Below are 108,786 nucleotides of genomic sequence, written 5' to 3' on the forward strand. Positions count from 1 at the left end.
TTCTTTGAGCTGTAGAGATTAAAGGTAATATGGTATAAAGTATTCCTAATTTTTATTTAAATTTGTATATTTTAGTAGGAACTAATAGTTTTTCTCAGCTCATATTATGACTTTTTTAGACTGCCACCCATATGCATTTATTTACTTACCTACTAATTAATTTTTAAATTATTTAAAAAACATGTATATTTGGTCACAATAGAACTTGCGTAGTTAGAAATACAATTTTATTAATTTGTGGTTTTTATTAAAAATTTAAATTTAACAGTTTAAAATTTAAATATACAAAATAAAGAGATCTTTATTTTGCAGAAATTTATTTTTTCATTACCATATGATCTTAATATTAAATTGCAATAATTTAATTATACAAGCTTTATAACTAAGAATTACTTACTATTGGACAAAATTAAAGGAAGTTGAAAAATTGGAAAACTTACCAGCAAAGAGAAACAATAACAATTATTGAGAGAGATATTATCCTATTTTAAAAGCACAATTAAGTTAGAACTTCCTAGTAAGGTTTAACAAATCCAAGAGCGTCGTATGAATGAATTGATAGCATAATTGCTCCTATAAAACGGTATATAGAAATTAAAAGAAACAGATCATTGCCTTTTTTCATTATCTCCTTGGTTTTCATTAGAAAGGCCTTAAACTAATTTAAGTAGGGATACTCCACCCAAAGTTTGCCAACAAACTTTGGAAGCTCTACTTTTACTGTTTCTCAAGATCAGGAGAAAGCAGAGATTGCATGTTTTACTTTTATCGTTAGTAATTTTTTCTGTATCTGTGTTCTTCAATCCTCTATAATCTTGGGTTGAAACTTGGCCATTCATTATCATTGTTTTATCTTAAAGTCCTTTTTAAATATTGTTGGTCTTCTTCTGTTTTTTTGGTCTCGCCTGGGAAAAAACATCTTCCTATCTGACTGTTTAAACTTATTCTTCAGATCATAGTGTCCAATAGTTCTTTCTCTTTTTTGCAATGCTTTTTTTATGTTTTCACTATTTTTTTTATCTCGTTCGTTTCTTATCTATTATTTCTCTTTTTATTTTTTGTCTCATTACTCTTCGGTTTCTTTCTGTTTCTTCTTTTTGTGTTTCATATTTTTTATCCCTTATTCTGCTCCTTAAATTTCACAAAGCTTGGTTTTTACCATAAAATATAATAGAAATTCTTGAAGCATTTTCCATTGTTTTGGCTGACGATGACCAATGATTTTAAGAGAACACTGATTGACGGTAAGCAAATACGTAAAATCTAGAATGCTTGTACTATAGAGATTTAAAATTTGACTTAAAATAAGCTAAACTACTAAAAAATTTATCATATAGATGAAATTATTCAATCAGCAGTGGTTTATAAAATTTGAATCGTGAGTACAGTTAACTAACGTATATCGCGACGTAATAAATACCTTGCCTTTTTACAATCTTAAATTTATTTAAGTAAGACCCATGCTTGTTTTTGGGGCTGTTAGTTTTTATATTACGTTAGATTAGTCAATTAACCGGTTAGCTTGTTTTGTTTTATATTTTCTTTCTTTCTCTTGTTTCACTTCTTTTTATACGTGTCAATGTTGTTGTCTTATTTCTATCTTATCTATGTTACATTTGATATGTTGTCCTCCTTTAAAGATGCTGCCTTGCCCACAGTTGAATTTAAATATCTTGACTGTATCAACTATAGGATAGAGCAACCGCAGATAGCGATCAGCTTTCTTGCTGAAAAAAAATTGTTTCACCTTTGTTTTCTCTGATTGTGAAAATGAAAATGCATAAAAACTAATAGAAAACGAAACGAGTTTCTCCTTTTTCACCAGTATTACAGATGCCACTTTGAGGAACTATTTTTAACTTACTCTTACAATATACGTCTAATTTGACATGGGTTTTTTAATGATTTTCATATGCAATATAATTATTATTTAATAAATTTACCTTTGCATTGTTTATAGTTATATGTTTTAAGCAAAATTCTTGTCTAATTACAAGCAGTATACTAGGGAATTTGATAAGCATATTCAAGTGCAATGTCATGGACAGTTAAGAACTTCATTTGTTGTAGCAATTAATCAATCAATGATAATTAAGAGCTATTACATTTATATTATAGGAATTTAAGTATATTTGTCTACTCGTTAATTCGATTTAAGATTATCTCTATCCGGAAGGACTTAATGGAATAATGCCTATATAAAACTTTATCCAATTAAGCCGGAAAGCGGATTTGCATTCCAAATTTCTATAATAGGGTTCGACAAAAGCACCGGATGCGCGACACTCTATAAAATAGCTTTTATCCAATTGGACGTGGTTATTTTGTTTCCGAGTTTTAAATGGTTTTAAGTTTTTCCTTTGACATGGTGATTTATAAACTAGCTTATTCGAGAATCTACTTATGCACTATATTCTCTTATCTCCAGGTAGTCTCCCTTAAAAAGTCTATAATATATTCTTTTAAATGTGAAAATATTATAAAACAAGGGACCTATTACCACCTTCGCAGTTTTTATATAATTGTTTTTATGCTCGCAAAAACAAGGCAAATCCTTTATTATCCCGTTCCCCTTTTACGGCCAGTTATAAAAGTCTTGTTTTTTTGGAATATACGGTATCAGATTCCGTGGGGAAATTTACCTGGATATTTTTGCATGACTGGCGTATTAATCTAGAAATTATACCGTATATGAGTGGATTAATCGTGGCAGTTTTGAAGTAAATATTAGCTGTATTTGCAACGAGCGAGGATAAACTCACTTATAGTGAATGACGTTTAGCGGGGCATCCCTGTGGAATTTTCACTGATTGATGTATGGAATCCATTGTGATTGCAACAGCTTATTTTTGAAAAAAAATAGAGTTTGCTTATTGGACTTGGTTGCCTTTATTCTTTATGATGTAAAGTAAAATAATTAAAAAAAAACTCCTCACATATTTTCTTTCTGGGTCAATACATTAAAACTGACAAAAACAAGTTCGTGTAAATAGGATAAGAATAAACAAAAGTAATTTTAGAATAAATAAATAAGGTGTAATAGTTTTAATAGAAAGCTGTCACAAGAGATCTTTTTAGCTCTGAATATCTCCTGTATAAAACATATTATAGTACTTTTCCTTAGATCACATTGTATGCAATAGGTGTCTGAGATAATATCTATTATTATTGGTAAATTAAATTTTTGTGAATTGGTTAAAAAGTAGTTTAGACGTTTTAGAATTAAAGTAGATATCCCGAGAACGAATTTAAGGTATAAAACATCTTCGCAGATGAAAAGTTAGCATAAGTGGGGAATTTTTTTTTCCAAATTTTTTGAGTGTAATGAACGTAGTGATGATCATCGACAATATTTAAAATTTAGCTCTTATATTATCATATGCTTATATAAATTCTGAAGGATCAGTATAAGGTCTTAGAAAACCAGAAAAAATTATCTAAGGCTTCATATATAGTCAAAAACCTTATCTAGCTAGATTGGTAAGGTCAAAGTTGATATATGAGCAATTTTTAAATTATAATAAATGTTATTGTAAGTGTAAATGTTAATGCATTCTGTAAACCGAACCAAAACTACCGCTGGTCCCTATTGATAACAAATATTTCAATAAATTCCCATCTACTACTTTATTACCTACGACTTACTAAATGAGGCCATTAACGATTTTTGTTGAGATAAATATTTTATCATTTTCCAAACACGTGATCTTAAAAAGGAAAAAAATGACTGTCTTCCATTAAATTTCCAAAATTTCTGTTGAGTTAAATAACTACTCATTTTCTAAACTCTATATGAAAAAACATTAGTATTCTTAAGTTTAAAAACCTCCTTTGGTGTTCAATAAATAATATAAATCAGTGTTGAGATTTATTCATATTTTAACCAAAAAAGGGAACAACTTTTAGTTTTTCAGTGAACCTCTAAAATCAATGCTGAAATAAATATTTTAATAATTTCAAAACAATAAGGGAACAAAATATTAACAAACCTTTAAATGTTAAAAATTTTCTTCATATAAGAAAAACTAAACTAGCATCTGATGAAATTTATGTATTTTTTTCTTCAAAAAAGACAAAAAAAGCTACTGTTTTTCAGTGAACCTTTACAATCACTGTTAAGATAGATATTTTATAGTGGATTACTCATCTAGATAAAGTTATGGTCTATTTTAACAAAGTCTGAACAAAGCATTCTAAATGTTGGTTTAAGATTTTAGTTTTCTATGGTATAACATAATAAACAATGTCAATTTAATGCAAAAATTATGGTTTTTAAATATTTGTATGTTTATAACGTCCTAATTCACTTTATATTTCTCCCTAAAGTAAATAGTTTTTTCAAAAATTATACTAGAAAATAAAAGATCATAATTTCAAATTTATTAATTATTTTTTTTGTTTAAATCGTATGCTTATAATATAATATATTATAACTTAAATAAATACAAAGAACTATTTGTCTAAGCTTAAATGGACTAACAAAAACTATTTATTTCTTTTTAAAAATGCAATTACATTCTCGTTATTATTCTCTTCTACTTTTTATTGTTCTTTTGTTTCAAATTTCACTAATTATTTTTTTAAATGTTCTACTTTAACTTTAATGGACACAAGGCACTGTTTTGGTTTAACAGTTTTTTAATTTAAAAAAAACTTTAATTTAAAAAAAAGAAATTAGAAAAAAATTAGCATAACTTAAATGGATACGAAGAGCATTTACTTACAAAAATTATTTTTAATCTAAAAATTTGCTTCTAATTTAATTAAATATAAATAAAATTAAATCAATTTTAGGGTAAAATATGCAAAGTAGATTTATGATAACTGCTGCTGACGAAAGTAGATTAATATTTACTGGATGTATGAAACTTTTATAGATTTTTTTAAAATGTATTGTATTTTACATACAGTTTTTTATGCTAAATAAATAATAATATTATTATTAGTTTTTAATTTTATGGCAAAATCGTTAGTGAACTGAATGAATAAACATAATTAACAGTTTTTTTTGCAAATTTCTAATTTTCTATTATAGATACACTTCTTTTCTTTCACATAAATTAACCTTTTTTTATTTCACGCAACTTTTAATTGAAACATTTTTCTATAAAAACCTTAGTTTTTTTATAAAAAAAAAATAATTTTAATATCCTAATCTTTAATATCATAAATACCCATTAAATTCAAACAAAGGTTTAAAAACATTTCCTAGAACTCTGTGAATATATTATTACAACATTTAAGAAATGCCTGTTAACATTTAAAAGCGAGACATCTGAAGCCTTTAGACTATTGTTGTAATATTTAAAAATCTTTATATTAACCCTCTCGGAATGTTGCTTTAGCGTTAAATTTGTATTTTACGATATTTTAGAAAGTTGTTTTAACTTTAAAGAAGCTATATCAAATAATTTTAAATAATAATATTTGATTTATTGAAGAGTTTCACACTGATAAATAAACGGTTTTTATTTAATATTTCATCAAACATTTAAAATTCATTAAACATATTCAATATTTAAAAAGTATTTATTTAACAATTAAAAGTTAGATCTTACGCTTTTTTGTATCGTAAAATAACTAATAATATAAACATTAAATCATTGTTTAGCAACGAATTCAATTTAATTACTCTAACATAAATATTTTACTTTGTTTCCTAACTAGATATGGATGAATGAAATAAATAATTATTAATTTTTAAGACGACGAGAGAAAAAATAGCTTGTTTTGGTTAAAAAATCACTACTGTGATTACACGAAACATACATGCTTGCTCTGCATTAAATTTATTATGAAATAATAACAAGAACATTGTATATTTTAAGGAAATTTATATAAAAATTAATAAAAATTTAGATCTCCTTATACCACTTAAAAAGAAGAAAACCGGAGATATATAAAACATGAAATAGCCCTTAAAAACATCTGCCTATTCAGTAAAATACTCCTTTTTTAATCCTGATTGGAAATGCGTCGAATTTAACTTCCCTGCTTGAAGCAAACAAAAATGTTAATAAGTCGTTGGAAGATTAATATCCACTTTGATATCCAAAAAATCTAGATTATCAGGTTTTAAAGTTAATATCAACTGAAATAGAGGAGGCATAGAGGCATATAAATACAAAATTTGAGAATCTTTACCTTGGTACTATTTTAAAATTAGAAGCCTTGTTAATATCCAAAAAGACTACTTTATAATGTAGACTAAGCTTGCCTAGGTTGGTGGCCTGTCCTATATATTTTAGATTAATTAGGTCAATTATTTGTTCATGATTATAATATAAGCAGTTTAATTTAAATAATTGGTAGGATATGATTGTGCGATTTATATTATAGTTTTTCTTCATCTAAAGTAACTAGTCCTTTATAGGTAATAAATACAATAAATAATTAAGCTTTTACTTCACAAGACCAATAAAGTTGATGGATGGAAAACGTCAGAATAGGAAAAAAACACTTATCAGCATTATAAATATGATTTTTTAATTATTTTTCAGAGTACACAATAAAATGCAAGCCAGAAAAAATCATATGAAAAGTTTCAAATGCAAATATTAAAGCTACGTAATCAAGCTAGATCCATTATTAAAAATTCTTTAAAAAAAATATATTATGCCAAAGATACCAAAGATTAAAATAATATCTTTAAAAGATTGAAAATTTATTTTTTTTCTATGAAGATGCAATTTATTGAACAGTAGTTTAATAGTGCAATATTGTGATCAGGTACTTGCAAATTGGTTATAAATCTTTTATTATATTGGTGAATGTCTCCAATGCTCGGAAAAGTGTTTAAATTTTTCGTAACATAAATTAATATTTTGTAGTACATAGAGAGCAGGAACGGTAAAAATGTTATAATGCCCAATACTTATACTAGCAATAAGGATTTTTTTTGCACTCAAAATATTCTAGTCACATTAGAATTATAACTTTTGATTTATGATGTTCGTCGTGTGATCAAAGTTTGTGGTGGTGTATTTAAATGTAAGAAATATGTAATGTATTTAAATATAGAAAATTTATTAATAAAACTGTTTTATCTACATCTAAACCCAGTTTGTTCTTAAGAAACCAATCTTTAAATCTACAAAGCATAGCTAGTAGTAGAAGAAGATTAAATACTGGCTTTTCAAGATATTTAAAGTAATTTAATAACTCAAAGATTTCATCATCTCATGAAAAAACTTCTTCAAAAAAACTATTTATCTAGACTTTAAATTAGAAAATATTGGATTCTATGTCAAAAAATGTCCTCTGGATTATATTTAATGATTCGTATGATAAATTCAACTAATTATATGATTTCTTTTTTGAATTGCTTAAATATGGTGAAAGTTACTTTTTTCAATTAAGTTGAAAAAAAAATTGCAACTTAGTTTTAAAACTCTTAATTTAAAAAAAATAAATAAAAAATAATAATTTTTAACATTTCGATATATCATGGCCAAGGTTGCAATGAAGAGATTATATAATTAGCAGGGTACATATTAAAGAACTGCTGGAATTTTTTTAAAATTTTATAATTCATAATTTTATATATAACATATTTTTAAAAATTTATGTTAGATATTAAAAATCGATAAGATATAACACCATCTAAAATTTGATAAATTAGAGAAATGTTTTATATAACCCCTCTGTTATTTAGGATAATCAAATTATATTTTTTTAAAATAAGAGAATAATCACTTATTTAAATGAGAATAAAATTAAACCTATAATTACAATAGCTCAGAAATTTGTCCTGTATTCTCTCAAGACTTATAAACGTTCTATTATGGAGTCCAAATAATTAAACCATATTCAAGTTGTGAGGTCACTAACCAGAAAAACACTGACTTCACCTTTTCAAGTGATCAATGATACTTGCAATTCCTCAAAACAAATCTGAACATCTGCTGTAACTTAACTGCTAATTGATTAAGTTGTTTATTAAAATTTATTGAGAAATAAAGAGTATCTCACATCCTTCGCTTGTTCTTTATTCTACACAAACTAATTATTCATTTAGAAACGTATCATCCATTTTTCTCTAAGAGACCAAACGAAAACAAAAACAAAGGTAAGGACACAAAGTCACGGTCTCATCCAATCTATTTTTTTAAAAAAGCTTAAAAGCTACACGTGTTTCGCTCCTGTCGAAGCATCATCAGGCCTAGACCTACACAGATCACATTACAACTCTAATTATTCATTGAAAAAGATAATACAATATTATTTTCGTTTTTACTAAAGAGATTTTTATTACACTAATTAATTTTAAGTTACACTTACAGCAAATAGATAAACTATCTAAATCTCTCTAAAGTAAATCTACATCCATATCATTCAAAATTGTGAAAAATTATCTTATATCGTCAGCAAATATTAAATACTTACAATTTTTATGCGATAATTAAGCTCGTTGACAAATAGACCAAATAGCAAAGAGGAATAGTGGCGGCTCTAAAGGACCCAAAAGTTCACTTCATTACTCACTAATTAACTAAAAATTACCAATCTTTACCATCAACTTTCGATCACAAAGAAAACTGAGCACCCACCTTATAAACCCATCCTATATTTAATGACTTCTTAAACAAGAGCAAGTGATTTACTCTGTAATGTCTTGTAAAAGTCGGTATATAAGGCATTAACCTGATATCTTCTTTCCAAGGTATCCGACAGTTTAGTGTTAGCGACAGTAAGTGAGTTACATGATATTTATTGATTATTAATTTTTTACATTGCCAATTTGAGTAGCAATGGACTATTAACTGTCAAAAACTTCTAGAATTGAGAACTGTATATACACAACTCTGCAGTTTTAATTATCATTCCGTTCTCCTGATTCAAGAATGTGAGATATAAAACTTTCCTTCCAAATAGTTGAAAACACTTCGGTGGTCAAAGATTTTTTGAACAATTTATACAAAGATAAGGGACCTTTAAATAGCTTTTTCATGATTTATCTAAAAATAAAATTCTGGATATCCTAAACATCAGTATTTATTTATTGCTATAGGAAGAGATCAATCTTTCTAGAAGGAAAAAAAAACTTGATTTTCCATTAAAAGCAAATACTAGGTTTAAAAATTTCAGTAGTCAGGGAAGTAGTGATTAAATGATTTATCTACAAAATAGCTATTAGCTTTAGTTCATTAGCCATATTTTGAAATAGCTTAAGCTGCCCTTGATAATAAAGTTCTTTTTCAGAAGTGCTTAGTTTTAAAAATCATTTTAAGCAATAGACTTGGGTTCACTTTCATGTCATTACTTATTTGATTTACTCTCTGTATCTTTCTCTTTCTTGTTTTTTAGGATGTAGATTTACTTTTTTTCTAATTTAGTGTACTCGCCTTTTTTTATATGCCACCTTGAGAACTGATGAATTCTTGATTTCAAATGATTCTTCATTTCAAATTATCAACAAATTTTAGCCTTTGGTTATGAAAACCGAAATTAATAATTTGTTGAATAAATAATTAAACCTTTTTAAAAAAAAAGAACAATAAAAAATATAATATGTTTGTTGCTATTCTTCCATTAATAAATAAATATTTTTATTTTTATTATTTATTTACTTTATTGCTAGCATTACTAATAATTTCTTCAGTTTAACTTATACAGTATGAATGTTAATCATAACTCTATAATTTTTATAATAAAGTTACCGTATTGGAAACCTCCAATTTGACCACGAGGTTAAGGAATGATTTTTTACTTAATAAGCGGAAATAATTATTCTAAGGCTTATGCACTTGACTGCACCAAAGCCACGTTAATAAAAATACATACATTTTCTAAGCTGATTATTCTAGTTATTTTGTGCATGTCATACGATATATGTTTAAAAATATGACATTCCTGCCTATAATGCTTTGCAACTTTTGATAAAATTTACATCATCGGTTACAGCAATTTATAAGGAAATTTAATCCTGCATATAAATTTCTATGGTATAAGTAGGTGTTTGATAAAATAACCTATTTTATAGAATAATCACTACTCATCTAGATTATTAAAAAAAATATTTAATTAAAAATTAGTGGGCTTACAAAAGAAATTGTGTTATCCTATTCCTGAATTCCTAATTAATTTTATTTAAAATTTATTTATAAATTACGTTTTCCTTACTAACATCTTTGAGTTTTTTTATAAACATTAGACAAACTGCATCACTTAGCTAATGACTATGGAACTTTACAATATATAAAATTTAACCTTAAACGTTAATGGTTCTACCTATTAATTATAGATTTTTTGTGCAAATCTAATGGCTTCCTGATGAAATAATTGTAACCCAATAAAATAAACTATTTTTTATGAATTCAAATCACTTCTTGCATCAGCAGATACAAGTACGATGTTAGTGTTTAAATGTCAGGTAGTTTTCCACGCAAGGAGGTCAGGTAAACATTATAAATTAGGCTGTATGTTTAATTTTTCTTTAATTTCTTAATATTATAAGATTCAAGAAATTCTTAATTAAATAAACGTGCAAATATTTTTTTATATGCACGTTTTCTATAAATTCCTAATTAAGATCCTAAAAAAAAACTCTGCCAGATACAAAGTAAACTGGATATTTCCTTTATGTCTTCCTCTCGTTATTCTATCAGAATTTCCGATCGAATAAAGTTGTCTGCGCTCTGTTTGATCGACTATAAAGGCAGGATATAAATACAGTAATTGATATCAGCTTACAGTAATTGTGTAACTGAAGAATGTTTTAGACAGTTTAGAGATATTTCGTACTTAAATCCAAACATTCAGCATTTTTTATAATTTTTTTAGGCATTGTTCTTTTTTTATTCTTTTAAAAACTTGAAACATTTTTGTGGCTTTTGAAGTTGTATTTTGTATAATGTAAACTTTAATTTTTTCTTGGCAATTGAGATATTTTTTTTTACTTTTAAAAAAATGTAATTGCTTTTTTGCGTACATATTTGAAGCTACTTTTTATTTAATTTAACAATTTAACGTTATTTCTTATATTTTATTGAGAAATTTAATATACTATAATTATATAATATAATAATACTTTTAGTAATTTTTAGGTAACTTACGTAATTTATTAAGCTGCTGCAAGACATAAAAACCATTTTTTATGTAGTTCTGGTATTTGACCTGAATTTTTATGTTATTTCAGACAATTGGCAAAACTTTTACGTTTTTTTTTTGCATACGGTATTATTATGAAAATGTAAATACAACATTTTTTCTCCTAGTTTTTAAACTATTTTATTTGTATTTTGTAGTTAAAAGTTAATTAGTAGGGTTTATTTAGGGTTCTAATTACGTTTAGCTTAATGCTTTCATCTATAGTAATAAGTTTTTGGGTAGTTCATGTTGTTTGATGGCCCCTATTTTGACCCCAATTTATGTTATTTAAGTTATATTATTATAAATCCCTGTATTTTAATTTTTTTTAAATTTCTATACTTGCTTGCTTTAAAAGTGTGTTTCTGAATGTCTTCTTAGAAGAGAAAGTACTTACAAGGTACCATGGGGAAACGGGGCTCTCAAAATTAACTTAAAGAGAGTCTAGGAGGGCCCACTACTTAGGGAGGATGTCAACAGGCTGGCGATGAATATAAAGAGGTGAAAAATCGCTTCCAGAGCAAGGTAAGAAGAAGCGCTAGCTGACAAAGGTTCTGTAGTAATTTGAAAACACATCCGATTTTTCTAGACTGTTCAAATTTAACTCAGTTAAATTAAGGAACGTGAAATAGGCTCTTTATAATAAGAGACAACTGGATATGCACTAAAGAGGAGACACTTAAATATCTCCCTATGACTCACTTTCCAGAAGATGGTCATGCAATTACGGATTTGGTCGAGGGGTGTCAAGATCCCGTCTAGTGATTGGCTAGACAAATAGTGATCGATAGCGCTCTCAAATGGGCAATGAGTGAATTTTGTCAACAAGTCGGCTGGACGTGATACGGGGCAATTCTGCTTATAAGACTATGTTGTTTAAGTTATTTCAAAACGATAATCTAATGCAAATCATCATCAACATCTATTGGTACTAAGTTAATATCAGTAAAAGACAATAAAGCCGTGGCAAATAAAGTGGCTGAACCTTTGGCAACTATTATTAATATAACCTTGTTATCAGGAACATATTAATGTTTATTAAAAATAGCTAAAGAAATTTCAGTTCTTAAATAGGACGATCATCAAGCTTTTGATAACGACAAGCCAATATGAATTGTCGGCATTTTTTCAAAGTACTCTACAATAAACTTATGAGGTTTCTTTATAAGTGTAGCTTACTTGACGACAACAACATAGATTCCGAGAAAATCTACCAAAATAACAGCGATTGTAAACTTTATAAGGGAGAAATTGGATGCTGGACAAATTGTTGCTGGAATATTTTTTGACCTTTCCAGGGAGTCTGATATCCTGAATCCGACATTGACTGAAGCCAAACTACATCATTTGGGAACTAGGAGAAATTGTCTACGAATATTATTGTTTCAATGCTGGTAAACACCAATGGAATTGAATCTCAATTTTATGATATCAACATAGGCACTCCACCTGGTTTTATGCTTACACCATTATTATTCCCTTTATTCTTTAATGACTTAGCATTACCTTATATCACCATAAATCCCAAAGGACTGGTCCTAAAGATGTTGTAGTTGCGACTGAACATAACCTCTCGTCAACTGCAGGATATTTTCCGAAACAGTGTGACAATGAATTATGTACCGAAAACATAAAAGGCGACAAATGTGGTCCTTATCCCCAAAGCGGGCAAAAAGGACTGAAGCCTGGCTAAGTCTTATAGGCCGATGCCTTATACCGACTTTCTAATGAAAACCTTAGAGAGAATGATTGATATTAAACTGACTGATTATTAAAGTAGTGTGTAATTGCATACAGAGCGTATGCAGGATCATTTAAATTTGCTGCCTAAAAATATGTCTCAATATCAATCCTGACAAAATAGAGCTTATACTTTTCACAAAAAGGAGAAATCTTGCAGGACTAAGGTCGCCATTAGAGAAATGCAAGTAACTCTAATTGCTGACATACTAAAGGTGCTTGTAGCAAAAGGATGTCCATAGAGTGTGGTTCTGTCACCGGTGTCGCTGTGGGACAGGTTTGTAGATGTGTACCTCCTAAAAGAATTAAACAGTAAGGGCATTTATACTATAATATCCTTAGTTTGTGGACATTAAGAATATATTGTTCAAATGGAACGTACTTAAATTAAAACACACATTCTTTACTAAAACCAAAACTATATTATTTCCAAGTATAATAACCTCTTGTTCGATAGCTAACTTGCTTACGCTATCATAACTAATCGACCTACTTATAGGCTAGAGGCAATAACCTTACATTAACACTTATTTCCTTTATGATTTCGCATAGAAGCAATAAGCCATCGGAGAATTTTTAAAAACTACTTTTAAGGGTCTTTAACCTATTATATACTATCACACCTTTCCCGCTAAAAAAAACAAAACTTACTATGTACAACATTGTTTTTTTTTTAACTAAAACCCAATAAACTTAAACTAAAACCTTATAACTAACTATAATAACCATACTAAACACCATTATAGCTCTACTTAATCTAATCATTATACCGTTTTACTCTATTTTTATGCACTTCCACACTTTTACCGTCAATGTCTAAAATAATGTTTACATCTCTTTCCTTAATAACCGTATATGGTCCTTGGAACAATGTGTCCATTTTATTCACTTTACTATTATTTTGTAACAATACTTTTTCACCTGGTTTATAACTAATTTGTTTACAGTTTTTATCAAAACTTTCCTTCCGCTTACATTTTGTTTCTAAAATATTAGTTTTTGCATCATTCCAAGCTTTTTGCAGTCTATACTTGATTTCCATTGGCTAATTGTCAAAGTTATATAAGGGATCTATACTATGCCTAACATTACTTGGAATTATACAAGGCTTTCCAAAAACAAGTTCAATTGGTGTACATTTCGTACTTCTATTCACGCTGGTATTATACGAGAAAGGCCAAAATGGAACCCAAGCACTCCAATTATTGAACTCAAAATAAAGTCATATCCTGGCAGGGTCGCCATATAATATTCTTAGTTTGAGGACATTAAGAATATATTGTTCGAATGGAACGTACTCAAATTAAAACACACATTCTCTACAAAAACCAAAACTATATTATTTCCATTCAAGTATAATAACCTCTTGTTCGATAGCTAACTTGCTTACGCTATCACAATTAATCGACCTACTTATAGGCTAGAGGCAATAACCTAACATTAACACTTATTTCCTTTATGATTTCACATAGAAACAATAGCCATCGCAGAATTTTTAAAAACTAATTTTAAGGGTCTTTAACCTATTGCATACTACCACAATACCCAAGGGCTTTGTGAGGATATACTGATGATCTAGCTATACTCATTAAAGGGAAAAATATGACACATATGTCTAACAAAATGCAAAAAGCACTGAAAATCATAGAGGAATGGTGCAGTCAGGCGAACCTCACCATTAATCCTTAAGAAACTGTACTCATTCCATTAATGATAAAAAGAAAGATGGAAGGTCTGGCCAATTCTCTTTTGTGAACGTCTGTAATATGCATAGCAAGTTGAATACTAAGGTGTTGTTCTTGACGCAAAACTAATCTGGAATTTGAATATTAAATACGAAATAAACAAAAGCAGAATTGCGGTGATGGTTATCAAACGAGCAATAAACTTGAAGATTTTAACCTCACATAGCACAATGATTGTACAGTACTGTGGTCAGACCTAAATTAATCTACTGTATCACAGTTTGGTTGCCAAAAGTTGAACAAAGCAAAACAAGAACAAAACTATCCATACTCTAAAGACTTGCCTGCCTATGCATTACAGGCACAATAGTTATCCCGCTAACTGCTGCCATGGAAATCCTGCTAAACCTTAAACCACTTAATATCATTATTAAGGAACAGGTTAGAATGGGGACATATATACTTAAGTGTAATGTCAACTGGTATGAAAAACTCACACAGGTCATGCAAGAATAAGAAACACAATCATAAACTGACTCTTAAAAATGAGCAGTGCCACTATGATGGCTAAAATCAATATAAATAAACTGAGATAATGTACCTCAGATGTCTAAAGTAATGTTTTATTTTCTCTTAGGCATTTTACGATAATTTTACAAGTTTTTCAAGATTTTTGAGTTTTATCTTTAAAATTTTAGTTTAATTATCTTTAGGCATTGAATATATTTTTTTTATTTATTCCAGGTATTTAGAGTAATTTTGTTATTTATTTTATATATTTAAATTTGTATTTTACTCAAAGCATTTTAACGTATTTTTTTAATAATAATTAGACATTTGAAATATTTCCAGGGAATTTCAATAATTTTGTATGAAATTTCTATATTTTTAAGTTATCTTTGACTTTATTTAGTTAATAATACATGATTTTTTTCTTAAAAATGATGCTTATTTAATTTTATTTATTTTAAAAATTGTTCTTCGAATTTAAAAAAAAATCGAAAAATTTTTCATGGTTTTTGCGTTTTATTACTAAAACTTGGGCATTAAATAACATTTTTCAAATTACTCCAGGTTTCCGAAATCTTTCCAGATATTTTTTATATCCTTGTATAGGTAGTATATATTTATAAGGAATTTCAGGTAATGGTTTAATCTTATAAATTTAAAAAAGTATTAAGGGTTTATTGGCTTAAAATTGCTATTGAATAGCATTTAAAATATTTTTTTTTAGTTTTCAAAACTTTGGAAATAATTTAATTTCAGACCTTGCAAATTGTAAATTTTTATATCTTTAAATTTCACATATTTAAAAAAAAACATTTTACTTTTTTTAGACTACAGGATTTTTTGAAACAATTGTTAGGCGTTTTTTTTATATTTTTTACATAATTGATACAAATATTAATACTATTTCTTAATAATTATATAGTTTTTTACCCTACAAACATTAAAGAAGTATATCTTTTGAGATTTTGATTATTAATATTACACCAAGCATTAAAAAATATTTAATATCCTTATAATTACTATATATTACCTATCCTACGAATTTCAAAAAAATTTGTAACTATTTACACTAATTCTTCATTTTACTCTATATAAAATAATGTTAATTATAAAATATTAGAGTTAATTAATTATTAATCCAGGAACTTTAGGATAATGTTCATATCTTTAAAATATAAAGCAATTTTTTTTTGGAGATTTAAAGTACTCCTTCATTTTATCCGCATATTGATTTTTTTTTAATGTTTCCTACATATTTAAAATATTCTTTTTTATTTATTTTGTATCTGCTTTGTAGTTTTTAATTTTCTTTAACATTTAAAGTAATTGTTACAATAATTTATTTTTGTTTTCTAGTGAATTTTATTTCTTGTGTTATGCCAACCTAATTATATTTCTTATAATACTTGATATCATATGTTGTTTCATTTTACTTGTATTAATATTTTATATTATAAAAGATTCCTTTTTTTATACTACTGATGCTTAATTAATATTTCATGACTTTCGAAAGGGGGGAAATATTTCTTAAAAATAATGTTTCTTTGACCCACTATATTTAAAATTAGCCACATTTTAGTGATTTAAAAGAGCAGTCATTTTATATGATAAAACAAAAACCGACTTACGTGCATATATTTTAACAAACCATCTTCCTTTTATTGCGGTTCCAATCACGCATAAACATAGAAAAACTTACTTAGGGTATTAATCCAATCATATTTACGCATTTATAGCATTACTATTATATTTTAATGTAGGTCAAACAAATACCACAAACAGGTACGTAATTAATAACAACAAATAACAAAATTTCAGAGCAATTAAAGTGTTTTTTTCATGCCGAAGAACTAAAAATCTCTACAAGGTAATGCAAGGACATGGCATTAGGTTTATCTCGTATAGTAAACGCTAATCATTTACGGTGATATTGCCACCAATTGAGTCGTTTGCTAGCATTTGGATTAGTTGTTGTTTTTTACTGTTGCGGAGTGTGAATATCTTATTAATTTTTCTTTAGGAAATTGTTAATTTTACTAAGTGTATAACTGACATTAATACAGTTTAAGTATATAATTGAAAATGGTGTATACTATATCGGATAAAATCGAACAAATTGTGGATAAGTACGATGTTAACAGGTAGGAATTTTGTTTAATTTAATTATTAAATTGCTACTATTTATTTCAATAATAAAAGTTACCAAACTTAAGGGAGTTCATAAAGACTGAAAATCTACGTATTTGGTATATTTAAAAAAAAATCATATAAATACATAATACCTTTAATGATTGCAATTTAATTTTTTTATGTATTTAAATTATTTGCACTGTATACATCGATATAAATTGAGTAGACAAAATTTTAAGCAGCCCAAGTATATGAAGAGGAATATTTGCGAAATCTTAAGGAAAGAAAGAAAATGGCAACTTCAGCAAGATCGACATTTCCAAACAATTATCAATTAAAATTTTCAAAAGAAGTCACTAGACAAGTCTATTTTACATTATTAAATAGAGGCCAAGTAAATAATTAAAAAAAAGGGCATACAATAATAAAACGCGTCAGTAATAAAAAGAAATTAATCCTAATAAAAAAACGAAAATTAAAATAGATTTTGCAAAAAATATAAAATAAAAGACTAAATGGCCACCAAATTTATCAATAAATCTAAATATTAAATAAATAGAAGTACAGATACATGTACAAAATGTATCCGCATATAAAATATTCCAACAAAATAAGTTGACAATGACTCGATAACGACAGAAATTATAAATCTTATTAAAGAAGGAGATAAATTTAAGAAAATGACACATATTTGCTCACACAATCAAGCGTGTAAAGAATATTATGCACTTTAGAAATACAAAAACCAAATTTATTGAATGTATAAAAATAATTACTTTAAACAATAAATAGAGGAACCTTATAATAACAATAAAAATAAAAGAAAATAAAGCAACTTTTTTAACATGTATCTTTAATGCATGGGATGCATAGAGTGGTAGAAGTCATCAAAACGATCAATTACTCCAGTGGAAAGCCTCTTTCCATATTTTGATAGGGCTATAAGAGTATAAAATTACTATGTATTCATAGAAATAGCTTTGGAACTTATGCATGATGATTTTAGAAATCAAAAATTCCACTTGTAGTGTTGAGAATTGTCCTTAAAGTTTCTCCAAGGAACTCGTTTTCTTCTAGTCGTAAATCAACTATCAGCTATTTTTGAATTAACCAAATATTAATATGCTTAGTTTATCAGAGTTTTTAAATTTTTTTCTTTATATCAAAGAACACCTAAAATTCCATAATAAGCCCATTTATTATTTTAAAAACAAAAACAATACCATATATCTGATAAAACTCTTGAAAATAAGTGAAAATAACTGAGGTCCTCAAATTTACCTAAAATGAAACACTGAGTTAGCAGTCAACTATACACTACCAAATTAAGAGGCAGGTCACAAAAATAATTACAAGAAACTGAGAGTCTTGTAAAAAGGGTTTATTAAAGTGATATATTGTCCCTCTCTCCTTATTTCTCTCTCTGTAGCTCTTACAAACCAGGGTGGAATTAACTAAATTAAAAATAGGTCCATACATACCCTGTAGAATTTTTCTTACTGTAATTCTCAGTGTGTTCTTGTACTATTTCATCATGGTGCAGGTGTCGCAGTAGAGTAGTATATTCTTATTTTAGTCATCCAAGGTATATTTTGAGATTTTATTATTTTTCGTTATGCAAAACAGCAGCGATTGGCACTTTGTATTCTGATATTAATTTACTTGGTTATGTAATTATCCGACGTAATGATAGCACTTATATGTTTCAATTCATGGTTTCTTTTAAAGTTTTATTGGTTCGTTGTCACATTTTATCCTATCCAATCCCTACGCTCAATTCTTGATGTGGTAGTTTTACTCTCATTTATTTTTAGGCCTATATTTTCCACTGAAAATTCAGTTTTTTGAAATTCTTTTTTAACGTGCCTAGTTGTGTCTTTAACGATGTCTGTACGATCGCAAAGGCCAATATAAGACAAAAATCCATATTTCTAAATAAAAAAGTCTTTGTCTTTATCTTCCACACTACTTTCTCTTAAGCTTCTCTAAGGAGTGGGGAGATGCTGTCTCTCTCTGTTTTAGGACATTATTAACAGTAAAAAAGGTTGAAGGTTTTCCTCTGATCCATGCGTCACTTATAGAGACTGCCATGCTGATCTTTATTAACCTGATAAGTTTAAGCTGTAGGATGTTTTACGCATTTCTTAATTTAATAAAGAGTTGAAGATTTTGTTATATTCTGTGCACTCAATTGATGGATTCTGAGGATCTGATCTATAGTTAATCGCTGGTTTCTAAACCCACATTGGTAGTCACATAGCTAATGGTCTACGAAGGAAGTTAATCTTTTGAGTAGTACTAGGAATCAAACCTTATATTTACTATATAATAATTATATTCCCCGATTGTTGAAGCATCGCTCGTTTTGTGTAGCGGCACGATGACAGTGTTTCTCTGACTACTGTGTATTTTTACTTCCTTTAAAATCTAAATTATGAGGTGTGGAAGTGTTTGAGAAAAGCTTCTGCTTTGTTATTTTGCAGCCTGTTGATCGCCTTCGTTACTACCTAAGAGTTGGGTCTTTTACCAGTGTATCTGCAGTATAGCAGGTGACCTTATCTTTGCCTTCGTCCTCCTGTGCATTTAGTAATTGGTCGACGTAATTTTTCCACACCTCGCTTTTATTTGTTACCAGTTTTTGGTCTAAAGCCTCCTTTAGTGCATTTTGCTTCTTAAAAAAATCTCCTAATTTGATTATTTGTTTGTCTGTTGGTTTACTTTAAATGTTCTCCGTGCTATTGGCCCTGTCTGTCTTTAGTTCTTCCTATAGGGTTCGTTTGTGTTTTTGAGCATGTCCAATTGGGCCACGTCTCTATCCCTTATCTTCTCTTCACACTCCTTGTCGAACGAAGAGTTTTCCTTTTCAACACTTTTCCTTCCGACTATGGTTTGCGTAATTGCAATTACTTAATCTCTAGTATTCTTCCATATTTTTCCAACATCATCCTGTCTGAATGTTGACTCAAGATGTGCTGTTAGACTTCTCTAGTATTCTTGTTTCTTATTGTCATATTTGAATGTTTCGGTATTTTATGCAGGGGGATGGACAGTTTTGACTGACTAGATATTCTTGCTCATACTTTAGCTTTTACTAAAAATTGGTCACGATCTACAGCTACACCTCTGAGGCCTCTTACGTCGATTATGTTGCTGTATCTTGTAATAATTAAGATATTATCAAATTCGTTACTTCATCGCTAGATATCCAAGATTGATTATAAAATTTCTTGTGTTTAAATATTGTTTATTTGATCAATAGGTTATCTCACTGCATATTATCTCGGTGGTAAAATGCATACACAAATTTAATCTAAATATAAATAATATTTCTATATAAGTATTGGTATCATAGTAACTTTTCTTTAGATAATGTTCATATTAGCTAGACATTACCATAGGTAAATATGATTCTTGTTTGTAAATTTTAAGAAAGAAAAAAGAACTCAAACATTAACCAAAATGTGTAATCAGCATTGGTACGACTAAACTGCGAAAGAGTATTAAATAATGATAAAGATTTCTATATACTTATAAGTTCTTAAGCATATTTGCCTTTCTGTATTTCTATACTATACAGGGTGTTGGAAAAATAGACGGAGATATTTCAATGGGTGATTTCTTGTAAAAAAATATGAGAAAAAGTTTCTATAAACATGGGTCTGGAAATGCAGAGTTTTCAAGATACAAAATTTAGCCCTAACTACAATAAAATTATAAGGTCGAGTGGCGTCCCGAGGGACATCTTAGAGCAAATAATATTGACAAAAAAATGTACACCACTGCCTTTTTTCAACTTTTATATTTGTTGTTTGATTAAGCATTTAAAAATACAACTTTTTGGCCTCTTGTATTTTTTTCGTATCTCACTTCTTTTTCGATAAAAAAAATAAATACCGTTTTATTAACTTGCCGCATACCACTGGACATAATTGGTTTATTAATTTTTGGTAAAAAAATCACCGGTGCCTTGGAAAATAAAAAATAATTTCTACATGGAAGTTTGACCTTGACAAGTGTCAGCTCTCCTAGAAAAATAATTAATAATAATAAACAATTAATATTTTTTAAAAAATGTATCACCCTGTATCTTGAAATTTGTGCATTTCCGGACCCATGTTTATAGAAACTTTTTCTCATATTTTTTTACAAGGAAATATCTCCGTCTATTTTTCAAACACCCTGTATAATTAAAAGAAACATAAAGCGAGCGAGACTTAAATTAAAGAAAATAGTTACCTGGAATAAACATAATTAGACTCGACCGTGTCGTTTTTATCAATGATAATATTTGGACCTATTTCCTTCATTAATATAATACGCTTACCAGCAAGAACTTATCCAGGTGTTTTAAAAATTAAAAATCAGTTGGTCCAATGCATAAAGGTGGTTCAATGGAGATTAAAAATAAATACAGGCCTATATTACTTATTAAAAAAACAATTTACATGAAAGTTAATTAGGCATATATTTAAATCATCTCTCAGTATTTTTATAAGTAATATAAAAGAATTAATAGGAAAATGAAAACTCTTATGATGAGAACATGTGCAGTTCTTCAAAGAAAAAAAAATTTAAAATAAAGACAAAAAAATTGATTAACTAAATAATATTTAAATAAAAAAAATAATGATGTAGTAGGAAAAAAAAGGTAATAGATTAATAATAAAAAAAATCCGATTTTAAAGAACTTACAATTTTCTCATATGACTTGGATTTTAGTTTCCTTATTACAAATAATTAAAAAATCATTCATAGATTTATTATTAATAACTTTGTTACTTTTTTCGTAACATTTATTTCTTAGCATGACTAAAAAGCATAGATACTTTATAATGAATATATATAAATATTAGAATGGCTACTCCTCACTGCAACTAAACACTATGAATGGTGGAATTTATATAAGTTACTTAATTCTGAATACCTTGAACTGAAAATGTCTTATGTACGTATTGCAACAGTGAATACTCTTTAATTTTATATTTCATGCAAACTGTGTTATTTACCAACAATTCTCTTTGCCGTTACCATTTTAATCATAAAAAAAGTATATTTTCTTATGTATAAGTATCAAAAAATTAATTGTGATTTACATGTTTCTTATATAAAATATTGATAAATCCATTGATGATTTTCTAATAATTAAACTAATGTGTTGCATGATTTAATTAAACAATTTAGTTTACTAAGGGATTTATGATTAGAGCGATTATTTAAAATGATTTTTTTGAATATCCTCTTTTGTTTTTTTTTTGTCTTAAGTAATTCACTAACCTTTAAAAGTAACCTATTTGATTTCTTTTAACCTATTAATCATAGTTATAATTTTATTTATTAATTTTTTGAATAATAGTTCAGAAGTGACCTGATATAAATAGTAATTAAACAGAAAAAAAAAACTATAATCTCATGTTCTTGTTAAATAAGAGGTTGCACAAATATAAAATATTTTTTCTTATATTGTCAAATAAAAACTTAAAAAAATAAAAAATTCAAGAAAAATTAAATTAAGGCCTTATGTACAAAAATTTCAACGGAAAAAAACTAGGTAAATCTTGATTCAAAAAAACTACGTAAACTTATAATAAATACAAAATAAATAATTAATACAAGATAATGACCATTAGTTTATATAAAAAGTTTAAAAAATATCAATTACTGAACATAATAAATAATAAACTACTGACGGAATTTCCTTTACCAATTAAATCTAAATCGTTTTATCGTGCGAAATTTACGTAATTTCTATACATTAAATTTTTCGTTTCACCTTTTTAATTAAGCATTAATATCCAACTAATTGCAATATTGTGGTTTTGCTTGAATTGAAATAGAATTATAATTATGTTATACATGGTGTTTTATTATAAATCAACAACTTTTAAAGCAATATATTTATACAAAAATTTAGAAATATGCACTAATTACTAAAAAAAAATTTAGAATATTAAAGTATTTTCTACCGTGTAACTCTTGTATTAAGAAAAACAACAAAAATTATCTAAAACTGTTCTATTTTGGCTTTCGGTTATTATAGTAATTTTACACTAATTTTGAGGTTTTGTTAATTATTTAGGATTAAAATTTTTCAAATATTATAGTAACCATTTAAGTCTACTGTTTATTTTGCGTGATTATATTTTGAAAGTAATACTGTATTTAAAAATTTTAAATTTAAAAGACTATATTATACAAGTTTTACCAAAATGTATTAATTTTTTTAACATCTCACAATTTTTCTTTAAAATATTAATATTTAACTAAAAAAAATGTGTTTTTCCTTAGGCCTTAAAATAAACTAAAATTCTCTGTTAATTAAATATCTTAATTATTTTTTTTTCTAATTTAATTATAATTAAAACGAAATAAATATACAGTTACATACCACAGTCTGTATTCTCTTTTCAATTCTATTATTGTGAGTTGATTTATTAAGTGATACTTATAGTATAAAATTAATTACAAAAATATCCGATAGAAAACATAAAAATATATTTTTTATATACATTACATAAACTGTTACTAATCTGCTTTAATTCAGTTAATATAAAAGTTAATCGGACATATCTCACTTCTGAATTTCCAAATTTATGCCAAAAAATATAATTTAATATGTAACTGATTTTTAAAATTAATAGTTAATAAGTGAAATTTGTCAATATTTAAAGTTTTGCATGCTAAAAGTGTATATCTTTGTAGCTTTGCTCATGCGCTTATCCATATTTAAAAGGTATTACGCACGCCGCGCCGGGAGCATTTTTTAGATAATTTAAATTTTATATTTATTTTTTACAAAACTTTCTGTTTTGCATCGGTGATTGGTTACGTATGCTTGTGCATTTAGGATGTGGATATTTTTATGCATTTCAAAGATTTACTTTTAATTTTTTTTATGATCTTTTAGTACCAAGAGCTTAATACGTTTTATATGTAAGGGTTTTGTATATAATGTATATTACGCTTTTCATACGTGTTAAAGTTCATTGTGATTTAAGTAAGCGTTTATCCATATTTAAAGATTATTTGAGTGGCAATACTTTATATTAAGAATTTGCTAGACTTTTAATCATTTAGGATAAATAGTGTAACAATTTGAGAAACGTATAATTAAAATCGATAATTTATTTAGTAGATTGGTTTAGTAATTTTTTTATGTTTTATTTTCCTATTTTTAGTTTATCAGTTATATTATTTAATACTTTGATACATATTTAATATGTTAAATCAATTTTTGAAAATTTCTCGTGTTCTACATTTTATATATGTATAAACAATTGCTTTATTTTATTTTATTATCATACAAATTATGCAAAAAACTAATGGAATATACAAATAATTTTTTATCTATTCAATTTTATATCTATTTTAATTCAGTTCATTAACAATGGCGCCATAATTTTTGTAACAGAAAGTAAAGTTTAATTTACTTACCTTAATGAGAAACTTGATTCTTATTTGTGTTATTAAAATTTATTCTTGAACATCTAAATTATTCTTATATAGGGCTGAGAAATTATATATTTTTTACTTAAACCAGTAAGTTTTATTAATTTAACCTATAAACTTTTTATATAAAATAAATTCAAGCACTATAATCAATAACAGCAAATAAATCAATAAATTCAAGCAAACTCGAATTTCAAGCATTGGAGCCAAGTTAATTGATGTTCTTGTTACTTCGGCTCCTGGCTTAATCACAGATGTGCAGGTTATTAATATGGATGATATATCCGATCATTGTTTAGTATTAAGTAAATTAAAACTTGAAAAAACCCGTACACCAAAGTCTTTACGTACTTACAGGGACTATTCAAATTTTGTTTTTGTAGATTTTCTTAATGACATTTTAAAAATTAACTTACAAAATATATTTAACTTTACTGATATTGATGAAATGATAACTTTTTTCCAAAAAAATGTAATTGATGTATTTGATATTCATGCGCCCTTTAAAACCTCCAAGTTCACAAAAAGCAAAGCTCTATGGATTACTGACAATATACGATTTATGATGAAACTAAGACGAAAAGCCCTCACGAAGTATAAAAAACTAAAAACTGATGCTGCGCTTAATGAATGCAAACAAATTAGGAATTTTGTAACGGGTGCAGTATGTAGCGAAAAGAAAGCCTACTTGAATGAACAATTTAAATCAAACCCTACTTATTTTTAAAAAACATTGAATTCTCTTAACATAATATCTAAAGTTTCTCCTTCCACAATTATTAGCGATTCTCGAAACGCGCCTGATGGACTTGATTTTTTTTTATTAATAGCATTCCCAAGGTAAATACGGTATGCACTAATAATGGCCTTAAAACTAAGTATACCAATAAAGTACACCCTAATGTTAAGAAACTATTTCAATTTAAAGAAATTTCTGAAAAGCAAGTTGAAAAAATTATTTGTAGGATAAATATACTGCAACTGGTTCTAATGGCATGGGCACTAAAATGATTTCACTTTTAGTTCCTTATTTAACACCCTTTATAACTTTTATAATTAATAAAGCACTTGTATTATTAAGATTTCCATCTGAATGGAAGAATGCTGAGTTAATGCCCATCCCAAAAAATAATACCCCTACGGAATTTTCTCATTATCGACCTATAAGTATATTGCTAACCCTTTCTAAAATATTGGAAAAGGCCATGTATATGCAATTAAATGATTTTTTTACTCAGTCAGGGTTTCGATCGCAGCATGGTACCACGACAGCACTATTTCATGGATGTGATTTTTAGTGCTTTGGATAATAGAGAGGTTACTGCATTAGTGCTGCTGGACTATAGCAAAGCGTTTGATACTCTGGATCACTCTCTTCTTCTTACTAAACTAAAATATTTTGGATTACACGAGTCGGCGCTGAGTCTACTTAGTGATTACTTAAGTAATAGGAAGCAAAGAGTGCGCTTAAATTCCACCTTTTCAGAATATTTAAATATTAATCAGGGAGTTCCTCAAGGCAGCATTTTGTGGCCACTACTATTTTCGATTTATACTTGTGATTTTTCTGAATTCCTGCATAACTGCAAGTCTCACCAATATGCAGATGACGTCCAACTCTACTCAGCTTTTCCGATAAATGAACTGAATACTGGCTTAGCACGCATTAATATCGATTTAAATCAAATTGTACAGGTGTCTAATTTTCATGGGTTGGCTCTCAACGGTACTAAATCTAAACTATTACTTTTTGGAATGCCTAAATCTTATCATTTAAATTTAAATGTTATTATCGATGGAAATATACAACCATCTGACTGCAAAAGAAACCCAGGCATTTTTCTTGATTATCAGCTTAATTTTGTAAAACATATTTCCAGTATTTTACAAAAAGCCTATTATAAATTGAAAATTCTCTACATGCATAATGATATTTTATCTTCTGATGTTAAACTCAAATTAAGTGATTCGTTGGTTCTCTCTTTAATTAGCTATGGTAGTGTACTCTTCTTGCCAGCTTTTGCTCAAAAGGACAAGTTAAGCCCACAAAAGCTACAAAATGCTTGCCTAAAGTTTTGCTACGATAGAAGAAAATTTCATCACGTCACCCCGTTATTTCTTGCCTCTGGCTGGTTGAATTTAGATGAACGTTATAAAATCAATATGGCTGTTCTTATTTATAAGGTACTCCATAATAAACTTCCCCAATATCTATATGACAAATTATCCAGTCATAACAGCATACATGGCCGTGAAATGCGCCACTCTGCAAACCTTTTGATACCAAATCACAGAACTTCCAAATTCCAAGGGTCTTTCAGTTATAGTGCGGTTAAGGTATATAATTCATTGCCAAATAATCTTAAAGCTAAAACCTCGGCTGTCTTATTTCGAAAAGCTGTCAAATCTTACTTTTCTCACACTGCGAAATAATAACTAAAATATAAAAAATATATTTCATTTAATTTTAAGTTATATCACTTTATATTCACAATTTTTTTCTTTCTTTTATAAACTAGATATAATTATAATAATTTTAATAATTATTTACGTCATGTGATGTAAGCAAAATTCTATTTTAGGCTTCTTATAATTTTAGGCTTCTCTTCTTATTTTTTTTCTGTATGTTCTTCATAATGTTTAAAACTTATTCAATTTATTTATTATTTACATTGTTATGCTTTCGTATGTTAAGTTAGCAGTTCGGTTAGATGGAGTAGCCACAGGCTAGATCTCGCCGCATTTTTGGTTAATAACTTTTGTAACTATTTTCGTAATATAAAGGCATTTATTATTATTATTATTATTATTAAATAGAAAATTACGAAAATTGATATAATACTGTATCGTTATCGTTACCAAAGATTCCTTTCTTAGGTTAATTTTTGCAAAAATTACAGCTTTATTATTAACAAAAATATTTATGTATTGCTAAAAGTCTTATCTTGTTGTTAGGTATCATTAGCTTTGGTAGGTTTCAGTTACTTAGAACCGTCATTAATATTACATATTAACATTGACTTTTTATTGGCATTTCATGTATTGATTTGCATCTAAACGATTTTTGATATGCGCTGTTGGTGAGTTAATTAAACTTTTTGTAATAAAAATTGGATTATCTCATGTCATGTAAATTATATCGTTAATTCTTTCTTTTTTTTATTTTAAAATAAGAAATATTTATGACGGTAATAAGCAATTAAAAGTGTGACGGTAATAAAATAAAAAATAATTTTTTGTAAAAAAATTGTTTGTTTAAAATACATTTATAGTAGACTCTGTATTATTAATGTAGCTTATCATAATCCTTCTCAGAATAGTTAAAAGCAAAAACTAGTAATACCCAAATTTGCCTTCCTAACCGTATCAATTCCAAGGGTAAATTTTCAAACATTTTCATGAAAATGTATAAAAAATAGTTTTTTGTTAAAGTAGGTAGGCGAGGGTGCATATATATGATGTATAATAATTATGTGCATGAGAACTCTTCATTCTAATTATCTGTATAGAGCCCTGTTATACAAAGTATAACAACCCCCACGACAGCTTTCAGTGACATAGTCTGAAATGCAAAAGTAATCACAAATACTTATTGGATTCGTCAGTTTTAATTTACAACAAGTACTTTATCCAAATCCTCCTTAAAGTTGATTATACTGGGTTTGGTAATGCTAACTATTGGCACTGCACCAGTTCTTTCTTACCCCTAACTCTTTTTTCATACATTCTTTAAGGAGAGTTATTGTATTGTATCCAGGAAGGAGGAGATACGGCCTTTGCAATTGATGGCAAGAAAATCGTTGACATCTAAGGACAAAACAGAGCCCAAGACAGATTTTTAAAATGTACCATCTGATGTTAAAATGATTTAAACAATTAGGGGTAGTACCCCTAAACTGATAAATATAAAGCCTTTTTAGTATTATAATATAAAAGCAGTCAAACGCGATCATATTGTATTAAACAGGGAAAGCCACTTCATTTTGATTGAAACTGATGTATACGTGTTCTAAAACTTAAAAAATTGCATCGTTAGTGTTCCTTAAGCGGAAAAAATAAATTTAGATGTAGAAACGAGTTTTATGTTTATTCCAGAAATATCGCTTGATGAGTTTTACTGAGAATTGAAATTAAAGAGAAGGGGAGATAATAAAATGGACAATTTTACTTGACTAGACAGAATAATTGGTATAACGGTAGTCATTTTTAGGAAGTTTGAAAAAATACTAGATTGCATAGCATTAATAAGTCAATTGCTTCAACAAGTCATCGCGTCGAAAATACAAAAAAATCTTAATTGACATTTAGTCATAACCACAGGTACTTATTGCTTTAACTGGTGAGAAAATGGCGAAAGATTCTGGCATTTATGTTATAGGTATTTTTCTAAAGATTTACCATGTTTTTACTCGAAAGATTGTGAGTTATAAATTAATATAAATTATTATATATTGTAGTGTTTTAACTGTTTTTTTTTAAAGTGAATTAAGATACTTGATGGACAAAAATAGTCAACTAATTTATTACATACGTATACACTAAACACAATGAGTTAAGACTACTAGAAGCATTTATTTACACTATACCAAATTGCTATTATTTATTTCGATTTAAAAGTGGCGCTAATATTCAGACTTAAACTACCTCCTAGCGGTGAGAGCTCAAAACTCGCTAATTTTCCACATTCGCCTCCAGGTGGTGCAAGTTGTGACCGCTGTTCGTTCCATCGATAACTATCGGAGAACAGCTGGTGGATTTACGGCGGTTAAGATCACTATACTATTTAATACAAACTTAATGAAAAGTTAATCTGTTAAAGATGTCCAATATTTTTTACCAATTTGTTAAACTAAACCCCTTTTTCCCACAAACTGCCATTTTTATTATATTTTTTACTACTATTTTTCCCTTTTATGACCTTAGCCTCTAAAATAACCATAAAGTACCTAATTTAAAAGGAATTGTGATACCTATAAAAAGGAAAATGTCATAATAAAAAGGAATGATTGCGTAAATATGATTTTATTTACATATACATAGATGTGATTTAAACCTCTCAAAAAACTATATATGGGTATTTTGCAAATATTATAAAAACCGTTTTATAATTGATGACGGCACTTTATTCAATTTTAAATATTTTATTGATTTTTGCCTAACAGCTTTTAGAGAAGCCGAATATTATTTTTAATAAAAAAGCTAAAAATATTGATAAAATGTTTGAAAGACCCTTTTACCCAATATTCAACGATATTCGTAATTTAATTTAAAATGTTTTTGCTTTGGCGATTTTGTTTATTGTTATATTTTTAGGTCAATTAACCTAGAGGCACAAAACTTTTATTTAATATTATATAACTGAAAGAAGTTTTGGACTGAATAATAATATGATAAAAATAAACGTGTATAAATATAAAATATGTAGAATGTTATGTATACTATACTTTAAGAAATTTAAATAAAGCTAAATTTTACTTCATTTTTTAATGGAGCTTGACTTTGTTTCCTCCGAATTCAACTTTTGCCAGAGATTTTTTTTAGAATTTTTCTACTTTTATTTTATTTTGTAATTTGTCAATTAAAATAAAAGATAAAATGTGACGAAATATGTATAATAAAATTAGAAGGTAAATGATCCTCATTTGTCCGCACAATTTGGCGAACGGCATAACAACTTACCAATAAATTTATTCATATTATTAATAAATAAATTTTAATAGATGGTGAATGCGCTGGAATATTATATGTTGCCAACATTTAGCAGTCTTATGCTGGTTCACTCTAGGAATTTAAACAATCTCATAAAGTTTTGCATATGGCCAAAAAGAACTGGACTTTACCAGTTTTTTGCTAAATGTGCAAAAGAAATTATTGCCTATACGTTAAGAACACTTTTGCTATTTTTATTATATATGTGTTTCTTTCTTTCGAGTTGTCATCAACCTTTTCTTCTGGTTACTGGACTTTATTTATTTTAATTTCAATGAACTCCTTCTATTCCTTCCAAAGTTCAACATCATCGAATCAATGCATATTTTTATTACTGCAGATTTAAATAGTTGGTATTTGCAATTCTACCATTGCCTTAAGTTCTCTCTTATTATTGTTCTTTTTCAATGTCCACCCTTTTATTCGGTGGAAAAATCTCACAAGAAGAATTCTCACCTTAAGGCTTAGATCTCGTCCGCAGAACACCTTCTTCATTTTAGTAATTGTGGCTATAGTTTTCCAATCTGATCCTGACTTCTTCAGAGCTATTGTTATTTCTACTAATAATAGTTCATAGGAAATATTTTGTGAGCATGTTCAGTAATATCAGGACGATTTTGTGGTGACTTGTATACCACCATTATTTTTACTTTCTAATCTACGTTCTATTAATTAGCATCTAAATATCTTCTAAAGTTTCTGCAATTACAACCGTGTCGTAGCATATCCTAAGTTGTTTTTTGGGATACCATTTATTTTTAATAGCGTATGCATCCCTGTCCTTCTTTTTTGCTTTATTCAAATATTCACTTATTAATTTTAGTTAATCTTGAAAATTATCCTAATGCCCCTTTCATCCAAGACTTTTTCTATCATCAGTCTCATTAGTTGATCGTAAAGTCCTTTAAACATAATTAATTCTAAACGTAGTTAGATAAAAATATACCTATGTTTGTCTTACAAATAATTTTCTTCATAGGTTTTCTTTAACGGATTATATTGGAAAAGGCAGCAGAAAATACACATCAAGTTTATTTTATTTACATCATGTAGTTAATTAAATAATTAAAACTAGAGGCTCAATTATGCGAAAATAATGTGTTAGGTAGAGATGGATGCAAGTCAATTTAGTTTCTTACAAAAATTGGTTTTCTGAATTATCTCATATGCTGTCGTGTTCAATAGTAAAAAAAAGTTTAAAAAGTAAGGTTAAGAGAGAAAAATAAAAAGAGAATAAAATATATATTAATTTTTTTGATTATTTTGGCTATACTGTATAGTTTATTGATAATAAGCTTTGATTGAAAATCGCTGAAAAAATATATTTTTTTTAAAAGTAATAATTTTCACCGTAAAATTTTCAAATAGTGCCATGGATCAAATGTAAACGTAACTTTCTTTTATAAAAGAATTTTTATTGAAGCATTTTTTATTGAAAAAAAGTTTTATTGAAAATTTCTTAAACATTTTAAAATTATTTTAATAATAACTTAAGAAGGAAGAATATATTCACGTTTGACATAACATAGCCAATATTACTGAACAAAACATGGAATTATTTATTATTGGAATTTATTATAAACTGAAAAGATGGTGAATGCACCGGGGTATTACCTCTTAGTATACAACGATCTAATTTCTTTAAAATATTAAAGATTACTTTAGTTATCCAAAATAAAAATATTAAAACAAACACAAAAGAATGTATAGAAATGATGAAAATATTCAACCTTACTAAATGTAATAATTCATTTTAGGTAAATATAGCTTTTTTTTTATAAATGATTTACAAGCTTGTAAAATTTTGAATTCTAAGTTAGCAGATATTTTTTGTAATAAAGAATCTTCTGAAATTTAGTAGTATATTGCTGCTAAAGTTGGAAACACAGACAAGACAAAAAACATGTAAACCTTAAAAACATCCTGAAGGAACGCCTAAAGAAAAAGTTCGTAAACATTACAATTGACTTGAATGTAAAATACCTAATAAAAGCCATAAGACACTAGTAAAGAAAAAACAAAATTAAAAGAATTAAAATATTGGTCAATTAATTAAAGGCAGGCAGAAAAATATTAATATGCAGACTTAATAATTTAACAAATATTTAAAATACTATAAATATATAATAAAAGAAACAAAATATCAAATCTTTTTTAAAAAAGTCTAACTCAGTAAATCTAGCTAAGACTATCACCCTGTCTTATTCCTGTTAGTGTCTGTATGCCTTTTATTGTTTGATGGTTCACTTTTATTCTTGTAGTGTTGCCTGTGTTTAAATTTCTGATTATGTTAATGATTGATGTTGAGATTTTCTTCTTTCTCAATATAATTAGTATATCGGGCAGGTGTACTTTGTCGAATGCTTTTGTTAGGTCAATAAGACATTTTTATTTTTTAATTAATTACAGGCTTATAAGATTTTGAATTTTAGATTACCAGATGTTTTTTTTATTAACAGAACCTCTAAAGTTTAAGTTATTAAATGCTTGCCTTCTTAAAAACGACAATTAGATAGAAATAATAATATTATATGCTGCTAAAGTTTGATACGCAGAAGACGATTAAAAATAAAAGAATATTACAAATAATTTAAAAAATACATAACTTAACAGAGAAAAAGTAAGTAAAGATTCAAAAAACTGGCAATTGATGCAAAGCCAGGCGTTATAAAAAAAAAATAAAAATACAGATTTAATAAGCAAAATACACTTATAACTATAACAATGTACTATATATAAAATAATATAATAAAAAAATATTTGTATAAATAAAAAGAGATATATAATAGATATAGGAAAAAAGAGAATAAATAGCGAAAAAAAATATAGGAAGAAATGGAACAGGTATCTTTTTTCAAAAATAGATACCTGTATCATACTTTTCCATTAATATAGTAAGCTGGTAGCTATTATAGACTATTTATATGTTGGTGTATATTTAGACTTAAAAATGGCATTTGATACAGTAGACTTAATTTCCTCAAAAAATTACGATAACCTTAGTCACTTACTTACCTAATTAGCTGCTAAATAATGGTCCAAATAAGGTTTCATGGTTAGTATTATTTTTTTCGGTTTAGGGATCAAAATAAAAGTCCAATCTTGTTGCCAATTTAAATAACCTTGTATAAATTTTAACTTGTTCATGATATTATTTTTAATTTTTATAAATGATTTATCCCTATTGCATTGATTAATGATGAACACTTACTAAAACATTAAATAGGGTATAGAGGGAAAAAAGTTAATTAAGTATAATAAATTAAGTATAAATTTTGCTAAATGAGAATACTAAAATTTAAAAACAGATACTATAGATTAAAATAATGAGCATTACATTAGTAAAGTATTAATAAAGTTAATTTTAATGTATCTATTTTACTGACAAACCTGTTTCAACGAGATGCACTTTAGTTAAATGTAATGAAGTTGTAGCTTATGATAAAAATGTAAAATATTTTTTTAATTAAAATATTAATTTAAAATTAAAATATACTGGAATGAAATTAAATAAAATTTATTCTCAACTATAAAATTTTTTTATTAGTAGGATTTCAGCTTAAACAAATTACTACTTAGAACTCTTATTAAAAGGCATGAAATGGAAAATTATTATAAACATATGACATTAACATAAGTGTTTCTGTATTATAATATTTTAGGCTAGGTATAATTATTAACCATATTTCATATATAAAAGTTATACAAAAATCTGTTTAGCAATATTTGACATATGCTCCTTCTTTTTAAGCATGTAAATTACAATTTGAAAAATGAATATATTTTTTGGTATATATTATTAAATAATATGCACAATTTTATTTAAAAATATATTATACTATTTAAAAAAATTATTTTAAATGTCTGAATATTTAAAAAAAACCGAAATTTAAAAAAAAAATTTAATTTTTTTCTAGGAGCTATTTAAAGCTATAAAGTAAAATAAAAGTCGTTTTTTATGTCCTTCTTTTGCGCTACATAATGTGATGACTTTAATGATAAAATTAATGAAATGACCTTTTGCTTTTTTAGCCTCATTTTTTTTAAGTACTATAGGAAAATGACATGTTTGTAACGATTAAACACTTGCATATCCAACAATTATCTTAGATATTTTTCATAAAACTTATTTTAAAAGATTATTTTTAGATATTTATTAATTTTTATCCTTAATGTACCTAGTTTTAATATGCAAGGAAAATAAATCGTAGAAACATTTAAAAATCAAAAAGATTAGTCAATCGACGTAATAATAAATAAAATTTAAATGTAATTAAATTGATTGAGGTTTCGCCAGATTTATTGGCTTCTTCGAAGCAATGAAATAAAATGTAATTCTCTCATGAAATTGTAAAAAAAGACGGAAGACGGTATTTAAGTATTTAAGAGAAAAAATTTAAATTCAATTGAAAAAAAACAGTACAAATTAAAACAAAAAAAAATAGTGAAAATTATTGATTTAAGATTAAAATAAAAAATGCTTAGAAAAGACCCTACTATTAAAATATATTGCATGTATAACACAAAACAAAATTTTTTATTTATTTTGAAATTTGAATTGACATACTGCAAAAAAAAAATAGATTTTATGAATTTTTATTTTTTTTTCTCTAATATCTGTGAAGATATTGGAACTACTTTTAATTTTCAAAGGTTATTCTAATTGTCATTAAATTACGAAACTTAAACCATAATTCAATTAATTCTTCGATATCAGATAGGCTTTTATATCAAAAAAATGTGTAGAAAGAAATTTTTTCCTATTTCTACTCATTTAGCTTTCCAGTCACGCCTTGAATTATCTTGTAATATAATTTTTCTCACGTAATTGCAGGGGTAAAAGCAGCATTTATATCTTGGGTCTCTGATGAGTTTTTAAGTCAGAAAATGGGTAAAGGGTGAATTTAGAACTTTTTTTTTCAAACTTTACATCTAGTTTTAATAGTATGTACAATGTACTTTTATTACAACCTAGAGCCACCTGTAATATGTCATTTAATAGGTCATAGGTAAGTCCTTTTTTATTTTAAGTGGGTTTGTAAAACGGTTTTGTTAACTTCGGCATGCCTATTTGCTAAAAAATTAACATTGTAGTTTAAAGGTCAAACTGCACATACACTTTTTAACCTATATTGCAGAACACCTAATAAATTTAAAAATTGCCAAAAAAATATTTTTTATCCGAAACAAATATTGTTTTAAGAGCAAACTGTCAATATTTTAGTGTTTTTACTATTTGTTAGGTGTGAATTCAAACAATCGATGCGTAAACATAGTCAACTGATTTATTAACATATAAACACTACTATCATTTATGACTACTAGAAATAGTTATCTGCGTATTTATTTAAAATATATTTACTACTAGTTATGTCCAATTTTAATATCGCACCAATATTTCGAACTGCACTGCACTGAACTGTCAACTAACTCATAGCGGTTGCAGTGGCTCCCTATATACTCGGCTGACCATGATTCCCGATGATTCACTGACCCTCCACGCATTTTCAGAGACGTCGTGCGGTGTGCCACTTGGGTCATTCCAGAATAACGGAGAATCTTTACCATATAAAATATTAACCTAATAAGGCCTATGAACCTCTTTATATTAAAACCCTTAATACTCTCTACCCTCCAGAGCTTGTTTAGTGTAGTCAAAATAATTATTTTACTGTTTAAAATAAAAATATTTAATTTTTACTCTGTATGGTAATAATTGAAAAATGCCGAACTAGTTATCAATTGAATAATTTATCTTATAGCACACATCTCTCGTGAGAGTTTTTCTTAAGTACAATTTCTATATATTTAGAAAAGGCTTTATTGCTTTAATCATTTCTCAAATTTTTATCATTGTACTGCTTGATAATTAAACTTGTTTTATTTTTTTTCTTACACGTACTTTTATACGAAACATTAATAAAATTTCCTGTATCTAATATCGCTCTTTTACATAAGAAAAAATCAATAAGAAAATTCCACGAAAAATATAATATTAAGGGGAAATTCTTTTCGGATATGGCACAGCCTGCGGCCACAAAAATTTTTAAATAAAAGTGGAAACATGTTTTTGAATGTAAAATTTTAAGACTCCGCGGCCGAGTAAAATAACTCTCGTACCTATTTTCCGCGTTTATGCCGTGCATTCTCTATTTTCTGTCCTACATGCGACGACTAGTTTCGATATGCACTATCTTATGATCACTGCAACTGGGTCAAACATAAGGGTGCTATCGTCTCTATTTTCAAAATTATGACGAGAACAATCATGGTAAATTGGATTTTGAGTCTGATGCGACGGCTGATCGCTAGTTCGCTCGATTGTGTAAAATGTTCAAGGAAAAATGAAATGTTCGTTCATTTTTAATCGAATTCGTTTTCAAGAAAATATGTATTTAGATAAAGAGTGGATGATGTTTATTTTGCACAGATAAAAAAACTGTGTAAAGTATTTTAACTTAAGTTAAATAGTATAGGTAATTGATTTTTTCAGTTCTTGCTTCTAAGGTATCAGGATTTGCTTGAACTATTACCTTTTTCCTTCCAAGACTTTATTAAATTCCTAAGAGAATCAATCTCTAACCAAAGAGCTTTGAATTTTTGTTGGATTTATGGTCCCTTATAAGAAAAAAATTGTGTAATTTTTTTAAATAAAACAGATGTAAACTTGCTAATATTTATGCTCTTATAAAATATACATATATACATGCAACGCTCGTTTAAATATAGCCTAAACAGGGAATTTACGAATTTCTGCTCTACAGAGTCCTTAGCAATATAATCTCCAAATTGCTTAGAAAGATGTACCGATGCAGTTAAGCTCAGATGATACTGCTCAACCAAATATCAGACAAATTGGTAAAGAACAAATAAAGAAAAAATTGATAAAGAAAGATGTATTAAAAGACTCTGTCGAAAAAGTGCAAACTTCTACAGTTTGATGCAGGAAGCTAAAAATAAATTTTTGCCAGACTTGGATCAACAAAATAAAAGAATTAAGGCATTACAATTAAATTATGAAGAGGCTCATCTTCATCATCGTCAAACAGCCTGTCTCGTCCATTACTGAAAATAAGCATCTCTTAATAACCTCTAATTTTTTGGGTTCTAAGCAAGCATGAATATGATTTCTAAAGGCTTGTTCTCTAACTCTCCATTGGCATTTTCAAGCAAGCTATTCGCTCTATCGCATGTGTAACTCAAGTTCTTTGTCGTATTGTTTCATTAGGAACTCTAGTCCTAGTTGCAAATCTTAATAGGAAACGTTTTATGAAGTGTTGTAGAACCTCTTATTAGATGTTACTTAGAAGATCTCTTTGTTCCTGTGCCAAAAAGTTTTAGATAGGGACCAAGTTCATCCTGAATTTAGTTTTGAGTTGTAGTGTAAGGCAGATGTTCACTCTGAAATCATTTTTTCCGTTTTTCTATCGATATTTTTACCTAGACTCTTTAGTTTAATATTTTTCAACATGTATTCCAAATGCATGATAAACAGCTTATGCGAGATTGTTTAGTTTTTTTTTTATATAAATTATTTTCCTAGCATAATTCCAAAACTAATTGATTATACTTTTATAAAATGAACAGTTAGCAATTTGATAAATAAATCACAGTTGATAAAAAAATAATTGCGAAACTAAATATAAGAGTTGGAATATATTGGATGACTATTATTATTGAGGACGAAGACGAATTCTAGAAAACTGATACAGAATTTGTACTAGGTAAATATACAGGGTATTTCAGAACTATAGGATCAAACTTCTAGGGGTTGTTCAGTGCAACAGTAGAATCCATTTGAGTATAGAAACCCATGTCCGGAAATGTGTCACTACGCCACTACGGCCCTAAAAACGCGTTTAAATTTAGAAAAAATATTAATTACCTAAATGGGATCTGATGCATTTATTTTTACCTTTTGTATATGATACCGTCACAACAATTGTTCAAAATGTCTTCCTCCAACCTCAATACCCCGATTTAAATGCCGCACATGATTTCGGCGGACTACACTAAAAATTTCATCCTCGTTTTGAATGATTTCAAATGCTGTTGTTATTCGTCCAATTAAGTGTAGCTCTGATTCTACTGGAGTTTCGTACACTAAAGACTTGACATGTCCCTACAAGAAAAAATCGAGCGACGTTAAATCGGGCCTAGAAACTGCTCCACCTCTGGCCTGGCAATCCAACAGTGCTCAAACCGCTGAGCCAAATACTCGCGTACTTGTCCAGCAAAGTGAGCCGGCGCTCTATCATGCTGAAACCACATTTGCTGTCTAACGTTTAGTGGAACATTTTCAAGGAGTTCTGGCAGAACTTCCTTCAAGAAACGCAGATAAATAGGTCCTGTTAACCATTCCGGTAAAAGGTATGGCCCAATTAAATAATCATCAACAATGCCTGCCCATAAGTTGATAGACCAACGATTCTGATGTTTTCTTGGAAAAATTGCATAAGGATTTTCTTCGTCCCAAATATGGCTATCCCTACTATTAAAAATACCGTCTCTTGTGAAAGAGGCTTCATCGGTCCACAAAACATATCGTAAAAAATTTGTTTGTGCAATGATGTGATCCAGAAGCCATCGACAAAATTGAACTCTAGGATGATAATCGGCTGCAGTCATACCTTGAACTTTTTGGAATTACCACTTCCAAATGATAGGATGGAGTTGTTGCTCGTGTAGTACCCGCCAGACAGAAGCGTTACTCGTATTCATATTCTTAGCGACGTTACGTGTGCTATTTAATGGTTCATCGGCAACTCGCTGAAGCACCTCTTCTTCAAATTCGACCGTTCTTACGGTTCGAGCAACACCAGTATCATGCATCTTGGTCTTAAACAAGCCTGTTTCAGCGAGCCGCCGATGAACCGCAATGAACTTTTTGTATCCGGGATGCTGTCGTTCGGGATAACGTTCATGATACAACCGCGATGCTACTCGTGCATTGCAGTTTATTGCTCCGTATGCCAAATGCATATCCGCCAATTCTTGATTGGTAAAGTTTTCCATTAGCAATAAATGTTTAAAAATTGTAAGCTATAAAATTTTTAAACATGACATTAAGAATTGACATTGATAAGCGTTGATTTTAAACAATTGTTGTTATGGTATCATGTACAAAAGGTAAAATTAAATGCAGCAGATCCTATTTAGGTAATTCATGTTTTTTTATTAATTTTAACGCGTCTTAGGGCCGTAGTGGCGTAGTGACGCATTTCCGGACAGCGTATTTACCAACCCTAACCCGTTACAGTGCTAACCGATTCCGACTATGGCCGACAGCGAAATTTACAAACCATATCCCGATGCAGTTCTCTGGTACCTGTACGAAGTTAGGATTCGAAACACCGTGCCTTGTTTTTTATGATGATTATGACACAAAATTTTCAGTTTCATCCTAACCTAACATTTTTAAACTGTTGTTTTTTTTTTCGTGGCGTACTTTAAAGTATTCATGAAGTGTTGTGTAATAAAATGTTGTGTCATAAAATGTTGTTTTTCTTATGGAAGCCATATTAGATTCTTGCATTTTTAGAAAGTCCTTTTTAATACCTTTTCATCGATGTATCGCACGTGCATATTAGATGTGTAGTTTTTTTCCTCTCGCTCTTATCGGGTTCTTATGGGAAGTACCCAAACCGCTCTTGCGAAATGCAAGTGTAATACATCAATAAAAAGCTACTCTTACTCTAAAAGTACCTTTTAAAAATGTAAAAATCCAATATGGCCCCCATAAGAAGAAACAAAGTTAATGCTGGTCGGAAAAAGACGAAACATTTTATTGAAAACCACCATGTAGCACGGAAAAAGTGGCAATGCAAAAGTGAAAATTATTTTAAAATCGGATAAAAAATTAGCTTAGAAAAAAATAAAATCGAATTTTTAAAATGTCGTTTTTTTTTCGATGTTTGCAAACGTATCGGAAATTTATTAAATTTTTAAACGAATTTTAATAAGCATTAAATTATGCAACTTTGCCATAATTTAATCGACCCTGTATCTCTTACCGTTTCCGAGATCCTAATGATGAGGGTCGAATTTGGGCCACCCTGTACATTCCATGTAATTTTGTTGATTATGTTAAAAACCCAAGTATTTTGTATTTCGACTGTTTAAAAGTTTACGCACAATACAAGTGTGTAATTAAAATATAAAATAATTTGTTTCACTTTTATTTTCATTACTAGATAGAGCTCGTAGACCACCGATCTAGTTTTTTAGTCTTACAAACATTTTTACACTTTACTATACTTCAAACAGATTCCGCCACGCCACCATGTAGCAAGGAAAAAGTGAAAATGCAAAAATTGTAAATTATTTTAAAATCCGATAGATAATAAGCTCAGAAAAAAGTAAAATACATTTTTAAAATTTCTCAATCGGGAGTTTTTAATTTTTTCAAAGGCATATTTTTGAGCTCAGAAATGCGCAACTTTGCCCAAATTTAACCATCTTCGTATCTTCTATGGTTACCGAGAACCCATTAGTGAGGGACGAATTTAAAATACCCTATATATTGTCTCTCAGTCAGCAGTCAATGTGATTTTACCTTTAATTTGTTTTGTTCCTTAAACGTTCTTAAATTAGTGCTGCGAAAGCGGCCATTATAATATTAGATTGGAAATTCAACGCAGTTGACTAATCTCCTGATCCTAACTCCCTGCAGTACGAGTGAACTGTGTCGGGATATGGTTTGTAAATTTTTCGTTCGGCCATAATCGGAATCGGTTAGCACCGTAGCGGGTTAGGGTTGGTAAACACGCTTCCGGACATGGGTTTCTATACTCAAATGGATTCTTCTGTTGCACTGAACAATCCCCAGAAGTTTATTCCCATAGTTCTGAAATACCCTGTATATTAAAATAATTTCTGAATACGAATTCCTAGACAGACAAATTTAAAAAAATATATTGATAAGAGGCTTTATCTTAGTAACGTAAATTATTTTAAACTATATTAATAAAATTATTTTTAAGGTCATTAAGCCTTTTTTATTATTTTTTAATAAACATCAAATCAAGCCGGCTAAAAGCAAATATTTACCTGAGGTCTAATAGAATTTTTTATATACCTAGGAGCTGAGGGTTAAAATTAATTTTAATTACGTAAACTAAAGAAAAGTGCATTTATATTGTTAAATGAAGATAAATGCTTAGCTACTTGTTCGGTTGATTTTAATAATACATGGATTCCTTTGCTAAAAAGAGAGGTAAAATAGAGGATTCTCAAAATCAATTAATATTTTAAAATATTTCATATTGATATAATTTCTGTCATATATATACATTAAAATCACACCATTTTAATTTTAAAGAAGTAGCCTTTAAATTTTTTGTTATCTTTTAAAACATTTTGTCAAACTATTAATAAACCGTAATAATTAACTATCAAAACGTTGGTTCAAATTAGGTATTTTTCTTAAAAGTCGGTAGTCTCGTTGTTTTTATCGTTTTTTTAATTTTAATATTCATAACAAAGTTAGGTAGGATATTGAAAAGAAGAAACGAGCTCAGAGATTAGTAGATTAAACCTCAGCTCCTACGTATATAAAAAAATCTAATATACCGCAAGTAAATTATTGTATTTAAAACTTATCGAACTTAAATTAAATTAAGTATATCGAACGATATCATTATAGATTTGAGTTCATATTTTTTTCAAATACGTTAATAAGTCTATATTTTTTTTCTTTTTAATTTTTAAGCGTGTGAGATAGTAATTTCTAAATTAATTTTTGCCATATTGCCATATTGCCAGACCCAATAAAATAAGTAACATTATGAATTCGTCACAACAATACAGATTTTAGTTAATACACAACTAAATATCCTTGTATTCTTATTAAGGTCTATAGCTAGTTGAGCTGTAGACTTTGATAAAAACACAAAAGGGAGAAAAATTAAGAAATCTGAAGCAAATAAGAAAGAAAGTTTGATCTACCAGATTAACCTTATCTTCTGGATATTTGTTTTAATTATGATTTTATTTTCTTATTAAGTAAAACCCAGTAAATGCCGATCTTTTGAATCAAATCAAAATTATATAATAATGTAGGTCTAAAGTCCCTTCCTTAACCCACTTAAAAAATTATGGTGTAAGTAGAAAATAAGACTTAGAATATTAAAGAATATAATAGTTTCTTTTAAATGATATCTGTTGAAAACATTTTTTAAAGCCTACATAAGAAAACTAATATTTAAAATTATGGTTTAGAAAGAAACTATTTAATTTTAATAAGTAAAATCACTAGATGGCTTTGTATTAACATAAAGGGTTAAAAAAGCATTATTCCTTTTAAGTATTATCAGAATCGTATTCAGAAAGTGCATCAAGTTTTACCATTTTTACCTTTCCTGAAAATAAATAAATGCCAATTCTTTAACTGTAAGTCGAGGTCCAGTCTAAAAGTATATATATATTATTTATGCTTCAGGGACAATAACTTTTACTTTAAAATCAATTTTAAAATTAATCGAGCATTTACTTAATTCTCATCTTCTACGGTAAAATGCGAAACTGTTTCAAATTCTACATAATTAAACTATTACTCTAAGAGGTTTATCATACTCTATAATTACTTTATCTTTTATTGACATTTACAACTATCTGGTCTAGACTTAAAAAAGATAAAAGTAACTCGGTAAAAGCTTTCTGCTTTTAGCTTCTGCTAAAAGATCAAACTTTAAGTCATATCTCGCTTGTATTTGGGAGTAACCAGATATGTTTGTATAATAATATTTGTAAACCAAACCCTTAAAAATGTTGTTTTAAATTAAGAAAATTATTTGCTATTCTGTCTTTTGTTTGCAAGACCTCATCACCTCTATATTTTCAGGTCCTATGTAAGGAATATTTTTCATTTTAGCTAAATAAATACTAGTCCTTTGTCTTTTAAGCTAAAAGTCGTCTGTGTTTCATTTTTTTTCTCATTGTGTAATAAGACAAAAATAGAAAAATCTAATGCGTTTTGTTTTTGATCAACCATAAAGTTAAAGTTTGAAGATGAGTAAAGAAAGTTAAAACAGAATGTAGGAGGTAAACATGTGCTAAGAGATTGATTTGCAAGTTACACTAATTTGGTTCAGATCTAAATTCGTTAATTAAAAGAGTTTCTAGTCTCCCATACTAAAATAAGAATAAAAAATATTACTTATATGAGTGGCAAAATTTAAAATAAGTCATTTTAATTTTGCGATCTAAAAAAACTTGGTAATAGAGAACGAACAGATAATAAAGAGAACTCTGCAATAGTCAAGTTCGACACGATTTTGAGAGAATTTTACTACAGTATCTGCTTTAGCATTTGTGTTTGATGATATATTTAAGGCCTGAGATAAAGGCTACATAAATATTTTGGTACTTCTAGACTTCTCCAAGGCCTTTGATACTCTGGATCACGGTCTCCTATTAGCTAACCTAAAATATTATGGGTTCAACGCGGACTCTGTTCAATTAATTAATTCATTTCTAAGCAAACAGTCGCAAAAGGTGGTCTATAACAATATTACGTCGAATGCATTGGATATTCTGTCGGGTGTGCCACAAGGAGTTATTTTGTCACCCCTTCTATTTATTATTTACACCATTGATATAATTCTCGCACTTAAATACTGTAAAACACAAGCATACGCGGATGACATATGAATTTATCCTACTGAACATAACCTAAACTTAAATTCTGACAAAACTATGCTATTATGTATTAGCAGCAAAATCAAAACAAACTCTATTAAAAACAACTTAAAATGATACTACATTTAAATTTGTACCTAGCGCAAAAAATCTTGGCTTAACTATTGACGAAGATATCAGATTTAGTGCACACGTTCAGAATATCACAAAAAAAAGCTTTTATGCACTAAAATTATTATATAATAATCGGCACATTCTTAACTACACGTTAAAAAAAAGTTTCTGCGGCACATTAGTACTCTCGCATTTTAACTATGGTGACTTTATATAGGGTCCATGTCTTACAGCTTTCGATAAACAGAAAATACAAAGGGTACAGAACGCATGCTGTCAATTGATATATGAAATCAGGAAGCATGACTATATTACTCATAAAATTGAAGAATCTAACTGGCTAAATATGGAAATCCCTAGAAAACTACATCTTTTAAATTTTATGCATAAGCTTCAAAATACCACTAACACCTCCAATACTCTTAAAAATAAGTTTCTGCCAAGGAGAAGCATGCATGGATAAAATATTAGAAACAAAAACAAATTCTCCATCCCATTACATAAAACATCTATGTATAAAAGATCCTTTTCATATAATGCAATCACCTTATATAATTCCATACCTGATAATTTTAAAACATTTAATATTAATAAATTTAAATACAAAATGCGTTTGTTTTTATTTAATCAACAAACTCACCATGAATAAGAAAAAATTTCTTTCTTCATTCTTGTTTGTTAAATAAAAATTTTGTTGACGTTTATTATTATTATTATTATTATTATTTATAAGCTATCGTGAGATGGTTTGTCGAAGGTTCACTATTTCCGGGGACAGGAGACTTTTTTTTCACATAATATTTAATTCATAATACAAACAAAAATTCATTTTATTCTACTACAGCAAATACATACATCTTTACTAGATACAACAATGTAGCAGCCATACTATATTTGGAACCGTTAAAATTAAACGTATTTAAAACATACGAACCTACCAGGGTACTACAAGCTCCAAATCTCGTCAAAGAAAATACTGATTACTAGATATACTGGGGATTTACAAGAGATGCTTTAATCACCCATAACAGACCATATATAACTATAATAAAGAAAAAGGTGAATAAAACTTACCTTCTAAACATTTCTATCCCACACGATAATGGTGCTGATATCAAAAGCAAGAAAAAAAATATGTAGCACTATCAATTGAAGTGAAGAAGATGTAGGAAATAAAATCTATCGCTATAGTTCTAGTCATAATCTCGTCCATTTGTGTAATGCCAGCAACACAAAAGAACTTTCTTATAGTGAAAAAACATGCCTGAACAAATCTATTTAAAAATGCAAGAAGCAGCAGTACTACAAATCTTATAATTTCCTTTTTACTTCAAGTAAAGCCTAGTTTATAGTTAAAAATAGTTACTTAAAACAATAATAAATAGGCCTATAACAGCTTTACCACTATTACACATTACCTTAAAAAATATTTTGGTAAGAGAAGTAGGACATATTCAAAAAAACCTAACAAATAGTCTTGTCCTAATTATAAAAGGATTAGTTAAGAAAATGGTAGGTATCCTTAGACCCTGGATGAAACTTGCAGAAACTAGTTAATAGAATGGCTAAGCAAGGGGTTAATAATTGTTATACAGGATAGACTTATTGCTACTAAACATTACCATAAATATATACAATATAGATTAAAGGCCTAACAGCAAGAGTAATACATCAAGATATTGTTATTAGATGCAAATTATGAAAGAAAGAACACACATACAGATTACAAATATAGAAACAGGTAGTCGGACTGACATTGTCTTTGTTTTCGAACAACACGACGTTTCATCTGGGATAAAGGGGAAGACAAACTTCAGGGCTTCTTACACCACCTGAACAACATGGTGCCAAGTATCAAATTCACCATGGAGACGGAGAAAAATTCGACGCTGCCATTCTTAGATGTTCTTGTCAGGAATACAAATGGCATTATAAGAACGTCTGTGTATCGAAAACCCACACATACTGGACAATACCTACACTTTAATTCCAATCACTCTGGTTTGACTAAAGTTGGAATCATCAGGTCTCTGTACAACCGAGCTGTAACCATCTGCAATAACGACGCAGACTTCAAGGCGGAAGAAGCACTTCTTACTAAAGATCTGCAGCAGATTGGCTATCCCAAAAAAATTATCCCGAAAACTATCCAAATGTCGATGTCGAAGGAAACCAGAACCAAGCAAGAGGATGAATCAACTGGGCTTCTCGCAGTCCTCTATATAAAAAGTACATCCGAGAAAATCCGACGAGTTGCTAAGAAGTTTAATCTAAAAACCGCCTTTAGATCTGGCAATATAATAAGAAGTTCTGTTTCCAAAACAAAGCCAGAATCTACAGCAGAGATCAAAAACTGCATCTACCAGATCCCTGGTAAGTATGGGGACTCATATGTTGGCGAAACCAAAAGACCTTTGGCAGTTAGGAACAAGGAACATCGCAAATGGACGACCACTAGAGAAGTAGCTAAATCAGGCATTGCTGAACATGCTTGGACAAACGGCCATAACAGGAATTGCTTGGAACCGAACATACAAGGAATCACACTGGCGAAAATGGAAATTTCTGGAAGCTGCCTACATAACGCAAAACGTCTTCTGTCTTTAGCCAACCCAGTGCAAATATTCCCAACATATAGAGACCTCTTCTAGCAGACGCTCTCTTTACGCATCATCAGAATTCACGCCTCATTGATTCCATCATATATAAGCTTGCAGAATAGGAAATTGCTTTAGTTTACACTTGATAACGGTCGGAGATACTTACCGACCGAAACATCCTGTTGTACGAAAACAAAGACAATGTCAGTATGACTACCTGTTTCTACATTACCATTGTCTACCACTTTAAAAAACAGATTACAAATATGTTTCCAGTGCCATTCTAGAGAATGAAGAATTTAAACTCTATTGAAATATTACGAAGCTCACTGACAAATATAACAGATTAGATATTACACTACTAGATAAAGTAGGCAAGCCTCCTTGTCATAATCTATCTATCATAATCTACATTAGAAAAAAATAATAAATATCTAAAATTAGAAACAGGTAGCTGGACTGACATCGTCTACTAAGACAAAGACAATGTCAGTTCGACTACCTGTTACCATTGTCTACCACTTTCAAAAATCTAAAATTAGCTCAAAAATATAAACAAATGCTAGTTTATAGGCGGTTATCATTATCTCAGTAGCACTGGTATCCGCTACACCTCTAGCATCAAGCAACTTTCAAAAATACCTGGGAAAAATTAAAATAAGTCAGAATTATAATACTCCTAATTAGACATTAAGAATATTGGAGAAATGTAGGATTTTAATAAAAGTTTTCAATATTTAATTCCTGTTACCACTTGTCTTCAAACATGTAAATGCCTAATAATAGTACCTTCAAATAATTGAAGAAGATAAGGAAAAATTGTTAAATAGTTTGCTTTTAGCTAGGTTATTGATAGCCTTTCAGATCTTAAAAGGATCTTTATCCAGAAAGTGCATCATTATTTACCATTTTCACCTCTAAGAATCAATAAATAAAAATTTTGTGTATTTTAATGCATAATCTACTCTAGTTCACAATAGGTCCAAGTTTTTCTTTTTGATTCTAGTCTTTTAAATATTTAGCAACGTTTTAGATCTAAACTATTTAGCGCTATTTAGTCTCACTGCTTAAATTCAAAAAGCTTTTATTAATAAAATTTCTATAACTCCGTATACAATAACTATTATTAAAATAAGCAACTTTTTATCAGAAAGTAAAATTTTTCACCCAACATTGCATTTTTTCAGAAAGAGCATAAAACGTTACCGTTTTAATTTTTCTTGCTACTTAATTAATAACAACACTTTACCGTTAAGACGAATTTTAGTTAAAATTTTAAATTTTTCTCTAAGCTCTAGCTGTAAGCTCCAGACTCTTTGGCTTTTATTTCATAACTCATAGAGTAACAAATAATTTTTCCTCATAAAGACCCATTAGGGAATTAATATTTTTAAGAGTCTTAACTACTTATATTTATTTCATAAGTCGATGAAGTATTACTAACTATTTTCCAGCTTAGCTTCTAGTATACTTAGTTTTACCAAAGTTTATTTGTTTTAGAATCATCATATATATTTTTTAAATTAAAAATGTTTTTTAAAATTAATTATAATAGTCAGTTTACATAATTATTTTCTATTTAAAATATATACCTATATGCTTAAAATATTTAATAAACCAAGATATATAATGATGTAAATAAGGCCGTCGATTAAAACAAATAAAATGAAACAGACTTTATTAATTATTTATTGATTATCATTCAAAAATCTATACATTTTTATCTGCTAAAACGAATTTTCTATATATACTAAAAATTAGTAATATTCAAATTGTTTTAAATTTAGTATATTAAAATATAATATATTAGAATATTAAATAAGATTCTTTTATTTCCGCAGTTAAAGTAAAGTCTTAAAAAGTTAACTGATTTTTTGTTCTTTCTTTTAAATTCAGTTAAGATTTGGATAAAAAAGTTCTAGTAATATTTCAATTATTCCGACTGCTAATTTACTTCTAACTTTCTGGAAAAAGCATTAAAAGAAGTGCTGTGGCGAAATTTCTTTAGAAACTTTTTTGATTTGAATTTATAGTTTAATTCCAATAAATTTACCATGCTCAATTAAGATTTTTATTTCTTTTATTTCTTTTAAAATTGAAAACTTTTGATGCGCTACAGTTTAATTGTGTACAATTTTTTTATTTTAATTTAAGCCAACTTAAATTTTTTATTAGAAATTTTTATTAGAATTTATTATTTCCTCTCCTACATATTTAGAGTTTTGTTAAATGTAAAGTGATAAATCAAAAAATGAACATTTTCCTGATCTATTTAATCAAGAAAATACGAATATATTCACTTATGAAATATATGATATTACGAAAAGAAGTCCTGCTAGTAAGTACAAGTAATGTATGTAGTAAAAACCATAGAAAATACATTAAAAATTTAAAAACACCAAAAACCAAAAATAAACTAAAAAATAATTGTCAAATATTACAAAGCCCTTAACTAAATATAAATAATTAAAATACGTTTGATTTTTTATTTAAAAAAAAAACTGAAAATTGTATAATATATAACATGTTGTTGGTTTTTGAGATTTTCCCAATTGTTTCATTTATTTACAAAAACCTCTTTTTTTATTCTTTGATACCGTTTTTACTTTAAACCATAACTAAATTTTTTAAGGATAAAATATAAATTATTCTACCATATTTTGACTATAAAAACTAAATTTTAATTAAATATTAAATAGCAATATTTTATAAAACAGGAAAACGAAAAAGTAAAACCCTTGCTAAGTTTCGTTATCTATCCATCAAAATCTCGGGCATCCTGCACCAGAATTATGAAATAAACAGTTCCCTAAACGAACAAGATTAAGGACTATAAATTATAAACCATATTGACCACTTCCTGCTTCACAAACTTCGGAAATAAAAAAACTGGCCTTTTACGTGTGCTTCTACCTGCAACACGGGAACAAGTCCTCGAAAAATGGATGCAGTACCGACTAAATAAGCAACGACCCCACGTCTCGCCTGAGCTGTCAATGTCAATCCAATCAGAGAAAACATTAATTAAGACCAACCAGAAGAGTTACGGACCGTCAACAGAAAGCATGAATTATAAAACCATGAGAGTGATGCGTTACAGTAGTAATGTGTCATTGACAGTGTGAATTTAAAGAAATATCGATAAAAGAAGTTGACTGAAATTATTAATATAATTATTGAAATTAATGAAATACCAATGGAGCGTTAGTGAACATAAGAAATAGAAAAATAAAACGCTACATTATTTCAAATCGAACCACCCTTAAAAACTTCTTTGAAAAAAAAACGTCACTTTAGATATACAGGAGATATTTATTATTTGACAAAGGTCTGTCAATCAAACACATCATTGCAACATTGAAATGTTTATTCAACAGTGCCAAAAAAAATTAAATCGGTAAAAAATTGTGTATCATATTTTGGGTCATTTGAAATTTTGAAATACAAAAGTCTGAAATTACTAAATGAAAAGCCACTCTCTGAATATAAGACATTTCATTGATAATTCAAAAGAGCTCTATACTATCACGTATTTATGTTTTGTCGATAATAGCAAAGCTTTTGACAACGTAAAATGGGAAAACCTCTGGTCTATTCTTTCTGGCTGGATCTCTGAGAATATCAAGCGGCTATATTTTATATTTGTACACTTGACTTGACTGTGACCTAAATGGCCACTTTTATTGATCCATGTCTGTTTATCCATAGATTGACACTTCTTAGATAACTCCCATAAGAGCCAATAGAAGACTGAACGCCGATTAACTGATACGCCCTCTGAATATCGAGGAGTAGTACTGTCCGGAAGCGAAAATGGCCCTGAGACGTCATAATAGCGCGTAATTTAAAATTTGATTATGGTGCCAAATTTGAATTTCACTCTACTATACCGTGCGCTTAAAATTATGGTGTGTTCTTTGGTTGTAGACTTGAAAATATTAGTGCCCTTTACGGCCTAAACATAAATTATAATAGAACCAAAATTATAATCATTAATAAAGAAAATAATTATTACCCTAGCACTCAGATTATTGGACATTGTTAAGGTGTCAACATATTGGTCTATCTTGAAGCCTAAATAGAAAATACCGGGGGATATGATAGCGAAGTAAGACGACGTATTGAGCAAGGGGTTCAGCTTGAGGAGATCAGCAAAGATGCAGTTAAATAAAATAAGAAGGGACCAGAATATCACCAAACAAACTAAAATTAGTCGAATGATGAGAATGTCCTGGACAGCACATAAAGTAAATGCTTCTATTCTACAAGAAATACGTCCGTCAAAACGATTGTCCCGTATCATATACTCTCGAAAATTTCCAATTTTCGGACACATTAGTCAGAGTGAGAATATGGAATGGTTGGTATGGATGGCTTATTATTATACAAGGAAACCTAAAGAAGGAATGACGAGATGCAGTCAAGAGAGCTATCCAAAACATTAAACCTGATTGATATAGATCACAACCCATCTGTAAAGATGTTATGATTAGAAAAATATAAGAAAGCCTAAATAACAGATATGAACTTGATGGTATTTACACAGATTTTATTAAGCCTCTTAAAATTAAAAACTAATCATAAAGAAACAATATCAATTAGAATTTTTTTTGCTAACTGTATAAGTAATCCAGATCTGTAAATGACTTTTTATAATATAGTGAGCATAATTTTTTTAATATAAATTAAAACGTTTTATGTTATGGAAGAACCAATTAATATAGAAATTCTGTAATTATATTCGCATATTCGCAATCATTAATAAAGTTCAACATATAAAGTTAATCTGATAGGTAGGGTAATAAATACTTTATAAATTATTATTTTCAATATTAATTCGATGCATTTACTCTTTTGTAACTGGACATATTGTAATATCTGTGGAGATTTTAAAATAAATAAATAAACATATCTTGCGTAGAAAAGTGTTCTCAGCTAAGTAAATAAAGCACTGCTTAAAATTTTAAACAAAAAATAAAATAGGTATAAAGTTAATAAAATGATGACAATTTAGTGTTTTTTACTATTTAAAAAAAAGTAATTTGATCCTTAAAATTACAACTTTTTCCAAATTCGTAAAGGTCATTAAAACACATTTTTTTTTTAATGTAATTGATGTGTGATGTTTTAGTGTCTTAAAAGTCACCACCCTGTATGTATAAAAATATTTTACGTGACGTTTTTTACCCAAAATAAAACCAAATTATATTGAGGCCAATTAACACGAAATTTTAGCTAAAATAGAGGTCACTTAATTACGATATTTTGAACCATTTAATGTCTATTTTATAGGGTAAATTACTTGTAAAAGGCCATAATTCGGTTTCGATTTAATGCTTGATTAATAAAACTGAAATTATTTAATTATATTTTGTTTGTAAATAATATAGCTTAATTTGCTATATAATAAGCTAGAATTTCTAAAAGAAACGATAAAATGGCTCATTTAATTTGTTAACAGAAAATGTAATTAAAGCGCAATTTTTAAAACCAAGATTTACTAAAAATATTAATCACTAAATTTATGCTGATTAAGAAGACTTATATTCTACGTGCCTAAGAGCAAAGAAAACGAAAAAATATCTCCTAAAGAAATCTATAAACTTGCATTAAAACCTAGTAAAAGATATGATAAATAAAGTTTAAGCCCTTAATCGGTTATTCAGAAAATTCAGATAAAAAGTACGTTAAAATAAGCTGAAAAAGTGTTTCTCCTACTACAGCTAGTTAAAACAAAAAGCTATTGCTCAATGAGTCTTCATAATTATCATTTTTAACCTTTTTTCATCCTATGAAAAATAGCGGATTACCTGATAACTATTATAGAACTATTGATCTTAATTTATCGCAGGTTATCTGCCAAATGTTCGTAATGAAAATTTATTAGTTGAATGGCTGAAGCTCTTGCGAAAGGTTTAAATAATGATCCTGTTGTTATGCTTCGAACTAATTATTCACATCGAATACCCCTGTAATTCAAATATGCAAAGTTAAACTGTATCAGTTAGCATTGCATTTTATGATCCTGAAAATTGCAATTAAATCCAAAATATGATGAAATTTTAACAATACGTCCAGTAAAAATTAATATCGAACGTTTTCGATAATTCACTTAATTAACCTTTTGGATTTTTTTTTAATTCTTTGTATATTGTGAATAAAGCATACTGAATAGCAAAGTAATAAAAAAAATACAGTTAATTAACTAGACTTGAAAAAAAATTAGATTATAATGAGACTACACTAAAATTACATTTATTATAAAGCTGTTTAATTAAGCAAAAAAAACTAACAAAACAATACACTTCAACTTTACTACTTATTTATTTATTCATTTATTTAAAAAATTAAGGGGCTAGCACTTAATTTAACAAAAAATTAACATTAAAGTATTAAATATATAACTTATACTAACATTTACTTATAATAACTAGGGAATAATTTAAACCTGCTTTGACCTGTATAATTTATTAAACATTAGAAGGCACATTTCTAAACACAAATTTTATTTTTTCAAGATACAATTTTAGGTGAGTATGCATAAAATAGGCACCTTAATTGAACTAATATGACACACAGGCAAAGTTAATTATTATATTATAATAAAATAATTATATATAACTTAACTAATAAGTTAAAAATTAATAAATTAAAATTCACAGTCTTGTAATGTAACGATTTTGAATTTCGCAATCAACTCCATATATTAAAAGTGCAAAAAGTATTTACTAAACAATATATTAGTTAATAAATATCAGTGCTTAAGAGAAATACAAATACTATAAAAATAAATTTAAAAAATTAATGAATAGAATATATTTATTACAAATGCAAAAAACTTTACATTAAATAATGTATGTATATATTGCATTATTATTATTATTTAATATTTTGCATATTTTATAAAATACTTAACCCTTTTGCTCAGTGTGTACACATTTGTGTACACTGTGAATCAGAGAAGTAAAATTACAAAGTAAATTTAATCGTACTTTTTTCTTTTTTATATTAATAAATAGTTAAATATTATAGAATCATCATTTATAATGAGCCGAAATTGCCCGCTAACAGATAAAAAACTATTAGATTTAATAGAAGCCGGATTATCAGACATTGAAGGACTCAGTGACGGCGAATTCAATGAAGATGATGGCTTTGATTTTGATCCTGAAGGTATATTACTTGGAACTAGTATATTATATAATGTGCGTAGCATATATACTTTTTATCTTGTAGAATTACAAGCAATGAATGATGAGGAGGAAGAGGCTGAACCTGTTCCCAGCATACCTGTAACTCAACAACGTGAAGAGACTGAGCAGCTAGAACAAGCAGAACCTAAACCTGTTCCCAACATAATGGCAAAAACTCCACAAAAGTCGAAGAAATCCAATATAGAAGACTATTGGGAAAACAATGGTCTTTCAAAGAAAAAGGATATATTCTGGCGAAAAAATGTGCAGCATATCACTCCACCGATAGAGTGGCACGTTAGAGAAGAAGAACCAGTAGTTCAGCTAGAAAGTCCAGCGTTTTTTTTTTTGTAATTATTTTGCAGATATTTTCCAACCCATGATGGAATATACAAATCTTTACGCTGTTCAGCAAAAAACCCGCTTTGTTCCTACGACGGTTGAAGAACTAAAAACGTTTGTAGGAATACATATCATCATGGGTTCTACATTACCCAAATTAAGTTATACTGGGACCATAAATTACAAATTTCACTGATTTCCAATAATATGACTGTTAGCAGGTTTTATAAATTGCGACAACATATTCACTTCGTGAATATTCACGAAAAACCGGACAACAGTGACATATTTTGGAAGGTGCGTCCATTATATGATGCAATTAGGAGAAGATGCCTTTCCCTTCTATTGGAATCAAAATTCTGTGTGGACGAGCAAATGGTGCCGTTCAAAGGCAGTTTGAACGTCAAGCAATATGTCAAAAACAAATCCAAACCATGGGGAATTAAGATTTTTGCACTATGTGGTAGCAGTAGCATCTTGTATAATTTTATAATATATCAAGGATCTACTACTGAACTTGACCCACAGCAACTTGATGTATTTGGTTCGGGTGCTGCAGTGGTACTAAAATTATCTGAATGAATCTCACACCCTAGGGTACAGTTATATTTGGACAAATATTTTTCAAATTATAACTTACTTCAGTACCTTAGAAATAGGCAAATATATACAACGTGCATAGCAAGAGCTGAAAGATTTAAAAATCCGCCATTTTCGTCCGATAAGCATATGAAAATAAAAGGTCGAGGTTGTTCCGAAGAAATTATTAGCGGGGATGGGGAAGTCATAATGACAAAATGGTACGACAACCGGCCAGTTGTAATGGCATCAAATTATATGGAAGTTGGTGATAAAAGACCAGTGCCGGCGATGGGATAAAAAGGAAAGGACTATATTTACGTTTCAAGACCACAAGTAATAAATAACACAACTCTATAACATGGGGGGTGTTGACAAGATGGGTTTCCTTATTACGTTGTATCGGACTTTTATTAGGTCTAAAAAGTGGACTCTGAATGTAAACTGAGAATGTTTGCTCATGCCATAGATATAGCATGCGTAAACGGCTGGTTGGAATATAAAGAAAAAGCTGCTAACTTGGGTGTGGCTAAGAATGATGTCCTAGATTTGCTTCGCTTTAGAGCCTATGTTGCTGAGGTTTTAATCTGGAGGACCAGCAGCTGATAGTCCGGGTCCTTCAACGCCCAAACTGTTAAAAGTAAGACCAGAAATTAGACCAGTGGCCGAAGTTCGTTTGGACAGACTAGACCATTTGCCATCCATTGATGAAAAAGATATTGCATCCAGGTGTAAAGTACCAGGCTGTAAAGGACGGTCAAGAATTTTATGCCAAAAATGTAACGTTCACCCGTGCCTTAAAAAAAAAGCAACTCTTTTGCAATATATCATACAAAGTATTTTGTTGTTTTAATTTATCTTTTATACCATTGACTACCAATGTACACAAATGTGTACGTAAAAAAACTAAAAACAAATAAAAAAATTAAAAATCTGTTTACGTCAAAAAAATTAAAGAGTTGATCTATAAAAAATAAAATTTTTCTTTTAAAAAATGAAAATTCATAGGCGAAAGGTTTAAAATACCTTTGCATTTTTACGCTTTATAATGTCCTTATAAACACATCATATTTCTATTTTTACCAAACCTTAGATAATAAGCTTAAAATAAATACATTAGTTGATTAAGGACTTAAACAATAAATGAAGTCTCATGTTTATAAATATTAATAAAGCACTCATTCTAAAAACATTAAAAATTAAATGTCAATAATTTTTGTGTCTTAGGTTTATAAAAACAACACAGGCTTTAGGAAATATTAATAATTGCTTCCTCCAAAATTAATTATAGATTATAAAAAAATTTCATCATATTATCTTTCCGTAAATATGATTTACGTTTTCAATATCCTTTTTTACTTTAAACCATAATGCAGTATTTCTTTTTACAAATAGAAACAATAACTTAGGGCGCTCCTATAAATTAATAAGATTTTTTGTCAATACTCATGCAAAACAAACCTTTCAAATCCTGTTATTAGGTTCTCTAAGATAAATGTGACGTTTATGTTAAAGAAATTTTAATATACATTAAATCCTATAATTAAAATTTACATATTATTATATAAAATAGCGTAAGAATGACGTATTTGTTTATTTCTTATAGTATTTTTCAGCTTAAAATTAATTTAAAAGCGTATTTGTTTTACTTATCATCAAGAGGTTTCCTAAATGGTTTTTACGTCAGGGAATGTTTTTCACATTTCTGATTTAAAATAACATTATTTCACGCTTATTTGCCTAAAGTAATTAGTCAGGTAAATAAAAAATATTCAGTACATTTATTAATATTCCAGAAATAAATTGGGTATAATAATATTTTAATTACAACAATTTCAAATATATAATTAAATGTTATAAGGCTTAATGAAACTTACTAATTAATTTGTTTTTCATAAAGTTCCCTTACATCATAATTATAATGTGTATGACGCATATACAATTTGTTGCCGAAAATCTTTAATAACAGATTATATAACTAAAGGTAAACAATATTACTTAATACCCAAAAAATCCAACTTATTCTTAAAAGAATTGTTGCAAAAAAAATTATTAATATATTATTATTGTAATAGATATAGACGTACCAAAAAATATTTCTTTGTTTGGTTATGTTTACATTGGCATTCTATTTGTATTGAAGATATATAACTGTCAAGAAATATATTAACGCAACAGCATTAAAATTTTTTTAATCTAATTAATTTTTAAAACATGTTTGCAATTCTTTAACATTAATATTAAAAAAATAGAATAATAGTTGCCATTTATTGCATTAAGACATTAATAATTAATTAATTTTGGCTTTATGCTCATTGGTTAAATATATCAAATTTTTTTAGATATGCCCTTTAATTATTATAACATGTTTAAAATGACAAGTATTATATTATATATGTATATAATGCAAAACACAACTATTAGGAGTCATATAAAGTACACTAATACTTATTAATTCAATAAACAAACAAACATAACTACCTAACATAGTAGGTACTTTATTTTTTCAAAAATTCAACAAACGAAGGAAATTAATATCTATGAACCTCTAATTATTACTGACGAAAAAATTATTTTTTTTGCTCGATGTTAATTGAATTTATAAGCCAGATCCATAATTTAATGCTTATCATTTGTCATATATTAACATATTATGTTATAGTGTATATGTTAGTATAAATAAACGAACAAATATTAGTTTTTGTTATTGTTCATAGGTTTATCCTATCGTATTCTAAAGTTAACTTAGATATACTTTCCTATCGATATATTCAATGTACAAAATCCTAACCTAAACCTAATCTATGTCCGTTCATCTATAACTATTATTCACAAAAAATTTTTTAATATGGTTGCTGTTGATTGCTTTAATACCAATCTTAATAACAGGTATTTAAATAGGCTCGTCATTCATTGAATTACTATAGAAAAGCAATGGAAGAATAATGCCAGTTATTTAATACACAATTTATTATAATTTTTTATTTAATAATTCAAGGAGCAATATCAATAACCTAATGCACGTGGGTCTTTAAATATAAATAACAGTAGAACTTTTAAATACTTGCTGTTCATTGAACTAGCGTAGATTACTTATGAGTATGATGCATAGTGGATTAAAAAACGATCATTATTAGCACTATGTTCATCTCAACATAATTTAACTTTCGAGAGACATACGTTGTGAATAATTCACTACTAATGAATTAATTTAATGTTAAATATTAATAACATTTTATCCGTATGTCCAGGAAGTCATCATTGCTTAGTTTAACATTCACAAGCTACTAATTCAATGAATAATGAGAAATATGATGTACATCATTACTAACTATTATAAGTTCTAATTAATGTTTATTAGTTTAATGAACAAAGTTAACGTCAATGAGTCGTTGAATTTAAAAAAGAAAATATGATTATTGTTTTTTGATTAACCAACTTGTTCCAGATATTCGTTATATTAATAATCGGCTTATATTAGTCTTTTGATCATAAGTATAACGTACAGCATTTATAGCTTAATTACTATAGAGCACAGTTAGTTCATTACTGTTTTTTAATTCAATGAACGTAGTTGACAAATTATTTATGTACACAAATCTATATACCAATGTTTATGATGATTACAAATAACAATCTATTTTATTACACTCACTATTCATTGGTATAATAAACTATATTTTGTAATAATAATTGAAATGGACTTATAATTTATTGATTTATTATAGGAGAGCAATGAAAACTGTCCGTCAATAATTTTATAATAAGCGATTACTATTAGTGTAGTAACTCAACTACCAAGTGACATACGTAGTTAGTTCGCTACTCAATAATTCAATGTTCAATTTTAATAACCTAATGTCCACGTATATTATTATTAAAAGATCCCTTAAGCTATTAATAAAATGCCCAACTTAATTTAATAATCAATAGTCATTCGTAAAAATTATTATAGGGAATGTATTTAAGTCACCATTGTTTTGTTTAATATTCAAAAGCTAAAGGTTAATCTAGCTATCACTACTTTATTAGTCATTAGTTGAACGTACCGTATTTATAGATACTAAGGAAGTTGCGTCTTACATATGTCTATGTACGATTAATTATTACAAAAACTTGTGATTTTAACCTATCATTAGTTCGGTTACATTATACCTAAAGAACCAAAACTAGTTAAAACCTTAAACCGCTATTGAATGACTAACATTAAAAATTAAATTCTAGTAATATATGTGACTTTTAACGTATGTAAACCTAGGTAAACTTGATACCGACCAAAGAAAAAACCGCAACAGAAACCAAATCCATTTTAACTTTCAAAGGTGACCTAGACCTTGAAAAGGATCGACGTAGCCCTGACAAACAATTAACAATTTATAGTTTGCTATTTAAACCTCAATTGCAAATAAAATAATGATATTACACATGTATGAAATTAAAGCAATTTTGTAATCTCAATACCTGCATTCATTAGATAAATAATAATAATGAGGAGTGTTTGTTTAATAAATAAATTTAAATAATCGTGTATAAATTTGCATAAAAGTTGTATTAGCTAGGAGAATAGGAACATTTTAATAATCATTATTTAATATACAAGTATTTTAGAGGTTCTTATTTATATTAAAGTCTAAGGCGTATTTCCGCTTATATAGTAATTTAATTAAGTCAAAAATGTGCGTTTTAAATGGAGATTAAAATAGGATTATAAGAATAAAATTTAATTTGCTATCACAGAAAAATGGCGTTTACTGATCTGCCAAAGAAATGTAATTTTTTTTTTATTTTAAATTTTTGTTCAAATTTTCCTTCAAATATTAAGTAATGTTAATTATAATAAATTGGCAGTTTACACAATCCAAAAAAAATCTGCTGAAAGCAAAATAATTTTTTTTGTAGAATCATTAGTGAAATATTATCAAAAAGCGTGTTTTTGACTCTTGGCAGAAATCTCGAGAACAATAAATCTAACAAAACTAACGTTAATTAAAATGTATATAAAAAAGAAGGCTTTTTTTATATTGATATCCTTTAATAAATTGATTTACTTTTAGATAATAAAAAAACTCAACATATAATATTAATTTATACTAATAATATTAGATTAAATGACAGTTGAATTAGTGAATATTGAATCATGATATCGGTGACTAAATATTCAAACAAAAATAATTTATTTTAAATCAATTTCTAATGAAAAAGTGTCTTAATTGCTTAAATCGTAGTTCTCTATCTTTCTCTGTGTTGAGCTAGAGTTTACCCTGATAGATCGCCTTGTGGTAATTTTACGTCTCGTAAGAAAGAAATGTTCTTCAGAACATTTTTATAGCAAATTTTCTATATAGGGTATTAGTTTTAAATATAGGAGAATGACTTTGGCTTATTTTAAGATTAAAGTTTTTTATCGACGTCGGTTTGTAAATGTTTTGTTACCAATCTACAAAGTGTAAAAAAAATTTCTTATCTTTCCCTTATGGCTTCTGTAATTTTAAGGTATACAGATCCAAAGTAAATACAAAATTACACAATAAAAGTATGACACTAAAACACAAAATTAATAATTACAGGATAATAATTTTTTATGCCCTTTTTTCTCCCTCTGAATTTTTTAGTAGTAGATTCTTAATTTTAGAAAAATTTAGTTAATTTTAGTTGATCAACGCTAAAACGATTAATTTCAAGTTGCATGTTATATTAAAATGAGATAATTACAGTTACAGATAAATTTCCCTAATATTAGTCATTAAGGTAATTGTCGTATGTTGCATAATTCTTTGCTATATCCTAATCGTATTTAAAAGGGAAGGTAATTCCTCCTCTGGATTTTGTTTTAAGGATTAATTTCTGCAACCTAATAGTAAAGTTCAACTTGATCTTTACTTGATTTAATTGTTTTCTTTATTGACATTGCCAAATTTTCAATGATTTAATTTATTTTTGTTTAAATTAAATAACTATTTATGGACCGGAGAGTATTTAGAAGAGAACCAAGAGTATTTAATCAAAATAACCCGAAATACGTTAAAATGATTAAGTCTTAACCCTTTACGTAAAACAAGTAAAAGAGTTATCCCTTTTCGTTTATACACAATATTTAGAAATACCCGATATATCTCATAATGAATGTTATTTTTTACACTTAGGAAATTCTCACATTCTCACCCAAGAGAATAAACTGCATAAGATTGGCCACTTGCTTAGCCACAACATAATATTAATTTCAAACAGGTTTTAGCTATAAAGTAACTCGATAATTTTGTTAAACCGCTACAACTCCCACCTTTAATGAACCCGGGGATCACCAAATCGCCGGGTTTTTTGATTTGTCTAAGAAGTTTTTCCATCGCTTCGTTGCTCTAGATAGATTCATGGTTTTTCATTGAAAACGTGTATATTTGTCGCAATATATCAGTTATAAATATTTCCTTTCTTTTCGTAATAATAATAATAGAAGGGCAACAAAAGAAATAAAGGTGGCCTTGTCCGGCCTGTATGCTGGCCAGTTAGACGGTTTGCTTCGGTAAATAGGAATTTAGCAACCGGGTTAAGTTCAATTGTTATAATTATTGTGATTTTGATCTTGGGTGGTGCGTTAGGTGGTATATCTGGTTTTTTTGGTAAGTTTATTTTTTATTTGAGATTTTTTTATTTTGTATAAATGATGGTGTTTCTATAATAGTAAATTACAAAAAGACCTAAACTCGTCTTAATCCTTCAAATAAACGTAATATTCTTTACTTTTTTGATTTTCCATTATTTGAGATAACGTAATCCTACTTTAATAAAAATACAGATTTTAGGTGGGTTAAATTATAAGAGCTAAGATTCTTTACTGGGATAACAATAAGTAAATATTTCAGCTTTTTAAATATATATCGCACATTCTTTAAACTTTACTTTAATGAACTAACGAATACAAATACAGTTTACTGTTTTGATATATTTAAGAAAATAAATAATATTGGTCGTCTTGTGAAAAATCTACGCAGGATTCAATTGCATTCTTGTAATCTCATACAGCTGCAATAGGCAACAGTAACCACTTCTGCAGCATGTACTAAAAAAGGAGACTCTTCTGCTGTCTTCTTGAATCGCCCTCATGTATGTACGTCATTCATTCATTCATTCTTTTTTATTGGTTATTCGGTTTTTATTATTCTTTATTCATAATTTCTATATAAAAATAAATTTATGTTAAAACAAAAGCTAAACTATTTAAAATTAAATTAACTTTAGTTAATGGAAATTACCTTATTAGTATAGTGAAGAAAATATGTTAAAAGAAAAACATAAATAAAAACATTGCAAATTTAGTGAGTTTGCCTAAAATGTCTGACATTTAAAAATTAGATGTTAAAACACACTTATATTTAAAATTAAGTGCTACGGTTTACCAGGTAAAATATTTAATTTATTCAAAAGTTGTTTATTAAATTTTCATGGCACTTTAGGCGACGAAATATTTATCAAGTTTGGTGTCCCATAAGCTCCTTTACTTTTGACCATTTATATTATTAATAGGCTTAAATTTAAGACTTTTTACACCTTAAACACATCTGTTTTACAGATAATATGGCAATTTGATAAAAAGTAGAATTTTGGCATTAATTAAAAATTGAGGATAATTTTTTAAAACTGAGCAGAATGTAAAAAAAACTAACATAAATATAATTTTTAATAAATAAGAGTTTTCTTCCAAAACAATGAAATTAAAAGTAGCAAATTAAAACACTGGTAGTACTCATGATGATGTTGTAATTCTTTTGCCATCAAGTACATGACAGATATGGGGAGCCAGATTATGTCAATCCAGGTAATTACTCAGGAAATATCCAAACCTAGTTAAGATTACTGTAAGGTCGTAAACTAAAATAGGAAGACTCTGTAAACATTAATTTTTCAAAGGCCTTTGACTCTGTCTCGTACAGTAATAGAATTCAGTTTCTCTCTATTAACCCATTAAGGCCCAACTTTTTTTTTTAATTTCCATTTGGGTTTTGGTTAACATGTTTGTCTTATATAATATATGTAATCACATATTGAAATATAAAAAAAAAACAAATAAGTAAATACAAAAACTTCATATATTACAAGATAAAACTAATGTACTGATAAAAAAAAATCAGAGGTGTTTATGAAACATGAATTAAAAAACTAATTTTTTTTTATGAAAATTATTCAAACAATAAGGTACACAAAGAGTGACATTACATTTTGAACAAAATGTGCGAGGTTTACTTTGGCATGTGTTAAATTGACATCTCCTTTGCTTTTCTCTCTTGGCTGCCAAGTAATTCTTGCTATCATATTTTACGTTTTTTGTAACATTACTCCGAGACGTATTTGACAAACTCAAGGGACGACCAAAGGCTACTCTTCTTCCATGACCAATCTTTTGGTATAAATAAGCCACGTCCATCCTGAAGTCTTTTATGGATTTTTTTCTTTTCCGGTATGGATCATGTTATAGAGAATTGAGCTATTTACGATCGACATGTCTATCACTCGAGTAAAAAGGCACCAATACCATTTTTTGCCTCGTACTGATATGTGATGTTTTTCAAGCAACCAGTCATGGTGGTCCACCCCTCCCATATGCTTATTGTAGTTGGCAATCAAAAGAGGTTGTGCAACTGGAACACGACCACCTTCTTTTTTGTTCCATCTTAGTACAATAGTGGTTGGTAAAAGTGTTTCAAAGTTCGTTGCCACCGAAACGCACCTGCTATCATTCTATTTGACTACAAGAATTTTTTGGCTACTGTCAAAGTGCCAGTCATAGGCCCCTCTCGGTTCCTTTTCGAGTTCTTTGGATGACTTGGTGGGACACTTGGATGATCGATTTTCCCTTATGGTTCCTGTAGCTCGGAAGCCTTTTTCTTTTAGGCTACACAAGAGGTTGTAACTCTTAAAAAAGTTGTCAAAGAAAATAATGTGTCTGTCAGGATTTTTTACAGTTTCCAGCATACTTGTTACGACTCTTGTCTCTAGAGGAATCTTGGGCTCTGCTGTTGATTTATTATCCTTGCCACAGTACAAAGCAAAGTTGTAGCAATACCCATAATCACTACAAAGCGCCCATAATTTGTATCCAAACCGTATAGGCTTTTTTTGATAAATTACTTTAGGCCATGGTGACCAAAATATTTTCCAATCATCTCATCAATCTATAGAAATGTATGGAAGACTCCCCATTGCTGAAATTTAGTATTTGTTGGCTCAAAGAATGGCCTTATTCTAAATGACTTATCGTCTTTGTTATCACTTGCAAGGGAATTGTCAGCAAAGTAAAGACAAGATTTTATTTCTTTGTAGGCATTTCTGGAAAACGCATTTTCCACTAGAGGAACACCCAAATCTTCTCTTTCAGACCAATAGTCTCTTTCACTTGGTAAGGCATGATAGCCAGAAAAAATCAAAAACCCGATAAAAATGTTGAGGTCCTCCGAAGTTACAAAAAAATCATGTTTATTTTTCTGTTGGGCGTATCTCATGGTCTCTGTTTGAAGAAGATTATAAAGATCGTCATCAAAAAACTTCTCAAATATTTGTAGTGGTGTTAATTCCTGTAATTCTTCTTTTATTTTGTGAAAAGCTTCGGCACAACCTTCTTCTTCAATATTTTCATACATTTATTTAGTGCTGCATGCAACTTTTTTCCTTTTTATGAAATTTGACAGCGGTAGATCATCTTCTGATTCCCAATCATTTTGTTTTTCTACCTGTATCTCCACAACCCTGGGACGTCCTGGACATCAACCGCTTCTAAGTCACCATCGTCGATATCATCTACGTCCGTCAGTTCATCCACCTCGGGAGGTAATAGCGCAATATCAGCATCTATTTGGTTAGAATAGAGATATTCCACCGCATCGTCTGAGTTCTTAAAACTATGTCTATTCATCTTTTGCCAGTCTAAAAATAATTTTAAAAAAATATGTAATAACCCAGTGTCCTCATTTGAGGACACAGAGATTTAGGTTAGGTTTTCGGCTAAAAAAATTCAACTAGAAATATCATAATATTTTTACAATATTTCTACATCTCTTTGGTTGTAAAACACACTAAAGACAGTATCTTACCCCTAATACTAAAGGAAATATGACCTATGGGCCTATAGCAGGTCTTTTTAGTCAAAATCTTTAAGAAACAACGTGATTTTCGCCGGACAAGTAAACACAAACACTAGTAAATACCACCTGCGTAGGCACTGCTCTAATGCATTAGACAGCCGTCGCCAATCGCCAACCTACTCGGGCGCTCTCATCCCCACCAATTTCTGACCCTTGATTCCAGTTTGGTCAGATCTGAAATTGCACAAGGTTTACCTTTCATCTTACTCATAAATAAAATAATTAAATTTTATTTATTCTTATTATTTGCAAATAATATAAATTTGCACTTTAAAACTCACCTGTTTGCCTCAAAAATCAGTATGACTATGATATTGATAAAAAGATTCTTTGGAAAATGACTAAAATTATAAATTGCGGTGTTTGGCAACTCCTTGATATTTATTGCATCTTATAGCTTGTCAATTAGAGCCTTTCGCATTCTTACCCCTTTGGTTTCTCGAGGATTACCTGTACTAGGTGTAATTTATGTTTTTAACAAGCTTCATAATGATGCTATGATTAAGTGTTCGTAACCTTAAATGCAAAATGAAATTTATCAAAAGTCCCACTATTTCTGTCAAAATAACATTACACGTAACGTAACTATGGTAAGTTTTCACCTTCTAACAGGTTGCAAATGCTGGGATTTGCTCTTAATCGTTAATATGATGTAGTGGATATAAGTTCTTCCAATTTTAAGTAGTGCCTGACCAAATTTGTAGAATCACGAAATTTGCGTAAATATTTTATAATATTTATAGGATTTTACAATATCGTGGTTAAAGGTTAGTTTGAGTCTCTACTAAAAATATCTAACAGAATGTTTAATCCTGTTGATGCTTCTAAAAACAAAAGCCAACATTTCGACATATTGGACTTAGAGTGAACTTCGCAAAATTCCAAAAACAGAAGCTCTGACAAGACAAGCAATAAAAAACTGCCAAAAGTAAAAATATTTAAGTGTAAATATTACTAACGATAAAACCTTAGTAGATGCCATTAAATATAGAAATATACAGGGAGGGAAAGCTGTGTTGATGTAAAACAATATAGATAGATGACATAGAGACGAAACAATTGAAATGAAAGAGAATGACGTACGAGCGACTGACAAAACAAAAATTGATGTAGACTCTAACAGGAAGAACGAAGACAAAGACCAAGAAGAAGCTAGAGAGAGGGAATAGATCTATAGAATTATCTAGAAAAATGGACAATAGGTGTCGCAAAACGTCGGAGAAGGTTTGCAGTCCGACTTATATCAGACTTATATAAGGCATATATCAGAGGTGCCAAATTATGGATTCGGGAAATACCAGTGGTGACAGATTTGATTTATTATTCAAAGGTATTTGAACTGTTTTCTAGCCAGAATAACTTAACAAAACTTTATGCAAAAACCAAAGGACGATCTTTTCCTAGCAATAAACCTATAATCCAACCTATTAAAAGTATTTTGTTTAGTTTATAATACCCATAACAAGAAGCAGAAGACTTAATTAGTTGAGAATTAATAATATTCTAGTGATATTGTCTCTCTTAAACTAAAAACATAAAGCGCTATTAAGTTAATTTAAAACAAATTTATGAATCAATTCATTGCTTATTATAATTAACGAGTAATTAAAACAACTTTAGTGTTGTAATGTTATAAGCTTTTGGTCTAAACAGTGCTATTTAAAATTATTGAACGAAGTCTTTACGAGATTTAAGTTAAAATAGATTATTATCTTAAACTCAAATAATTTAATTTTAATTTAGTTTAAGTTTAATTTTACAATTTTTAAGGCAATTCAAATACTTTTATTAATTATTTACTTAAAATAATGAGCAGGACGTATTTTTTTTAATGAGCCTAAACAGTTTTTGGCCCACAGAATTAAAACTATATATTAATATTAACCAAATAATAATTTCATTAACATTGAATAGTAAGCGGCAATTAACTTATCCGGGATAAATCATTAAAATGCACATAAAAAACCAATTAACATAGGTGCTGACATAAGAATTATTCCTACATGAGTTGAATTCTAATTAGATAATAAACAAGTGCAGTCTATTCTTTATTTGAGATATAATTGGGTTCAAACTGATTGTTAAGTGACTAATTAACTGGTCTTTTTTCTTCTATACGTCAAATTAGAGTGTCATTTGATTTATAAATAAACGAATAATAATTTTGTTACGACATTATGAGGAAGTTGGCAGTCAATTTTTTTTTTTGCATATAGAAATGATAAATGGCATTCACCCTTGGCTGAGTTAAGTACTATAAAAAAAATAATTTAAAAATTTAATATAGTAGGTTAACTACCGGAATACATGCAAAGCCAGACAGTATGAAAGTAAGAACAAATATAGCCTTGGTGTAGTATCAGCAGACTTTGCCTTTTTATTGCCATTTAATGGGTCAATATATCAAACTGTGTAGGAAAGCCAGTTACTGAGTAATATGTATAAAAATTTAAAAGAAAAACAGGGTAAGAAATAAAGTACATTTTTATTATGATTTATTTATATATCGTTCATTTTATAATAAGATAGGTATAATAAGTATATTAAATTTTACGTAAAGTGTCTTTATGATCCTAATGATACCTATAATAGCAGAAACGTATTACTAAAGAGTCGTAATTAATTTTTTAAATAACAAAGTAGTTCAAATTGGTCTAAAAGATCGAGAGCCATATCAGAAATTAATACTGTATTTATAACAAACACATCATGCTTAAACTTATAAATTTATAAAAAAAGAATAAAATTTATAGTAATATTTTATTGGATTGTTCAAAGGCATTTGATATGGTTATAAACTTCTACACAGCAAAGGATATATTATCATATATTATATATTAACAATCAAAGGTTATTTTTTTAGACGTAGATTCATATGTTCTCTAATAAATTTTAATTCTGACTATGCTAGAATTAATCAAAACTTTTATAGGAAAAATCTTTAAGGGGGATTTATGAGATATTGAGTTACTTAGAGAAAATCTCGATATACCTATTGACGAAAGCAAAGAAGATACTGTTTTCCAACATCCACTGTCTTACTATTTATATAGTCAAAATCTTCACCTTTCAGAGGTATTTCAATCTATTGTTAAGTTTTGCTCCAATTTTTGTTTAAATTTCTCCATATTTTCTGGTTTTAAGGAGGGAGTTATTTTTTCCCTTTTTGTTTTCTTTTGCCTTGTATACATTTTACTTCTTTGCTCAGTATTTCTTTCTAATTAGTGGTAGAATTCATAAAATTCCTCCTTACTGTAGGATGCAATTGGTGCGTAAACTTGGACGATATTTAAATTGCACAACTAACAACTATACTTACTCCATCAATATACGTTAAAAATATATACTATATACTTTAACAAACCAATATAGTGTATATACTTTAAAAAAACAATAGAATTTCTACATAACTTTAAGTAAAATTAAAAATACAGAATTTCATATTAGCAAGAATTGTTTTCCTAGAAAATATAAAAAATAGAAATTAGAAGTAAAATATATATATTATAATATTATCTGTATATAAGCAAAAAAGCAAAACACTTTCATTAAACAAAATAACCTTTTCCGCATAAAAGCAAACATTCCAAATATTTGTCTTACTGACCTATAACCGTGGTTTGACATAACCACAAACATAACACACATATTTGTTTGTTTTGTTCCTTTCATTAGTCGCAGTAGTATTTGCGACTTGGGTAATGTAATACTTAAAACGATATCTAATTTTAAGATGACCAAGATATATCATATAATACATTTATTATTTTCATCTAAATAATTTTAACGCCAAACAAAAGGTCTTGACTAAAAAGCCTCTATACTTTCTTCCACTACAGTATCTTTCAAAATGCAATACGGTTGGTTTTCTCAAGCGTAAAAAATTAGACTATAGCATAGAAATATATTATCCGGTTAATTATTATATTATAAGTTTTAAGTCTTTATAAGGCACCGTCTCATTAAATGTATATAGTTTTATAAGCTACAAAAGTCTCGCTTCTATTGAAGGATCATCAGGACTAAAAATAATTTAAAAATTTTATAGAAGAAACCTTTTTTATCATATTTTATAAGCAATTTTTCTGTGTGTATGATTTTAGCAATAATACTTAACCAAGAAACTACGGTCTTAATTGGAGCTACTCTTTAAACTTTATATTTGATTTGTGTGTCGTAATTTAATGTTATATCCTGTATTTTAACCTCGGTGGTAACTGTAGAGTTAAGTTGTATGTTGTATGTGTTTTGCATGTTATTAATTAGTGTTAATTTTCATGAATTTACTAAATGACTTTTTGACAATACTAATTATACTTATATTTTATTAAGTGATAATGAGACCGTGACTTGGAGTTTTTACCTTTGTTTTCCTATTAGACCTTTTTACCAATTCATACTCTTCATATCATATTTAAAAAGATAAAAAACTAAATAAATCTTTATGTTTTTTTTTAATTCTCTCTTATATCCAAACGCAGTTTTCGTGGTCCCTATGATATTTATATGATCCCTAAATCACCATAAAACGCCGGCACAAATGCAATCTCCTTTATGTAACTGTTTCCCATTTGCATGTGCATGTTCCTAACCTAATATTTGCTAACCTATTTGATACAGATAAGTGCTAAACACTTTAGTTTGCAGTTGTAGCCTGTCTATCGCATATTACATTGCATTATGCTTTAGTGTTTAACTCTGGTGCCTATAGTGATACGCTGGGCCCTATAGTTATCCACACAAAGTAAAAGCTTTACGCTACGAGTTAATCTGAATTATAAAAGTCCTATTTCTTTTATACTATTAAAAATTGAATTTTATAAGAACTCGATAAAAAACTCGACTAAAACTTTTTTTTAAAGCTACTTAAATTTTTCCAGGTCGAAATTTCTTTTCCGGTCTCTGCATTGCCCTACTCTAGGGTTAGACCTGTTAATTGCTGTTTTTTTTTATTTGGTTTATTTGACTTGCACAAGTTTTTATTTTCATTAAGCAGATTAATACCGAACTTGTTATGATTTTGATATGTCATTTTAATTCTTAAATACAGCTTTGTTAGAAGAATAAAAATTTGGTATCCATGTTATCTAAGAGATCAAAGAAAAAACAAAACAAAGGTAAAAACATCACAAGTCACACGTCACAAAATTTTCGATGAAAGTTACAATTTTTTCGCTTCTATTGGAGGATCATCAGGTCTAGACCTAAATCAAAACAGATCCCATTACAAGAAGTTGACACATTACAACAAGTTGATATATTGCATTAGGTTGTAATGTGATCTGTATAGGTCTAGGACTAATAAATAAATAAATAATGTCTTTATTATTCCAAAATGTACAAAGGCGAAGCCCAGCCTAGGGCTAATTATTTTATTAGTCTGATGAATGGATGATTATCATAATTATTATTGTTTTCATGTAAATATCACAGCTATGTAGTGTAAGAGTCTAATCTCCGATGAGTGAATTCTAGTAATTGGTATCTTAATAATAGTTTATGGGATATTAATAAAATAATTCTTTTTCTAAATTTAAATATCACTAACATTTCTACTAATTATGCCTCAGTAAAAAGGAGCAAGATTACAAAACAGCACCGGCTTTTTAGATAACCCCTAATATAAGATTTATGATGCAACTGTGAAGAAAAGCACTACTTAATTACAAAAACATATGCCTTTAAAGAATATAAATAGTTTTGAAATTTTACTTCATGAAAAAAAGCATTTTTTCAGCATAAATTTAAAGACCACCCAAGTCATTCTGGTAAATATTTAAAATTGGTAGTAGCTCAAACTCTTATAATGTTTATGAACAGACACTAGTAGGTTGATTTTTTAATTAATAGTGTCGATAATATACAAATCCAAAAAGTTTTAATCCAGTAAATTAATTTGAATTTAAACAAGAAACAACAAAACTAATAAATAAATCCATGCTAAAAATTAAAAACACTGTACTGAGAGCGCTAATTCAATAATTACAAAATTTTTTAATTTTGGATCTCTTACAATTATTTAATATATATTCTTTATAATCAATTATTGAATACACTTGAGTGTTTTTCCATGTAGGATTAGTAACACAACGAAGTTGGTATATACCACACTGTTACTATCTCTCAGTGATTTCAGTTTTAATAATAAACTACTACCGAAATAAACGACTCAGTCGGAATTGAGGACAAAATACAGTACAAGTACAGCTCTACTTTACATCTGTAATGACATATTTAAAGCTTTTGATCCGGGTAAATTCAATATATCAAGATCAATTAACTGTATTATTACTGGTAGATTTCTGTAGGGCATTTGATACCTTAGATCCTTTAATTTTATTAACCTACCTTTATTACTGTGGACTATACTCTTTTAAAATTAATCTTTTAAGCAATTATCTTTTTTGAATAGATATCAACTACATTAAGGAGTTTTACAAGGGGGCATTCTAAGATCTTTGCTTCTTTCTTTATATTCATGCGACTTCCAATGCCTTCGAACTTATCATTTACATTAGTATGCTGATGATATGCGAATTTATCATTTGGTTAAATGTGACGATCTGTGAAAGCTATCAATGCATCATTGCAGATCTTGCTATATAATGAGATATTACATTTACGTACAAACCATTAAATGGTTCTTAATAATTACAAATCCAAACTCCTAGTACTTGGCGAACTTCTTCCTAATACTGCGGATATAAATATAAATGGCTGCTACTCATAATGATAAGAATTTGGGAATTATGGAATTATAGATACTGATCTTAAATTTGTCAAGTTTGTAGAGAATTTATTACAGACTTGTTTTTAAAATTATGTTTTTTATATAAAGGAAGAATTTCTATATAAAACACCGATGTTAGGCTACGACTTTGCGATGTCTTAATAATATTGGCTGTAAGCTATTTAAATACACTAATTTAGCCAGCATTGTATTAAAGAGAAAATGTAGCCTTTAAAAAATGCAAAATGTCTAGTTAAAATTTGCCTTTGATATGAGAAAGTTTGAGCATGTTAGTCCGCTTTTATAGAACTGAAGTGGCTATCCTTGAATGAACAGTTTCAATTGCAATTAGCAGTATTTGAATGCAAAGTAATGCTAAATGGGAAACTGACTTTTTTCCGAAATAAAATAATTTCAAGTGTGGTAAAAATACACGAAATTGTAACAGTTTTTTAGTATCGATAAATAAATCGGCTAAATTTCAAAGATCTTCTAATTATAATGGTTGTAAAATATATAGTGCCATTTCTCCATACTAATCTTTAAAAAAAAATATCTTAAAACAAAGAAATATTTACGTTATCTAAAACTCTTTTTTAAACCACTACCTTTAAATCATTATTTTTGTAAGACCATCCTTGGAGTTAACAATTCTTAGATTCTAATGTTTAGCCATTATAACTTAACCGCATATTAGTGATTGCATTTAGTAATAACATTAGGATTTTAAAAATACCTCAAATATTGTTCCTGATGAGTAATTCAATATTTAGTTTGAAATAATAGGCATATAAATAACATCAGTGTTTATGTAAATTAACTATATTTTAACATGTTAGTTAGCAGAATATATTTACTTGAGCATAAAAAAAATCATTAAAGAGCTTCATTTTTATGCTTGTTTTTTCTCCGCTTATTTTATATAAAAAGTAGGGAAAATATGGATTTTAAATGGATCAACCTTGTCGCTTAGACCGTAAATAAAATATCATTAATCATATACCAGGCAGTATAATAACAACTGCTTGAAAACTTGGGAATTAATCGAAAATCACGTAATATATAAAACGATAAAAGCAATTAAAAAGCAGGCATTTATAGTGGTTTCTAAACGTTAAAAAGTCATTTTGGACTTCTTTTAAGCAAATAAATTTATTCCAACTTTTTTCCTATTAAACTCCTGTTTCTATCTCTTTTCAGATGTACTTTATTCTGGAAAACTGCAATTTTCTTAATTTTAATTGGACTAAGAGAACTAGAAGAACTAAAAAATTAATTGTTTGCTTCAAAACATTAAAAATCACTATCAGGTAGTTGAATATTAAATTTTTAATTATTCCAGGCAGTTAAAGCTTTAAAAAAAACATTACCTCGTTTTTACCTCTTTCTTAAAAACATCACGCAGAATGTCCGAAACAGGAAAAAAATTAGACGAACCTCTAGTTATTTTACTACGAACCCCTAAATATTGACTTAGTTTTTCATTTTAATTGAGTTCCTTTAAGAAATATTAATTAACACTAGTTCTAAGAATTGTGTAGTCCTTGTTATTTGATTAATAGTCAACTGTTAGATGAAACCCCTTCTCTACTGCCTGGAAAAATAAAGTGAAAATTTAAAAAAATTTTCCAGGTAATTAAATAATGCAACCATTCCAGGTAGAAGAAAAAAAATACGTATTTCCTTATTTTAAGCAGTTGAACTTCTTTCTTGTCCAGTTATTTCAAATATAACTTGAATGAAAAAAGAAATTAAAGAAACAGTTAAAATAAAAAATAAATATTACCATAAAAAGTGCAAAAATGTCACGCACAAATCTGGGTTTGTACTTCGACAAACTCCTAGTTATTTTATTACGAGCTCCTAGATATTTATTTAATTTTTTATTCTTATTATATTCCCCCCTTTGGGAAAAATTACCTAACACACCTTTTATACGCATTAAAATAACTTTAATCAGGTGTTTTTCAACTTTGAAATGGTCATTAAAACTCTCTTGGTTTAATTAATTTTTAAAGGACCTGAATAAAAATATTAGAATGATTTTAAATATTCTTGCAATTTAAACTAAAAATATAATGTTACTTATCATCCTTTATAACAATATAAATTAAATTCATGCTTTACTACGCTGTAATGAACTAAAGTGCTTTAATAAATAAGATTTAAAAAAATAAATAAAAAGAATGTAAAAGATTAAAACTTAATTAATATATTTTTATTATAAAAACGTACATTTTTCAGCTCTCTTATTTTAATTAACTTTTCAAATAAAAGGATTTTAAGGACCTTTAAAGCATCATACCACTCAACCCGCTTTTTAATTTAAAAGTTTTTTATTTACTGCCTCACGGGCAAGATGATGAGTTAAAGCTATTTTATTTATATGACTTTTGTGTTCCTCGACCACTTTATTACTAAAAATACTTATTAAGAAAATAGATAAATGGCTTAAAAATAAATAAAAGGTTACTATATAAATTAATTTGTCAGGAAAATGATTTCTCAGACGCATATCAGACCATTACACATTTCCCGCCAGTCATCCTATTACACGGCTTAAGCCAAGTTTAAATTAAATTTCTTGTCGTATTATCCCCAAATTGATGCAAATCCCTCTTGGTGTCTGAGTTTCGCCGAATTTCTACAGATTATAATCAACTAGTATGAATAATTATTTTAAGTGTTCTCAGTTATATGGTATTCAGGAGAATTCATACATATGTATATTAGTGCTCAAGTCGGTCCAGAAATATTACGCAGCTATGTGGAAATATTTTGTCGGTTTTGAGTGGTGTTATTAGGTATAATTGGATTCTCCTATATTTTAAGGGTGTTTATGGAATAAAGTGGGAAGGAGAGAAAGTGGTTATATTTGAGTATAAGACAGATTCTCGAATGTTTTTTTACTAAGTTAACATAAATAAGAATTTGTAGGGTTGAAAGTTATGGGTATAAGAGCTAAATACTGTATATTAATGGATCTTAGTAGAATTAATTTAAAAAGTAATATTTTAATTTGTCCAAATTTTTACTAAAATTTTATATTAATATAATATTAGTTTATACGCAACACTCGCATAAAAAGTGCTATTTTCTTAACCAATACTATTACGTTAATTTTTAGTTAAACGACGATCAGACAATTTGTTTAGCTGTTAAAGCCAAAAGAAAATAACGTAAATTTTATGCATAACTTATTTGGGGAAAATGTGCATTTTTTTATATATTGCATTTAAAGTGCATTAGTACCTATTTAGTTTAGTTGATTATTAAAATATAAGTATTTAATTATTGAAAATTTAGAAATTTCAATTTTCTAGAACCAATAGGTATTTATAGTCTTCGAATTTTGTATAAAATTATTACCACAAAATAAGGTATTCTGATGAATAATTTTCTATATAATTTGTAAAATTAAAATAGTTTGTTTGGTAAAAAAATTACAATTTAAATTACAACAAAAAAAAAAGATAAAATGTACATAGTTTTGTTAATTTTCTCTTTGTTTAAATTTCTCTAGTTTGTGTTTTTTATGCACTTTTAATAATTTATTTAATAAATGAAGTAATTAATTAAATTTAACAATTTCAGAGAACTTGTTTAATTAAATCATTGAGATGATGTATACAAATTATTTTTAAATTCTTAGAGTCTATAAGCAAAAAGAAATAATAAAAAGTTAAGGAAAAAAAGAATAAGTGCAAACTATTTTAAAACAACATTTGATTCATTTTTTTTCTTTATGTTATCATGAATTTTATGATTATTGATGTCTTTGAATATTTAAAAATTAACCATTAATGAAAATTTATTGAAAATGTATATCTATAAGCCTTCGGTCTTATTAGTTGAAAAAAGTATAAATAATTAAATATTTAGTTTTAAATTTAAAAACTCAGCTTATCCTTAAACCCAAATAAGATCTGCAAATGTAAATTAACATATAAAACTAAATTTATGGTATTTTCTTGTATTCGCAGTTTGTATTATAATTTTTTGATAGTACCTTACTTTTCTGTATGTGAATACAAGATAATTTCATAGCAAGTTAAAAGAAAACTATAATATCAAAATATTATATAAATAAAAGCCAAGATTCTATGCATAACTTAAATGAGTAAGATTTTCATTTTCTTACACAGCAAGTTTAGAGTATATTGACTCACTTAATAATTTGTTTCTGTTAATTAGATCAGTGATAAGGCTGCCAATATTAAAAATGTCAACATTTGATGTTTTTTACCCAAAATTTAAATTAAATAATTAATTATTTTCTAATTATAAATACTATTACCTCTAATTTATCTAAATTTGTTACAAAATATTATCATTATTGACCGTACTGCAAGCTGTAATATTTATTTGAAAATTTAATTCAAATTTGGAAAATTTTAGTCCTAAAATATTATAGTTTTTAATATAATAGAAATAATACAAAAAAAATTAAAATTAATAAGTTCTTCAATTCGTAACAAGTTATTTATTCAAACTTTAATAAATAACTTTTTACGTAGTTTTTAAATTTAAAATAATTTATTTTAGTAGAACATTGAGAATTTGAAATTAAACAAGAAATAAATGATAGTTTTTTAATTATAATATGATTTTCTTCATTTTTTTTTCCTTTATATATTTTTCCGATAGTTTTTAGAATTTATTTTAAATTATGAAAAAAATGAATAAAAGGCTTAAACATAATAGAAAAACAATTATTAGAACTAGTTATAATAATAAAAATGTTAAGTTTACAACTCAAAAAGTAAACCCAAAGGAAGTTTATATCTTTCGTGAATGTTTATTAACAGTTACAGATGAACTATTTTTAATGTGAAATTAAGCTGTTAATTATTTAGCTAAAATACTTTATAAGCAGCTTTTAGGAAAAAAAAATACAGATTTAGTATTATTATTTAATTTAGGTTTTTATTATTTAACTATTTTAAAACAGGTCCTTCACATAAAAGAGCACACACATTTGTATAGCAATAAAATAAAAGAATTAAAAAAGTTCGATTTATTTTTAAAAAAATCATAATTATATGTTGACCAAAAATACTATAGAAACCTACCAAAAATTTATAACCTGTTTATTAAAAGTTTTCGCTGTTATAATTTATATAATAATTATCCTGCATTTGATACATATACATTTTATTTATATAGGCTAAAATATATTTAATTAAAAGCGTAAAATAATAAAAAAAAAAAAATTTAAATTAAATTTATGTTAACTCTCATATACTATTATAATGAGTATATGCTATTTAGCAGTTTGATCATGATTCTTTTCCTAATTATAATTTTGACTACATTTTTACAAAATATTCATATTACATAAATATTAGGAAAAATAAAAGGAATTTAATATTTATCAAACTTTTATAGAATTTCTTAAAAATTTTAGCTATATGCTTACAGTCATAAAGGTAGAAGTTAATGTCATCTTAAAAATCAAATTTATTTACGTATAAAATCTACATTTATGTAATTTTTCAGTACTTGTATTTGGGATTTGTATAATTAATTCTTAATATTACTTTACTTTTCTGTACATTATTACAAGATAATTTCTTAGCTAAGCTGAAAGGAAACTTTAATATAAACTAATAACATTAAAAACAAAGAATTTATGCATAACTTAAATGGCTAAGATTTATTTTTTCTTATATAGCAAGCTGAACGTATTATAACCCGCTTACCAAATTGTTTTATTTGGTTGGGTAAGTCATAGGATTGACATATATAATATGAGATAGATATATATAAATTGTGGAGTATTATTATCAGTAGCGTAAAAAGTAAGATATTTAAATCAAAAGTTTTGTTTTTTTTAATTTTAAGTTAGTAAAAATATTTTACGATGTTGTCTACTTTTGATTTAAAAAATTAATTTTAGTTGAAAAAATGTCCTCAAAACTCACAACTTTTATTCAAATAACGTTGTCAACGTTCAAACAATACAGAAATTGAAAAAATAGTGAATTGCAAATAGTTCAACATGTGAATTAGCATAAAATAAAAAAGGATATTAATATTTAAAAATTATTTATTCTATTACTTTTAATTATTCATTTGCTAGGAATGTGATAGAATTTAAATTTCTATATATTTTTATCAACTTCTTTAGGTATATAAGTAAATTGATCTTCGAAAACAGGCTTGTTCTCTATCCCTTTTTATTTAACCTTATAAAAGATAACTTTAAACTAAAAATTTCAAGTTTTCTGTTAAAGCCACTGGTACAATAAAACCTGATAACGACTTTTCTTTGTTTCCTGGCTTCGTGACAAACTATGCCATTTTAAATTCCTTTATATTCCCAACTGCAACGCACATTATATGTTTTTCCTTTAAATTAAAAAAAAAATGTCTGTTGTGGACATTCTAGTAAAAGAGGAGCTTTAATTCTTACTTTATTTTGTTTTTCAGAGGGGCAAAAAAAGAGGAGATGGACTCGAAATTTCAGAGGGTTAAAACTGAAGAGGAGAACGATACGCGAGTCCAAACTTATCCGCCCAATGAGCAATTAAGGATTTGGAAAAATGTTTTGGTAATCGGATTTGCTTTTATGATCCATTTTACGGCGTTTTGGGGCGCGTCGAACTTACAAAGTTCAATTAACTCAGAAGCTGCTTTAGGAACTTTTACTTTGGCTGCTATTTATGGATCATTGATTTTAAGTAATATCTTCTTGCCTGTGGTAGTTATAAGGTAACGTATTAATTTTGTAAAGTATTAAGTATTAGAACTTCAGTTTGACCAGTACGGTATTAAATTTTAAGGTGTATTATAAATCTGTAGAAGCATAGGACTTTCGATTCAGAATTAAATATTTTGTTAGTTTATTACGCATTGTCTTACTAATATTTATAGTAATATTTATATTTGCTAACGTGCTAACTCTTTTTTTTCAAATAAAAGAATTAGATTAAAATGTGTTTAAGTGTAAATTAATTTTGCAAATCTATTTAAACAAATTTGCATCATAACATTTGAAGAAATATTACCAATAATCACTCAACCTTCTCATTTAATACCCAATACCCCACTATCATATAAAAAACATATTTTCCGATATGGTGATTTTGTTTAAAATTTGAAAACTTGGCATTGAGTATTTGGGAGTTGTGTCATATAGTAAGAAAGAACATCTACCCGGGAGAGTAGCGATAATTTTGTTCATACTACTTTAAAAATGTTTGAATTGAATTTGTTTTTTAGAATTTCTTGTAATTTCATTTTTTTTTCATTAACTATTTTTATTTTTAATTTCCGTCAGCAATATCTTGAAAAAAGAATTGTTAAGGATATTAATTTGATTGACTATGGTATTTCGTATCTTCTTGTAGTCCTTTCACATTTTTTTTATTACCTGTTTGCGTTTACAGAAATTTAAAAGTTTACTTATGAAAATATTTTTTTTGTAACAACATGTTTCTTAGGATACATACTTTTTGCACTGTAATTTGTCTACTCTGTATCAAAAAAGTTTTATGGTATATCAGTGTTACACTCTTTCTATAGCAAACAACTATATTATCGTTTTTTTGTTCACTTTGTTTCAGGGTAAACAGACAAAATAGAATAGTTATTTATTTTCGATATTTTTAAATTCACTAAACTGTTTATTCTAGTTCCAAAACTGGTAATAAAAGAAAATATTTTATAACTTCCTTTTGGAAAAAATAGTATTAAAGTGGCATACTTGAATTAAAGTTGAAGATTCATTAGTTTTTCTATTTGCGTACTATAATTTCTGAAAGACCCACAAATTTCTTAATAAATACATAGGTCTTTAGAAATTAACCAAGAAACATTCACAAAATGTATTACTATATTACAAGAAAAGATTATAGCAAAAAATTTACAAGTTACACAATAAAAATTAATAGTTGTACAACCTTGTTAAAACTTTAAATAAACTATAAGAATTCTCTTTCAAATTCCATAATGTATAAACTTATAACTTAATTTAATAAAGAACTTTGTTGTTTGAAGAACAAACTTGGTAAGTCAGGGTTTATTTAGAGTGTTATACTAGGTTATAGTAAATGTATAAATAAATAAAGGTCAATAAATATTTAATAAAATCACCAAGAAATTGTTACATACTCAATTCACTAGTAGTGTTCCTTAGTAAAAATTATAAATTAAATATCTATCAACAAACTAGTAATGAAAGAGGCAATAAGTAAATAAGTTAAAAGTAAAATTCACAGAGGTTACCATGTTTGTATATATCTTTAAAATTTCAGACTCTAAGATTTGTATAGTATCCAAAATTGTTTATGCATTGAAACTGAAATTGCTCTTCTCTCATGTTTGGTGTCATATTTTGAGAAAGTTTTGAGAGTGAGCCTGTCAAAAAGTCTATATACAGGTCCCAAAGTTAATACTGCTCCGTATTGAGCTTCACTGGGTAATTTATATTTTGAAGTATTAGTTTCTAAAATCATTAAAAAAAATGTTGCCCCATTTTGCCATTTTATCCATCTAGCCTTCAATCCATCAGCATATTCTGTTGTCTGCTGCTACTCTATGTGATTAAAAGTGGTGAGTTATTTATAATCGTGATCTGACAAAAGATATTTTTAAATGGAATGTCCTATACATCTTGGACTCAGACCTACCCACCATGAAAATTTAACAAATAGTCATCATAGTATATTTGTAACACCTGTCACGGAATCTTTGATCTTAAAATATACAAATTCTTAAAAAAGTTAATTAAAATCCTAAGCGAATTAAATGTCCTCAGGAGAAGATCTTATACCTGAAAGGCCCTGACGATCAGTGATCAAATCTTAAAACGCCACTTACTCATATTAGAAACCATATACTTACAACTGGTTGTAACCCTTTAATCATTAAAACGTCTATTGTAGCACCTACTCACAAAAGCAGTTTGAAATTAGAGTTATCCAACTACAAATCAATTATTCTTCAAAAAGTTTTGATTATGAAAGTAAGACTTGAAGAATCTTTATATTTGCATATGCTTTCTTCACAGGCTTATCTTATACTAATATAGTACATAAACTAACCATTTTAATAATCAATTCAATAAACAAAAATAAAAGAAAGTTTGGCTATCTTTTTCGATCTAGTTAAGGCTTTCGACACAGTTTCATACGAGAGACTTATTGTAAAACTAAAGGGTAATGGAGTGGGAGGTCTGTTGTCCGGTCGTTTTAATGATTATCTCACGAATAAAGAATAAATGATAAAAATTACCCAAAGCACTAGTAGGAACCAGCGAACCTTAGTCGGAGTACCATAGGACAATTCTTGCCCTATTAACATTTATTATACAGAGTTTTTCAAATTTTACTCACAACATCGGGATCATCTCGGAATTTATAAGAAACACGAAGGTAATTGAATTGGGGCAAAGTTGAGAATGCCGTTTAAAAAGGTTAAAAATTTCGAATGGTTCCGAAGATATTCGAAAAAATCCGAAATTTTGAAAATAATTTGCATTTCTGCATCGCCACTTTTTTTTAGGTATATGATGGGTTTTTGTATTTTAAATACGACGTTTAATCCTTTGTCAACCATCAGCAACTCTGTTTTTTCTTATAGGCGGATTAGACATACACGTCAAATTAGACATACAGGGGGACGTTTAATAATCCATTTACTGAAGTTCTGTCAATCACCTCCTCACCTTCAGCTAACCTCACTTTATTATGTCAAATGGGAACCCCCATCGTGTGATACATCATAGTAAGCAGCGTAAAATTCTCTATTTAACGGTATCAAAAAAAATGAAATCGGTAAATGTGTAAGCAAATAGTTAGCGAAAATGTCTAGAAATAATGAATATTTTATTTACGCCAAACTTTGGTATTTTAAATGAATACTTTTAGTATAGTACCTATATAATATATACCTATAATATATACCTATATATACCTATATATACCTATATATACCTATATACCTATATAAGAATCTCACGGTACATAAGTGTCTACATATTTTCCTCTATTATTTAGAAGGTTTTATGGAAGTAGTTATAATTTGAGTAAACAGTTTGTAAAGGTTACTTAAAATGCTTATTGGTCGGTAGTTTTCTGGCTCTGCCTTACAGTATGGGCCATAATGGTTGGAACTTTTTAATTTTCTGGATATTACTAGTATTATAAATATATTGCATTACTATGCATCCTAAAAAATACTACATCACTAAATAAACAAAATACCACAGAATATCTTTTTGTCTTATCTTCGCTTGGACCATATGAAATATTTACAATTTATGTCCTGGCCAAAATGCTTGGAACTGTCTATTTAAACTTGTATATTTTATGCAGTTTTTGAATAGCCAGTATTTAGGTCAGTTAAGTTTATAACGATTACCGATATATTTAATATATTTGTGTAAAGATGGCAAAAGGAAAATCATATTCGACAAATAATTAACGAGTTTTACAAACAGGGTACTAAGAAGTGTACTATTTTCACAAGATTAAACCTTCAAAGAACACCGTCTCACGTATCATTAAAAGATTCACAATATGTGGTAATATGATTTTAGGAAAAAGCTCTGAAAGGCCTACTACTGCCAGGATGTATAAGCGATTTTTAAATATTGCTCATAATGACCCATTTCCCTCTTTACCCAATATTTTCCAAACACTAAAGTGATGGAATAGTACATTTTTGGCGATCAAAGATTAACTCAAAAGGACTATATTCGACCAACAATTAAGCATGGTGGTGGTAGCGCGGTGCTGTGGGGGTGATTTTCTTGATATAGTACGAGGCCTTTTCATCGGGTGGTAAAAAAAATCGACATATTCTGCGGGATGTAATGGAGTCCTACGTCATTCAATCAATGCCAGTTAATTTTTTGTTTCAATAAAACAACGATCCTATGCATGCTTCAAAGCTGGTAAAGGCATGGTTGGCATAAGAAAAAATTACATTATTAATGTGGCCAGACCAAACTTCCAATTAAAATCCGACTGAGAATTTATGGGAATTTCTAGATCGTAAAGTTCGAGTTATTTAAAAAAGTTATTAAAGGCGGGTCCAGTCTGAACAGGATAATAATAAAAAATGTAATTGAATCAATGCTTAAAAGAATGCAGCAAGTTGTTAATGCAAGAGGTTATTACACTAAGTATTAATTTGTATAATATTTAAGATAAAAAATTTAAGTTTTGTATATTTTTTAAGAATTAAAAGATTTTGTTCCAAATATTGTTCAGCTTATTTTTGATTTTTGAGTCTAAAGCTCAGCTGCTCGTTGATTTATGCATATACTACAGTTTAGTAAATAAGCTTTTACAATTAACAAAAACCAATCGGAAATATTTCAATATCCTAAAAGTTCCGTTTATTATGGCCAATACTGTATATCCTTTTTTGTGAAGCGGGATTATAGGGATAAAAATAAACATATAAAAAATAGGAGGGCAACATCTGCTACTTTAAATAAATTAATATGCGTTTTTTAATTAATATGTCTGTAAAAAATGTCTTGCTTTGCTTAATATTTAAAGCTTTTAATATGTATTTTAAAACAGATATAAATAATCTAGCAAAAAAAGTCTTAATTTTAGTAAGATTATGCATAATTAACAGTTAAACAATTGTTAATATTTTTTTTATTAAAAAAGAAGTTAAATTTGGTTAATTGTCGCTCTAGAATTATTTAAGAAAAAGCTTTTTCAGAGTATCCATAATACTCATTTTAACTGCATATCTATTATTGACTAAATTAGCATTAGTTAAGTTATTTTAAAAACAATTAAGAAGATTTTTTCTAAAGCAACTAAATAAAATTCAATAATATAATACGATTCTAAATTTAAAAATAAACCAATTCTATACATTTCTCTTATTTTCCTTCTTTTCTAAATCCCTTCAAGCCCAATTCCCCTTAACTCCTAACTGCATATCATCTTATTTCCGTTAGCCAGCAAAATCTCTACGATCAAGAACAAATTTCAACTATTTGGATGCACGTCTAGTTTTCCAGCAAGATTGATCGATTGCGCTGAAAGTTTTCGCTAGATAGAAAATTTGTCGAAAGGCGGTTTAAAGCTTAAAGAGTTTGTAACCTATCAATCAACTCAATAATCGTTTTTTCACCAATAAGAAAAAAATTATATATTTACATAATATATTAGTTAAGCTATGACTATTCTATAATTTGTTCATTATATGTATATAAGTTTACAAAATTATAAAAAAATTTTAATGCAGCATTTATAGTTTTGAATCTAAAAAAGCAAGAAACTAAATGTTTTTTTTTTAATTTTAAAGATATATAAATAACGAATTAAAAGAAAACTATGTTGGTTACAAGGCTCCGACTTTACAACCCTAGAGTCATAGTCCTTACACCTTCCATCCCCTATAAAACTACTTGATTTGAATAAAAGTTGAAGTTGAAATAACTTGACATATTTAGTCTATTTGCAATTAATGGCTATTGAATAGAACAGCATAATACAGCCAAAATATAAAACGTTTTAAAAATAATATAACCAAATACTAGGCTTGACTGTCGAGAGGCCTCTGTGCTTATTCGTCTGATTTTAAAACACCATATAACAGATTTATAAGTTACAAGGTACAAACAACAAAAACAATATGAAACATTAAATATTAAATTATTTGATTTTTATTTTAGATGGTTAGGAGCAAAATGGACAATATCCTTGGCTTTCGTGGCTTATATGCCTTTTATCATGTCACAGTTTTATCCCCGATTTTTTACGATGATTCCAGCTGGTCTGGCGGTCGGTTTTGGAGGTGGACCACTCTGGTGCGCCAAATGCACTTTCTTAACAATTTTATCGGAGGCCTACTCACAAGTTACCGGGATTGGAGCAGATATTGTTGTTACGAGATTTTTTGGAGTTTTCTTTATGTTTTATCAGTTTTCTCAAGTGTGGGGAAACTTGATCAGTTCTGCCGGTAAGAAAGATTTTTTTTTTTATATACTGCAACTCATTCAGATTTTAAACAGATAAGGGATGTTTCGGAATTAACGTAAACTAAAAAATTAAATGATTTAACTTTGTAGTCCTATGATTGGAGCCTTTGATGTTACACTCAAATCACAAAACCGTTCTTACTCGAACCAACACTCTTTATTTTAGAGTAAAATCGAGTTTTAATCTTTTTCTAAAGATGTTGAAGCGAAACACTTAGCAAAGAATAAAATAAAGAGTTCTGGTTAGTATTAAAACTGTTTTGTGATGTGATTTAACTCTGAGTTTCGAACCTCTAACCTCTGCATGTGCAGTGCAAATGCTTCTAACCAATTAGGACACCGACACCCTGCCTTCAAATCTTAATTCTAGACTGCTGAAATAAATATCTAGAATACTATCTTCTAGATATTCATTATAGAATACTCGCTTCTACTCTAGCAGATCTTTTATTGTTGGATAATATAAAAAAAAATTATTGATTAATAGCCTAAAAATATACAGAGCGATATCTAATGAAAACAGATGAAAAAAAGTTTTTAACAGATTATCTACACCAGGCACCGAAATCTAAGTTTACTTCTATTAGTTTCCATAGCATTTGGAGTTGACGAGAAAAATTTTAATTTGTGTTTCGGTAATCTGGTTTTCAATTTTAATATTTATATTAATTTATATCTATGATAAATAATTTATGACTCTGTCTTCATTACTGTATGACGTGGTAAATCTAGACCAGTTCATCAATGCAGCTAAATTAAGTATTTTATAACAGCATTTGGAAAGGTTTCAATTAATCCTTCATATCTAAGGTTTCCACTACCATTAAAATGTACCAATGAATACCTGAATAGGATCTACCTAGATCAGAGATTTCAAAACAGCATGGATAGAGCTGAATATTTGAACTTTATAGCTGAAGAATTTGCCATCGGAACATATCATAAAAACGCAAACTAAATCATTGCAATAGCAACCACAAAAATTATTTCCTCTAATATTTCTAAGTTAGTAATAGAATGTATAAACTAGGATCTTAGTAGCAACCAAAGGAATATTATTATCAAATAAATTAAGAGGAAGATGAGTTATAAAATAATAATACCACGTTGATACTCGGCGGTATTTTTGTAAATTGTAATATAGTGAAGTAGACCGAGTAAAAATAGGTATCATCGGAATTACTAAGATAGTACTGAGTGATTATGATGCTTAGGCTGGACACTAATGATTAACATGAATATAGCGAAGGATTCACTTTAACAAAAACCTTTCCAAATCTGTTACAAAGTTCGTGGTAATATCTGAAAGAAAAGCTCTAATTCTTTCATATATAATATATGTAAGCCCTAATATTATACAAATTTACGCACCTATAACTGACGAAAGTAAGGAAGAGGTTGACGCCTTCTACGAACTACGATTATATACATAGCGCTCGTCCAGAGAAAAAACGGGTAACATTATAAGGAATCAAATATATTTTATATTAATTATCAAAAGATTCCAGCATAGCTCTACATCCGTTAAAATATATCCAGGTGTAGATATAATCACTAATACAATCTGACCATAACCCTTTCATCGGCAAATTTAAGAGTATATTAAAAAAAATAAAAATAATAAAAGAAAAAACCATAGGACCTACAAAAACTAAAAAATCCAGAAATAATCACATAAAAACTCAAACAAGACAAGGTAAACGTCAAGCCATAGATAAGCGCCCTACAAGAGGTCATAACAAATATCAGCAAAAAACATCACCAAGACACAAAAAGAAAAGACAAACTATGGATGACCCAAGAGATTCTTGACCTTATGAATGAATCTCGGAGATAAGTGAAATATAGGATCCTAAGGAAAACAAACGAATTGACACAATATTCGGCCAACAAATTAGATCGTCAATGATTCCTGGGTCTCAGATGGGTTTTCATGCCAAAAAGTTGGTCCATTTTTCCAGTATCTACCACATCTAACTTCTCTAATATGCCTTGAATCATATTTTTACTTTTCGTTACAAACAATGTAGTATAGAAAATAAATTCCAAGAAATCGAAGTCTTTAACCCTAAGTTAGGCGCGTGGGATACGGTGGTAGCAACCCAATTGATAACCCAATTTATTTATTTATTTTAATGGATCGATTTATCCAAACTTCAGAAAAAAGTTAAAAAATTAGTTCTTTTAAATGTTTATAAGATAGTAACATGTAAATATTGTAAAAGAAAACAAAAAATGCTTTTAATTTTAGGATAACTTATTTTATTTAATTTATGAAGTTAATCTTGCACTTAAATACAAAAATAAGTTCTAAAAAAATTCTCCTAATTTTGGCAGAAAAAAAAACATTAACATCAAATAAAACGTGGAATAACAAAACTTATCCTGGCGAAACAAAAAAATAAACATTTATTCTACGTTACATAACAAAGACAAAACTGGTCTGAATTTACTGCATGCACTCTACACCGGTCTCATTCAAGTGTTCTTTACAGGCGTATCTTTGGCATTTTTTGCAATATTTTTGAGTGGACTTATCGCGATTCCTGGCACAAAATGAACAACGGCTGACAGTAATTCTAATTACAGGTGGGAGACGTGTTACCACTTCTGAAATTCCCAATAAAACACGGCGGGCGCGCCGTTGAAATTCCGGAGAGACTTGGATAAGTGTAGCTCTAAATTCAATTTGAGGCCTAATCAATTCCCATGCAAGTTCTTTAAAATCTGACCGTGCTATCTTTCTGTTCCAATTATTAGACTTATAAATGCATAAAGCATTTATTGCTGAAATATTTAGCAGGTTATAAAAGATTACCATCGGATATCCGCGAGTATTTCTTGATACATCATATTTTGCACACAATTGGTCTAGTCGATCCGTGGCAAACTTCGCTTGGTTATACATTGTGATTATTTCAGGTTTTCTAGCGTCTCCAGTTTCAGCATCAATTGCATTATCATGGTGCATACTTGAAATCAACATTACAGATTTACTTTTCTTTGGACAATACGACACAATTGTGCAGTCTTTCTGGAATCCAAATATAGAAGATCCCACTTCTTAGTTTTGTTTGGCAAAAATTCCTTTGGTGATTCTACTTTATTTTTTCGCATTGTACCAATATAAGTTAGCTTTTTTTCAATAAGTAATTTTTTAAACCAGTTATCGCCAGTTATGTTGCGGTTAGTGTTTGCCACTGGTTCTACTAATCTAAGGATTATTTCTTCTCCGGAATTTTTAAATTTATATGGTCCTTCAGGTTGGGTCCCTAAATACGTCTTAAGGTTGAATGTATAACCAGATTTGACGTCCACGAAAGAAAACACTTTCATACCATATCGAGCCGGTTTACTTGGTATATATTGCTTGAATGAGCAACGTCCACGAAATGCCAGAAGTTGCTCATCGACAGTCAATTATTCACTTGCAATAAAATATCTTTGAAAATTGGCCAGAAACTGTTCAACAATCTCCCTAATAGGAGCCATCTTATCAATTAATCTAATGTCATCAAAACGCATGCATCGCAAAAGAAACCTAAAACGTTTCTCACTCATTGCCAAGTAACATTCTTCTACGCCACTTCCTTTTGAGTTGTCTCAAATTTTATGTAAGTTTTTTCGAGATGATCTTAATACACCGATTAAATAAAGAATCCCTATAAATGCCCTTATCTCTCTTTCATCTGTATTTCTTGCATCCCGTTCTCGTTCAAATCGTTCTTTTATACTTTCAATATAAATATTGGTACAGGTAGTAATGGTTCGTATGATAGACTCATCTAGTAAAAGATTTAAACACTCAATCCCCGTTATTTCTGCATTTCTAGCAATTCCTTTCTGACCAGGCAAATGGATAATGATGTTATGATCTCTGGTTAACATTAGGAGTTTCTTTTCTCTATTTTGTTTTTTTGTCCTTCCCCGTAAAATAATTATTTAGTTGTTCAGACTCACCGTCATCGTCAGATTTATTTTCGGAAGTAGAATCTTCCTTTAATCGGTATTTTGGGAGACAACATAGGCTTATTTATACTGAGAAGTAAAACTAAAAAGCTATAAAATTTATGAAACACAATAAAGCACCTGGTCTAGATAAAATCCACTTTGAACTTCTATAACTTCTCAGTGACCAAGAAATAAAATTGCTAATAAATAATTTTACCTACTACTAAAAAACACAGCTTTTAATAATCCTCAGAATATTGCCTAATAACTTCTATGACATTTCTAAGGGTTAAGCACGAACATAAGCTATGTGAAGAAAGGTACATTGGAAGAACGCAATTTGCCTTCAGGAATGTAATGGGTGCAAGAAAAGCTCTTTTCTGTGTACGTTAAGTGCTGTTTTAGAAACGTCGTGAACTGTGATTTGTCTTCATGCCTCGTCAAGTGCATTTGACAAAGTATAGCGTGGAAGACTAGAAGATATCCTTAGAAAAGTCTGATTAGATGACCGGGACTTAAAAATTATTGTAAACCTATATTGGGGCCAAACAACAAATATACGAATCGAAGTTGAAGCTAGCGATGTAATTGAAATACAAAGAGGAGTACGACAAGGATGTATATACTTACCCCTATGACTTGACATAAACTCAGAAGAGATATTTAAAGAATATTCTAGATGACATAGAACTGGGAAGATCTATAAACGGCTATTGATTTAAAAATATCAGGTGCACAAACTATACTGTAGTAATTTCTGACATTATTAAAAACCTATATAAGAACTCACGACAAGCGTGAAAGATACTAGTGAAACATTGGGCCTAACGCTGAATATAGATAAAATCAACTTTATGATAATCCGGAAAGGAACCAGTCTACTGTATTGACTATTAGATAAAGCAAATCGAAAAAGTTGCTCCATTTATGTATCTAGGTACAATAATAAACAAATATTGGGTACATAATGTAAAATGAAAAATATTATTAACTCCTACAGCTGCTTCTATAGAGGAGAGTCCTAGGAGAAGAATTTATTGGTTAAAAAACTTGAGAAGTTGGTTTAATGCTACAACAACCGCCCTTTTCAGGCTATTTTAAAGGTTCAAATTGCCATGATGACCACTAAAATCCATTAATGAATGAGCACTCAAAGAACTCGTAATTGTTTCGTATCTACAGAGAAAGATAAGATGAGGATATAAAATTGCATTAAATCTTACGCCTGTAAGAAGAGGAGCTTAATGTTATAGTAACTTTTTTTTATTTAGTCTCTAGGAGAAGGAGCAGTGATTAGGCAGCTTTAAATAGGAAACCAAATAGATACAAGATGTTGCACTAGGGCACCTCCAAAAAAAAAACTTTAGTTAACAGGTTTTGGTTTTACCTTAAGTAGACGAACCATTTACGATTAGTCCTGATTATTCAGAAAACCGAAAATAATAAAAACTTCATAAATTGCTTTACCGTTTAAATTTGTACAAGCAAAAAAAGTAGTAAGGTATCTATAAAAAACCGGAGGTTTACTGGTATTTGGTTATCAATAGTAGAATAATAATAACTCATTCGTGTCTTTACAAAAGAACAATGATAATAAAAAAGAAGGCAAAATTGAAGAATATTTACTTGAAATGTTGTAGAGAGCCGAGCAGCAATTCCTTAATACCTGTACAAGAAAATGAAAGTGATTAAGGTGAAACATAAGATGAAATTAAATTCAAACAGAAAAAGAATAATTATTTATTTAAATGGCTAACCTTATTAGATTCGGTGACTTTAATTTATATTTTGAACAGGTAGTAAATCTCAAAGAAAAACAAAAAATTCGCTTTTTTATTCTAATGGTTACATTACAGTGAAATATTATCATTAAACAATAATAAAAAAAATACGCTAAATGTATTATTTCTGTTAAAATTTTTAAACAAATATTTAATTTATCCTTTTTAATTAAATAATATTTAACTCCTAGTCTCCTTTATTACCTTAGAAATATCCCTAGGAATAGTTCAATAAAACATTCATTAAACTTAGGATTGTTCGTTAAATTTTATCTCCCCAATTCTTAATCCTAATTAAGAAGTGTTATTAAGGCAGCCATTATAAAGATGTGTCTCAGGAATATTTGTTAACCCTTATGTATATTAATTTTCATAAAATTTGAACCCCTTTAGCCCTTACGAATATAATAACCGAGCGACCCTAATAAATTTGCAATATATGGTTATATTGAGATTTAATTCTAATTTAAAACGTATCTTAGTCACTAGACGGCTGTATCGCCTTTTTAATGGTTTCACAAGCAATTTATTATATTTTAGTACTTTCTGCTGGTAGTTCTGATGTGCTTGTAAACAATACAACTGAAGCAAACCTTACGGAAGTCTTTAGGGATATAGTAAATGTGACTGAGACTCACAGAGACACCGGTGACATCTGTGGGGCTAATTTTTGCCCAGGTACAGCCCTGGAAGCCATACCCAATTTAACACCACCCTCTACATCTAAAATTAATACCATCGCTGGTATTTATTTGGTTTGCATGATTGTTGCTAGTTTAACGGTTGCTTTGGGTGTTGATTCACCAAAAAGGTAAGCAACTAAGGCAAAAAGCTGTAATTTAATTTTTTTGTTAATAAATTTTCTTTGCAGGTATGACAATGGTAGAAAAGGCAGTGGTAGTGGTCTCTCTGGACTGAGACTGTTAGCTGTAACTCTTAGGCAACTAGCCAACCCTTATCAGATTCTTATTTTGCCCATCACTATGTTTATTGGAGCTGAACAGGCGTTTATTGCAGCTGATTTTAACTCAGTAAGTATTTTATGTTAAGGAACTTAGAGGCCTTAAAGATGACTTAAGAAAGACTTCGGTATTTATTCTTTTGACCATATTAAAATAAATTGATTAAAACTAGCTTAAAAAAAATAGATTAAAACACATTGACTTCTGATAATGATCCTTTAAATTAAAGTGATGGTGTATTTGATTTGATAATGAATGATCTGAAGAATATGATAAAGTGCATTATCGTTTTGCATTTGTAAATTATATAATTTTAATTATTTGGTAAATTATGTCATAGATATTAATAAAAATATGACTTCTGTTGGGAGCTCTACAAGTGAAAGAAAATAAACACTTTTATTTATTGCACAATACTGAAGATTTTGATAAAATAGTTAAAAAGAAATTTAAGGAACCTTGATAAATTATAAGTAATCTAAGTCATATAAAAAACATGACAAAAAATTAGGAAACATTCACTTCAAGTACCTAAGTTTAATCAGAAATTTGAAAGCGATTCTTCATTCTTCGACATAATCGGAGCAAACCATCAGACTTCTAAATAAGTCTTACTCCCCTCTAACATTATAACGTATTAAATTAGACTTAATCTTTTAAAGATATTTTCGATAATGTAAACGTATGTAATGAAAATGTATTTACTTGCAGTAATAAGTCTAAGTCATTATTACAAAAGAGCATTTTCCTACTACTTCCCTTTAAACTAAAATCCGACCAAAATTTAACGTAAATATTCCACGTACCAGTATTGCATTTCCGGCAAATTCGTGAATTGTCAATTTTTGTCGATCGCTGTTTAATTTAGCGCTTTTTTTATTGTAATTTGATTGTTAATGCACGACTAGTTTTGTATCCAAAAAAAGATTTTGCTGAGCGTGTATATCTTAGTATTTATATGTAGTAAGTTGATTAAGATAAATTCAGTCTCACTCAACTTAACTCAACTCTCAGTTTCTTACATCTAATCTTAATATCTGGATATTTATTTAGCTGAGGAGGCAATACTTCGTACAATCTCCTATGGATGATGATAGACATGTCTTCTTTTTTAAAAATAATATAAAAAAAGGTATATTATCCAGAGATGTTTTCTATATTATAATAAAAAAAACTCTTAAAAATATATAATTATTAACTAATTTATAGATTATTATTAAACAGGAAATAAAAGCACTGCATAATATCTTAAAAACTTATGCGAATAATCATTATCAAATGAGTTTATTCGCATTACTTTTTAAGATATTGTATGGTTCTTTTATTTCAAGACTACCGATTCTTAATACCTTCTTAAAAAAAAATGTGATCCATCATTTTAAAAGGCATACAATCTCCTATTTGACCAAACCGAAAAATTGGACCAATTTATTTAGACCTTCTTGAAAATACAATATATCCTTTAGTCGTCCAAACTTTGAAAAGCTAAGTGGATGAAAATTGTGTTGGTATATTAAACGAAAATAGTTTGTATTTCCAACAAGATATAACTCGCCCGCACTACGCTTTAACAGAGTCTGAGAGTGGCATTATAAACAGTTTACAGGAATGTGGATTGGCAGTCGTGGTGCAATTAAATGGCCCGCACGGTCGCCAGACTTAGCACCACTAGATTTTTTCCGGTGGGGGTAGTTAACAAGCAAAGTTTATAAAACCCCGTCTGTTAATAATAATGATTTAAAGTATTGAATAACTCGTGAATGTAGAGTTCACGAGTGGAAGGAAAAAAGGATGGTCTGTTTTGAAATGAAGGCAATGCATAGGGAAATGAATGATCTTGATCCACAGAATTTGTCTGCGGACACCATTGCTGAAAATAGCCGATATTTCTGAAGCTTTTTATTTTAGTGGTCTAAAATATCATGTACCTGAAGGTTTGCCTCCAATAGTCCACAACTAGCAATGTAGTTTTTTGAACCCTTCACCACTTTTTGTGTCATTTATTTTTAAATACTGGTATATTTTCTTGGTTTTTGGAGGTTTTATTACTTTCTCTATTTGAAGTGCTTCTTTCTTAATTTTTGGATGTATGGATAATTTAGATTTATTATAAGATGATCCGTTACATGATTAATGAATACAGCACAAGAATATTATATAATTAAGTTACAAAAAATCTTACAGGCGTGACAAACATGAAGACCTGAAGGTTATTATATGCCCTCTTGTGCTTTTCTATTCTTCTGCCCTTGGCCTTTCTCAATGCCTAATTAAACTAATTATTGCCTTCATAGATTTTTAGGAAGAGCTGCAAGTGTGGCATATCGATATTAGTATGCCATTGATAGATACAGTAAATCTACTTTTAAAACAGGTTTCTGTTAAAATTACTGTTTTTATATTTATATAAATAAATTTATTCCTAACTAAAACCTTTTTATCAGATAATCTTACAATATCCAATTTCAAGTAAACAATAAAAATATTATATTACTCTTTAGCTTAACTAAATACGTTACCTTTTTCTCAAGAGCCCTCTCGGGGGCAAAGCATGACAAATCCTACGATCCAGACTGAGAAACCAGCTGGAGAGTAGCTAAGCTTGCTAAGGGATTTCTAAAATGAAATCCGACGATAGATAGCAGTCTGTTCCATTCACTAAAGAAGGATAAAGAATAAATATTTCTTTCTTGTCTGTTTAATGAATACAAATTGGTATATTCGAGTAGAAATGTTCGTGTTAAGATAATTTATGTTTATTTTTCCTTTTTTAGTTTAGCGGGATTGCCTTTAAGCTAGAATCAAGCTAAAAAGCATTATAAACTTTTTTAACTTAAACTTTTGCCTATGCATTTCTGTAAGTATTCACTCTCTCAAACCGCCTAATGGCGAACGGCTCTGCGTTCAAACCTTTATTGCTTAAAATTGGCCCTGTCAATATAAACGGTATTGGCAGAAAAAAAAGCTTAACTTCAACCATTGTCTACAATACATACAGTATCAAATGCTTTCGAAAGATCCAACTTCACGGGCATAAGCAAGCTTCGCTATTATCTTGTGTATCAGGTATTTGGGATCTTAGAACATTGAAAGGCTAGAATTAGCATTGCCTTGGAACTATGAGCAGTTTGTTTGCTTGCAACATCTTATGTTCTTATGGAGAAACACACTAAAATGTGTTTTTTTGATACTATTTTAAATAATATCGTCAAAAAATTGTCACTTATTTTGACAAACAATACTATTCCTCTTTAATGAGATATGAGGTTTTTTTTTTCATAAAATATGATAAGATACTCTAGAAAGAAGTCAACATTCAAAGTTAAATAAATGTAGATAACGTATATTAGAGAAAAAGGCAACATAGCAACGTCGCTTGATTGCATTTTTGATTTTACCGACATAAGTAATCTTTACCAGTGGCGTCGTTAAAAAATATTTACAGGATAAATATTTATCATTAATAGATAACCCTTTTTGCGTTTTTTTAACGTACTTCATTAGAGTGAAGGTACTTATCTAATAAAAAGCATTTTTATGGCAATTAAATATTATAGGATTATTAAAAAATTTCTTAATAAATATTTATTATTCTACGTTTATGATGATGTTTCTCACGGGTTGATGTGATTTTATGACTTATCGTTATTTAGTTGTAAAAAGATTGGCTTGAATCGCCTTTTTTTCATACTGCGGCACAATCGGCACAGTTTTTACCATAGTAACACTTTACAAAAACACTCAAATGGCGTTTGTCAAGATGACATCAGCTTTTGCTTGCGGTGTTGTAATTTCAAATTTGTAGATGCGGTTTTAGGAATATGAATATTAAATTTTTTTTTTATGTGGTGAAGATGTTATTTTTGCGCTTAGAGTAACATATATTTATTTCTACTTTTTATTTTTGAGCCACAATCTAACAGCAATAAGCTAAATTAACTTAAATTAAATTATTATATGTTATTATCTATATAGCTGAAAATTTCCTCTTTTGAAAATGCCCGTAATCTTGACAAGAAAGAATCGATATCTATGTTTGTAAATAATACACCTTCCTTGCCTCTGTGCACATGTTAAATTTAAACAAAGTTGTTGCTTACTAATTCTAGCCTTTTAATGTTCTAAGTTTGTAATGTTAACAGTTTAATTGCATCCTGCGTAGATCAATTGTCATTCTTTTTTTAATTAATTGTTTAAAAAATTTTTTAAATGTTCACAAAAATGCGACAGGTCTGTAATTTGAATGCTTTTTTTTATTAGCACTTTTATATAAGGGTTAAATTATTCCAATTTTAAGTCAGGAGAGCGCCCTGTATCAAACTACTTATTTACTACCGGTGAAATATCTGTCGATATTTGTTTTAGGCATTGAGTTCTTATATTATCGCATCCAGGAAATTTATTTATTTTCTAGATATACACGTGCTTTAAAACCATACCAATTTCTTGGCAAATCACCTGATAAAGATAAAGGGTAAATAATTATCCGCTGCTCTAAAACATTGTAACTCTATGATCCGGATCAACCACTTCACATTTAATAGATGTTAAAAGCTTTAAACCACAAAAAAATATCTTAAAATATTATATTATTATGTTATATGCCCGCTGACTCTTCTCAAGGGAGTTTCAACCTACTCTAAGTTTAATCTGGTTTTTATAGGATAGGCTGACGAGTTTCTTCCGCTAAAAGGCCACTCCAGTAATAAAACGAGCCTCATCAAACTCGGTCATAGAAACAACGTACCGATTTATTTTCATTTGAGCCAGGCCAATTCGTCGCCCTTGAGCCCTCTTTAGTGTGTCGTGACAGAATCATTTATTATCGGATTTTATTTCTAAGATGTCGCAGCGGCACGCATTTTCCATTGGTTAAATCGCTAGACATAAACAGCGAGTTGAAAGGGTTTTCAACAATACGAATGATATATTGGTTTTACAGTTTTTGGGTTAAACTGCTTTGTTCTTCAGGGAATATATGTCTTTAAAGAGCGTTTCGGTGATAGAACAAGATTTAAGTTGATCCTCAATGGCTGGCTTTATTGGGTTATAAAGATGTTTGTAAATATTCATGATTTTTGCCTTCTTGTATTTATTTAGTACATTATTTATAATAAGTTAACTTCAGTTACCTAAAAGTTAATAATCTTGTCAAATAAATTAATAAAAATATACAAGCATGTCACACAATCCAGGAATCACATGCACGATCTGTCATAAAGCTAGAAATGAAGATTATCAGACATTTATGTTAAAGTTGACGGAAATTAATCCTACTACTATAACCGTCGCATAAAGGCACTGATCTAGAAAATTGTAGTATTTACTCAACTCTTCAAGAATAGTTTCAAAAATCAATTAATCTAAATTTGATGGACTGCTTCACTAAAGTCCTTTTTAGAACTAATAATTAAACTTGGTTTAATACCAAATGAATTTCGTTTTTTTTGTGAATTAATTAATGACTTAATTAATGAATATGGTAAAAAAATACGATTTTTTAACAAAAATTTATCAGTTTTAAAATATGGATTAAAACTATGACGTAAGAGTTGGTATAAGAATATGCAATTAGTAATAAACCGGATTATGGGTGCACAAATCAATTTCTTAACTTGCACTGACAAGTTTAAGTTACAAGTAAAAAAAATTATAGTATTTCTCCTATCTCCCTCTCTCTATAAACATAGAGATGTACAGGATATTGTGTTGTCCCTCACAGCAGTAACTTTAAGTGGGGTATATAAATTTCTCGTTATTAGACGCTCTGTAATTCAATTTCCTAAGAAAAAATTTGCCGGGTTATCAGCAAAAAAATGTTTTTATAAAATATGACAGTTTTGCAAATCGATTGCCTTTGACATTGATGTAGTAACTTTGTTGCTACGAAATTCACTATTCAATATGAGAGTAATACTGAAATGCAATATCTCAACTATAAAGTTGCAGCGCTTGGAGCAAATTAAAAAAGCTCTATTTTTACTTCTTCTTCTAATTCCGTCTTCTAATTAAAGGTTGGCGATCTCATTTTGTGAATGCGTCCCTGTCTCATGCCACATGGAATAGTTCTTCAATATTCACTACTGTCTATGCTCTTATATTACAAAGCCACGATTTTTTCTTTCTTCCTATTCCCTTCTACTTTCAATTTGTTTTTCCGCACAATATGATCTAAGTATGCTTTTTTAGAATATTAATAATCTTTGGTAGTGTCGTTTTATGTCCAAGGCGCTTTAGTACTTCTTTGTTCGTTACGGTGCAGATACCCTGAATGCGTTCCTTAGTATTTATATCAACGTATCGAATAATTCTAGTTTTTTAAGGACTTATGCTTTTAAGATCTAGGTTTTCACCCCATACAGTAGCATCAACCACACACACTATGTGAACTTTAGTTTAATTCGCAGGCACAAACTTTTAGTTTTTGTTTGGTTAAAGTATCACCTCTTTATTATGCGTATGCCGCTTTGATCCAAAATAATACTCTAACTTCTTGATAAGTTTGTCGTGTTCGACGTTATCAAAGGCCTTCTGAAAGTCGACGAAACAGTCGAATACATTTTTATTGTACTCTATACTACTGCAGAATTACTTTTAAGGCAAATAGAGTCTCTTTAGTTCCTAATCTTTTTCTGAAACCAAACTGCATTCCATCAAGTAGTTCTTCTTATTTGTAGTATATTTTCTATTGGATAATTTATAAGAGGATTTTCAAGGTATGACTACTATATATTTGTTACATGATTTGAGATTTTTTTGATGTAGCGGAATATAAGCAACTTTCTTAGAATAATCCCCGCTTCAAATATTATATTTAGGTATTCTGTAAGACTGGTCAAGTTTCTATCGTCTAATTCTTGTTGTCTTTGTTGGTATTTTTGTGCTTATGCCTTTCTTCAGTAAGGTTGATAATGTCTTCATTCATCCATGGTTTTTCGCTGTTTGGTCCTTTCTGCCCATGATTTATTCCCACGTCTTGCATTGTTGTTTCAACCTTGTTCCGGACAGTAGCAATATTTGTAGCTGATGCCTCGGATAAATCCCTCGCAATTAATCCGTTTAACTGCATTCAGGATGGTTCTTTTTTTAGATTTTCTAAGTTCACTTTCTTTGGTATGAGCGATCTTTGTAATTTCCGTAATCTAATTTTTACGTTGGCTAATAGCAAGTAGTCTACGGTCTTTTTGCTATTTCTAAACCATCAGTATAAAATCGAAATCTATTTGATTCCTTATAAGATTATTTTCATTATCACTAGCTGATGTCCAGCTAGAAAGTCGTCGAGGGGGTTAATAGATATATAGGGTGTTTACTAAATATGCGGTAAAAATTTAAGCGATTATTCTTTGGTCTATTTTAAGGATATTTTGTCCTTTTATATTTTTTTAAAGGACGCTTTGTTCTGAAGATACGACGCGAAAAACACTATTGATACTAACAATTATGATGATCGTAATCTACCAGGAACTGTTCAAAATGACTACCTCCGTTCGGATGCAAGAATCCAATTTTATCTATGTCGACTTTTGAACTCTTTTAACAATACCAGGATCCTTTCTGATTGCCAGCAATAACCAGCAATTATCCAATTTCTCAAGCCTTCTACATTTTCGACTGCAGTAGTATAAATTATTGACTTAGGTGTACCCATAGGAAATAATCCAGGAGGCTTAAGTCCGAGGATCGAGCAGGCTATAGTTGCGGTCCACTTCAACCAATCCAGCGATTTCCGTATAATGCTGTTAAAAACTGTCGAGATAAAATAATAAAATTCGCTAGTGCATCATCGTCCATAATTCACATTACATTTCTTGTAGCCAATGGTACATCCTGCAGAGACTAAGTTAGCGTTTATTCCAAAAAGTTGCAGTATACCTCGCCGATAAGTCTTTCTAACAGAAATACTAGTTGAAAGCGATCTTCAAGCATCTTGTCTGGATTTTTTCAGCCCAAACATGGTCATTGTGAAAACTCCTTATTGCATTTTTTGAGAAAATGACTTCATCGATAAAAAGAATGAGAGTCAGTAGTTAGGGGATTTGAACCAATGTGTGTAAAATCCATTGACAGTAGTCAATATGGAAGAAAATCTGCAGGAAGAAGTGTCTGAAAGCGTTGTATGTGGCATGGGTATAATATAGATTCTCTAACAGTCTTCTAAATTGTCCCGTTACTTACATTTAAAGCATTTGCAATTTTTCGAATAGAGGTACCTGCATCTTCTTTTATCATGGCCAGCACATTCTCTTTTAATTCTACCGTCCTTACGCCTTACTGATCCTCCATTTCGCTTTAATGCTCTTGTTTTACGCAATCGTTAATGAAGAAATCGCTTTTGAAGGTTTTTCTATTAGGAAATCGTTCTACACGTCTAAATTTTTCTAAAATTTTGGCGGTGATTGACAAACTTAAGTTTTTTCGATTACGTAAATCTATAAGTTTTCAAAAGTCCTAAATTGTTAGATTTTGTATTACTTGGTAGGTCCAGTGTAGTATGCTATACTTTGATTTCGGCCACCTTAATAATTTTAAATCTACCAAATTTATTACCTAGAAATTTACCTACTGTAATTTATAGATAGTTGAAATTCTTCTCCGCCCCGTATATTCGAAACAAAGCGTCCAGTCCATCATAAAAGGACAAAATATCAATATAAGAGAAGTCCAAGAACACATATTTCTCTTTCATTCCTATCTCCTAGACCAAAATCTTCCATAATATTGTCAACTCTGCTTTTAGTAACATTGTCGTTAAAATCCCCGATGGTTATTTTGACCTTGAATTCTTTCAGGTTTTTGATTAATTTAACCAAATACGAATTAGAACTTTTCTACAGTTTTTTCATTTTATAGGCTGGTGCATATTTTAAATGCCCACATGATGCTTGTGTTTTGCGATGTTATATCCTGAGTAGGATAGCACTACATCATACTTGCATTGTCCTCTGTTTGGTCACCTCACTTTACTAAGACTCTGTGTCTAATCTGCGTATCTCTAGATCAATGTTTATTAGGTTTCCACCCTTATTCTAATATTCATATTGCTATCCGGTAAAAAAAGTCGTATTTTCATTCTTGTTACTCTTCATATTCTTGTTCAACTTTGGGATTCTTCGTACCTTTGTCCCATTAAAGAAATACCAGCACTTTTCTTTTAACACTCATCGCCAAACCTCGTGTGCAAAACCATATTTTTTCACTATTAGATAAGAAAGTCTGATGTGAATTCAGCTACTGTTTCCTCTTTTGCTTTAATTTTTTTGGTGTTATTATTAAAATCTGAAGGTATTGACTTTATCCTTTAAATTATCATTTAGTTTGTATAAATAATAGGTTCTCCTATTATAAATAATTTAAAAAATATGAATGTTTCATTCATAATGAATGAAACTAGCAACTTTTATTAGAATTGCTTAGTATGGTTTCTTATTCAGATATATCAGATAATTAGTTCTGCCTAAAAAATTTGACCTTAATTTAACTTAATGATGTTCAACTTGATTCAACCAATATTCTTCTCATAAATTGCGACTTGTTAATGTACCAAATTTCATAATGAAACTCTTTGCAGGTGATACAACCTTAAGAGTTTCAATAATTTACTGAATCTAGCAGAAGTCTTCTTTGGGATCAGAAATCAATAAGCATTGTCAAGCTATTAAAGAACAAACTCAAAATTTAAATTTTTTTAATATGTGGGGTATAAATGCAAAACGCGACATGTCCATTAGATTACAATTTGAGAAAACTAAAAAAAAACTTTTTCGAGGTTTTCATTGCTTTATTAAAATAAGTTTTAATTATTGTTTAAAACTGAATTGTTAAATATGTCTACCCTACCATTTTGATGAATGCATAATCATTAGGCTTCTTCTAATTTAGAGCTATATTTTGGACATGTCGCATTCTGAAACTAAGGCTTGGACATGTCTTATTTTGCACACAACAATCGAGCAGAGCAATGATAAACCCAACTTACTAAAATTATTAGCTCCCGTTTTTTATTAGGAAAAAAAACCAAGTCACTTAGAAAAACTTTATTAGAATAAAAAAAACTTTTACAAAAACTTATTTTTAGATATTAATTTCTTCGTCACTTATTATTTCATTTTCATCGGCATCAACCTGCCTTTAAAAATTATTTTCTACATTGCTGTCGAAAATATTTTTAAAATAATCTAATGCTTCGTTTGATTTCCATTCATCCCCGTAGTGAGTCTTTAATAAGTTTGAAATGCTTTTAATTTTATCTTCTTTTATTCTCAGTCCAACTTGGAGTGTTTTAGGCCTTACTGCTTCAATTCGCTTCCCTTTTCTACAAATACCTTTTGCTTGTCCTAAATCACTCCTGTATAATGCTTCGCCTCTGACTAAAACCGTGCCTAATTTATTTTTGGTTAGAACTTTTTTTTTTGCTGGTTTAAATTTGAAGTGCCATTGTGTAGTAGGTTTTAAAGTTTTTTTTATTTCAGTTTTCCAGTCGAAAACCTGAAAATCTACACCCATTTAAAAACTGTTGCCCGATCTTTTATCATGTTCACGTAATGAGAAGGTTCTAGGATCTCCGCAGTTCTTCGGACTACTTTTTCGATATTGCCGAAAACTCTGTCAGGTGGCATAAAAGAATGACCTACTACAGGGAAAAATACTTGTATCTCTTCAATGTTCGGAGGCGCACTGGAATTAAACTAGTTGCAAAGCATTCCGATAAAAATCGAATTCTTATTCTGCCCCCACAACCATCGCAGAAAAGTCGAATGATTTTGTTAGTAGCTTTAAACTCATACGTACTTAGAGTATGATGAATAGCAGATGCAATCTCATTGGAGCTCCTGGGTCTTTCGACTTCTGTCCATGTATAACACCTTACCTTTTCTTTTGTTAATGGTGATTTTGAACTTCCTATGATAACTCCAAATTTAAAAAAGTTAATTTCCATTGAAAAATAGGCCTGCTGATTGGGTAATTTCGGTAGAGGTAAATTTTTTTGACAGTCAAAAGAAATATTTACTACTTCATCGGAGTTTTGTTTGAGAAAAGCAAAGAAGCTTTTGGCTTGAAGAGTATGGACTCTGTGATTTGTAATAAATGACTACTTTTCCTTAGGATCCGTGCATCTCCTAATTTTTTCTTTATATTGAAGACAGGTTGAACAAAGATCTGTTTGAGGTGTTCCGAATCCAACGTTGTATTTCCTATTAAAATATTTTCGAAAGTAGCACTGCTTCACTTTTTGATCAGGCTCAGCTTGTTCGTTGTAGACATTCCAAAGTTTTTTTATGTTTAAGTCACAAGGCAAATAAACACGATGTGGACTATCAGAGCGGCAATAGTGACTTTCGGTGCACCTTAATGATTCAATGAATGTCTTCATGCAAAACTTTTTGTCATCGTTTTTCCCATAACTCTCAGCCACGATTCTCCTTTGGTGCTGTTCCTGTGTTTATAAACTTTTTGACCAGGCGCAATATTCTCTCCTTTTTCACTTCTAAGATACCCAGAAATGCCTCCCTACATACTTGAACTGCTTTGCCGTCTTGCTGTCCTACCTTATAGGTTAAAGACACTGCTTTTGGCTTACTAGCAGCACGCCCTCTACTTCTTTTTCTTGCAGGCGTGGATCCTGAGCAATAACTTAAAAGAAATGCATCTTGGTCAGCTTTCTTCTTGCTTGAATAAAAACTTCTATGAAACTCCTTCATATCGTTCATGGTAAGATGCCAGCATAGAAATGGTCCATTACTTTCCCTATGTCCACATTTGGGAAATTCTGGTAAAGATTTAGGTGAATATCTGAAACAAAAAAAAAAAATAAGCTCAGAAAGCACTTGAAATAGCTTTGCCGATTGCTCGATTTTTTTTATGAATTTGTTTCTATAGGTTGGAATAGTCGTAGAAAATATGCATTACATTATTAATAATTTAAGCAATTTTAATTATTTCTCAAACAATAAAAACTCGGCAAAGAATTAAACAAAAACTTTAGCAACATTTTTAAATATTATTAAAAGGGCAAATATTTATGAGAAAAATATTAATATCACAGTCATTTAACGTATAGTAAACATTTATTACGTTTCTTAGTTAACTATTTATTTATTTTTATACTTGGTCTTAACTTACCTTGCTACTTTAGCTTTTTCCCTTTTCCATTCTTGTGGTTAAAAATATCTTTTTCGAGCTCGATTTTGGGTATCCGGCAAGAGTTTCTTGTTGTTATCGGCCATTATATTTATAATAATTATGAAAACACACGCACAGAATATCAATAAATTTCACCCTTGTGCTTGCATGCTTGTAAAGAAAAAAATAATAATACGTTTATACCAAAACATACGATTTATCAGGTGTTAGTAAGCTGCTCGCTGATTGGTCGTGTGGACAACGTCGCATTTTGAATCTCAAATGCAGGTTGCGATGTCGCATTTTGCGTTTAACCGAAATTTTTAACGAGCGTTTATAAGCGTAAATGTCGTGGTTTGCAGGCAAATATATTAGTGGCAGATAGAGAAATTTATACACTTTCTGGGTGCACATGATGGTCATTTTCGTTGAAAAATGGACATGTCGCGTTTTGCGTTTATACCCCACATATACTCTCTATTATTAAATAGATTTTGATAAAAAATAAAATAATTACTATATTATCTTTTGTCCTAGGCCTTTGTCTCTTGCGGTTGGGGTATCAGCAACATAGGATTCGTGATGATTTGCTTTGGAGTCTGCAATGGACTGGCTGCCATCTTTATTGGAGGAATCATCAAAATAACTGGAAGAACTCCAGTTATTTGCTTGGCCCTCTCACTACATGTTGCTTTAATAGTAACTCTACTAGTCTGGAGACCGAGTGAAGATAACAAAATTTCATTCTTCGTTTTAGCTGGACTTTGGGGGCTCTGCGATGCTATTTGGCTTGTGCAAATTAACTGTAACTATTCTTTTATATTTGTAAAGAGAAAAACTTAATTTAAATTTATTTTAGCTCTTTATGGCATTTTATTCCCCGGTAAAGAAGAAGCCTCCTATAGTAACTTTAGGCTCTGGGAGTCAACAGGTTCGGTGATCACATACGCTTATAGTCCCTATCTTTGTATTGATGTTAAGCTGTATTTGCTTCTTGGATTGTTGATCATTGGAGCTATAGGATACACCAGTATAGAGGTTATAGAGTGGAAAAGTAAAAATGCAGAAATTGTTAAAAAGAGACAATTTCAGTTAGTAAAGGGTAGTGAAAAATGTGGAGAAGTTGCTGATTAGTTGAAATTTGTGTAGAATATAAACAATCAGGGTGCCCTAAAGGAAACCAGTTCACCAGAGACTCTTAATTTTATTTTATTTAAATTAAGCTATTAATATAAAGTGAGTTAAGAATAGCATCCTGTAGAGCATAATAAGGAATGAGGACAAGACGATAAAATTAGGGTGAGAGGAAATACGTAAATACTTTAATGCCTTACGTGTCAATATTTATAAAAAAAAATGGTGTGGGCATATGGCGTTAAAAAATTTATAACGTATTTTCTGGATGAACTTTTTTTCCTGGTGTACAGTATTCCTGTATAATATGACAGTCATCTTAAATTTGATTTTTTTTGTATTTTTGTAAGATATTTCTGCTTTACCAGTATTAATACCTGAATATTAAACATTTTAAGGTTAAGTACTAGATATCCTAAATCTACATATGATACTTTTTTTAAATAGACTATATTCTTTGCTTACTAGACAATCCATTTTTATAAAATAAAATTTTATTTAAAATACGATATTCGTCTTTAACAAAAACACTATCCTTTATATATACCTACATATAATATACATTTTAACAAGCTTGTCGTTGTTGCAATTCTCGAAAGTGTTTTCCAACGTGGATTTATATTTTCTGAAACCGTTGAAGTAAAATTGAAAGAAATTTACTACAAACTATCTATCGAGTTTTCGTTTTAGAATGTTGCAGCTTTTATAAATCAGAATACGTATATAAATATTGTATTTTTATTGTAGTTATAAGTCCATCTAGTGAAACTTTAATTTAATTATTTAATGGCGTTTATCTTTTTTTTTGTACAATTTTGAAAAATATTTATTAGTGCTAAAGATTGGAGGGGCCAAAGGCTAGACTTCAATATCTACGCTACTGTAAAACTTCTTTAAATAATTTTATTGCTTGAAGATGTACGTCAATAAAAATAGTATTTAGAAAGTAGATACATATTTAGAACTTGCGAAAATAATATTGAAAAACACCTATTTTCTTTATACACAATATAAAAAAATTATTTATATGTATATATTAATCTGTTGTGTATTTGCTTCTTAATCCTAATATGTAGTTTCCTTAATTAATATGCCTTTATTTTCGATTTAAAAAAGTTTTTTTTTAAACAAGGACTAAAAGCATAACAATTATCTCATAATAATAACCGTAGCATATTGTATATAATTTATATTTTACATAAATATAAAAACATATTAAACCATAAAAACTTGCTAAGCTGTGATTTTTTAGTGCATTTTAACACTAACGTAGAATTTTTGTATTTTTATACCTGACAATTAATGTACCAATAAAAAACATTGTAATTTTATTATTATATAATATATTGTAATTAGTTGATAGTCCTGAGAATGTATATAAACTTTTTGGATACTCAATAAACTTTATGCTAAAAAAAGATGTGTTTTTAATATATAATACCGTTTACCTGATAGATTGGTGAATTTACATAAAGAGATTATTGATGTGGTAAATAAGTATGAATATTTTACTTCAACCCTTAAGAACGTTATAAGAGGAATAAAAGATTAAAAATTAATAACATATTTGGTTAAAAAATTACCTCTTTTAAATAAATTATTTTCTTTAAACTCAAATATTCCTAGAACATGACTAAGTGGAACTAAAAATGGACTAGTTTTGCATCAGATTTTAGGCATATTTAAAATAGAGATTCCCCCAAATAATTTTATTTTATTTATTTATTTTTCTTTAAGTATCTAGATGCAATCCTAAGTCAAATAATTACAATTTGGCCAAAAAAATTAAGTTATAATTAACGTACTTTCACCTTGTAGAAAAGTAGCTGCTAAGAACAAGAGAAATAGAAATTTCATTATAAAATTTATATACACTTTATGAAAATAACCCTCTATTAATTAAGCTCTGATAAGGAGATGGAATATCAAAATTTTGATATATACATGAATGAATATTTAAAATAATTATATTATGAAATACACATCTCAATACAATTTTGGATTTGAGTAAGTTAACTTCGATTTACTAACATTAGAACTTAATCTTAAATCTGCATCCATTTTAAGGCTCAAATTACAAAGTGTACTTGGATATATTATTCTGTCATATTAATAAGAAATATTTTGTAAATTTACTATTTTACATTATCGAAAGCTTTGGAATAGTTTAATGAAATCAAAGCAGTAGTGCTTCCCATGCTAATATCATGGAAAGCACTATGTCAACTAACACTAATTTAACAGTCTATTTCAATATTTAATCGAAATGATTTGTAGTCGAATCTAATTAAAAAAAAATAACATAGGAACTTATGACAGTTACAGATTTTCATTTACAGAAATATTATTTTTTTATGAATAATCTCTAAATTATACAAATATAAGTTACGTATTGTAATTATAATTTTAGTATTTTTTATACACAAATATTTTCGTAGTATTCATAATTCATAGTATGAAATAAACTAAATAAAAACACTTATAACTCATTGTTTTATTAAAAAAAATATCACATATCATACATTTAATGTATAATAAATTAATATTGTTTATACCCTTTTATATATCTCAGCACATAATTTCATATGCCATTAAAAAATCTAAACATTTCGAAGGAGTAATTAATCACATCCAATTAAATTATGCATTAATATTCATTAAACCTTTAAAATCGATAATATTTATTCTCAGTAAAGCTATTTCTTTATTAAAAAATGTTAAAAAGTATAATTTTAAATAAAGGGCTTAAAGATAAAATCAATCAAGTAAATGTTCAAAATGTTGGCCTTCAACTTCCATACAATAATACAGGTTTTGTTTAAACCTTTCCCGTATATTTTGCAAAATTTCTGGGGTATTTGACGACATTCATCAATTATTCTTTGTCGCAAATGGTCTAGCGATGTTGGCTGACTAGCATATATATTTCAGTTTTTAAATGGCCCCATAAAAAAAAAACGGGCTTAAGTCCGGGGAACAAGGAGGCCATTCAATAGCTCCTCTTCTTCCAATCCATTGTCCTGGAAACGCTTGGTCCAAATATTGACGAACCCTTGCAGCATAGTGGGGTGGCGCCCCATTTTGCTGAAATACTAGACGATTTTCCAAGTACTCGTTGTTATTTTCTAGTATCTCCATTAATGCTGGATGAATTGTATTTTCTAATAACTCCAGATACATCTCTCCTGTTAAATTGCCAGGTAAAAAAAAGAGGCCTACGATATGTTTACCAAAAATGCCAGCCCAAACATTTAATTTTTCAGGATGTTGTGTATGCACCTCACGAAATATTCTGGGATTTGAATCAGCCCAATAGCGATAGTTGTGACGATTCACAGTACCGTTTAGAAAAAAGGAGCATTCGTCAGAAAAACATACATTAAATAGAAAGTGTGGATCATTGACGGCTTGTTCAGATATAGTTTCACAAAACTGTACTCGCCTATCAAAATCGTCTTCGTTTAGTTCTTGTACGAGATGTATTTTGTACGGATGAAACTTTTTTTTTTTTAATATCTTCTGAATGCTGCTTTTATTAATACCAGACACGGTTGATAACTTCCTTATGCTCAGTGTAGGATCTTGCACAATATGGCCTAGAATAGCTACTTCTGAAGCTTCATTCACCACTGGATTATCCATTTCGCGCTTTTTGTTAGCCACAGACCCAGTTTCCCTAAATTTTTGAACCAATTCCAAAATGTACTTGCGATGGACCTGTCGATTAAGGTGTTGTAGTGTGTTAAAGAGCTGGGCAGTTCTATTAGCATTTTCATTGTTCGCAAAGAAAAGAGAAATTATTTCAACTCTTTCAGCAAGTAAATAAACCATTATCACACTCAATGTTGTAACTAACTAACTTTAAATCTGACAGCAGTAATTGACAACCACTATTAAACTTAAAAATGTTGCTATAATAACAGTCTCAACAATAACCAAGAGTTCGCTTGCAGAATTGGCATAGATACCTACGGGTTTAAAAAAAAAACAACAGAAAGTACGGTTCACAATGTAGGAGAACAAAATTTTTTGTATTTATTTAACCGCTAAATTTTCAAGCATTTTTTTTCATACAAAATTTTGACATGTTTTTGTAACTTTTATTAGCCCCTGTATCGAGTAGGCAAATAGTAACGATTTAAAACTTTAGGGTTATAATCCACATAAAAATACCTTCAAAATAAGGTATCACTCGACCCCCGGTTCTATTGAAAATTTTGGGGGCCCCTGTCACCCCCGCTAG

The 108,786-nt window shown here is 28.7% G+C and overlaps 1 protein-coding gene across 2 annotated transcripts; it reads left to right on the forward strand.

Moving 5' to 3' along the window:
* Positions 1 to 16,947: 16,947 nt before the first annotated feature.
* Positions 16,948 to 105,834, forward strand: LOC126746213 (UNC93-like protein). 2 transcript variants are annotated; one of them, XM_050454367.1, is made up of 7 exons: positions 16,948 to 17,164; positions 78,070 to 78,351; positions 84,287 to 84,573; positions 90,865 to 91,135; positions 91,196 to 91,355; positions 103,947 to 104,214; positions 104,269 to 105,834. In XM_050454367.1, exons 1-7 carry the CDS (start codon positions 17,106 to 17,108, stop codon positions 104,541 to 104,543), a joined length of 1,602 nt encoding a protein of 533 aa, XP_050310324.1. In that variant the 5' UTR covers positions 16,948 to 17,105; the 3' UTR covers positions 104,544 to 105,834. The 2 variants fall into 2 exon arrangements, with proteins under 2 accessions (XP_050310324.1, XP_050310325.1); XM_050454368.1 differs by lacking the exon at positions 16,948 to 17,164 and adding an exon at positions 61,124 to 61,391 and having other exon boundaries at positions 104,269 to 105,833.
* The last annotated feature ends 2,952 nt before the right edge of the window (positions 105,835 to 108,786 follow it).

Source organism: Anthonomus grandis, chromosome 17 (genome assembly GCF_022605725.1).
Source record: "Anthonomus grandis grandis chromosome 17, icAntGran1.3, whole genome shotgun sequence".
NCBI classification, from domain to species: Eukaryota; Metazoa; Arthropoda; class Insecta; order Coleoptera; family Curculionidae; genus Anthonomus; species Anthonomus grandis.

Excerpts from the sequence above, each read along its gene's own strand:
- LOC126746213 (XM_050454367.1), top strand. The coding sequence starts at position 17,106 with ATGGTGTATACTATATCGGATAAAATCGAACAAATTGTGGATAAGTAC. Across the intron at positions 78,352-84,286 it reads TTGCCTGTGGTAGTTATAAG|ATGGTTAGGAGCAAAATGGA; the intron begins GTAACGTATTAA and ends TTTTTATTTTAG. Across the intron at positions 104,215-104,268 it reads TTGGCTTGTGCAAATTAACT|CTCTTTATGGCATTTTATTC; the intron begins GTAACTATTCTT and ends AATTTATTTTAG.